This window comes from Typopeltis vanoorti, chromosome 4, assembly GCF_054136105.1.
Source record: "Typopeltis vanoorti isolate ZY-2024b chromosome 4, IOZ_Tvanoo_1.0, whole genome shotgun sequence".
NCBI lineage: Eukaryota > Metazoa > Arthropoda > Arachnida > Uropygi > Thelyphonidae > Typopeltis > Typopeltis vanoorti.
The window spans coordinates 139,239,756-139,371,235 of record NC_143552.1 but is presented as its reverse complement, the minus strand read 5'-3'; the positions used below and the strand labels follow the sequence as shown (position 1 = coordinate 139,371,235).

General features: G+C 36.0%; 1 protein-coding gene across 1 annotated transcript; it reads left to right on the top strand.

Moving 5' to 3' along the window:
* Positions 1–10,270: 10,270 nt before the first annotated feature.
* LOC150107715 (uncharacterized) lies at positions 10,271–85,193 on the top strand. The gene is made up of 6 exons (XM_090391485.1): positions 10,271–10,849; positions 26,430–26,484; positions 26,621–26,702; positions 50,359–50,414; positions 62,271–62,386; positions 83,801–85,193. Exons 1-6 carry the CDS (start codon positions 10,457–10,459, stop codon positions 83,840–83,842), a joined length of 744 nt encoding a protein of 247 aa, XP_090247611.1. The 5' UTR covers positions 10,271–10,456; the 3' UTR covers positions 83,843–85,193.
* The last annotated feature ends 46,287 nt before the right edge of the window (positions 85,194–131,480 follow it).

The window sequence follows — 131,480 nt, the reverse complement described above, 5'->3', positions numbered from 1 at the left end:
TTGGAGACCCTTAATTTTCATACCAATAAAATGTATATGTAAGTTAAATTCATCTCATGTTAATTAATCATCGTGTCTTACGTTCCTTTTCTTCAAGTTATAAATGATACAAGCGATGTGTTAAAAATCTTCATGCTATTTGACAGTTATTACCTTTAATATTTCAGTCGCCCTCTATATTTCAACTTCCCACTCAATATTAAGCCGAATCGGCCTGGATCGAAACCAAAGTGATATGTCGCGACAAATTTTAGCTGTTTTTAAATACTAAATCTGATTAAATTTCATTCAGTTAAAGTGAAGCTATCATTAAGTTGAACTTTACCACCAAAAACGGTTTCATTTAAACAATATCTGAGACCAGTGGTTAAATTCACCCGGGTCCGAAACTTTTTTATGCACCGGGCCAGGAGCCGGAACAATTTTTCTGTTTTGTGACTTTCTTCCTTTATGGTAATTATGCCTACATTACTGTGTTATTATTCAACAATTGTTAACAGTTTGAATGTGTATATAAAGTCAATATCAACAGTTGGCTGATTACGAACGCGTGATGAAAGTGACGGGAGGTTTGGAGGTTCCTGTAATACGTTATCATTACAGGAATAAGCAAACATTATTGCAACGTAGTTTAGCGGAATTTTGACAGACTTGTAGAGATATTTTGTCTTTTCTGGTTGGTAACACTGTCAGTAGCAGTCAGTAACCAACAATAGAACAGCAGATTAACAGTTGTTTATCAGAGCTGGTGATTGGATAGAATTCAAAGGTAAATATAATGGTTACTTTGTAAGGACGGAGGTTTGAGGTGTACAACATGTGCAGAGGCACACACACACCCCTAGGTGCAAGTTCTTCACATCAGGGTATCCACTTAGCATCAGAGTGAATAAATGGATTCATACGTATTAACCACCCAACCGGCCATGACGTCAAGATTACCATGGATGCGATGTGCATATTAAAATTGTAATACCTTTGATGTTACATTGATATATATGATGGATACAAAGTGTATGAGGAGTGATATATTTTATCCATATTGACGGTTAAATGGGAAGGATCTAAACAAGCTAACAGAAGCAACTCTGAAAGAAACTTTACAAACATAGAGACACCCAGTGGCGGCTCGTGCATAGGCACTATGGAACTGCAGCATCCCCAATTTCTCTCGATATATAAATATATTTATTAATTTATTTATATTTGTTTGTAATATTTAATTTTCATCAACAATCCTATACAATTCTCTTATTTTGTACAAAAAATAATAAAAACCCATCTTGTAGCATTTAGGAGGACGAAGGAGGCTAGCAGCACTGTATTTACCACAGTGTCATATTGCTACGCGAGCAAGCATATGCAAGTCATAGTGAGATGCGAGCTATTAGCGTAATGCGGCACTGTCCGTAGGGCAGTTCAACTATTATTTATATGCAATTTGCGCCAGTAGCAGAGTATTCGTAGTGCTTATCGTGTTTACTCCGTCTATTGAAATATTTGGACATTACAATTGTCCAAATATTTTTTGTTTTAGAACATTATTGGGGTTATTGACAATATTATCGATAATAAACAAAATATTATTTACAATGTTATTATTAAGTCTTTTATTTAATATTATTAAATAAATATTATTGACAATTTTATCGATAATAAACAATATTTTTTCATGTTTAAATTTATTTATTTATTTTTTTTTATTTTTACCATAATTTTGATATTTTATCCAAACACGTATACACTGTACTTACAGTGTGTATGTATATTTCGAAAGTTGCAGCATCCCCACGATTTCAAGCCACGAGCCACCACTAGATTGATACAAAATCTCAGAAAAGTGTAGAAGCAATTATTAGAAATAAAAGTGAGAATTCATAGCGACACATTGCAAAAGAATCGAACTCTTTAGCTCACGAAATCACGTGCCGTGTGTTTTGCACTGTATCATATTGCAAAGCATAATCGTCCTATTGTAGATCATACTAAATAAATAAATTTAATTTTTAAAAAACGTTGCGACAATCTAGCAATAGCTTCACTTTTATGGTCCTTACTTTAAGGGCCCCGGAGCACATTTGTTTAGCATTTAACGTCTGTCTGAGACGGTTAAAACATTTTTGTGAAGATTACAACCAAATTTCGCTAAAACCCCTTTAATGCAGTGGTTCTTAACCTGGGGTGTGTGCACCCCTGGGGGTGCGAGAAAGCATTTCCAGGGGTGCGAGAGAAGATTCTAAATTTTGACCCAGATTCGATGGACGACAGCTATTTAATAAAAGACGATCTTATTGAAATACGAGCCAATGCACGTATTCAAATGGAATTTGAAAAACTGGACTTAGAGAACAATTCTAAACACTAAAATAATAACACTAAAAAGGTTAAGACCCATTGCTTTAATGGAACAACGTGCGCAGAGACGGCGTACGAATTAATCGAATATGCATAGTGCTACGCATTTTCCGAACCTTACCTAAAAAAGCCTCTGACTCCATGAGGTCTTGGGATAATAATAATAATAATATTAATAATAATAATAATAATAATAATAATAATAATAATAACCCCCCGATAACAATAACACTGAAGCACGCAAGCGGGGCTTGCGTGCTTCAGTGATGTTGAGAGTTAATCTGCCGGTAGCATAGCTGTCAGCAGGATCACCTTTGTGAGACAGGTCTCAACTGAGGAGCCAGACTAACAGTGTTCCACCCCCCCCCCATCTTAATGGAGAAAAGGGAGACGAAATCCATACCGGATCAGTCGACGCCCAGGTCATCAAGGACTGCGTCAGATGTTGTGGATCCTGGGCATCAGGCGACAAGTAGGCTACAGGATCCAGCTTTCCTTGTTGGGCAATCAGGACAGGAAGCTGAAAAGCGACTGGAAGAAACCAAACGTAAAAAATGGACTGTAGAAGAAAATAGAGAAGTTATAAAATGTTTTTAGAGATCAACACCAGAAAAACGAGGTTTCAGAAAGCGTATGCCTTAATTTTGGAAACAAAAATTCCCACAATCTGCTCAATAACAGAACAAAGACTTATGGACCAAAAGAATTTCATTTTCCGTAACAAAATGTTTATTGAACTTGAGCTGCAAGAGTTACGTAAAGCTTACGTAACTCTTGCTGCTCAAGAATTACGTAAGTAACTCTAGAGCTGCAATAAACCAACAACTCCAGTAACAGCAAATCATCAGGAGGTAGCTATTTCAAACTTTGGAATTCAACTCAGTAAACATCAAGGTGACGACATACATCAGAATATTTTGACAGAAGTGTAGTGTAAAATGAAGTCAGGAATATTGGAATATATGAACTGCATAAATGTCCGTATAAGACTACCACCATTAAAAGCTTTACAAATATCTAAGCTAAAACAGCTCCTCTTAGACGAAAATTCTGTAATTGAAACCATCACAACCAACAGTATAAAGGAAACAAATCAGCTCCTATTTAGCACAGCCTATATCATTTCAGTGAAGCTTGGTTGCAAACCGAAAGAGCAAAAGCCGAGGATGAAACAATCTACACCATGGAAAATCCGGTTAGAACGAAAAGTCAACAAACTTCAAGCTGATCTGAACAACTTAAAGAGTTATAAAGAACGACGGCTGAAAAAAATAATAACATCGAAAACAACTGATTAACACATATAATTTGGCCAACAAAACCATTGCTGAAGTATTACCGACGAGCTAAAACAAAGAATAACAGCGACTACACAGAAAATTAAAAGATATGAAGCAAGAATAAACCAACATGTACAAAATATGCAATTTCAACAGAACCAACGTTAGTTCTTTCAGTCTCTCCAGAGAAATACAAATGCAAGCCATCATTCACCAGGAAAAGAAGAAACACGCAAGTTTTGGAAGTCAGTCTGGGATAATTCTATTAAACACAATAAAGATGTCTTGTGGATTAAGGAAACAGAGTCAGAAATGAAACAAAAACAAATGTAAAATGTCATTATCACTAAAAAAATTGTCAGTGCTCAAGCTAGAAAATTAAAAAACTGGAGTGCACCTAACAAAGACGAACTACATAGATTTTGGTTAAAACATCTAACCAGTATACATGATCGAATGGCAGAATAATTTAATTATTTGTTGCAGTCAGGCTAAGTGGAAGACTGGATGATATCTGGCAGCACTTTTCTCTTCATGAAAGATAAGGGTGTGGACCCAAGTAACTATCATCCAATAACATGCCTACCAACTATGCTTAAGCTGTTCACTGCAATCATGGCAAATTCCATATACCACTACTTATCAGATAATCAGATTTATCTGATTGAACAAAAAGGCAATTTTCAAAAATCTAGAGGAACAAAAGACCAGATCCTTATTAATAAAATGATTCTTGGAAACCTCAAAAAGACGAAAAACCCTAAACATGGTATGGATAGACTACAAGAAAGCAATTGATTCCCTCCCGCACTCCTGGATGCTAAAATTACTAAAAATATTTGGAATTAACAAAAATGTATGTTCGTTTCTGGCTGCGCTGCCGTTATGAAATCATATTTGATTTCATAGCGGTTTCATAAATCTGATTTGGAGATATTAGCATTAAACGTGGAATTTTCCTAAGTGATTCCTTGTCACCATTGCTCTTCAACATTCTGAAGAAAACAAAACTTGGTTATGAAATTCCTAAATGTAATATTAAAATTTCCCCTCTGTTGTATATGGATGACTTGAAGTTATATGGAAAACCGTCACAGCAAATAGACTCTTTATTGAACACAGTTCGTATTTTCAGTAAGGACATCAAATGGAATTTGGTTTAGATAAATAATAAATAAGATTGATAAATGCGCAATTTTATCTATTAAAGGAGGAAAAATTAACGAAACTAGTTGTTTTAATTTTGATCAAGAGAAATATATAAAATCAATTTCAGCTGACGAATACTGTAAGTACCTAGGAATATTAGAAGCCAATGATATTCTCCACTCGAAAGTTAAACAACAGGAAGCATCAAAATACACCAAAACAGTTAAAAATATTCTGAAAATAGAAGTAAATGGATTAAACACAGTTAAAGCAATGAATTCTTGGAGTATACCAGTGATCCGATACACAGCTGGCATAATAGATTGCCGCTGGCAAAAGAAAAACTGGACAAACTGGACCGCAAAACTAGAAAACTAATGGCAATGCATCATGAATTACATTCACGAAGTGATGTTGGCCGGTTGTTCCTACCGAGGAGAATAGGTAGACGAGGTCTGCTGCAAGTGAGACAGACTGTGGAAGAAGAAGAAATTAGTTTAAGAAGTTTCATAGCCAATTGCTCTGAGCCAATGCTTTAAGAAATTACACAAGAGGGCCTTCTAAAAGCAACAGGAAACAAATCCGGTTACAAAAAGGAACAAAAAAATAACCGATATGTGCGCTGAAAAAATAAACCCTTGCGTGGCCAATTTCTTCGATATACTGAGGACAAAATTGACGTGAACAAGACGTGCAATGGCTAAAATACAGTTACATTAAAAAATAAAGAGAAGGATTTATTGTAGCAGCTGAAGAACAGGCATTACAAACTAATGCAATCAAGCCAAAAAATTTGAACATCAATAATAAGAGCAAATGCAGATTATGCGATCAGAAAGATGAGACTGTAGAACATCTAATCAGTGCCTGCATTACAAGCTCAAACCGATTATAAATACCGCCATGATCAAGTGGCCAAAATAATTCATTGGCATGCAGGGACGAATGCTTGTCTTGAAATTCACGCTTGCTATTGTTATCATTCAGAGAGTGAGAGGTGTGATTGAAGTCTTATTAGCGGAATAATGAATTACTGACCATTTAAACTATATATTTAGAAATGTGTGTACATTTAATCATACAAATACAACATTTATTTTACAAATTATATTCTATCTTTTTCAATTTAGCTACTTGAATACAAATTATACCCTACGGTTCTTCTTTATGAACTGGTCAATACAATCGTCATAAAAAGTTGGTTGTGACTTCATTTTCCCAAGCAGCACGCACACTTGTAAAGGCTAGCTGAAGCTCACTGGCTAGAGCTCTTTGAGTGTGTATGGCCTGTGTTTAAGACGACGTGAAGGGAGCAGAAATGGCTATGAGCGCGCTTGAAATCACAATGCTACAGCGAGGACAGGGAAGCTCCCACAACTGAGCAAGCCTAGGTAGCTTTGATTAGACGAGCAGCATCGGCCTTCGATACACAACGCAAAGCTCAATTGTTTCAGCGCAAGCTTAAGACGTCTTCTGTCTACAAAAATAAAAGCCTAAATGGAATGCTTATAAATGCATGCATTTATTAACAAATAAATATGACTTCTTTCTCAAGTAATGATCTTGTACAGCAAGCATGGAGAATTCGCCCTTCTTGGCATGTATGCAAAAAATATGCCTTTCCTACTTCTGATAACTGGTGGCAGCATAAAATAGAGACTGTATTGTAAAACGAAACAGCAAAAATTCTGTGGGGCTTTAGAATGCAAACTGATCAGCATTATGAACACAATAGACCTGACATCACAATTATCGAACATCGACAGGTTTGATTATTGATATGGCAGTACTCAGTGATAACTACATTAACAACAAAGAACTGGAAAAAATTACTAAATATCGAGATCTGGCAATCGAAATTGGCCGACTGTGGCTTAAACGCACCAAAGTCGTATCGGTGCACTTGGTGCAACTTCAAAGAAGCTATCCAACTATTTACAGCAATTAAACATCAACGAAGTGACCCCATATGACCTTCAAAAAACAGCATTACTTGGAACAGTCCATATTTTACGATGCTACCTGGCGGGCTATTCTTAGATTCTTGGATAGAATCTGAATTGTTCTGTATCACCAGTCAAATTTTTGTTTATATGAATCTTGTTTTGACTGTCTATCAATAATAGTAATAATAATAATAATAATAATTTTTTTTAAACATTTTATTATGTCTCAGTATAAGTTACATACAATAATAATATTTACAGTATTTACAATAAGGATTATACAGATTTTTTTTTTTTTGTCTCAGATGAATTGCATACATAGTTGCTGTAGTAATTATATATATATATAATATTTATAAAGCATTACAAGTGTGTATAACAGATACTTGCAAGTTAGTAATTTTCTTCCTCGAAGCTTAGCAGAGCTTATCTGAGGAAGATAGATGACAGAGGGTGGTGGTTTCATGGTTGTGTTCCTATACTGGTCACAAGCCAGGTGTTGATTTTACTGTTTGTTGGTAAGTGCTTGAAAGACTTCGACTGCTATTACAGTTTAACTTTTTTTTTTTTTTGTGCAAATAGGGTTGGATTTAGACATGGTGTGTTTGTTTCTTTGTGTTCTTGTAGTGATAGTTTTTGAGAGGGGGGGTTGTCATAGGTTTGTGTGTGTGTGTGTGTGTGTATGTGTGGTGGGGGAGAGAGAAACAGGAATTGCTCTAATTTTCATTCTCGCTATAATATTTATATAGTGCCTGTTTCAGCTCTCTGTATGTTCCTAGGTTTCTGTTGTCGAACGGCAGTTTGTTTATCATGTCAGGTACGTGGAAGTTTCGGGTGGCTTTGCCGTGATGATTGTTGTACTTATATGTTATGTAGTTTGTTGACTATGGTCTTGTTATTTGATATGTTGTTCTGGTTACTCTATATGTTGGGCTGTAGTAGTGTTTTAACATGACTGTGTAGTGGCGTAAGTGTTTCACCTTAAATATTTTGTGTTTTGTCCGTGCTTCCTGCATAAGAGTGGGTTGTTCCCAGAATATCAGTTTTATCATTTTATCTTGCAACCATTGTAGCCTGTTAAGTCTGTAGTCTGCCCAGAATGCGTATGATGTGATTGCATATCTTAAAATGTTTTCACATAATGCTTTATAGATTAGTATTTTCATGGGGGTTGGGGCATTGTCTTTTAATCTGTATAGTTTGCTTGCTATTATCCTAAGCTTGGTATGTAGGTAGTTTGTATGGCTATTCCAACTTTGATCAGCATCGAAGTGAAGTCCAAGGTAGCGTGTTGTTTTCACCTGTGTGATGGTTGTGATTTTAGGTTCTGCACTTTGTGTATAGGAGGATGAATGTTTGATAGTGAGATATTTAGTTTCTATGGGCAGGGTTTGGGGTTTTTTGAATATCATTAGCTTTGTTTTTCTGGGGTTTATATACTGTATATGCCGTTTTCAGTTAACCAGTTAGTGATTTGATTGATGTCGTGTTGCATATTTTTGTAAGTGATATTTGCATTGTTGTGAATGGATACTATGGCAGTGTCGTCTGCATACTGGAAGATTTTACTTTTTAGGGGGAGTTGGCTTATGTCGTGTGTGTATATGTTAAATAGAATGGGAGATAGGACAGCTCCTTGCGGTACTCCACAGGTTACATGTACCTCTTTGCTGTGTGCTGATGCTATACGTGTGATGTGCTTTCTGTTTTTCGTGTATGCTTTAAACCACTGGAGTAGACGACCTCCAATTCCGATATGGGTAAGTTTCGTTAACAAGGTTTTATGTGCTAGTGTGTCAAATGCTTTTGTTAGGTCAATGAATACCACTAATGTTATTCTGTTTTTATACAATGCAGCATTTATTAGATCTGTGAAATCTTCCAGGAGTGTTGCTGTTCCTTTATTTTTTTGAAAGCTGTATTGTGTTTTGGGTATGATTTGAAATTTTTCAACGTATGTGGAGAGTTTCTGATGTACAATGCGCTCCATGATTTGGTTGATTACAGGCAGCGTGGCGATAGGTCTGTAATTACTTATTATGTTTCTTTTTCCCTGTTTGTGTATGGGTGTGATTAATGCAGTCTTCAGTGTTTCAGGTATGTGTCCCGTTTCGAAGATTTTATTTAACAGTTTTTGTATAACTGGAAGTAGGTCGGTTGAGTGTTTCTTGATGTCTTTTGGTCTGATTCCGTCTATCCCCGGTCCTTTGTTAGGATTAATTTGTTGAATTGCCAGTGATAGTTCTTCTTTTGTTACTGTGGGGAATCACATCGACTGGGTTGCTTGTGGACCTAGTGGAGAATGTTCGTTTGTGTGAGGAAAGGTTGTTTCTTGTAGCTTTTGGACAGAGTTCACGAAGTGCTGATTAAAGTTGTTTGCCAACTGTTTGATGGATTTGGGGTTGCAGGCAAAGCTGTGTTTTATTGTTTCTGTGGCAGTGGTTCTGTGTATATTGTCCAGCATTTCATTAATCAGGTGCCAGGTTTCCTTTATGTCATTCTGTGCTGTTGTAAATTTGTTGCTGTAATAGTTTCTTTTTGCCGTTCGAATCTGGGTTGTTAGGAGATTCCGTTTTCTTTTGTATTCAGCTTTTAAAGCGATATTGTTTGGTGACTTCTTAAGTTGTTTCCATAGGGTATCTTTTCTTTGTATATCTGTTAGTATGTTGTCTGTTATCCATGGGTTTTGTTTCGTTTGGGGGCGTATTTTTATTTTTGTTAATGCTTTGTTATATATTTTGTTAAATGCAAGTTTAAGATTATTATATACAGCTTCAGCAGAGTCTAAAGATGCTATCTGCATCCAGTCTGTTTTTCTGATTTCATCGTTCACTATTGCTTCGTTTACAATGCTATGATACTGTTTTGTATAGTCAGTGATTTTTATGGGTTCTGGTTCAGTGTGTAACTGCAATGCTGTGAAATAATGGTCTGCTAGTTTGCATGTTATGACGGCTGCTGTGTGGCTGTTTGGAGGGGCCCTTATATTTATATGATCAATGTAGGTTGAAGTTGTTGTGTTTCCGACTATCTCTTCTCGTGTATACGACTGTATGGATGGGGTTATGTTATATGCCGATAATAGGTCTAGGTATTGTTCTGTGTTGTTATTTATGTTCCTAATGTTTATATTAATGTCTCCTATTATTATCAAGTATTTTGAGGTGCCTACTTTCGTGGCTGAAAGCCATCTGTTTAGTTCTTCTAGGAATTTTGTGGTGCTTAAGTTGGGTGGTCTGTATATTGCGTTTAATATCAGGGAGTTTTCTTGTTTGATGTTTTTAATTTATTATTATTAATAATAATATTTTAATAAATAATAATAATAACATTATTATTAATAATAAAAATAAAAGTGTGAGTTACCTCACATGCATGTTCTTATTGTATGCTTACGTCAAGGTAATTATGAAAGAAACCACGAATATAATTACTGTACTTGTAAAAATTCTTAGTGTTTGCAAATATTCTTCATTGCATTTTACTGAGAAAATAGATGTCGCTGTACTCCATCTGTTTGAAGTATGGCTGGCGTGGTAATCTGATAAGTGGTTTAATGATGACAAACACTTGTTGAATTAGGATGTTTTCGCGGTGTTTCTGTGTGTGACGCACTATTTGTTCTTCTGAAGAATTGAAATAACATTTTTCTGCTGCTGTTTTTATTTTATGTTTTTTTGTTAATTTATGTATGACTTGTGTTGATATAATATTTATTTTTTAAAAATGGGTTCATCTTCAAATGGGGTTTCTAGAGGACAACTGCGGCCTCATTTTGGAGGAAGAACACCACCTTTTCTACTTGCTGGGTTGTTAATTATGTTAGGAATATTAGGCTTTAGTTATTGGAGCTTGTCATCGCAATTTCGAGATATGGAGTCAGAATTTCAAGATTTGCAGGATCAAGTTCGTATTTCCGCTGAAAAAAAGAAAGTAATAGAAAAGCAGAATGATGTATTACAAGCTAAATTACTAGAAAGCGAAAAATCGTTAAAAGACTCCCAATATGATAGTGACAAAAAACAGCGCGAGTTCCTTCAAGTTTCACAGCAGCTTCGACACATAGAAGAAGAACTAAGTAGAAAAAATTCACAAGTAGAACTTTTAAAAACCGAAGAGGTGAGTTTCCTCACCTACATATACAACTGATTTCTTGCTGGATAGTCCAAATTGGTTTAAATCATTACAGTTTTCAGTTTAACAATAATTTTAATATATCACATAATTGAATTTCAGTTATCCAGTCATAAACTCACAATTGATTTGCATGCTCTTTCAGTTCAAGTTGGCAAATGCTACATATCAATTCTTGATTTATAGTATTCTATCCATTATTAGTTCATCATATTACTTTTAAGTGAGAGTGAGCAATAGTTCTACTGATAATAAATTTTAATGCCAGTGTTACATATTGAAGCAGGAGAATACTTGTGCTTTTAGTGATGTTTCTACAGAGAAAATGAAGTTAGTAATTTTTTAATTATTTGATATTGTTATTAATGAGAATGTACTGCAAATTTATGGTTTAACATATTAATCATTAATACCTATTAACAGGACTATTAATAATAATAATAATAATAAAAGATGAAATCTTCCATATTTTGCACATTGGCAAACCCTGCAGCTGAAATCAAACTGCAAATGGCTATTGACTCATTGCTTCTAGTCATTTAATAGTTTCTAATTTGAGCAATAACCTGGTTTAGCTGAATAGCGAGAAATAGTTTCAAGTCACTTAAAATTTTTCAGATTTCTTCCTGTACATACTAGGAAACTTGTCTTCTGCTCAGTGTTCGTGCCTTTGCAAACAATATTCTAGCCAATGGCATTGGTGCAATAACTGCTCTTCTCTATATCCATTTGTTGCATGTCCAAATGGTACCATTCTAACATCTCCAAAATGTTAATGCAGGTCTTCCAACATCATCCTTTTCCTTCATTTTTCATCATTTAACATTGTTAGGATTCACTTAAAGGTAAAAGCTAAATAACTGGGATGAGACCACTACATACCATGTAAGAAATGTAGAGAACCCACCAACACTTCTAACCTAATGCCATTCTTCCCCTTCTCATGACACCTTATTAGTAGGCCTCATAAGAAGGTTAGAGTTGAGGATTGAACATTAGTTATTGGGCTTAAACCACAAATTTGGTGGTACAACATAATCAAATTTCATGCAGACTGTAGCATTCCTGGTTAAACAAAGCCCCCCCCCCTTTTTTTTTTTTTTTTTCAATTTGGAACCAAGTTGCACAGTAAAAAGTCAAGTATCGGAAAACAAACTATCAGCAGCATAGAAGACGGGCACCATCAATGGAAATGAAGGATCTTGAAGAAAAATTAGAAAAGTATCATGTCAACATAATTGGTGGTGTTACTGGAATCAAGAAGATGAAAGTAGGTCAGTGACTGCTAAATAATAACTATAAAATGTTATATTATAGCAATAATAATTAGGAAAATGAAAGAGTAGGTATAGTTTTTGACACCAGATATGAAGTGTGAATGATTAGCAGTTTCAAGTAGAGTGATGAAGAAAAATTTCAAATTGGAATATTGGGTGATGAGACATTTGTGGCTATAATCTCACAGTAAGTTCTGAAGGAGAATTAAGGGTATTTTCTTGAAGGTATTGTAGAGGGTAAGTAACATAAAGGAAAAGCTGGTTCTTGTTGGGGATCTAAACAGCAGAGTAGGAAATGAATATCAGACATAAGAAATGTTTGGGGAAAATTTTGAGAAAAGGGCAAAGCTAATAATAATGGATTTCTGTTCAGGACATTAACTAATTATTACAAACATAATTTTCCAACATAAAGATGTTCCAAATTCACAAGGAAAGAAGACACAAAAAATAGTCTCATTGAATATGTTATTGTTGATAGTGATATTTTCACTCATGTTTGGGATACAAGAATGTATAAGCCTACACAGGATTTGAAGAAGTTTTGAGTAGGATGAAACTGAATGTTATATTGAAAAGAAAGAAGTAATAAAGTTTTAAAGAGAATCAAAAGTTGAGCAACTTTAAATGAAAATATACAAATATTATTTAAGAAAAAAATAAGAGGATGAAAAGAACCTAACCTTAGAAATTCTTGCGCACAGTCTGAAGAAAGCATGGATTGATTCAGCTAGAGAGAGTTGTTTACAAGGATAGAAAAATCGAAACTTTGGATTCAAGAAGATAAAGTGGTGGTCCTGAGAAAGAACATAGCATATCAAAAGCTCCTGTCAAATAAGTCAGCAAGTGCTTTATGAGAATACAGAGGGGGGGGTTAAAATATAATAAGAGCTACAGTAGTAGCTAAACAAGTGTTGTGAGGATTTTTTTAAGAATATAGAAGATAAATATTATGAAAGTGAAAACATGTTTTGGAGCTGCTGAAAAAATTTAGAAATAGAGAGAAGAGTACTGTAAAGGAATCTTAGATAACTATGATATAAACTGAAGTTGAAGATATTCTGGATATCTGGAGTAGTTACTTTGAACGATTATTAAATAAAAGAGGTAATGACAGTGGTAGAAACTATTCAAGAGGAATGCAGTGAGGAGAACTTATCAGTACTTGAAGGAGAAAAAAAGCCATCTGAAATATGGAAAGGTAGCTGGAGTATATACTATTTAAACCATACTATTTGGGAATTTCTCTCCCGACTGTGCCAGGTAAACATATCAAGGTAAGACATATTCAAGAAGAGGTGAAGAAAAATTTTGGAAGAAAAACAAAGAACAAGCTGAGTTGGTGCTAAGCAGGAGTTGTCTGGATCAAATCTTTACTTGTAGACAAATAGTTGAGAAATTGAGAATAATGCAGAATCAGTATTTAAGTTTCTTAGATCTGGAAAATATGCAATAATGTGCTGCAAGAAAAGTTGTTCAAAAACCCTATAATTTTGTTGTAAGTTGAACATTATTACAGAACCATATATTGCTTATACTTTTAAGTTGTAAATCAGCTGTCAGAGTTGTAAGTACAGGAAGATGTTACACAAGGGTATACACTATTTCTACTATTATTCATCATCTATGTGGACTGCACTATGAAGGAAAGTGACATTAAACTTGATATCAAAATCAGAGATGTTAATCTCAGTCCTCTATGCAAATCATGAGATCTTAAATAAGCCTAGTATATGTCAGCAGGATTCTTTAACTAAATTGAATAACTGCAACAACAGACTTGGCATGACAATCAGTAATGAAAAGACAAACTATGAAAATAGATAGGAACATGGAAAACATAAACTGCATCCTAAATGGAGAGCCTATAGAACAAGTAAAAATAATTCAGCTATTTAGGCATGCTTTTAGTGAAGATGGCAAATTAAATCTGGAAAGAGATAATGAAATTAACAAAACTTATAGAGATATCTTAGAGAGTCAACTAAATAAATTAATTTGGAATAAGAGAGAAATTGGTCAAAATCTAAACTGTCTGTTTGGAAGACAGTGTTGAAGTCACTTTTAACTTGTGGATCTGAGAGCTGGGTTAGAAATAAAACACTTGATCGAAGACTGAAGACCACATATATGAGAGTTCTGAGGAAAAATTAGTAAATGAACAGATGACAGAAATGGCAGAATCATATTAAAAATCCAGATATTAGAAAGGAACTTGAAATTAGCATTCAGGAATGTGTGAACAGAGCCAATCCAAGGTGATATGGTTACTTAAATAGGATGGAAGAGGAAAGGCTGGCAGATAGGCTTGGCCAACCAGGTTGGCAAGGCCTGGTTGGCTGAGTGGTTAGGCATATCTGCTCTCCAGCCAAAAGGGCTGTGGGCATGGATGTTTGCGATTGTCTGTGAAAATTCTAGTGGTAATGGACAGTAGATGGCGTTGGTGTAGATAATGCAGTTGGTGGATGATAGGTGGATAAGGTTGAGTGGTGGAGACAGAGAATCGTAGAGGAGGTGTCAAATAATAATAATAATAATAATAGCAAAACAAGTATTTAGTACAAGGGGACAGGAAAAAGACCCAGAGATTTAAGTGGATTGAGAGTTAAGTGCCTTGGAAGACAAAAATGTTAAATATGAACACCTGACAAATAACAGATTAATTTTGAAGAAAATTGTTAATAAGAAGCTAGCAATAATGCAGACTTAATCATTTAGTACTATTGTATCCTGTACATCCAGGGCCATTGCCAGATTAGATCGTGCCCTGAGGCAAACAATTAAATATCGCCCCTGATGAATTGTAAGACAAAAATATAAGAAAATCTCCAATTGCTATTTTGTTTTTATTACAAGAGAAACATTAATGCAAAACAATTACATAATAATATTAATTGAATGTTTGCTCTACGGGGATATCGCACAATAAAACTGTTTATAAGCTCTTCTAAATTTAAATTATAAGCTATGTCTGCCTCTATCGATATAGTTGCTAGACCAACTGCACTTGCTATGCTAACAATTCCTGTTAACGTAGCCTACAGGAATTGTTAACGTAGCAACACAGCGTACCGCAATATGGCTGAACAAGCGCGCTTAATAAGCCGCGCTATGAGGCAGGCTGCCTCTATGCTACACATTGTCGATGGTACTGTTTACATCCAGTGAAGGTACATATTAAGAATTGGATATTTTGCACAGATGACAAGTCACTAGGGGTGCTTAAGGGTCAAAGCTGTATAACTGAGAGGAGACCTCCACATAGCCTTTAAAGGAATGTGGAGAACTGACCAGGGCTTCTGACCTAATGTCCAATCCTCCCCTTCTCATGGTGCACCCTGTTTGGTATCTACCTGGATACTGAACGAATGAGGATGGGCTGGCAATTTGGGATTTTGCTGACCAAATTGTATTCCTATTGGTTAAACCAAAATACAAAACAATGGTACAACATGACAAAATTTTATGCCGCCTGGGGCGTCACCTGGTTAAACAAGGCCCCCATTGTTTTTGCCAGGGAACCAGGGTGAACAGCGAAAAGTCAGCTACTGGAACAAATCTGAAAACACACCCCAACTCAACATCACCAGAGTTAAAGATCAGTACTATCAACATAAGAAGCCTGAATGGCAAAGAAATGGAGCTAGCGGAGGAATTAGATAAGTACCAGATCGACATAATAGGGGTGACTGAAACAAAAAAGACAAAAACTGGTGAGATCTTTCTGAGCAATAAATACAAAATGTTATATTCAGGCAATGACAATCAAGGAAAAGAAGGAGTAGCCATAGTATTCAACACAAAATACGAGGCTCATCTTCTTGAATGGCAGGCAGTGTCAAGTAGAGGGATTTGGGCAAATATCAAAATGGGGAACTGGACAATGAGACTTATTTGTGCCTATGGTCCCACAGAAGGTTCAATTTATGCCTATGGTAGAAGTGGAGGAATTTTTTGAAGCTCTAGAGAAAGCTACTGACATAATGAAAAAGGAAAAGTTGGTCCTTGTTGGGGATCTAAATAGCAGAGTAGGAAGTGATTGTCAGACATACAAAAATGTTTTGGGAAAATTTGGAGAAAAGAGCAAAGCTAATAATAATGGCAAATACCTTTTTGGATTTCTGCTCAGGACATGAACTGGTTATTACTAACGTGTTTTACCATAAAAATGTGCACAAAGTCACATGGAGAGAAGAGGCAAGGAATAAGAAAAGTCTCATTGACTATGTTATTGTCAATAGTGATGTTTTCTCCCTGGTGCAGGACACCAGAGTGTACAGAGGATTTGAAATTGGAAGTGAGCACCATTTATTCTTGAGCAGGTTAAAATTGAATTTCATATTGAAAAGAAGAACACGTAAGAAAGTTTTAAAGCGAATAAAAGTTGGGCAGCTCTCAGATGTGAACTGTAGACTAAAATACACAAAGATTATTGAAGGAAAAATGAAACAGTTTGAGAACAGGAACCAAACCTTGGAGATTCAGTGGCAATCCTTGAAGAAAACCCTGATTGATTCATCTAGAGAGGCATGTGGTGAAGTTGTCTGCAAGGATAGAAAATTAGAACTCCATGGTGGACACAGGAAGTTAAAGAGGCAGTGAAGGAAAAGCAGAAAGCATTTTCGAAGTTCCTGGCAAATAAGCCAGCTTTTGCTCTTAAAGAATACAGAGACAAATGTAAGAAAGCGAAACACTGTGTAAAACTAGCTAAACAAAAGTCATGGGAGGCCTTTGGCAAGAACATAGAAAATAAATATCAAGAAGGTGGTAAGATATTCTGGAGGTTGTTGAAGAAGCTTAGAAATATAGGAAAGAGTGCTGTAAAAGGAGTTAGAGATCATAAAGGTAACATGAAAATGAGAGAAAAAGATATCCTTGAAGTATGGAGTAATTACTTCAAAAAATTGCTAAATGAAACAAGCAGTGATGACAGCACAGTGGTAAAAAACACTAACCAAGCATGCATTCAGGTATACATATCCATACTTGAAGTAGAAAAAGCCATCAAAGGCTTGAAATGTGGAAAGGCAGCAGGAGTAGATGATATTCGACCAGAAATGTTGAAGTATGGTGGTATGAAAGTCTTACAGTGACTGCACTGCATAGTTCAGAATGCCTGGACAGAGGGACGAATTCCCAATTATTGGAGTAGAGCTCTCATAGTACCCATATATAAAAAGGGAAATAAAACTGAATGTGAGAATTACAGAAGTATATCCCTACTGAGTGTTCCTGGTAAGATATATGCAAGTATACATGAGAAACGATTGAGAAGAATTGAAGAAAAGCTTGGTGAAGAACAAGCTGGATTCAGGTCAAATACAGGTTGTCAGGATCAGATCGTCACTTTACGACAAATAGTGGAAAAGTCATGGGAATATAACAAAGATCTGTATTTAAGTTTTGTCGATTTGGAAAAGGCATATGACAAGGTGCCAAGAGAAGCTATTCATGACGCTACAGTTATATGGTGTCCATGGGGCATTATATCAAGCAATACTTAGTCTTTATTTGAGTTATACGTCAGCAGTTAGAATTGAAGGAAGTACAAGAAGATGGTTTAATGTTAAATCTGGAGTGAGACAAGGATGTACGTTATCTCCTCTGTTATTCATTATCTATATGGATCACATTATGAAGGAAAGTGGTATTAAACATGATATCAAAATTGGAGATGTTAATGTCAGCTCTTTGCTTTATGCGGAAGATGTTATACTTCTAAATTAATCCGCTACAAGTCTGCAAGATTCTCTGACTAAATTGAATAAATGTTGTAATAGATATGGTATGAAGGTCAGCATTAAAAAGACAAAGACAATGAAAATAGGCAGAATCATTGAAAATATGATCTGTGTTGTGAATGGAGAACCTTTGGAATAAGAAAAATATTTCAGCTACTTAGGCCTGATTTTTAGTGAAGATGGTAAATTAAATATGGAAATAGACAACAGAATCAACAAAGCTGGTATGATAGGAAGTGAATTGAATAAATTCATATGAAGTAGTAGAGAAATTAGTCTTAACACTAAATTAGCTGTATACAAGACAGTGTTCAAACCAGTTTTTACTTATGGATCTGAGAGCTGGGTAAGAAGTAAAGCACTTGACGAAAGACTAGAGACCGCAGGTATGAGAGTCCTGAGAAAGATTAGAGGCGTGAACAGATGGCATCAATGGCAATATCATATTAAAAACGAGAATATTAGGAAAGAATTTGACATTGTCAGCATCCAGGAATGCGTTAGCAAAGCTAATCTCAGGTAGTATGGTCACTTAAACAGAATGGGCAAAGAAAGATTAGCAAAACAAGTGTTCTCTGCCAAGCTGGTTGGAAAACGACCCAGAGGAAGACCAAGATATAGGTGGATTGATATAGTACAAAGTGCCTTAGACGATAAAAATATAAGATCTGGTAATGTCGGAGTCTTGACAAGTAACAGACTGATTTGGAGGAAAATTGTAGAGAGGAAGTTGGTAATGATGTAAATTTTTCATGTAGTACTATCATATCCTGTACACTCCTTGAGGGTACATGGCAGGAATTTGATGATGACGATGACAAGTCACTATATCAAGACAGGAATGATATAGTGGTATATTAACATAACATTAGAAAAATTTAAGACTGGATATCAAGAGGTCTTTTGTCCTAATGTTATTCTTTTCATACCCTTCTAAATTCTGCTCCAGAACTAACACCCATCCAATGTCATCCTCCTTATAACCTTTCATACTTTTGGAAGCAGCACCACCACCACCTCTGAGCAAATTATAGAAGTCATAGTCAATGGCATGAAGGTCTTTTTACACTACTCCATTCCATTTTCCAAGCCATATTTTAATAACGGTGTACTATAATTTGTTTTGACTCTGACACCTCACATAGTGTGCTTTCGATCGAGCGCGCTTGAAAGCTATAAGGTTTGATGTGGATTATCTACGAAATATATCCCATGCTCTATGTTGATCTTTTTTCACTGTCTGACATTCTGAGTTCCACCAAGGCTTTGGATAGAGTGGAAACTGAGATGTTTTTCGGATGGAGGGTACTGCTACCTGGACAGTGCACTCTGTTATATATTTTACTGCTTCATTGATAGTCATTTGACTGATGACATCAGCATTAAATTTTGCAAGATGAGAAAAAGTGTTCCAGTCAGCCTGGTCTATTTTCCATATAGGTATCTGTGTGGTTGAACATGGTTCCTGTGAAGACATTGTGCAGAGAACAGGGAAGTGATCACTTCCATATATGTTCTCTTCAATGTCCCACGTGAGCAGTGGAAGAATGGAAGGGGAGCGGATTGCAAGATCATTGCAGAATATGAACGGGTAGGCATATGGAAGAAAGTATTGAATTTATTTAATAAAAGGGAAAGATTATTATTATCAAGAATTCTTCCAATGATTCAACTTCATCTATTAGTGTTGGCACTACCCCATAGAGTATTCTGACCATTAAAGTCACCCATCAAAAGTGTGGGTTCAGGCAATTGCGAGATTAAAGTTATCAAGATCAATTTCATTTAACTCGGCACTTGGTGTTAAATAAATTGAACTTTCAACGGAGAAGCGTTGAAATTGAACGGAGAAGCGAATCGCTACTGCTTCCAGAGAAGTATTAAGTTGGATCTGATGGAAAGGAATATGACTACCCAATAAGATAGCTACTCCTCCCATGAGCAGGACCACCTCCAGTTCTATCCTTGTGTACAACAGTGAAATTCCTAAAGGTAGGGTCCTTATTGGGTCTTAAGTACGTTTCCTGTAGACAAAAACTGAAAGGTTTGTGTTTCTGCAACAAAATCTTGATATTATCGATATTCTGGCGAAGTCCATGACAGTTCCATTGTACAAATTTTCCTATTTGTTTGTTTTATAGACTTGTCGGTTTTCAGAAGGTTGAGGGCTTACCTTTGTTATATTTATCAATTGTTTTGGGGAAGTATGGATGGCCAGTGTCCATCTCTTCCTCTGGTAGAGTATTCAATGCATCTAATGTGTTAGGATCAGTTGGTAAGTTTAGTTTACTTTCACTGGGTACTGAAGTATCCATTTTTTTTTGTGGGAGTATCTGATGGTTTTTCTTTAAGTGATATCTTTGCTATAATTTTTATGACGAGTGGGTTTTTATCAAGTGGGATCATTTTTGGAGTTATCTCTGGAGTAAGGCCATAGGTTTTTTTGTTGTGCCCAACAGAGAAGTACTTGTGATCATAAGGTGCAGGTATGGTGAAATTATCAGATGGTGGAACAGACATATAAGTTTGAGTCCCCACTGTCACTTTCTTAATTGTTACCTTCTCAGCATAAGAGGATCTCAGAGCAGGTATGATAGTTACTAGCTTTCTTTTTGTGTCCTGGTATGTTATATTTTGCTCTGCTTTCATTCTTTGTATTTCTTTTTCATCTTTCCATTTCTGACAAGCACGAGAGTAACCTGAATGATCTCCCTGACAGTTGACACATTTAGCTTTTTTTTTTTTGTACAGCAAGATTTGTTATCATGCTCTTTACTACCACATTGAGCACAGGTAGTAGAACCATGACAGGCAGTTTGGGCATGTCCATATCTCTGACATTTAAAGCATCTCAGTAGGTTAGGGATGTACATTCTAACAGGACAGCTGAGATACCCTGCTTTTACAGATGTTAGAGGCTTAGGTGTATCAAAAAGTAAGGATGATGTTCTTGGTTAGAATTAGGCAACCATCCCTATGTATCAGAATGCACCTCGCACAAAGTTCTGAACATATCTCATCAGGAACATCAAGGAGATCCCATTCTGATATCACTCCTCTACAGGAGTTAAGTGTTTTATGTAATAATTGTTACTGTAATTTCTATTCCACTCGTTGTTGCTCTCAGTAGTTTTTCAGCATGTTGCTCACACAATGATCAGAAGGAACAGCTTCTGTTTGAACAGGTCAGGTTTTCACTGTAAATATCACGAACTCCAAATGGAACCTTACACAAAATAATCATAGTTTATGTTACAAATCAGCATTAAAATTGAGGGGTTAATGTTAAGTCAGGTAATAACAGGGATATACACTCTTTTCACTGTTATTTATAATTTATATGAACCTCGTTATTGAGGAAAAGTATTGAACTCTACATTCAAATAAGATATTAAGTTTTATTCTATGCAGATGACATCATCCTCTTAAATAGCCCAATTACTAGTCCTGAGGAGTCTAGCCAAATAATTGATGTGAAGAATTTAGTATTAAAATCAGCATTAAAAAGAGAAATTAAAATGAAAATAAGCAGGAAAACAGAATGGAGAAACATCTCAATTTTCAGTAGTTGAATATGCATTGGCCATTGCATTTTAGGTGTAATTAGGTATCATGCTCTTTACTACCACATTGAGCACAGGTAGTAGAACCATGACAGGCACTTTGGGCATGTCCATATCTCTGACATTTAAAGCATCTCAGTAGGTTAGGGATGTACATTCTAACAGGACTGCTGAGATACCCTGCTTTTACAGATGTTAGAGGCTTAGGTGCATCAAAAGTAAGGATGATGTTCTTGGTTAGGCAACCCATCCCTATGTATCAGGATGCACCTCACACAAAGTTCTGAACATATCTCCTCATCAGGAACATCAAGGAGATCCCATTCTGATATCAGAATGGGATCTCCTTAGCAATAATTGTTACTGTAATTTCTATTCCACTCGTTGTTGCTCTCAGTAGTTTTTCGGCATATTGCTCACACAATGTTTCCATAAGGACATCACCAGAACGCAATTTCGTAACAGTTTTGGGAGGTAATGCCAGTCCTTCTAAACCTTTTTGAATAAAGAAGGGACATTTTCCCTGTTGGTTTTCACCTGTAGCATGAATGATTAAAAATGTTGGTACATGCATGTTAGCATCATATCTTTTTTTTTCTTACTTCTGTTTCCATATGCTGTATCTATGGTATCAGTACTTGATTGGGACTTTGTTAGGACTCCTGAAACATTTGAGGATGAAGAATTAATGCCAGAGCTCCCCACCCACCATGGAGCCACACATGGATGTCCACTGCCTGGCCAAAGTAGTGCAAGACTACCAGATCCTCCTTTCCGGATGTCCATGGGTCGCACCGCACGACAAACATGGAAGCAGTGCGTTTGAACCCAGTGCTGGTCATATGGAAAAAAGGATAGTGAAAAAGACTCAGGAGAAGTAGAGCGAAGAATATGGGAAGAAAAGCAAAGAAAAAGAGGAAGAATGAAAAGGGCCAGTACCATCACTGAGAGTTCATCTTCACCACAACAGGTGCCCCACATGGAGAGGAGCTTATCAGAAGAGTTGATAATTTCCTTACATGTTCATGTAATATGTGGACCAATCTGCTATCTAATATTCTAAACACCTACATTATTTCAAACTTTATTCTCCCATCAGTCAATATCACATTGGGCATTGCATTATCACCACCTAGATGGTATACCATTGGAGAATGATCACTCAGTGCTTCAACTATTTGGTTTGCTTTAGTTACCTTCCCACCATTTGCAATTTTTAAAATCAGCCTTCCATAATCATTCCTCCTTTTACTTTCCAAAAAAAACTTCAGGATTTCTTTTGGCCTCATCAGCTAGCTTTCTGTCATAATTAACTTTGGCCTTCCTTACCATGGAGGTCACCCTTCTTGCTTGTGCCTTACACCTTTTCTTTATACTCCTACAACTTTTCTTTGTTTCCAATTCCTGCTTAATAATGTATTCATCCATCTAACTCTGTGGATATACTCTGATCTCTCCCCTTCCATATTCTTATGCCATGGTACTGCTGAAAGCTGACTCTTTAGTTTGTCATAATCACCTGCTCTGTAATTCCACATATATCCCTTCTTAATAGAAAATTCTGCATATCTGGAAATCTCCTGGATCAGGACTACAGGTCTCTTTCCCCCAAGCAGAAGCAGCATAGTTAGATTGGCTATTTTTAAGTTCTCTGATACTATGATCAGATATAGTACTCTTGAACCTTGTGTCCCCTCTGTTATATCTTCTCAGATAATTATCTCTCAGCAGCTGTATAAATTCCATTTTCCTTCTCTCCCTGTGACCATTCTGTCTTCTAATTTATGACCCCATAGTTGATCCCTTCCCCTCCCAAATAATTTTTGGCTTCAATTCTTCTGCTGTTATTAGAAAACACCCCTCTCCTTAGCCTGTTCCTTCTCTCCTCTCTAAAGATACTATATTTTGCATTCTCACCAAGTGTCACTAATGCATATAACTTTTGGCTAAGTCGAGCTAACTAATGCCAAAAACTCCTCACCCTTATTACAAACATGTCTGGCATTAGTACATATAAGCTGCAATACTCCTTCTTCCCCCAATGGAACCATGCTCACCTACATTCCTCCCTAAACATCCCAGTTTTGCTGACTGCAGTTCAGAACTCTCACTGAATAATACTTTCTCAACACCTCCTGACCTCAAATCCATTCAAATATACATATATCATCCACCTTATATAAATCCTTCTATCAAACTCTCTCTACACTATTCCTCTGCTCAATTGTGCATTACTTAGAGTATGCCCAATGTGTGTATGCAGATGCATGTTTATATATATCAGGAGCTGATAATTCAGGTTGTGCTAAGTGTGTGGTGTTTTTGGAATAGCAATTTCACCAATATTATATTTTTGCATTTATTCCTCCAAAGACTCTCCAAATTGTTTCCTGGTTTCGCATGATTCCTAAAATGAAACACAATATACTAATGCTTGTAAAGAGGAGACATTTCAATGTGTAAACATTGTATCACATTCGTATTAATAGCCCAGGTGTTCAGTCACAAATATGGACACCTTTCAACAGACATGCAGATGTACTGCGTGTCAAATTCTTAGCATTCCAGTGGTTTTAAACAGCCCATAAAGGCAAGCCAGGGTATGCACTGAGACAATAAACCCAGAAGTCATTAGTGGCTGTGATTGGTTTTTGTGTGAAGCAATCCGATTGAACATTGTCATTTGTCATGAGTTGCTGTTTTTGTTTTCTGAGTTTCATCTGTTTTGTGTGTGTGAAGTGTGAACTGACATGTTTTTGACACCGATATAAACAAGTGTTTAATATATATAATTTTCTATAAATAATTTATAACTTTTTTTTGCTCTTATTTACAATGGGAAACAGTGTTGACGATTACTGAATATCCCATTTTCTGCCAGAGCTTTTTGGCAGTTGCATTTTAGGTGTAATTTTTAATGAACATAGCACATTATTGAAATAGAAAACAGAGTAAGTAATTGGTATGATGGGAAGTCAGTTGAATAAATGTATACAAAAGAAGAAAAAAATCAGTTGAAACACCAAGTGAACAGTATAGAAGACAGTGCTCAAACCACTTTTAATTTAGTTAGGAATAAAACTGTTGGTCAAAGATCAGACCACCTATGTGAGTTGTGAAGGAAATTGGAGATGTAAACAGATGTTATCTGTGTCAGAATCATTGAAAATGAAAATCTTAGAAAGGGATTTGTCAACATTAGCAAAAAAAAAAAAAAAACAAGGAAGACTAAAATATTGGTGATGATATAGTTTGGGAGTGTTTTAGAACATTGAAATGTAAAAAGCTGATTAAATCAGACATCTGACAAATAATACATGCATTTTAAGAAAGTTGTTACAGGAACTATTCATGAAGTATTGATTGTTGAAATATCATAATGTCTCTTGAGAATGTACACTGGGAAATAATATCGAAAATTGTTTCAGCTTAACTGTGAAAAAAGTCAACTGAAATTGCAAAATGGGGAGGTGTGCGTCTGGGGGGGGGACAGTACTTAGAAGTATGAAATTCTGGAGAAAACTGGAAAGAAGCTATTGTTCAATTTAAAATTTTGCAACAAAAATCTTTGATAAAGAGTAGTAATGAAACATGGGCTATTTAAAAAATATAAACTGTGCAATTTAAATATTCAATAGTTACATAAGACTTGGAGGTATTGTAGGTATTGTATTTTACGTTTCACACTATAGTTTTCTAAACAGAAGCATATGTGAAATAATAGTAGCTTGGATTATTGCAAAATACTTCATTGTATTATCAGCATTGTATAATGAAGAATTATTTACCTTAAGAACTAAAGTTGGAAGTAAAAAAAAAAAAATTATCATTATTACGTAACACCTCCAGGGAGTCCAAAGACTCATCGAGGGAGAATATCTGCTCTATTAATCTGCTCTGCTAAATAATCATTTAATATTTTATACATGTTTATATCTTGCAGGAGTAACTTAGTTTCTCTGTAATTTGTAATCATTTTTTTTTTTTCTGGTGTAAATCTCACAGGATACATTGAATATATGATAGACCAAAAGAAATAAGTTGCTGTTAATTTCCTACCGAGTTTTTAAGTTTGTCTCCTGTTTGTTAGGTTTCTAAGTTGATCAAGTGTTGCTTTTTTTGACTTCTAAGGCACTTGTACTCAATGAGATGAGTACGTCATTTCTTCTGTAATGAATGTCTTCTTTGCTTTAAACACTAGTTTGCTGATTTTTCTTCTGTTTTTTTTTTTAAATAATGACCACACTATGTTAGATTAGCTCTATTTATATATTCTTGAATCTTGAATATTAATGTTTTCATGTTTCTCTCGTCATGTTTATAGTATTGTTCTGCTACTGATGCTATCTGTAATTAAGAGAAAACATTTCTTAGACTTAATCATTTTAGAATTTTGTCTCTCTCCCTCTATACTATATGGATAATTTTAGATAGATTTTTTTCTTCCTCTCCACACAGTGTGCTGAGTCAATTAATGTATTAATTTAAAGTAATGAATTAGGTGCTGAATTCCTGGATTAAGGAAACAATTAATACAGTAACCCAGTTTAGAATGGCTACCCAACATATTGTGAATATTGTTGTAATTGTTAAGAATAAGTTATCTTTGTTATCCTGATAATACTAGATAATACTTGTTCTTTTTCCTGAGAATATTACTTTGCTGATGAAGATTTAGATTTTTCAGTCAACAGATGTTTATTCATAAAATGAACTTATCTTATACAGTTACCTATTTGGTATAATCTGATTACTGTGATGTTCATCGTTTCAGTAATTAACATTAATGAATAGTCTACAATAACTGCTACATGACATTTAACAGTGTTAAGCTTTTTAAAACTTCCAGTAATTGGTGTACATAATGAAGAAATCTACACTAGCATAAAACTGAAGAGGGATAAGGAAATTAGATATAAGTCAGTTAATATTGTAGAATTTTGCTAAGTTGAATGTTTGCTGATATCATATTCTTTTATTATAGGATAAATGCAAAGAGGCATCCAGTCAACTGAAGCAGGAAAATAGTGATTTACTTGGTATATCATTTTTAAATTTATTTTTAATTATTACATTTTGTATTTTTGCTATATGAATGTTTTGTATTATTAGTCGGATTTTGGAATACAATTCATAATGTTGTGGCTGCTCTTATAATCTTGAATGTGTTTTCAGAAAAGATAAAGGTGTTGGAAAAAGAAATTATATCACTGAAAGAGAATATAACTCTACTGAAATCTGAACAACAGAATAAAGTGTAAGTACATTATTTGTTAGCATAAAGTTTTTCATTGACCTAAAGTTTTTCATACAGTCGTAGAAATATTGCTTTGATATGGTTTGTGCTACTCATTAAAAGATAATTTACACGTGAATATATGACTATGAATACACATGCACACACAAAATTTTGATATTTCCATGTATGTGTGCATGTAAAATTTTTTACTATCATTTCTATATGTGGAAGATTGCAGATCTATAGTAAATTAATGCTGTATTCTGGTTGTTGATGCTCTTTTCAAATAGCTGGAGATTATAAATCTTAGGGGAAAAGCTGCTCCAGAAAAAAAGGTAGAAGGAATAAAAGATGGGTGGAAGAAAGCAGGTTTGATGAGTTTAACAGTTGAACTGTAAATGATGTTGGACAGCTGCTGTTTGTGTTATTGTAGGTTTAGGAGAAATGGGAGGAATGATGGATGCCAGTTCTGTTGAGCAATGCCTGTGTCCTATGGATACTTCCATTGTTGAATAATGGAAGTATCTGTAGAAAAGACATAAAATAGAAACAGACTGTCTATTAAGACAGTTGGTCTTAAGTTGGACAGCTAGAGAGAATGTATGAGAACATCAAGATTTTTAGAGACTTTTTAGTGCACCACCCCAAATGCGAGGATCAGTATTCTAAGGTTAGTAAATTTGGAATGCGTACAGAATTAATAGCTGGACAGGTGAAAAGTAATCTCTTGAGTGAAAGTGATGATACAAAAATGAAGTGTTTGTGTCAAGAAAGGCTTTATCTTTTTTGTGAGAAAAGGATAGAATTGCATTTTAAAAGCATTAGAGGGATGACAAGATGATGTGTTTTAGGGCATTAGTTATAGGTCTTGAAGCTTTTGTTGTTTGAGTATACTGTTTGTTGTATGAGTAGGAGGAGTACAAGGTACTATCACCAACAAAAATATGGATAGAATTTGAAGTTAGTGAAAAGGTCATTTATGTATGTGAATGGGTGTATATAACAAAACCCTGAAAAACATCTTCATTACTAGAGAAATCTGAGAAGAGAACATCATCTACCATTACATCATCTACCCAAGAGAAAACTGTCATCTCATTTATAAAGGATGAAAGGCAGACCATACAATAGCAATTTACAGAGAGGCTCTCTATGCCACCTTATCACATTATCAGATGCTTCAGAAATGTCATGTGCAACAGCACAGTAGATAAGAAATTATATTCTTGTTTAATCCTTTATCAAAATTTAGGCAAACAGTTTGCACATAAAATGTCTTCATGACTAGGCTATTTCTACATAGAGACTGATAACTTCATATTAGCATCTCATAATGCAAAGCACATTTCCTTTTGGAAGAAAATGTACTTTGCACTTAGGGAGGGTCACCACCCAGACTGGTTTTGATCTTTATTGAGGTCTCATCAGATCTCATCTTTGCATTTTGAGTGGCTGAATCTATAGAACCTAGCTGGTAGCTCTCCAGGTGATGAGGTTGACTACTGACTACTTTTTCCATTACTTTGGAGAGCCCCAAAGTGAGAGCAATAGATCAGTTGGTGGCAGTCAGCTGTTTATCTATTTTATTTATTTATTTATTTTGAATTGGCTTAAAATGGGCTTACTACCATGCTGTGGAATGGATGCTAGCTGATTATAATTAGATGTAGAAATATCAAGGACAGTTAGTTCAGGAACTCTTAAATACAAGTACAGGACCTGAAGCCTTTTCTGCAGAAAGACCTCAGAATCTTGATAGATTCTGAGGTCTTTTCTGCAGAAGGCCATAGGAAACATGCAGAACATTGTTCCTGGTATAATCGAATATGATTTGCCTGACCATATGTGATGGTTGTAAGAGAATGGAACGATGTTAGGCATTTGGTTTTGTCTTTAGGTATTGTTGCAATAATGCCATCTGGTTAGATGGATAGAAACTGCATCCGTTGGCCTTTATTAGGGACCAAAAGAGATGACTGCCACTTATTGCAAGAGATGAATTTTCTGATTTAGTTTTTTCAGTCAGATTTGTTATGTTTTTTGACTGGCTAGAAAAAATTTGATTTAGAATATTTTTATAGGAAAAAAAAAAAATTTATATGCACACACATGCAGTGGTTTCTGATTAATTAGGACACATCAGGACTAGAACCCTTTGTCTAGAATCCAATTATGCAAAATTTTATGGAAAAAACTAAAATATCACAAAAAGTTAAAAATGTTTAAAAAAATTGGTATACTGAAAAATTTGTCTATGTTAACCATGTTTTTATTAAAAAAAAAATTAAACGTATGTGTCAGTATCCCTAAAGAGTAGGTATCTATCAAAGAAGCATATTTTTCCTAACAATTATTTTGTAGAAATTTATCGCGTGTACCCTGACAATGTTCCCTTTCTAGACTGCAACTGAACAAAATCTGCACAGGTATCTAATTCAGATCAAGGACTGCCTTCTTACATATGTTATAATTCAGCAATAAATTTCCTGGTTAGTCACTCGCTCATGTTCAGGTGTGTCATCCTCATTACTTTCCTTACCTTCTGGGGTCTTTAAGTGTTTTGTTGCAATTTGTTCAACAATTGCATCCTTCATTTTCATTGTAACATTGAAAGTTGTCAATGCATAAGAACTCTTCGTAGTTTCTGACTTGTTACAGTTCCAAAATGATTTCATTTTCATTATTAGCCATATCTTGCATTTTTTGATCTGAATTCTTAAAACCACAATGAGCAAAGGTTTTGAATTGTTTTGCTGCTTATTTCTCGCCAACTATCTGCAACAAATTGTACTGCCTGTAAAATGATAACCTTTGCACTGATTTTTTTGGCCATTGAAGATGACATCAGTACAGACACCGGACATGAGAATCAAATTTTTTGATTCTCATGTCCAGTGTCTGTACTAGGGATGTGGTATTAGCTGGAAGAAATTCAAGTTGAATGTTTTTGAAACAATCTAATTGAGAGTGTGCTGCACAGTTGTCCAGAAGCAGAAGAATTTTTCTTGACTTTCATTGTAATTCTGCATCCAAACTCATTAGCCATTCCTGAAAAATTAACACACGTCATCCATGAATTTTTGTTGGCATAGTACTGAACTGACAAACTGTCCATTTTAAGCCCTTTAAAGCATCGAGGTTTGGCACTTTTCCAATACCCAACAGCTTCCGTTTGTCACTTCCCGACATGTTACATCATCACAACACAGTAACCGATCCATTGGTTTTTTGTGAAGCTGACAACACTGCAATTTTTAGCTCAAGGAACAGTGTGTGGCATGGTAAAGCAGACCTGTTTCGTCAGCATTATAGATTTCAACAGGACTAAACTTCTGCAGCAATGCAATTAGTTTAGTTGATTTCCACTGTTCATCACTTATAGTATTAGCACTGTTCTACTCACTGCGTGACTTTTTAAATTTTACTTCATGTCTAATAACTATCTGTCTCTAGTTATGAAGTTCACATGGCCCAGCTTTCTAGCTAACTCTTCTGATTTGGTTTTTAACATTTTACCATTGACGCCTTCGGCCAGTTACAATAGAGAACCATTGATTGAGCACCACCTCAATCAATGGCTCAACAAATAATTTGTCCTATTGGCCTAACAAACATGCAATTGCAGATTTTGGAACACCTGTTATCTCTGCCAACTGATGATGACTGGTATTAAATGGTTAACTTTTTATTTTGTCAAATAAGGTGATTTGTCTGCTAATGTTAGATCTTTCCTTGGCATCTTGACAGGGACCTTATAAAAAAAAAATTAAATCGCTACACTGTTTGTTACATTTTTTTACTAATCAAATGTGCACTCCATAGCAGTCACTATAAGTAGAATCATTACAGTTAGAATACACACGTTCTTTCTAATCTGTATCCCAGCACTGACTGACAGCAACATTCTCTATGCAACTTGCTACACATGCGCCATCTTCAGCCACTGTCCTGATAAAGTGGCAGGGTTGCCCAAATAAGTGAAGCAACTTTGAGTTATATTCTCAACTTGGTTCTATTCTTCAATATCAGGACAGCCCAAATAATGGGCTGCCCTGATTATGCAGAATCTACTGTATATATAAACTCTAGAATTAATGGGGTTGTTTTTTTATAACTATCTTTAAAATCTTTCGGGGGACCATGTAACCTCTACAGAGTGCGTTCCCTGGGTGGTGGATAGGAGAGCCCACCAGATATAGTGGGGTAGTCCAAATATATTGAATAAGGACTTGTGGACCAACAGAGCTATAAGGGGCAATTATCTTGATTGTAAGGAAAGTAGCACTTCCATGGTCCACTAGCTGGATCTATCCATTTCTTCCTCTACTTTGAGGAGGATCCTCCCACTTTAATCTTTCCTATAAGGCTTATCAGCCAACTCTTCTTATTTTATGACCCTTAAGGTATTAGAGTACTCGAGGGCTATGGGATCTTTCCATTTCTGGCCTATATCCCCTCTATAATCTGCTCTTTCCCCTTCAGTATACCTATTTCTCCTATGAGTTTAAATTTGGAAAAAGGCTAGTTAAGAAGCCTTAAGGTAGCAGTCCTACCACTGGACTATCCATCGCCAGGCTAGTCACCTGACATGGAGAACATTAATCTACTTTTAAGTAGATTAATGTTCTCATTTTGTGAAGTAGATTAATTAACAGAGAAAGTTAATCAAATTGAATCTATGGAGGTAAAACGAAAATGGAAATGATAGAATATAATACATAAGCAAACTGGAATGTAAAAGGAATAGCATATAAAGAAATAGAATTAGACCAAATATTAAATGAAAGAAATTTTCAGATAACAGTAATCACTGAAACAAAAAAGAAATTAAAAGGAACCATGAGAACTGAAAATTTTAATGTAATATATAGTGGAGTTGAAAGAGACAAAGCACAAGCAGGTATTATGATTTGGATTCATAACTCCCTCTCAAAACAGTTAAAATATTATAAATTATGGAATGGTTGGTTTATAGTTTATTTGGAACAAAAACTACAAAGGTCATATTGTGCTATACTAAAGGTTACAACATTAGCATTTACAGAAAATTGTAAACAATATGTCTACAAGAATCTAGTTTCACAAAGCAGCATCTCTAGGTAAACAGAATTGCTGCAGAGGGCACAGCAACATACAAGGTCAGAGGTTATTATAGTAGTGCAAAAATAGTTAACAATATAAGTTAATACATAATATATGAAACACTATGCCAAGAAATGCAATATCTACATATATGTAAAATTATAATAGATGCCTTTATAGCAGTACAAAAATAGGCAAAAAGGGATTATTATACAATATGAATGGATGAAAAGTAAATAAATTTAGCAATGCAGTATAAACAGAATTTAGCAATACATATAAACAGAATTATAGAAAGTACACAAATAGGTAAGATGCCCTACAGCACTACATGATTATTCAAAAAATAAAGTAGCAAATAAGATGTATACACAAAATGTATGTTAAGTGATGCAGTATCTACATATAAATAAAATTACTGCAGAGATTTCAGTAGTACATAAATAGATAACTATAGGTTAACATATGTATATACAAAACAAATCAAGGAAAGCAGTGTCTAAATCTAGTAAGATTACAACAAACATTATTATACTAATACTTAAAGAGTCAGAAAGGAATTATTATACAGCATTGATGCATAAAATTTAAGTTTAGCATTATGGTATTTACATATTAACAAAATTACAGCAGGGTGATACAAATATACAAGATCAAGGCCTATGGTAATACATAATTGGTCAGATTTAACCTAATGAATAATATGTATGTATAAAAGTTAAGGTAAGCAAAAAAAAGTATTTACATATGAACAAATTTATGGTCAGATATGTTTGTACAAATTAATTCTTTCTAAAAAATTAAAAACATGCAATTTGCCTAAGTATGCTAGCATTTCCCTGAGTGTATATGGCTTGGTTAGATAGGTGAAAATGTCATTCCTCTCTTGTGTAAATTTTTGACAATCTACCAAAATATGATGAATAGTGAGATGTGTGTTGCATTTTTCATATATGGGAGGGTAATCAGCTCTCAGTAAATGAGAATGTGTAAGGTGACTGTGACCTATGCAGAGCCTAGCAAGGACAACCTCCTCCCTTCTCTTTGTATGTTGACTAGAATGCCAGTGTTTAATTTCAGGTTTAATGTTAAATAATGTCAGGAAATTATTTAATGTTATATATAATTTGTTTGTTGATGCTTCTTGCCATGTTAACATTAGCTTTGATCTTATAAGTTTTCTGTAGTCTGTATATGGAACTGCCAAACAGTATGTGGAGAAGGTATGAGCTGATTTAGCAGCTCATTTCCTTTGATTCCGATGTAGATGGGAATCCAGCAGAACTGAACATCGAAATTAAAGATTTTCATTTTGTGAAGCAGGTGTAACACCTCATAAAGTACTGGATGTGGATTATACTTAGGAGAGGAGATAGCCTGTAAAGAGCTCAGTGCTGTATAAATTATACACTTTTGGTAGCAGTTTTCTTTTATATGCACAAGTGCAAGCTGAATGGTATGTAACTCTGCTGTATAATTACTGCAGTCTGGTGGGATCTGATTTGAGATAATAATGTCAGGAAATACAGCAGCACAGGCAACAGAGATGTTAGTTCTCGAACCATCAGTATAGATGGTTAAGAAATCAGCATGTGCTGCTCTGTGCATTGAACAATTGCAGGTAAATGGATGATGGGGTATAAGATTTCTGTAGCTGACAAAGTGAGAGGTTGCAGGATGGTGTGCAAACCTGCCATGGAGGAATGCTGTTAAGTTTACTGTAGCTAATGTTGTCAACATTTATACTAACAGCTTGCACAGTTTCTTTAATGTGCATACCAAAAGGATGTATAGCAGTTTGATGTGTGTGATATTGAGCTTCCCAATGCAGAGAGAAGACACTATTGTAGCAAAGGTGGAGAAAGTTCTGATCGCTATTCTTAGTATTTTCTTAATGTAAAACCCATCTCCTAGGAGATGTATGATGTTATACATTATGGTGGGAGGTCACTACCCAGACCGGTTTCGATCTTTATTTTACATTATGGAAAATACTAAGAATAGCGATCAGAACTTTCCCACCTTTGCTACGAGTTGCCCTAGTTTGTACTATGTACTTGAACTACGTGCTTTAGCTTACGCTAGTAGTCGCCGATACGTTTATAGTTACTATATTCAGCATGAAACTCTTTGATTCCGATCTTTGAGTTTCTTATTCGGTTTTAAAACAATGTGGGAATTAATATCCCCTTAATTTAAATAATGTTTACATCGCTGAAATGAAGCCTATTGGCTCTTTATATTTTAAATAATTTATGGTTGCAACTTTTTGACAACTCGTATAGCAGAGTATATAAGTTCTTTTCACTATACCCTTAGTATTATACTTTGGTCTAGCTACTCACTGATGAAATCTCAATAAAGATAGAAACCGGTCTGGGTAGTGACCTCCCACCATAATGTATAACATCATACATCTCCTAGGAGATGGGTTTTACATTATGGAAAATACTAAGAATAGCGATTAGAACTTTCTCCACCTTTGCTACGAGTTGCCTTAGTTTGTACTTGAACGTACTTGAACTGCATGCTTTAGCTTACACTAGTAGTCGCTGATACGTTTATAGTTACTATATTTGGCATGAAACTCTTTGATTCCGATCTTTGAGTTTCTCATTCAGTTTTAAAACAGTGTGGGAATTAATATCCCCTTAATTTAAATAATGTTTACATCGTCGAAATGAAGCCTATTGGCTCTTTATATTTTAAATGATTATGTAATATTAGCAGGAGACATAAATGCAAGAAGCAGAAACACGAAAATTAACAATAATATAGGAATATATGGAGAACATACTCTAAACAGGAATGGTAAAAAATTGATCGACTTTGTAGTTTATAATAACCTTAAAATAATGAATTCTTTCTATAAACATAAAGACATACATAAATATTCTTGGCATATTCTTGATTTTCATCCTCGGCAAGAGGATGGAAATCAATATTAGATTACTTTATTACTTAAATGAAAAGACATCAAAGTTCTCTTTAGATGTTAGAGTTCACAGAGGATATGAAATAAGTAGTGACCATTTCCCCCTTAAAATAAAATTAAGATTACAACCTAATGAAATGGAAAATCACCTGGAGTGGATGGGTTAGGTTTGGAATTATATAAATATGCAGGAATAAGTTTCAAAGAAAGACTCCTATTATTTTTAAATAAAATCTGTTCAAGTAACCCACCAATAGAATGTAAAAAATAATTGTGATCCCTATCTTTAAAAAAGGTAGTACAGATGACCCTAAAAATTACAGAGGTATAAGTATTCTAAATTCCTGTTACAAAATATATAGCAGAATTTTAAATAACAAACTAATAAAATATTCTGAAAACTTTATTTTACAAGTACAGAATGGATTTAGAAAAAGACGTTCATGTATAGATATAGACCCAACCTTTTGCCAATGATTAATAATAGAGAAAAGAATACAATTTAGAAACACATATTACATTTATTGGCTTTGAAAAATCATTTGACAAAGTTAAAAGAATCATTTTATTTAACATATTAAAAGAAAGACAAATACAAATATTCTAAAAGCTATGTATATATGAAAATAATGAAATACAAATTATGTACAAGAGAGAGAGAGATAAACCAAGAAATGTCCCCTTTCAGCAACTCTTTAATATTTATTTAAATGAAATAACAAAATGGAATAAAAATTTCCATCAAGGTATTAAACTTCTTACTGTGAACTTAAACACTCTCTGTTTTACTGATGACCAAATAATAATTACAAATTCTGAAGATAACTTACAGAAAGATATTTTAAATTTAAATGAAATAGCCAAATATTATGGCGTGATAATACCAACAGAAAAATCAAAAACGATGGCATTTGAAGGACAAGATCCAGTAAGAACTAAAATAGTAATAGATAACAAGATTTTAGAACAGGTGAATTCATTTAACTACCTAGGATGTATGATTACATATGAAAAAGTTGTAAACCTAAAAATTGCGAAATATTTAAAAATAACAGGTGTAATCAACTCTATATCTAAACCTAACCTAGTTCAAAATGAAACCAGACTAAAAGTATACAATACGTTAGTCTTACCAGTCCTATTGTATGGAAGTGAAATCTGTACAATAAAACAAAGATTAATAACAGCCGAAATGAAGTTTATGAGAAAAACTGCAAAGTATACTCTATTCGATCACAACAGAAATGAAGAAATTATGAAAGAATTACACCAGGAATCACTAATAGAAAAAATTAAAAAAATATAAACACAAATGGATGGAACAGTTGAAAGAATAAAAACAGAAAAATTACCAAAACAAGCCTTAAATTACAAACTGCTAGGAAAAAGAAACCTGAAATAGGGTGTGAAAGCAATATTGAGATTATATCAGCCAAAAGTTCTAGTCATTTTTCCTGTGGTACTCCAGATAACACAGGGAATGGCAGCAGCACCATTGTAATTACATGTTGAAAGGAGATGTGGCATGCAGAGAGAAAAAAATATTCTGCGACCTTTTTTTTTTTGGAACACTGTAGCCAGTGAATCTTACAGGTGTAATGAATAAAAGAAAGTTCAGCTGCAAGAAAATCTAGTTGGAAACACAGGTTGGTGGCTCTGCTAATAAAGTTTTTTATGGGTAGGTTTTCTGTAAACTGGGAAAGCAAGAGGATGGTTAGAGAAAAACATATGATTAAAGCATCTAGAAAAGACATTATTTGTGTTTTCTATAGTCAACTAGATTCTGGGGTGCTGCCTGTTGAGGTGAAAGAGGAAATGAGTTGAATATATAAGAGCCATGTGCCCAAATGAACACATCAAAGTGTCTTAGTCAGATAGGTTTGAGAACTGAATTATGGAGCATGTTTTTGAAAAATTCCATATAGAAATTGGCAAGGGGAGGAGACAGAAGGGTCCAATGCTTCTGTTTATATATGGTCTTTCCAAGTGAGCAGATATAAACAGTTGAGATTACACCAATACTTTTCTCTCTCCCCTCTGGTGAATGTGGAGTAAGATATACATTGATCTCTGTTTGGCCACATTTGCCTAGGCACATTATTCATTCCTCCTTCACATCAACAGCCAGTACCCCAGAATCCAGTTTGCTACAGAAAAATAAAGACCTCTAATCATGTTTTCCTGACAGTACTTGCCAATCACCTTGTCCCATTCTGAAAAATTTCTTGCACATTATCTTCATAACAACCCCTACCAGCATGTCTCATATACCCCTCCTCCTATTCATGAAGATCTGCAAATTGCATTCCTTCAATTTCTTTGTATCCCACATACCAAAGATCAGACCCTTCTCTAAACCTTTTCTAATATATCCTGATATCCTCTTGTTCTTCCATCACTATCACAGAGCTGAAACATTTCCCCTACATCAATCTTATAAAAATCTTTTAATAATATAAATGTTTCTATCATATCCACTCTTCTCCGCCTATCAACCAACCTTTGCAATCCACAAGCTCTCAATCTATCAATGTAGGGAGCATTTTTTACATCACTCACCAACTTAGTCACTCTCCTCTGAACCCTCTTCCTTCTATATATCAATGATCTACTTCAGTTGACCTCTAACCCAATACACAGCACATTACATTCCTCCCTTTCATTTGACAACCCTACTCTACACAACTCACCTCAACCCACAGAACATCAACCACCACTGCCCTTAATTTTGACCTCCAAGCCATCTGCCAATGGGGCTCAGATAACCTTGTCAACTTCAATGCTAGTAAAACCCAGTTCTGTCTTATTTCTCACAAAAAAGAACCATTTTCCCCCCAGCATTGTTTTCGATAACATTTAAATTCTCAGACAAGATGAAATTTCTCTTCTCGGAATTACTTTGACATCAAGCCTCTCCTGGCATAAACACATCACAACCATTGCATCCTCAGCTTCCAAAAAACTAGGTTTTCTCTTTCGCTCAAGACGCTACTTCACTTCTAAATAGCTGTTAACATTATACAAGTCGCAAATCCACCCAGCTCTTGAACTGCTCTCACATCTGGAGTGGGGCTCCAAAAAGCTTCCTCAAAATGCTTGAGGAGAGAAATTAGACTAATAAATGACCCATCCCTCACCAACTCAATCCCCCACTTTCACATAGACGCTTGGTCTCTGCAATCTGTATATTCTATAAATATTTCCATGGAAAATGCTCATCTGAAACAACATCAATAATTCCCCCACCCTGTACTAAGCCCATTGGAACACGTACAACTGCTGCCCAACATCCTTTCACAGTACACGGTCGAAACCCACAGAACAAGTTTCTTTTCCTCCTCATTCATCCCTGCTACTGCAGTAAGTACTGTGGAACAGTCTTCCCCCAGATGTATTTTCCAAGGAATACAACATTCAGGCATTCAAATCAAATGTAAACAAGTTTCTCCTTTCGCAACCCACCATCCACATACGGTACTAACGTACTATAGGTTGACCAACCAACTCCTGTGTATGGGCCCAACTTAAAAAAAAAAAAAAAAAAATCCAAGGAATCCAGGTGACCAGATCTGAGCACAGTAATCCAAATGTGGAAGTATCAACGCTTTATAAAGGGGAATAATAACCTCTTTATCTCTGGATGTTAGTGTGTTCCTCAATAACCAAGTAATCCTATGTGCAAATTTGGACACCTTAGCAATGTGTCCCCTGAACTTCATCTCCCTATCTACCAACACCCCTAAGTCCCTAGCCTCATCAATCTCTTGGAGTACCGTTCCATCAATGTAGTACACAGCTGGTAATCTTTTAATCCCAAAATGCATAGCTTTACACTTTTTCACATTGAGTTGACATCCATTACCTTTTGCCCATTTTGCAAGCCTTATTTAAATCATCCTGCAAACTCTCAACATCAGCTTGATTTTTTATTGCGCTACCCAACTTTGCATTCATCAGCAAACAACTGAATATCTCCCTTTAAGCCTATATTTCTGCTATAGTTTCTGCTATAATTCCTATATCATTTATGTACAAATTAAACAACAATGGCCCAAGTACAGAGCCCTGAGGCACACCACTGGTCACCTGCCTCATCCTGGACTCTGCTCCTTCATACACCACCTTCTGATATGTCTCCTTGAGCCATTCTCCTATACATATCACCAGTTTAGTATCCATCCCCATCTGCTCCAATTTGTGCAATAGTATTCCATGGGGTGTCCTGTCAAAAGCCTTAGCAAAATCCAGAAATACCACTGTGTAACCATTTCCTTTGTCCAACTCAGATATCATTCTATTATAAAAAGCTAATAAATTGCTAAGGCAGGATTGACCTTTAACAAAACCATGTTGGCCCCTATAGCGTATCATATCCTAATCGACCCGTTCTTGAATTTTGTCTTTAACCAACTTTTCCAATAATTTTACCACCACTCCCGAGATGGTGATTGGTCTGTAATTAACTACTGCAGTTATAGAGCCAGCTTTATGTCTACTTTGCCTTCCTTCCACTTCCTAGGGACCATACCAGAGTTCAAACTTAAATTAAATAACAGAGTAAGAGGCGTTGACAATTCCTTTGCACTTCCCACAACACCTGAGCTGATATTCCATCTAAACCTACAGCAGTGTTTGCATTTAAATTTTGCAATATACTAAGTACCTCTGATTTCTTAGCTTCAATTCTCACATTAGTTATTGCTACAGGTATAGAAATATCCTCACTTGGGTGATAGACTTTTGAAAAGTGGTCACTCAGTAACTCTACTATTTCATCTGAATTTGTCACCTCAGTACCATCAGCACCCACTAAAGTTATCCTTCCAAAGTCATTCTTTCTTTTACTTGCCACATAGCAGAAGAACTGTTTGGGATTACCCTTGATCTCTTTGGCTAGAGTCTTCTCATACTCTGATTTAGCTTTTCTTACTATGCTGGTAACCTTCTTAGCTTGGGTGTACTGATCATCTTTCTCTTTATAAATTCTCCATAACATTTTCTTTTTATGCACATCAAGCTTGATGCTACTACTCATCCATCTAATGCCTACCTTGTTTGTCTTCCTGACCATGGCGACACAATCTGATATTGCCTTCCTCGGATACCCGCTGATTTTATCCGTGCACTGCTAACATCTTTCCCCTGCAATATGTTCTGCCATGGGACGGTTACAAGCTCACTCCAAAGCTTGTTATAATTGCCTAACCTGTAGTTCCATATATGCCCCTTAAGAGAGAAATCCACAAATTTTGCAACCTCCCAAGTCAATACCACATGATCGCTCTCACCAATTGGAGGTAACGAGGACACCTTACTTCTGCATATATCCTCTGAACCGATGACCAAGTCCAACACTCTCACACCACGTATCCCTTCAGTTATGTGCTGTTTCAAGTAATTATCTCGTAGAAGATGTATAAATTCCATTTCCTTTTTTTTTTTTTTTTTGCCACGTGATATTTCGTCCTTCCAATTGACATCACCATAATTAAAATCCCCCATAATAATCACTAACCCTGCACTAATTTGCTGATGCATGAATTCAATATCACCCCCTGTACTCCCTGCCCTATAGCAGCAACCAACTGTATATTTGATTGCATTGGTCACTATTTCACACCAGACCACCTCAAACGAACTATCATTCACATGTCTATCATCTTGATATACTACTTTCTTTGGCTGCAACTCATCAGCTCTCATCAACAGTACTCCTTCCCCTGTTCTATCTTCTCTATTCTCCCTGAAAATACTGTACCCATCACATTTGATTCCAATGACCACATCTTCTGCTGACAACCAAGTTTCACTAATGCCTACAATTTTTGGTTGAGATTGCACTGACTAATGCCAAAAATTCTTCCCTCTTATTTTGAATGCTTCTTGCATTAGTATACAAAAATTGCAGATTCCCTTTTGTTCTTGTACCAGCTTTAGAACTGATATACATGTCACTAATTTCAGTAATCCCATGCCAATTTCTATCCACTCTATTCTGCAATTTATTCCGCGAATAAGGATCAACAAATATACAATCACTGTTTAAGTTTCTCTCTCTTACACACAACCTTTTCAATTTTAGTTTACCTGCCCAATTACTTCAACTTGTTCAGAAAACAATAACTTCTTCAATCGCTTATGACCTTCCACGTTCAGATGCAACCCATCTCTTGCATACAGCTGTCTTTTGTCTTCAAACACACTCCAGACCTCTTATTGCACATTCTTGCAATCATATCATTCATTATCATCGCTCGTCTACTTAACTCATAATTGTTAAAACGAGGCAGCACACACACTATCCTCCCATTGACACTTTTCTTCTTCACAATATCTAACAATGTTCTTAAATCTTTTGCTACCCGATTTATACTACCACTCAGGTCATTTGTACCCACCATAACTATGATCTTTTCTGCATCATGCCCTCTCTTTATTGCTAAAGCCACTGTCTCTATTGTTCCACCAGCCAAGTACTCCTCAGGCATACCGCTCTCCATACCCTTAATCATAGAATCACCATATATTTTACTACTAAATTTCATTCAAGTCCAAATGAGCATCATTCATGGCCTCATTTTCTACACTATTCAGCATGACTCTCCCAGTTTTATTACTCAATGCTCTTGCTTACTCCTTCACTCTCACGACATCTCATTTCTTCTAGACTTCTTGTGCTTTCATTCTGTTATCATTACTTCACCAAAGACTCTTCCATAGTTAATCCTGTTCTAGTTACTTCAACTAAAGCAATCTCCATAGTCCTAATTTCTGTATTCAACACATTTAACTCTGCTTTTAAATATAATTTCCCAAAATTATGACGTTACCACATCAATAAAAAAATATAAATTTGAAGAATGTAGCATTCTCAGTTGATGTTGCTTGAGAATCCTCAAACCTGAAGCAATTCGAGTATCATGGAGAAAACTGTGGCCTTCTAGAATTTACGAAGATAACTACAGTGATACACAAAAAGCAGAAATTCAAAACGTGCATAATTTGGTTAAAAATATAAATCCAAATATTGAAATTTTGCAAACAGATGTTATGGAATGGATTACAGGTAGAACCGAAAGTGAATTCAAAATCAAATCAGATGCTTAAATTATAAATATGACGCTACAGAATGAATTAGCAGACGATGATGACGATAAAGAATTCAAAGAAAAAAAAGTAAAACATGAAGAGGCAGTTGACAGTTTTAATATGTGTATAGAATGGGCTAATCAGAATGATATGCCATTCCACAAAGTTTTATTGCTAATGCAGCTCCGAGAAGAAGCATTCGAAAAAAGTTCAGCTTCCAAGAAGCAAAAGAAAATCAGTGACTGTTTTTACAGAGAAATTAAAAAAACACTTATGTGTGCTATTTTGTAAAACTTTGTTTTGTGTGTTGTGTGCAAGAAAGTGATATTTTTTACGCAAATTAAATTACATACTGAACTATGCAATTCTATTAAATCAAAATCCTCAACAATAAAGATATATACAAACTAAAGTTTTTACTAAAATAAACTTATATTACTTTTTAAGTTTTACATTACAGTAGATGAGCTTTTCTTTTCTTCTATGAGTTACTTCATTTATTTCCAGAATTAAATTGATGTACCACTAGAATCTGATAATTTTTGTCTTAAACACCAGTTATTGTTGTCTCTTGGGCGAAAATTCACTGATCCGAACTTTTCGCTAATCCGAACGAGCACGGTTTTTATTAGTTCAGATTACCGAGATACTACTGTATATCATTTTCTAGGTGAAATACAAATTTTTCCCAGTTTTCTGTGTCTCTTTCTAGTTTCTCTTATGGCATTACTCATCTTTTTTTATATTCAATTTCATTTTTTTTTTTTTTTTCAATTGTTTTTATTTCATTGCCTCATGTATGTTTAGTTGTATAAGACCCTGATCAGACCACACTTAGACTATTGTTCTCTGATTTGGTCCCCAGGATTTGAAGGGGATTGTACAGTTTCAGGACTGTATAATGTTAGTTGATCGGCTGAGAGAATGTGGATTGCAGAGTTTGGTGGATAGAAGGAGGAGAGGTGATATGATTGAGTGATTGAGACTTTTAAACTGTTTGGGAGGAGGTGGTTACAGGGTTGACACTGGGGAGTTGTTTTGCTTGGTTGAACAGCAGGAAGGAGTGATGACAAGGGGCCATCCCTGAAGTCAAAGGAAACCGTGAGCAAGAGGGTGAGGAGTGGTTTCTTTGCATAGAGGGTGGTTGAACCGTAGAATGCATTGCCTGATAGAGTGGTGAGAGTGTTTCCTAGGAAGGACCTCCCACGATGAGTCTTCTGACTCCTTGGAGGCCTAAATAATAATAATAATAATGTATGCATTTTTTATTTTGTATAGTATTTGTGTCCCTAGACTTTCGAATGCTGCTGTTGTAATAATTTCTTTCATATTATTTCACCCTTTTTTAGTCTTCATTTTCTTGTATTTTTTCTAAATAATTATTAATCTTCTGTTGGTATAAATTTCTTATACTTAAATTGTTGAGTAGTCTTACTTAGTAATCAGATTTTGTTTCTTTAGTTTATTTTTTTGTATTTTTTGTAACCAATTTGGCAGAAACCTCAATTTTGCCTGCACTAAATCTGAATCTGTTTCTAGCCCTATCTTCACTTTAACATCTAGGAAGAGGTTTACCACTTTTTCATTTGCAATAAAGTAGTCTGTTATTGATTTTTTTTGTCCTCTTGCATACAGGGGGTCCTCGACATGCGTCGTTTCGACTTTACAGCAAACGTCGCGGGTGAACTTGTTTGTGAGTGCGGCGGAAGAATACGCCATTACGTGGCATTTGTTTGGGAGAGGTGGCGTCGCTTAGGTCCTGGCATACGCTCTTTGGGTACCGTGTGCTTTGTTTACATCCACTCTGTCACTTCTGTGTTTGTGTTTTTTGTGACTTTTTACCCTTCAATATGGCTCCCAAACGTAAGGCAGACTCTTCCGATGGTGTCGAAGAAAAGGAAAGCCATTACATTAGAAGTGAAATTAGACATTATTAAAAGGGCAAAAAAGGGAGAAATGGCAACGAACATCGGCCGCGCATCGAAGTTAAATCGTACCACAGTCGGGACTATTATCAAGGATAAAGTTTGCATCTGTACCCTTGATAATGATGTCAGCTTGGTAGGTCATGACTTTTGGAAGGCGACGAAATGTGTGATGCTTACTCCACCTTTGCTGTGAGTTGCTCTTGTGTTGCACTACCATTGGGTAGGTAGCTCTCTCTCCTAAAGGTAATAGGTAATGCAACACAAGGCCAACTGCATATAATCAGTCATGACTTACAAGCCCGGAAATTGGGGCTGGTAGGTCATGACTGGGGAGTTGGGTGCCTTGGCCCCCCCCCAGTGTGTGTGTGTGTGTGTGTGTGTGTGTATATATATATATATATTTTTTTTTTTTCTTCTATTCTCCCTTTGAGATCTCCAGCTGTATTTAATTTTTTACATATTCTTTGTAACTGTAGAAGTCATCATTTTCTTTTCTTTTTCAGGAGCATTCCTCCAACATTTGTTAAATTTACTTTATTTAATTTTAATTGCACTTCCAATATTCTTTCATTCCAGTATGTATAATGAGTTATTTTTACTTTGATTTATGGATCCAAATCATTTTGCCAGCTTTTGCATATATACTGATATGATAGTTGTTTCTTTTTTTTTTTTTCCTTTACATTTCTTTTTTTGTTTCTGTGAGAACTGCAATTTCTATGTTTTCTTTGTTTAAAATTTTATCTAAAATTCTTGTTCTTTCTGTGCTATTCTTCTGTTTCATGTGGCATATTTCATGGGTTTTTTTTTCCCCCAAAATTTGTTAACCTTTTCCAATTTGCACTATTTTTCCATGTTTTCCATTAAGTTTATATTTCTTTGAGATTTGAAAGTAATGTGTGTGTTTCCCTATATCAAGTTACTAGCATGACGATCTTAGTGATGGGACTGCATACCTTTGCACAACTAGGCTTGCCTCTTTTAGCAAGTAGTAGAAACTACAATTTGAGATGAAAGAGTCGTCCTCTCGACCTTGAATTGCTCTAATAGCACTAAGTAGGAGAGAGTAGAGGAAAGAAGAGTAGAAGACCAGTCTACAAATATAATATATCAAGTGTATATTGTAGGAAGTATGAGAAGATCGGGTCTAGCTTGGATATCTCACTTTTGCCATGTCTGTACTCACGAATGTGAGCGCCTGAGAGAATAAATTTATATTTCATATAAATTTATTCAGCTGGCTACCAACCATACCAGTTTTGGTTATTCTGTTGTCCATTTCAGTAATTCTCAAACTTTTCAAATTATTAGCACACTTGACAGTACAAATTTCCATCGTGGCACACTTGTGTTCTTAATGCTGGACTCATGCATGCGCAACATTTATATTATTCATACATGACTCTAGGTCACACTCTCATACCACACAACCATAACCAATCATGTAAACTCAAACAGACAGTAGTGCTTGATGACCTAATCATTGTCATATTACTTGTGATCAATTGGTTGCACTTTAGTTTAACATTTGCAGCAAAATAAGCCAATGTTACATAAATATTAGGCTTGCAACAGTTTTTATACAAATGTATAAATAGGCAAATGTGCATTGTAATTTGGACAAAAATATTTTTTACCATCAAAATTTGGCAGCACACTTCTATCTTGTGGCACACCATTTGAGATGCACTGGGCCTATTTCCATATTTAATTTGTATATTTGCTAAAAACTCTGCCTAAATAGCAAAAATATTTAATTCTTCTATAGATTTTCCATTGAGAATTCAGTTGAAGCTTTCTATGTTCCTGCCTGATTTCATAGTTTTTATTGATAATTTTCATGCCATATTTTAATGTCATATTTATGACTTAAATATAGGCAGTATGTATTGCTCTGTATAATGTTCCATCTGTCCCATACAATTATAGCATTTTTTTTTACACCTTGCCACATGCTTTTTTTCCAGATCTACAAAACTTGAGTATTAATCCTTTTATATTCCAATAATTTCTCAACCATTTCTCTTAAAGTGAAAATCTGATCTGACAACCTCTGTTTGGCATGAACCCTGCTTGTTCTCAAAGTTTCTCTTTCACAATTTTTCCTAGCCTCTTAAGTATGCTTGCATAAATCTTATCTGGAATACCACTTAGTTGAAATATTTCCCTGTAATTCTCATTGTTTTATTTCCCTTTTTAACAAATAGGAACTATGAGAGCTCTGCTCCAGTCATATCTGGAATTTTGAATTATGTAGTGTAACCATTATAAAACTTCCATATTTGAGCATTTAATATAATCAGATATCATCAACTTCAACTGTCTTTCCACATTTCATCCTCATAAGACTCGTAATAGATTTTTTTCTATATCAAGTAATGATATATATATACTTCTGATTGCTCCCAAAATGTTCCCAACCATAACCCCTGAGGGACACTGCTATTCTAAAGAAGAGAAACATTTCTACTGAAGAATGTGAATGTATTATGTAAGACTTCAAGTCAAACAACAATTAACATAATTGATATTTATAGATTTTAATTTTATGCTTTTATACTAGGAAAAGTATTTCATATGCATAACATTTTGTGGCTGCATTGTGTACTGGCAGATTCATTAATTTATCAGCGTTGTAGTTATTTTCAGTTGTTATATGCACTATATACTTAAAATATTCAAATGCAGTATCAAGATGCACATGCACAAATTACATGTATTTTGATTGTAAGTTTAAGAAAGTGATATTTATTGCTGTTAATATCTGTTTTATGTATCTGGACTGAAAGATATACATCAGGAATAAAGATATGGAAGTAGTGCATATTGATACTTCCATTGAAAATAATTAAATATAAATATTCCAGTCATTCATAATCCTAAATACAAGTTGTGCTTGTCATGAAGTATTTTTTTGTTCAATATTTGGTGAACATCTAATAAATTCCAGAAAGTTTGCAGTGGTTAAGTTATATCATTGCCCATTCATGCGATAGTGTTCCTAAATAAACAGCTATGTTTTAATTACTATTATTTGGATAAATGTTCATTAGTATTCTAAATATTTTTCATCTCTTTCTAATGGTTTTTTTTATTAAGAAGATAATTGAAGACAAATCTGAAAACACACCTCAACTCAAGATCACTAGAATTAAAGATCGGTACTGTCAGCATAAGAAGCCTGAATGGCAAAGAAATGGAGCTAGCTGAGGAATTAGATAAGTACCAGATCGACATAATAGGGCAGACTGAAACAAAAAAGACAAAAACTGGTGAGATCTTTCTAGATACAAAATGTTATATTCAGGCAATGACAATCAAGGAAAAGGAGTAGACATAGTATTCAACACAAAATATGAAGCTAATCTTCTTGAATGGCAGGCAGTCTCAAGTAGAGTGATGTGGGCAAATATGAGAATGGGGAACTGGACAATGAGACTTATTTGTGGCTATGGTCTCACAGAAGGTTCTACTAAGGTAGAATGGAGGAATTTTTTGAGGCTTCAGAAAAAGCAACTGAAACAAAGAAAAAGGAAAAGTTGGTCCTTGTTGGGAATCTAAACAGCAGAGTAGGAAATGATTGTCAGACATACAAAAATATTTTGGGAAAATTTGGAAAAAAAGTGCAAAGCTAATAATAACAAATACCTGTTGGATTTCTGCTCAGGACATGGACTGGTTATTACTAACACCATGTTCCAACATAAAAATGTGCACAAATTCACATGGAGAGAAGAGGCAAGGAATAAGAGAAGTTTCATTGACTATGTTATTGTTGATAGTGATGTTTTCTCCTTGGTGCAGGACATGAGTGTACAGAGGATTTGAAATTGGAAGTGATCACTATTTAGTTTTGAGCAGGATAAAATTGAATTCATATTGAAAAGAATAACATGTAAGAAAGTTTTAAAGCGAATAAAAGTTGAGCAGCTCTGAGATGTGAACTGTAGACTAAAATACACAAAGATTATTGAAGAAAAAATGAGTTTGAGAACAGGAACCAAACTTTAGAGATTCAGTGGCAAGCCTTGAAGAAAACCTTGATTGATTCAGCCAGAGAGGTATGTGGTGAGGTTGTCTGCAAGGATAGAAAAATCAGAACTCCATGGTGGGTTAAAGAGGCAGTGAAGGAAAAGCAGAAAGCATATTAAAAGTTCCTGTCAAATAAATCAGCTTGTGCTCTTAGAGAATACAGAGACAAATGTAAGAAAGCTAAGCACTCTGTAAAACTAGCTAAACAAACATCATGGGAGGACTTTGGCAAGAACATAGAAAATAAATATCAAGAAGGTGGCAGAATATTCTGGAGGTTGTTGAAGAAGCTTAGAAATAGAGGAAAGAGTACTGTAAAAGGAGTTACAGATGATAAAGTTGACATGAAAACAGGAGAAAAAGATATCCTTGAAGTATGGAGTAATTACTTTGAAAAATTGCTAAATGAATCAAGCAGTGATAGCACAATGGTAAAAAACACTCAACAGGCATACAGTCAGGAATATATATCCATACTTGAAGTAGAAAAAGCCATCAAAGGCTTAAAATGTAGAAAGGCAGCAGGAGTAGATGATATTTGACCAGAAATGCTGAAGTATGGTGGTATAAAAGTCTTACAGTGGCTGCACTGCATAGTTCAGAATGCCTGGACAGAGTTACGAATTCCCAATGATTGGAGTAGAGCTCTAATAGTACCCATATATAAAAAGGGAAATAAAACTGAATGTGAGAATTACAGAGGTATTTCCCTACTGAGTGTTCCTGGTAAGATTCATGCAAGTATACTTGAGAAACGGTTGAGAAGGATTGTGGAAGAAAAGCTTGGTGAAGAACAAGCTGGATTCAGGTCAAATAGAGGCTGTCAGGATCAGATCTTCACTTTACGACAAATAGTGGAGAAATCATGGGAATATAACAGATCTCTATTTGAGTTTTGTCGATTTGGAAAAGGCATATGACAAGGTGCCAAGAGAGAAGCTATTCAATACACTACAGTTTTATGGTGTCAATGGGGCATTATATCAAGTAATACTTAGTCTTTATTTCAGTTGTAAGTCAGCAGTTAGAATTGAAGGAAGTACAGAAGATGGTTTAATATTAAATCTGGTGTGAGACAAGGATGTACATTATCACCCTTTGTTATTCATTATCTATATGGATCACATTATGAAGGAAAGTGGTATTAAACATAATATCAAAATTGGAGATGTTAATGTCAGCTTTTTGCTTTATGCAGATGATGTTATACTTCTAAATAAATCTGCTACAAGTCTGCAAGATTCTCTGACTAAATTGAATAACTATTGAAATAGATATGGTCTGAAGGTCACAATAAAAAGACAAAGACAATGAAAATAGGCAGAATCATTGAAAATATGATCTGTGTTCTGAATGGAGAACCTTTGAAATAAGAAAAATATTTCAGCTACTTAGGCCTGATTTTTAGTGAAGATAGTAAATTAAATATGGAAATAGACAACAGAATCAACAAAGCTGGTATGATAGGAAGTGAATTGAATAAATTCATATGGAATAAGTGAGAAATTAGTCAGAACACTAAATTAGCTATACACAAGACAGTGTTCAAACCAGTTTTAACTTATGGATCTGAGAGCTGGGTCAGAAGTAAAGCACTTGACCAAAGACTAGAGTCCGCCGATATGAGAATCCTGAGAAAGATTAAAGGTGTGATCAGATGGCATCAATGGCAATATCATATTAAAAACGAGGATATTAGGAAAGAACTTGACATTGTCAGCATCTAAGAATGTGTTAGCAGAGCTAATCTAAGGTGGTATGGTCACTTGAACAGAATGGGTGAGGAAAGATTAGCAAAACAAGTGTTCTCTGCCAGATTGGCAGGAAAATGACCCAGAGGAAGACTAAGATATAGGTGGATTGATACAAAGTGCCTTATATGATAGAAATATAAGATCTGGTAATCTTGGAGGCTTGACAAGTAACAGACTGATTTGGAGGAAAATTGTAGATAGGAAGTTAGTAATGTTATAATTTTTTTTATGTAGTACTATCATATCCTGTACACCCCTTGAGGGTACATGGCAGGAATTTGGTGATGAAGATAATTGGTCACAAATTTGTAGTGTATCAATGTAGCGTGCGTGGCTAGATGTGTGAAATAGGATTTAAATACACTTTTACAAGAGCTTTGTAGCTTAATAAGTACCCATTATTTGAAAAGATATGGACTCAAATCTTGTCTGAGGTAAAGAATCCATATAAATGCTTTTCAGTGTGTGGTGAGTTAGCCAGTCTCATACCAAAGTGACAGGTGTTTTTATTTATTTATTTATTTATTTTTGCCTCTTTAGAAATGTATATTTTTCATTCTGTAAGACAGGCAGACTGGATAGAGAATACATGTAGTTGACAGACAGGATATTGTGTAGATTGGATTAACAGTCCTATCACACCATTCATTAGGTTTTCATTAAGGCACTTTACCTGCAACAGTCATCGAACCTAACATTTAGGGGATGATGAAATGCAGTTGGTAATAATTTTGAGCCTCTCAGAGTGCATTGCACACAACAGTTTTTATTGAATCTTGAATTTGTTTAATATATAATTTGCTGACTTGTGAAACTTTTTTTGCATTTTATATGAGTAGATTTTAATATTTTAGGCCAGTTGCTGAATTGATGTCAAGTACTAAAAGTGAACAGAACATCATTATTCAAGGCAAGTAATCATACTTAAAATGTCTTTATTGATTGATTGATTTTTTGCATAAAATGAGAAAGACATGTAGGAAGGTTTGATGACTGTATGATATTATAGGCAATACCACATAGTCAGTTTTAATTTTATATGATATAGGCAGTACCACATATAAACAAAATATAAATGTGATGTTTTGCAGGACTTCAAACAAGCATCCTTGAAGTACAAACACTTCAGAATTCAGAAGCCCTACAATAAAATAATTGGAAAAACAGTTCAAACTGTATTGAAAAAGAAATGTCACAATGAGCCACTCTAATACTAAATATAATTTTGTCTTCAACACAAAGGCCAAAGATTATCTTAAAATAGCAGTCTTCCAAATTTTGGATAAATTAATGTAGCCATACTTGTAGAAAAGGAGTGCTTTATTGCTGATGCTAACTCTAAAAATAGTCTCTTGTACTTATAACTAATATGTAGTATGGTTTCTTCCATTTAATCGTGTATGAAGAAGTGTCCAATGTGTGGTTTACTACATTACTAAATCACTTAAGGAACTAGTTTGGAACTACCATCATTATGATGGTGCACAAATTCACATGGAGAGAAGATGATACAAGAAATAAGAAAAGCCTCATCATTGACTATGTGATGAGGCTTTTCTTATTTCTATAGCACTGTCTTCATGCAATGAGTTCAGGATATGAAAGTGTATCTGTTTTATCCTGCTCAAAACTAAATGGTGATCACTTTAATATTGTATTGAAAAGAAAACTGGATAAGAAAATTTTAAAAGGAATCAAAGTCGAGCTGCTTCCAGAGGTAGATTCAAATATACAAATGTTTTCCAAGAAAAAAATGAGAGAGTTCGAAGGAAAGAATCAAACTTGGGAGCTCATTGTCAAATTAATTCAACTAGGGAAGCATGTAGTGAATCTGCAAAGATAGAAAAATCAGCACTCCATGATAGTTAATGAGGCAGTCATGGAAAAGAAGAAAGCATGTTGAAAGTTTCTAGAAAGTAAATTAGCATGTATTCTGAGAAAAAACAGAGAAAAATTATAGAAAGCAAAATGTAAAATCATCTAAAGTCATGGGAAGACTTTGGTAATAATATAGAAAATAAATATTTGAGAGGGAACAAAATGTTAAGGAGTGTATTGAATAAGCTTAGAAATTAAGGAAAGTGTACTGAAAAAATGGAAGATGGGGAGATGATACAAGAAATGACAAAACAGTGGTAGAAAAATGCATTACAAACCTAAAATGTGGGAAGGGAAGGCAACTGTCATAGTGATTTCAACCAGAAATTCTCAAGTATAGAAGTATAAGTGTTACAGTGGCTACACTGCGTAATCACATGTTCTGGTCACTGAGTCGAATTTACAATGTTTTCACAGCATCCATCTGCAAAAAAGAGAAATAAACCTGAATGTGAGAATTAGAGGAACTTCTTACTGTGTTTCAGGCGAGAATTATGCAAGCATACTTGAGAAAAGGCTGAGATCAGATCAGAATTTCACTTTAAGACAAATAGTCTTTATTTTCTTTAATTCATAGTTGTCTGGAAAAAAGCATATGTTAAGGTACAAGAGAAGCTGTTCAAAATGCAATTATATCATTTCTTTTAAAAATGATTGGCTACATGAGTAATACATGTAATCAATGGTTAAATGAGTCATATAGTCAATATTTCATTTGTAAGTTAGCAGTGAGAATTGACTTTGGCTTTCATGGTGCAGCAACCAATCTACACTGCTTCACATTTCTGGCCATTTTCATTGCACACTGTCATGCAGTCTTCTCAAAACATTGAAATAAAAATGTTGGTTCACTGTCCAGGAGGAACAAAATCTTTGTGTACAATTCCATGCACATCATAAAAACAAATCAACATTGTCTTGACTTTTAATCGAACTTGATGTGCTTTCTTGGGTCTCAGTGAATTTGCATGTTTCCATTGGTTTGATGCTTGTTTTGTTTCTGGATCATAACCATAGCACCGACTCATTCCCACTCATAACTAATGAAAGAAAGTTCTGGTCATTAAGAACTTGCTCCCACAAATCGCAGCAAATATTCACATGATTTTTTTTTTTTATCCTCTGTGAGCAAATGAGGCACAAAATTAAGGGGACACTCATTTCATTTCCAAATCTTCTGTTAAAATTCACTGACATGAATTCCATGACTCTCATCTCTTCAGAAATTTGCTCAATGGTCTTTCGGCGATCTTCATTGATTGTCTGGCAAACCTTTTCAATGTTTTCATCATTTCAGCTTGTCGAAGATCAGCCAGATCGTGGTTGGTCTTCAACTGACGTCCCAATTTTTGAAACAGGAAAACTATTCATAGACCTGTGTTTTTACCTAAAGCATTGTCCTTAAATGCTTGTTGAAGCATAACAATAGTTTGAGCTGCAGTTTTACTCAAAAGAAAACAAAATTTCATGCACACTCTTTGTTCCTTGTGGTCAGCCAGAACAATGAACCATTTCACACAGGATGATACCACTTGCCAGACTGGTGCAGAAAACTGCACACTCACAATGCCTAGTGGCATCATCCATACTTAGGAAATGTCTGTGCACCAAGTTCAGATTCCCGTTATTTTTGGGTACCCCTCATATAATTAATTGATTTTAAAAAAAATTATAAACACTTAATGGCAATCACTTCCCAAAATTTTGAGTTAGGCATATAGTCTGTCTGATTAAGGTTCGGATGGTGCCATAGGACAATTAAAAAAAAATAGACAATCAGATTTAAACTTACTATAGTGTTGGATCTGGGTATAGTTCCAGTGAACACTGTTGAGTGTCTGGCATGAGAAGCAAGGCCTGAACCTTCAGATAACAAAAATTTTATATAATCTTGATGTTCTTTGATTTTAATAGTAGCAGAATGGCCAGTCTGTCCAAAGTAGCAAAAATGACAAGAACAGGGTATTTGATAAACACTAGGCAAAGATAGGGATGATAATGTATCTTTGAAAGGTGGTATACAAGTAATATCTGCAAAGGATCCTTGCTGTTCATTCAGATGTTCCTTTAAGGTAGGGTATGCTAATCCTTTTAACATCAGATTGCAATCTGTATCAAGGTCTTGTTATATCCATTAAGTAATAGAATAAGTTTTATTTTATTTAATTCTTCTGACAGAAGAGACTCAGAACAAAAAATTGAATGCTCAGTGTATAAGGTTTTTGATAATACCGTTTTTGTGAAGGATGATGTAAAGATGCATGGATATGTCTGCCTGTAAAGGATGACATCCTGTAAACAGAAAATTCAATATTACCAATAGCGAACTTGATGCAAGTATATAAGGAGTTAATTTATTTAGAAATGAAAGAAGTTCTGTTCGAAGAAGAACCAGATTGCAAAGATATCGTCCACAATGTAGCAAAATGTGAGATCGAAGAGAAATGGTGTTAGAAATCTATTCCTCTAAATTCTCCATAAAATAATCAGCCAAAGCAGATGATATAAATAAGACTGCTCATTGCAGTACTCTCTATCTGCTGAAATAATTTATTATGCCAAGTAAAATAACTGGCATTGATAGTAAACTTGATGATCATATCATCAATCCTTTCTTTCATGCTTACACTGTGATCAGAATACATTATGAAAAATTGATGATCATATCATCAATCCTTTCTTTCATGCTTGCACTGTGATTAGAATACATTATGAAAAATTATGGAGACAACTACCGAGTCAACGTTTTGACTTTCATATCAAGGTTATCATCTGGAGCATGCACATTATTATTAAGTGACACCTCCAGTGAGTCCAAAGACTCATCGAGGGAGAGTGTGCCAACACCATCGAACGATTGATCCCCTTCCATGACCAGCTATTAACCGTGCTAAAACTTGCTTAAGTTTTTGCGAGAGATTAATAGCAGAGGCTCTACCAGCCTTCGCTGGCCACACAAGCTGCACTACAATCTACATGGTTTGCTAAAGTTACTGATCAACTGTTATAACAATTATTGGCCTGACCTCTGGTAGAAAAAAAAAACTTTAATACATCAAAGCTAGAGTCTTATTATTATTAAGTTACAAAATTAAATTGGGCTGGGGAGCAACATGTTTATATATATATTAAAAAAAACTATGTAAGTATAGATATAAATTCCAACCAATAAAAGCTGAAAATTGCTTCAAGTATGCTAGAAACTAAGTAGGCTGAATATATGCCATCCAAATTCTTGGAATTAAACTAAAGTTTTGCTCTGACACAGTAGTTGTCTCCATAATTTTTCATAATGCATGATATCAACAATGAAATGTACTTGTAAATGTTGTAGAGTTTCTTGAAGTGGTATGATGGAAGTTTTTTCCCACTTGGTTATACTATGAATTATATATTTGGTTTAATCCTCTATCCAAGTGTAAGCAAATAAAGTTTGTGTCTGAAGTATAATCAGGACTGGGGCAGCTCGTGGTAAAGGTTTATGACTTCACATCACTTGCCTTAGTATCCCATAATGCAAAACACATCTCCTTGTGGACATGTATGATGCTATGCGTTAAGGGAAGGGTCACTGACTGGTTTTGACCTTTATTGAGGTCTCATCAGTGGGAGTCAGGCCCACAGGTGGTGATACCAAGGTGGAAGTAATGCAGAAGTCATATTTCCATATACGAGTTGCCCAAAGTTGTCGCACCTTATTATTAAAATTCTCTGGATTAGAGATAGTTGATGGAAGTTTTTCCCACTTGGGTGCTTAAGGGTCAAAGCTGTATAACTGAGAGGAGACCAAAACATAGCCTTTAAAGGTATGCGGAGAACCGACCAGGGCTTCTGACCTAATGTCCAATCCTCACCGTCTCGTGGTGCACCCTGTTGGATATTGCCAGCCTACCATCGTTGAACGAATGAGGATGGGCTGGCAATTAGGGACTTAGCTGACCAAATTGTATTCTTATTGGTTAAACCAAAATAAAAAATGATGGTACAACATGACAAAATTTCATGCCGGCAGGGGCGTCACCCGGTTAAAGAAGGCCCTCGTTGTTTTCGCCAGAGAACCAGGGCGAACAGCGAAAAGTCAGCTACTGGAACAAATCTGAAAACACACCCCAACTCAACATCACCAGAGTTAAAGATCGGTACTATCAACATAAGAAGCCTGAATGGCAAAGAAATGGAGCTAGCGGAGGAATTAGATAAGTACCAGATCGACATAATAGGGGTGACTGAAACAAAAAAGACAAAAACTGGTGAGATCTTTCTGAGCAATAAATACAAAATGTTATATTCAGGCAATGATAATCAAGGAAAATAAGGAGTAGCCATAGTATTCAACACAAAATACGAGGCTAATCCTCTTGAATGGCAGGCAGTCTCAAGTAGAGTGATGTGGGCAAATATGAGAATGGGGAACTGGACAATGAGACTTATTTGTGCCTATGGTCCCACAGAAGGTTCTACTAAGGTAGAAGGGGAGGAATTTTTTGATGCTTTAGAAAAAGAAACTGACACACTGAAAAAGGAAAAGTTGATCCTTGTTGCAGATCTAAATAGCAGAGTAGGAAGTGATTGTCAGACATACAAAAATATTTTGGGAAAATTTGGAAAAAAAGTGCAAAGCTAATAATAACAAACACCTGTTGGATTTCTGCTCAGGACATGGACTGGTTATTACTAACACCATGTTCCAACATAAAAATGTGCACAAATTCACATGGAGAGAAGAGGCAAGGAATAAGAGAAGTCTCATTGACTATGTTATTGTTGATAGTGATGTTTTCTCCTTGGTGCAGGACACGAGTATACAGAGGATTTGAAATTGGAAGTGATCACTATTTAGTTTTGAGCAGGATAAAATTGAATTTCATATTGAAAAGAATAACATGTAAGAAAGTTTTAAAGCGAATAAAAGTTGAGCAGCTCTCAGATGTGAACTGTAGACTAAAATACACAAAGATTATTGAAGAAAAAATAAAAGAGTTTGAGAACAGGAATCAAACCTTGGAGATTCAGTGGCAAGCCTTGAAGAAAGCCCTGATTGATTCAGCTAGAGGCATGTGGTGAAGTTGTCTGCAAGGATAGCAAAATTAGAACTCCATGGTGGACACAGGAAGTTAAACAGGCAGTGAAGGAAAAGAAGAAAGCATATCAAAAGTTCCTGGCAAATTAGTCAGCTTGTGCTCTTAGAGAATAAAAAAACAAATGCAAGAATGCTAAACACTGTGAAAACTAGCTAAACAAAAGTCATGGGAGCACTCTGGCAAGAGTATAGAAAATAAATATCAAGAAGGTGGCAAAATATTGTGGAGGTTGTTGAAGAAGCTTAGGAATGGAGGAAAGAGTGCTGTAAAAGGAGTTAGAGATGATAAAGGTGACATGAAAACAGGAGAAAAAGATATCCTTGAAGTATGGAGTAATTACTTTGAAAAACTGCTAAATAAAACAAGCAGTGATGACAGCACAGTGGTAAAAAACACTGACCAGGCATGCAGTCAGGAATACATATCCATACTTGAAGTAGAAAAAGCCATCAAAAGCTTAAAATGTGGAAAGGCAGCAGGAGTAGATGATATTCGACCAGAAATGCTGAAGTATGGTGGTATAAAAGTCTTACAGTGGCTGCACTGCATTGTTCAGAAAGCCTGGACAGAGGGACGAATTCCCGATGATTGGAGTAGAGCTCTCATAGTACCCATATATAAAATGGGAAATAAAACTGAATGTGAGAATTACAGAGGTATTTGCCTACTAAGTGTTCCTGGCAAGATCTATGCAAGTATACTTTAGAAACGATTGAGAAGAATTGTGGAAGAACAAGCTGGATTCCTGCCAAATAGAAGCTGTCAGGATCAGATCTTCACTTTACGACAAATAGTGGAGAAATCATGGGAATATAAGATCTCTATTTGAGTTTTGTCGATTTGGAAAAGGCATATGACAAGGTGCCAAGAGAGAAGCTATTCAATACACTACAGTTATATGGTGTTAATGGGGCATTATATCAAGCAATACTTGATAAAGGATTAAACCAAATATATAATTCGTAGCATAACCATCATCATCATCAAATTCCTGCCATGTACTCTCAAGCGGTGTATAGGATATGATAGTACCACATGAAAAAATTACATCATTACTAACTTCCTATCTACAATCTACAATTTTCCTCCAAATCAGTCTGTTTCTTGCCAAGACTTCAACATTATCAGATCTTATATTTCTATCGTCTAAGGCACTTTGTACCGTATCAATCCACCTATATCTTGGTCTTCCTCTGGGTCGTTTTCCTGCCAACCTGGCACAGAACACTTGTTACAACTCAAATGAAGAATACTTAGTCTTTATTTGAGTTGTAAGTCAGCAGTTAGAATTGAAGGAAATACAGGAGATGGTTTAATGTTAAATCTGGTGTGAGACAAGGATGTACATTATACCCTCTGTTATTCATTATCTATATGGATTACATATTGAAGGAAAGTGGTATTAAACATGATATCAAAATTGGAGATGTTAATGTCAGCTCTTTGCTTTATGCTAATGATGTTATACTTCTAAATAAATCCGCTACAAGTCTGCAAGATTCTCTGTCTGAAATGAATAACTTTTGTAATAGATATGGTATGAAGGTCAGCAATAAAAAGACAAAAACAATGAAAATAGGCATAATCATTGAAAATGTCAGCTGTGTTGTGAATGGAGAACCTGTGGAACAAGTAAAACATTTCAGCTACTTAGGCACGATTTTTAGTGAAGATGGTAAATTAAATATGGAAATAGACAACAGAATCAGCAAAGCTGGTATGGTGGGAAGTCAATTGAATAAATTCATATGGAATAAGAGAGAAATTAGTCGGAACACTAAATTAGCTGTATACAAGACAGTGTTCAAACCAGTTTTAACTTATGTATCTGAGAGCTGGGTCAGAAGTAAAACACTTGACCAAAGACTATATACTGCAGCTATGAGAGTCATGAGAAAGATTATAGGCGTGAACAGATGGCATCAATGGCAATATCATATTAAAAACGAGGATATTAGGAAAGAACTTGACATTGTCAGCATCTAGGAATGCGTTAGCAGAGCTAATCTCAGGTGGTGTTACACCTGATATCTTGAGAGTATAGAATTCTCAGCTATCATGGTGTAACATGAAGAATAAATAAAATAAATTAGAACCCTGCATAAAAGATAATAGTTGAATTAATTAAAAGAAAAAGAAAGATTCTTGCATCCAATAAAATATATAAAATATAAAGGGTTTTGTTAAACTAACTAACAAAAGAAAGAAAATATTAATATCGTGATATGATTTAAATGAGAAAAGTTAAGTAAATAAGACAGAAAAGGATTAGTCATAAGAGATGGTATGTGAGAGGCTAGAGATTAAGTTAAGTAAATTCATAGAAAAATTTTTGAAATGGGATTAAATTAGAGGCTAGCAAAAGAAAACAACAGACTATCACTCAGGGCCGATTCCCGGATTGAGACATCGTTACGGGCTTGCCGATCAAAGGACGTTTGGCAGAAAAACGCCACTGTAATTGGTTGGTGAAGTAAAAACAAGTAGGGGCAGAGAAAAGAAGTTAGAAAAAGTGCCATTAGGAGAACAAGTATAAAAGGGTTGGAAACCCCACCCACGAGGCTTTTTCTTGGTTTTGGTTTTGATTCTGTTCCAGGAGAGACCTTCGCACGCTCTTTCGTAGGGATTTCACGGTGATTTCCTGAATGGCGAGATTGGAGTTATATCTCCGACGCCACAACACGGAAACAAAAGTGAGCGGAATTTCGGTTCCGTAATTCCTATGTGAGAAGCGAAGAATGCCATAAAGTCGAGGAAAAGGAAACATATGCTTTGTGTTTTGACTTCAGTGACAACTACGAGAAGGGGAAAGAAGTAAAGAAATCGATGACCATGTGGCGAGTTGCACAGCCGATATATAGATGATTCAGAGTGTGTTTGGAGTTACGAAAAGTTAAGCCAGCGTAAGCCTAGTTCAATTCCAAAAAGAACGTAGGAGAAGCAGATTATCGGTGAGGTTATATCAGGATAATTCAATCAGAAGAAGGTAGAGATCCATATGAAAATCCCAAGAAAGAAAGGTACTGTAAAATATCTCTAATGTTAACTAAAAATGTGTCTGTGATAAGTATCATTATTCTAATACGGAACTGTTAAAGTGACCAAGGAAAATTTATATTAGGACTTTAGTATCTGACAGAATATATTAAAAGTAAGCTGGCCAGTGTTAATGTTATGTGAATAATTAAGTGTCCTGAGAATTTTGCATGTCTATTGTGATGTAGTGGAAAGTTAAAATGTCATAGTTGTGTGTTAGTGCAAAAAAATGGTTTAGTTAGTCTACTTAAGTTTGAATAGTTAAATAGTGTGAATTAATCTTATTTGTCCATGTCAAATGAATTTAGATGTTGAATGTGTATGGCGGCATGATCGTAATACTAGTTATGTGTTAGTGCAATAAATGGTTTAGTTAATCCACTTAAGTTTGAATAGTTGAATAGTGTGAAATAATCTTATTTGTCCATGTCAAGTGAATTTATGTGTTGACTTGTTATGGCGGCATGATCATAATACTCATTATAGGATCATAGCCTAATTACTTGTAGTATGCTAATGTTAGTTTGTAAGTATTTAGTTTAGCATAAAATTGAGTAATCATAAAAAAAATTGAATTGTACCATGTTAGGGAATTTAATAAACCTTTGTTCAATGATAAAAGAGTTGTCTGAGATTGCTGTCCAATGTACCACTTGAAAAATTACGAACCTAATCATGCAGGAAATTAATGTTAAGAAACGAGATAAAGTGTCACGACTGCAACATAGTTGCACTTTCAGACATATTTGAGTTCTTTCTCCTTGTTTATAATATCTTATATAATATCTTATATCTTAAACTAAATATCCTAAAAGGTGCAGTATAAATACAAATATTAGGGGTACTAAGGGGAGAAATAACTTAGGTATGAGTAAAAAATAATTTGGTGATATCTCGTGCGTAGATAATAGAAGAACATAGATAAGTGGAAATTATAAAATAGAATAAAAATCATAAAATGGGACGCAACAGTGGTATGGTCACTTAAATAGAATGGGAGAGGAAAGATTAGCAAAACAAGTGTTCTCTGCTAGATTGTCAGGAAAACGACCCAGAGGAAGAACAAGATATAGGTGGATTGATACGGTACAAAGTGCCTTAGACGATAGAAATATAAGATCTGATAATGTTGGAGTCTTGACAAGTAACAGACTGATTTGGAGGAAAATTGTAGATAGGAAGTTAGTAATGATGTAATTTTTTCATGTGGTACTATCATATCCTGTACACCCCTTGAGGGTACATGGCAGGAATTTGATGATGGTTATGCTACAAATTATATATTTGGTTTAATCCGTTATCCAAGTGTAAGTAAACAAATTTTGCTGCTGAAGTAATTTCAGGACTGGGGCAACTCGCGGCAAAAGTGGTATGACTTCTCATCACTTGTCTTCCATTGCATCCCATAATGCAATGCACATCTCCTTGCAGACGTATAATGCTATGCATTAAGGTAAGCATCACCACCTCTCGGTCTGGCTCCCACTGATGAGACCTCAAAAGTCGAAACCAGTCTGGGTAGTGACCCTTTCCTTAATACATAGTATTATACATGTCCGCAAGGATATGTGGTTTGCATTATGGGATACTAAGGCAAGTGATGAGAAGTCGTACCACCTTTGCCACGAGTTGCCCCATTCCTGAAATTAATTCAGCCACAAAATTTGTTTGCTTAAATTTGGATAAAGAGTTAAACCGAATATATAATTTGAAGTGGTATATTTGTAAAAGTGAAACTACAAAGGAAACCATAATTTCTGACTCTTGAAAATGAAGAGCTTTAATTTTTTTCTTTGAAAAAAACAACTATTTTTTGATATAAGAGATGATTTTCTAGTCAAGTTTCATAGATGATTTGAAAGATACTTTGCTAAATAATCAGTAGGAGTTCCTATGCAATCAACTGTTGGACGTAGTGGATAACCAGATTTGCGTACCTTAAGAAGGCCATAAATACGTTTGTGACAAGCATAATGAATCTACAACTTTTTAGTACTGTTAGTATCTAAAGAATGTTTGTTCTGACAATTTTTTCAGTTTGTTGAGCTGGCTTTGTGTAGGATCTCCATCATTTATACTAAAACTGAATCTATCCTGCAGTAAAACATTAAGTTTTGTGATTGTAGTCAGTATTCGTGAGTATTGTTGCATTTCCTTTGTCAGATTTTGTTATTGCAGTGTTATTATTTTGGCTTAAAGATTAGAGAGCTTGTAATTAAGGTAAAGAAGTATTCAGAGGAGGTTTAGCTTTATACAAAATCTGTGCAATCTCAAACCTTAGCTTGTTAGTGTCATCTGTATGTAATTCCATAATGCCTTTTTTTAAAATACCTACCATAAAGTCTAAACGAGGCAAATGTGGAGGTTTTACTGCAAAATCTGGACATTTTGACAATATACTTAATTCATCGTTGCTAAAAGAACAGTAAGTTAAATTTATTACCCAATTTTCATGGAAAGAGCTGGATGGTTGCTGAATGAACCGACACTTCTTTGTTCTAATAATTTAAACTTATATTTCAACTTCTGTTTATAGTTTAAGTGAGACATCTGGCTGAAGTAAAAGAAATTCTACTGATTAAATCAAAATGCTCAGGACTAAGATTATTCTTCTGTCTGTGATCATTGGTTAATGCCAGGCTTAGATGTTTGTTGTCCAAATAATAATAGTAAAAGTGGTATAACTAAGTATCCCATAAACTTACTTGTAATTAACCATTTTTACCCATTTGTTATTTTATTATAGACATTATTGTACAATTTTATTATAGATAGTAATAATAAAGAAAAAGAAATTAATCAGATTGATCAGCAATTCAAAGAACAGAAACCAAAAAAAGTTGAACTCCCCACAAATCCAGCTATCAAAGTTGAAGGAAAGGACCAGGTAGGTATATTTTATTAAATATTTACATTAATTATTAATATTAATAATTGAAATGTGCTAATTTTGAAGATATAAAATTATTGTTTTTTGTTTTATTCTTTTTTATTAATTTGGTTCACTGTCTGCTATTTAGAATGTGAAATATATCAGATGGTAGAAAGGCCAGTTTTTTCCCTTCTTTTTTTTTTTGATCAGAGATATTGTTATGATATGGATTTTTCATCATCAAATTCCTGGTATATACCCACAAAGAGTGTTCAGGATATTATGATAGTGCTATATGAAAAGTTTAAATCATTATTAATTTCTTATCAAAATTTTTCCTCCAAACTAGTCTGTTATTTGTCAGATTTGCTGGATCAATTCACCTGAAACAAGACACTCACGTTTTCCATCTTCCAAAACAGATAAATTGTCCAGAGAACACAGACAGTTAGCAAACATAATGTATTGAACTCTTGAATGGCTGTAATTTGAAATGTCCACCTTCACTCTTGCTGGTATATATGCTTGAAGGCATTAAAGCTTCTCATTTTTTGCTTCTCAACTGCTTGACTACTTCTCCTTCTAGCTGTTCAAATTTACTGTTGCTCACTTTGTAGGTGATTGTGGGTAAACCTCTAAAGTCATTGACAATCTTATGGCAACAACCATTCAAAACTTGAAGACTTGACAGAATTCACACAGAATTTGCATCATCTCAAAGGCATTCTGATAATGCAAAATATGCAAAACATAAGTCTTCCAGAATTGCGTTTTATTCTTTATACATTGATTTGCATTTAATGCTTACCTGCATAATCCTACCACTTTTCCACAAGTCGTAGAATTGTTTAGTTTGCAGGCATGTGTTATTGAAAAAGAACAAGTCTAAAATGTAACTTTTGAAGTATGAAATGTAAAATGGTGCTAAGAACTTAATTTCTAGCACAAATAAGTTCTGCAACACTAGTTATGTAGGTTTTTTTAATGAAATGCCACATTGCTAGCAGGTTTTTCAAAACACGTGGATTTTTGGCACTATACACTTCCAAGCAGGCAAAAAATTTTTTTCTATATTTTAAAACTTCTGCAAGTTCATATCTTTCAACAGATTTTAAGATGTTCTGAAATTGTATATACTGTATTTTCATTTTCAGCATCACTTCACCTTGAAATTTCACATTTTGCAGATTATAGGCAACTGAAATCTGTATATCTAATCTGTTCTTGCAATGAATGCCCACTTTTCCTTTCTTTTCAGTTGTGTATTCATTTCAATTCAACATTTTCCCCTATGTTTTTTCTTCTGTGATTTATTTATGTTTACCGTTTTGTTTATGCAGCCACCAAGTAGATACTCAACTTTGTATTAAAAATCACTAAATATACTTTTGAACTTTCAGTAGTAGGTTTTTGTGCATTTTTGGATAGCTTTCTCATATTTCATAATTATATTGCTGGCAGTCACCCTAGAATTAGCATATAAATGTGATTTCTGTTTTATCAAATAATGTAATAAATTTCTGCACTCTATTGCTGTTATTGTATAAGGCTCTTCTGATGCCATTGCAAACAAATTTAAGAGAAAGGGGGGGGGCAATATTTTTTGTGACTCCCACCCACATAAGGTACACCTATAGCTACATTAGTACCTTGAGTCGGCTGATGTTTATTTTATTTCTTTACATATGTATGTATGTATATTATTATTTTACACCTCCATGGAGTCCAAAGACTCATCGAGGGAGGGCACCTGCTCTACAGCTGTCTCCACCTGATCCATCAATTGACCACAACTACACCAGCGCCATCTACCGCCGACCACCACTAGTATTTCCAAAGACAATTGCAAACATCCATGCTCAAGGCAGGATTCGAACCTGCAGCCTTTTGGGTGAAGAGCGGATATGCTAACCACTCGGCCAGCCAGGCTGACAATTATTATATTATATATAGAATAGAAGCTGTAATATATTATAGCTTCTATTCACTCAGCTTGTAAACATTTTAAAAAATAATTATACTGACTAGGAACACCAAGAAAGGTATGATATGGTAAGGTATCACCAAAACTGGCAAAAATTATGAAGAAATTTAACATTAAAACTTCGTTCTTTCCCGAGTCAACCCAAACAAAAACACAACCAACTTCAGTTTCCAGGAGTTTACAAAATCATCTGCAGCTGCAGTAAACCTTATTATGGAAAAACCAATAAGTCTGTCTCACTACATCTTGAAGAACATCAACTTGACATCTCTTACAAGAGAACCCGGGCAAGCGCCCCTCTCCAGTCATGTTCTTTTCTCTGCTAACTCCAATCTAGAAGAGCGCCAACATCCGATAGACTCGAATCTTATGACCACTATCTATAAATGCGGTGATGAACTAGAGAGACACATCTTAGAATCAAAGGAAATGGTTCTGGACCCATCACACATGAACAATAATTTAAGCTACAGCTTACCTGACTCTCACAGTGCAGCGATTCAGTTCTGGCACTCTCGAGTCAGTGGCCACTTACTTATGCTTCACGCTAGACCTGCCATGCAGACACCAGTTCAAATTCGACTGTTGCTATTCCCAATATGTTTATATGAGAAGTCCATGTTTTTTAACTTATTTTTTCCATTTTTTTTTTTGTAATTATTCACACACCTGAAGAAGTCGGCGTTCCTACGAAACTGCTATATTCTGTCAAAAGATTTAACAAAATCCAAAAGTATTTTATTAAAGTTTTTATCATACCTTTCTCGGTGTTCCAAGTCAATATAATTATTTTTTAAAATGTGTGTGTGTGTGTGTGTGTGTGTATTACATAATCCTGAAACTCTCCTCTAACGACCAAACATGGAACTTTTCAAGCTACTTCAGATCTTTAATAAGCAGAATGGCAGTCTCGCACTGAGCAATGAAATTCACTTCTCACCTAAATATATTTACAAACGTGTTCATAAGGCAGAATTTGAACTTGCTACCTGTTAGCCAGAGAAGTGCACTATCCATCGGCCAACCAGGTCCAACACTAATTGCATACCACCACAAATAAAGTATAGTGTAACTAGGTACATTACCCTCCCCTCCAAAAAAAAAAAATAGTAGTATTGCTGGTATAAGCATAACATCTGTTGTAGGAAGAAATACCCAGTACTGTACTGGTGTTGCACCCAACTGAGGAGTGGTCAACTTCACAGTTTTAAGAAAAGTGATGTAAGAGTTATTCTTGGGGATTTGAATCCAAGGTTGGAACTGATTCATTTACTGGGCAGGAGTAATAGGACTGTTTGAATTGGCAATTGCAGTGACAGTGATGAGAGTTTCCTCCAGTTATAAAAGCTACATAGACCAAAAATAACAACACCTATTTCAAGCATAAGGATATTTACAGGTACACAAGTATCACTTGATGGTATCCACAAGAACATGATTATGTCCTAATTAATAGTAAATGGGCATGTTCTGTGCCGAACATTAAAACATAACGGAGATAGGATCTGACCACTACCTTGTTAAGAGCACATTGCAGTTGAAACTTCAAAAATGTATACCAACACCTGCCACTGTCTCTTTTAACACTGAAGCATTGGGCAGCTGATGTTGCTAGAATTTACCAGGATGACTTGCTCAGGTGTTATGAAAAGCTAGCCTACAAGATTGTAATGTAGAAAGTATGTGGGATTGACTTTAAGAAAGATGTGCTTAAAACAAGCAAATTTATTTTAAGGGTTAAAGAGAAGCAAAAGCAGAATTATTTGAGCAAGGAGGCAATGAAGAGAATGTAGTAATTGCTGTAAGAAGAGAATGTAGGAAGAGGGTGGAGAAGCATTCAAATAATGAGAAATACATTATAAGACATCAAATAATAAGAAAAAATAAATAAATACAAAGATAGAGAAATAAGTAAAAGCAATTGAAAATAAATAAAAACTCCTGATTAAACAGGTGGCTGAAAATGGAGGTAGAGAGAATAATCATAAAGGACTATATGAAGTTATTAATAAGATATGTAGGAAGAAGAATGGATCGAAGTCATTAAAAGATAAACATAAGAACACAATTGAAGGTCAGAATGCCATCATGGCAAGGTGGACAAGTATTTTGATGATCTTGTTAACAATATTCAGTCTTGGGATCCAATTATTCCTAGTGAACAGATAAATTCCACTTCCCAATTTGATATCAGTCCATTTACACTCTGAGATTAGATTGGATATGATGAGAATGCAAAAATACTAAAAGGAGATAGGAAGAGTAGTATAGTGACTTGGCCAACCGATATCCTGAACGTTTTCTGTTAAAGAGGTAAAGTTCCTAGAGACTTCACTACAAGTATAATAGTGACCTTTTTTTAAGAGAGAAAATTGCATAGTGTCACGATTATAAGGGAATCAGTTTCTTGTATGCCATTGTGTGATATTGCAGAGGACCTTATATGATCTTAGGTAAGGTCCTTTGCATTATCATGCTCAGCAGAATAAAGGACTCAGTTGACAAGCAACTTAGAGATGAGCAAGGGGGCGTGGGATTCAGAAAAGAAAGAAGCTGCATAGACCAAATGTTTTCACTGAGACTAAATCTTGAGAAATGTTTAGAATTTTAGAAACCTGTGATCATATGTTTTGTTTATTACTTCAAAAACGCCTTTGAAGCTTTTTTTGAAGTAAACAAAATAAATTTTGCCTATCAGTTGATAGGCAAAATTTTTGGAAGATTATAAGATTTTTATGGAATACCTGACAACAATATTATGACTACTCTATACGATTACAGTGAAATTTGTGTTAAAGTTAATAAAGTATATAGTGAATGGCTTAAAATAACTAGAGTAAGATGTGGGTATGCTCTGTCACCTTTTCTATTCAGTCTTGAATTTGATTTTGTGACAAGACTGCAAGGGAAGAATTTTGGATTGAAGTGATTTAACAATTTTAGAATATCTGATCTGAATTGTGCTGATAATTTGTCCTAATTTACAAATAATTTGGAAGAAATAAATTCCTTTAATGCAGTTGATGATGCTGGGAGTCAGCCTACATTTAATTATCAATATTGAGAAAACAAAGGTAATGAAAACAGGTGATAAAGATGAGTCCTCTGTCTTAAAGGATGTACTATCGAATAAATCTCTCACTTCAGTTATCTTGGTAGCTATGTAACTGGTATTGATGAATTGAGGAATGAAGTGGATAGAAGATTAAGGATGACTTCAGGAGTAATCAAAAAGTTATGGAGAATTTGGAAAGACAGCAAAATATCAATAAAATCTACAAGAAGCAAGTTTTCTCTCTGTTTTGTGTTATGGAACTGAGACATGGACATTGGGTATGAGCGATAATCAGAAACTTGGTGCTTTTGATCAATGGTTTATAAGGAGTATTTTGGGAGTAACATGGTTTGACTTTGTGAATAATGATGAGATATGGCAGCGACCTCTCAGTACTATCTTATGTAAGGAAAAAGATGAGAATGGGAAGACCGGTTCAGCCATTTTGTCAGAATACAGGACATTTGGTTGGTCAACACAATTATGTTGAGTGATCTAGAGATATTATGAAAAGAGGTAGGTCCCAAATGAGATGGATTGACAATAGCAAACAAGACCTAAACAGAATAGGTATTTAGTGACATTAAGCAGCAGTGTGCTCAATACAGACACATCTGGAGTAGGAAGATTGAAGCATGAGGACATGTGCATATAGTAAATAGAGGCATCAGAATCAAAAATCTGTATAGTAGCATCCCCCTGTTTTACATACTTTGCTTCCCCTTTTCATCTCTGCTTTGCTTATTACTTTAATGGAATTAGGACTTGTCTGTTTTGTTTGTGTGCTTTTACATTTTTTTCCCCATTTCCTTTTTAATTATTTTGCCATGATGTTTTCTACTGTTACAAAGAGCATAATAAAAAGTTCCACCTTTCAAAACGAGGTGAAGTAATCTTGGTTCAAAAAAATTAGTGCTAATGATATCTACAATGCTGATGAAACTAAGCTATTTTATCCTGCCATTTGATGGTTCCCTGTGTTATGAAATGCTACATTGTTTGTATCAAACAAAAAAGAGCAGTGGTTTGTGTAATAGTATTATGGTATTCAGATATGTCAGGAACTGGTAAATGAAAGCTGTTAGTTATTGGAAAAAGGGCCTTTATGCGTTAAAGGGATTAGAATGGAAGTTTACTAGTTCAGTACTGTACCAACAAAATTGCATGGATGATATCTGATTTTTTTTAAGAATTGGCTTATGAGTTAGGACAGAATCACAATGGAAATCAAAAACATTTTGCTGGTTCTTAACAGTTGCTAAGGAGTCGGTGCAAAACTTAAATCTTTTACAAGCAATACCATTTATGTCCAATAGTTAGCGAGGAATAAGTAACAAGACCATCCATTCACAATTTTTTTTTTCACTGCGATTTTAAGTACAGTCATCCCTCGACTTACATCCTTTCAAAGATACATCCGTGATCCCATAAGGGAATAAATAACCTTTTTGGCTATACTTTCGAACAAGATGCAAGAGAGCGTAAGGTAAAGCATGCACAGTGGCAACAGTGCTTTTAGCGGCAGCCTCAGTCGGCATGTGTCCTCAACAGTTCCTCTGTTGATTTTGTGTTTGAGAAATAGGCTATTTGTGTATTTATCATTAAATATTTTGCAATGTTTTGTGCAACATGGACCCTACAGGCACAATAAAAAAACCTAGTGAAGAATCGCAGAAAAAGAAGTGAGCAATTGATCTCGAAATGAAGTTACAAGTTATAAAGCAACATGAAGCTGGTAAGCCCGTCAGTGTGATCACACATGCCTTCGGATGGTCTCATTCTACAATGATGACCATTTTGAAAAATAACGATAAAATCGTAGAGGCTGTGAAAAGATCTGCTCCCATTAAATCGATGATAGTGATGAAGCAGTGACAAGGTCCTATCGGTGATATGGAAAAGCTACTTGCATCATAGATATAAGACCTGAACCAAAAGCACGCACCCCTTAGCACTGTGACTATAACCGCTAAGACAACAAGTATCTTCAACATGAAGGAGACAGCAAAACCCGATTATGACTACGAATTCAGCACTTCTTCCAGTTGGTTCATCAGATTCAAGCAGCGTTTTGCACTGCATAATGTGAAAATGTATGGGAATCTGCAAGTGCTGAGAAGGCTGCCAAGGACTTTGTTGAAAAATTGGAAAAATTATTACAGAGGAAAATTATTTGCTACTGCAAATATTTAATATGGATGAGATGTCCTTGTTTCGGGAAAAAAAATGCCCGAGCGGACATTCATCCACAAAAAAAGCTAAAATCTGTACCTAGTTTCAAAGCTCTTAATGCCCGTGAAAACATTAAGAAGCATACTCCCAGTTCATTATTGGAGCAATAAGAAATCATAGATGACTCAAAAATTGTTTGCGGATGCCTTAATCAACTGTTATGTGAGTGAAACAAAAAACTATTGTGTGAAAGAAAATGTAGAATTTAAAATTTTATTAATTCTAGATAATGCTCCAGGTCATCTGTCTTGTAGTGGTGATCTTCAAGGTCATGTTTCTTCCACCAAGCACTACTTCGTTGATCCAACCAATGAACCAGGGAGTTCTTGCAATGTTTAAGGCTTATTATCTAAGGAGAACTTTCTCACAAGCCATTTCTGCTACTGAAGGAAATGACCAGACTCATGCAATTCTAGAAAACATTCAATATTTATCATGCTATTAAAAATATTGCTGTGGCTTGGGATGAAGTGACCTCTCAGTGTATGAGTGGCATATGGAAAAAGACATTAAAAAAGTTTGTGCATATTTTGGAAGTTTGTACTAGTGGGCCTAGCAAACAATTTGAATCTTGAAGTGAATGATTACGACATAATTCAACTCATAGAAAGTTCCTCTGAAGAGTTGACCAACGAAGAATTGGTCAAACTGGAGGAATAAGTGTTGCAGAAGAGGAAAAACGAGAAAGGAAGAGAAGAAAAGCAGGAGAGGAAATTAAAAAATTTACCGTGAAGGATCTTGCCGAAATGTTCTTTCCAGTTAGCGAAATTCTCAAAATGGCTGAAGACATGGACTCCAATGTTCAATGCTATTTAATAATAGAAACGAAAGTACATGATGCACTTGCTTGCTATGAACAAATTTATGATTAAAAGAAGAGGAATAAGCAAGCACATTGGACATTTTCATCAAAAAAAAAACAAAGGTTACACCAGAAGAGCCACTGCCTGATTCACACAGGGAAGGTAATGAAGATGTGATTGTGGAGGAAGATTTGGGTGATTATTCTCCTGTTTTATAGTGGCAGTAACACACAGTACAGTTTTATAATAAGGTTTTGTAATAAGTATACTGTCATTTTCATTTTATAATTTTAAAAATGAAAATAACAGTATACTTATTACAGTTAAGTCCCTACCCCTATAACCAGAACCGGCACTAGGGTCTTTCCCACCTGCATGCAATTTCTATCTGAGCACCCCTGTGATGATCCAGGCATGTCTGGTTCTTTTACAATAATAAAAATTTAAATTATTTGAAATTTCTTAAATAAATTTTGACAGAACAGCCACACATTGGTTCGCTAAATGTAACGAACTGGGAGTGTTGACTAGGCAGGATAATCGTTAAAAACCCCAATATTCAAAAAATTCTCAAAAGTTAAAGCAAATTTTGATAAAGCCACTTCACTTTAATCATTGAATATAATGATACAGGGATTACATCCTTCTCACCGACCCAAATCGCTAACAAAATTTAAATGAAGTTTAATTAAAGTTAAAATTTATTTCAACTAAAGTTTAAAAAATTCTTGCATTTTACAAGTTACTAAATTCTTAGTAACTTGTAAAAAATTTTAAATAATTTTTATAAGTGGAACTATCTTTTAGGAAAATAAAAGAAACTCAAGATAGATGAGAAAATAAGAAAATAATTCAGAAATAATTAGAACATTTAATATAAGTATTTAAAAAATAACATCTTTACAGAATAACAGAAAATAAATTAAATTATATAAATATACTCAATTTTTTTATTAAAATTTTAGGGTTTTTGAATTTCATATTCGCAAAATTAGAAATAATGGTCTTAATGTCTATTAACGCCAAACTAACAAGTCTTTTTTGTGACATACTTGTTCTTAAGTAGGTTTTAATCAATTTCAACCTGGAAAAAGAACATTTACCGCTCACTACACTAACAGGTAAGGTTAATAGTATTCTTAAAGCAATTGAAAAGTTAGGGAAAGATAAATTATTGGACACAATAAAATTAAGAATATTGAAAGGGTTTTGAATATTTAAATTATCCTTCCGAAAAATATCCCGGAAAGCACATAACTTGTCATATAGTTCTATTGCATTTACGTCTTTATTGTCGCCATCCTTCAAGAGAATCTCTAAATCGTCACAATTTTTTCATAAATCTTCGTTATTAATTTGTAGTAATCTATACAAGAAATTGAAATTATCATAATCTGTTTTTAGTTGTTCAAAACATTCTATTAACGAATACATTGCAACGTCTAGAAGTGTATAAAACACATTCACTCTAAATTTATCTTCTGGCGATTGTGACGTTTCATCATGATGCTCGTAGTCGAACTTCCGTACCAATTTTAAATTCTTGTTCTCCATCCACCTTTTCACTCAGTTCTTTTGCCGTTTTTAGAACTTCTTTAAAATTTGTATCTGATCGATACTCTTGTAAGAATATTTTTAAGTTTTCGATAGATTCTAAAGCAAGTGTAATGTTCATATTTTTGTCTTGAAGCATTTTACTCACAGGGTTTATTCTGTTAAGTAAATTATGTTATAAGAGAGCAAATAAATTCGTAATCTTTTATTTTAGCATATAATGCTTGTGCTTCATGCTGAGTTTCTTTATTAAAATTTTCATTATTTAAAATTTCAAAAACTGCATTGTAAATTTCTCCTAACTGATATCGTAGAGGGCATAAAATTGCATTAATTTTACTTTCCCATCGCGTTTCTGATGGCTGTTTCAATGTTAAATTTTTTTGCGAACTTTAAAAGGATTGTCCAACGTTTGTAAGAGAATGAAAAGAAATTGTATATTTCTTTTCATTCTTTGAATAATTGCAAAGAAACTAATTGTATCTGCATTCACTTTGGCTGCATCGTTAATGATTAAATTTAGAGTATGAGCAGCACATGACAGGTAAAAAGCTCGAGGATTTTTATTCAAAAGCAAATTTTGGAGCCCATATTTTTCCTTTTCATATTTGCTCCATTGTCATACCCTTGACCTCGCATATCTTCAATGGTTTTTGTTGTGTAGAGGCTTAAGTGCTGTGAGGACATTATGTTGGAGGTTTAATGGATTTTTTACAACACTCAAAAAGAATTAAATTAGAATTTAATACTCCTATATTTCGTCCTAGTCACTAGGATCTACGGGGATTACAAAAACAATTAATGTAACATGCACACAAAAACTTACAATACTAAGCCCAACCACGTGGGTGACACTAAAGTACTATCTAGGTGGAGCGCCCTCTAAGGGTGGTAGTAGGTGGCCTAGAATGTAAGGTGGGACCTCTGGTGATGAGTGTTTCCCAAATCTTCGGAAGCTTAATGCAACCGTATTTGTTAAGATTTGGTTGGTTTCTGAGAGCTGCTGCTGCTTCTAAGAAAAGTCTCTCTTTCTTGAATTTGCTGTGGTGGAGCATGGTGATTTTCTTCCATGATACTCTGTGGGTGGCGTCCAAAACATGGTCAGCCAAGCCTGAATGGCCATAGTTGTGTTTAACGATGTACAACTTGTGTTCCTCCAGGCAGATGGATGCTGATCTGCCTGTCTGTCCAAAGTACGCAAGCTTACAGGAACAGGGTACTTTGTAAACTCCAGGCAGAGAGAGAGGAGGGAGCTGATCTTTCGTAGAATGGATAAGGGTAGCAAGTTTGCGGTAGGGCTTATATGCTGTGTGTAGGTTATACTTTTTTAGTATCTTGGCTATTTTTTCCGAAGTGCCTCGGATGTAGGGTATGGTGATGGCATTTTTAAATTCTTGTTGACGAGAGGGACGGGGAATGGGGGAGGAATTGATTATTTTTTTGATACTGTGTTCACTGTAGCCATTGGAGAGGAAAGTTCTGTGTATGTGGTTAAGCTCAGTAGTGAGGGCGGTTCCACTGGAACAAAGATTATGGGGCTCTCTTGGTAAGGGTTTTAATGATGCCATATTGTTGTGAGGGGTGGTGGTGGGAGAGTTTGTGAATGTATCTACCTGTGTGTGTGGGTTTTCTGTATACAGTGAAGGCAAGTGTATCATTGGGCAGGCGCGTGACTAAGGTGTCTAGGAAGGGTAAACAATTGTTCTTTTCCTTTTCCATAGTAAACTGGATTCTTGGATGTAGGCTATTGAGATGACCGAGGAAGGAGTCTAACGTGTCTGGGCCATGAGGCCAAATGGAGAACACATCATCTACATATCTTAGCCAGATAGAAGGTTTGAGTGAGGCTGAGTCTATGGCTCGTTTTTCGAAATCTTCCATATAGAAATTGGCAAGGGGGGGTGAGAGGGGGGAACCCATAGCGGTTCCTTCTATCTGCTTGTAGATTTTTTTATTCCAAGAGAAATATCCAGAGTTGATGGCAAAGGAAAAGAGATCTAAGATGTCAGAGGGGAAAACGTTATCTAAGAGAGATAAAGTTTGGACACCACCCACAGAGTATCATGGAAGAAAACCACCATGCTCCACCACAGCAAATTCAAGAAAGAGAGACTTTTCTTAGAAGCAGCAGCAGCAGCTCTCAGAAACCAACCAAATCTTAACAAATACGGTTGCATTAAGCTTCCGAAGATTTGGGAAACACTCATCACCAGAGGTCCCACCTTACATTCTAGGCCACCTACTACCACCCTTAGAGGGCGCTCCACCTAGATAGGACTTTAGTGTCACCCACGTGGTTGGGCTTAGTATTGTAAGTTTTTGTAATCCCCGTAGATGTCCTAGTGACTAGGACGAAATATAGGAGTATTAAATTCTAATTTAATTCTTTTTGAGTGTTGTAAAAAATCCATTAAACCTCCAACATAATATCTTCAATGGGAATGTTCCATTTTTCCAGTTGTTCCATTATTGTTGCACATAAACCACATCCTGAGGAATCGGATATATCTGCAAAACCTAAAAAGTTTTCCCTGATCTTGACAATTCCATTGTCACAGGAAACAAAGCGAATAATATTGGTCATTTGTTCTGTTTTACTTGCATCAGGTGTGCAGTCTAAAATTATGAAATAATATTTAGATATTCGAATTCATAATAAAATTGTATCCCTGATTGCGTTACTTAAAGTTTCCAATATTTCATTTTGACTGTCTTTACTCAAATAGTGTACTCTATTGTTTTGTTGTAGGGCCCTTTCAACATGATTTTCCATAACGGGATCAAACTTGCCAAACAGTTTGACTAATTTTAAAATATTGCCTTTATTCCTTTCGTATAATTTATCAGATGATCTGCGAAAAGCTAAATTTTGGCTACCAAGGAATTTTATAATTTCAATCAAGCATTCTAAAAAAAAACACTCTTCCAATGTTTCTTTTCCCTTTCATACATGCTTTGAGTCTGGCAATCAATAGTAGTTTTGTTTTTTAAATTTTTATCAAGTTCCTTCCATTTTAAGAAATTTTTCAGGTGAGTTAAACTAGTCTCATGTCAATGCAAAGTTGTACTTACATTTCTCCAATCGTTATAACCTTCTACAAGACTACTTGATTCAGTAGGTGCGAAAAGTTTGCAACAAAAGCAAAAAACAGAATTTAAAGTTTCGTAATAAATGAGCCATGTTCTTGGCACGAGCTCCCCGTTTTCCATTTTTCTATTATAATACGTGGGCCCCAAATTTATGATATGTATCTCTGGGATATATTATATTTTTCTTTTGAACGACCCCATTTCAATTAAAACAACTCGTAATTTTTCACCAATATTTCCCCATTCACCTGGATCTTCTAAATTTACAGAGACTAACAATGTGTTAGTTTGCGGTCAACTACAACTAAATCTTCTCCTCACTGTTTTTCGCTTAAATTATGCATCTTGTTATCTTCTTCAATAGTAGTAATAGTACTTTCATGCAAACTGGATGATGTGCACGGTTCTTCAACTGTGATTTCTGATGTATCAAGTTGGTTACAATCTGTATGCGAATATTTTAATATTTAACAAATTTATTAAGAGCTCCAGTTTGTTTCTTAATGTCTGCTTCTTTCGCAGCATGATGCTTACGATTTTGTACATCGGATAACTTTTTTTTTAAATTTTTGATTCCATTTCTATTTTATACCCACAAGAAATTATTACACAACACAACACAGAGACAAAATAATAGTCCGTACTGCGCTACTATCAGTAGCCTACTGAGATGTGTACCATATGACTGGTTAACTAGCAACAAATGTTTTGTAGGAAAATTTGTTTCTGCACATAAAATATGTTCTCCATTTCACTTTAGATAGACTGCAGTAGACACAACAATCTGCAGGCAAGGATTTAGCCTGCTCTCGCTGCAAAATTGTAAACAGCCGGCTGATCAAAGAGGTGGCAATATACAATTTTTTAAAATTTTTATTCGGTGTATCTGGCCTTATTTATTTTAATATTGATCATCCTAAGAATTTTTTGTTTTTATCATAAAAATTGTGTTTCTTAAAAATGAACTTATGAACTGTGCCCCCGGTGGAGGCGCCCGCATGCTCTGCATGCCCACTTCTGCCAGCCCTGCCTATAACTCTGTTGATTTAATGTATCGACTTACGTCTCATTCAACTCGCATCCTGCCGGATGGAACGGAACCCGGACGTAAGTCAAGGGATGACTATTCATTTATGGGTATGCCAGATATGTCCATTAGTCATTAATATTAAATTATTTCAGGAAATTACAATGTATACTAAATATTAATTAAAAGAAAACTTTAATCAATACTTCCTATATTTTGGAAGTATTGTCACATTGCCATCTTCATGGGAACATAAAATTATGAAGTGCACACAGGCACTAACAACAAGCTAATGAAGCAGAAGAGAGAAATTAACGTTCCTAGAGTCCTAAAGGTGCTCCCTAGTGGGCTATATTGGGTTGTCTTGGCTGTTGGGCTGATGTTCTCATGATGCAAGCTTCCCAAATTTGGGGCAGTCTCATGTACTGAAATTTGTTGAGGTTTGGAAAATGTTTTACAGCTGAGGCTGATTCCATGAACAATCTTTCATATTTAAATTTGCTACGGTTTAGTCAAGTGGCTTTCTTCCAGTGTACTCTGTGGCGGTTATCCAGAGCATGGTCAGCATGCCCAGAGTGGCTGTATTGGTGAAACTGGATTAGTCTTTGTGCTCTGATATCCTGACATTAGCTGTCCTGCCTGTTTGGGCATAGCAGGAGAGTTTACAGCTGCATGGGACATAGTATACTTCAAATAGGTCTAGAAGTGGCTGGTCTTTGGTGGAGCAGATAAGGGATGCCAATTTCTTATATGGTTTGTAACAGGAAGTCAGGTCATATGTTTTTAAGATTTTGGTTAACTTTTCAGAGGTGCTCCTGATATAGGGAATGGTAATGGATTTAGTAATCTTTATGATGGAGGGGGGTGGCGTTAACTGGTTTAATATTTTTTGGGGGTTGTAGCCATTGGCTAAGAACGTGTTAAGGATGTGGTTTAGTTCAGTGATTAGGGCAAGTCATCTGAACAGATTAATTTTGTCCTGTTATATAGGGTTTTTATAATGCCATATTGTTGTTAGGAGTGAGATTGTTGGCAAATTTATCTGCCTGTATTGGTTGGTTTGTAAACAGAGAAAGCCATGGATCCATCAGGCTGGCGAATAATCAGAGTGTCTGAGAAAGGGAGATTGTTGTTTTCATCTTTTTCCAAGCTGAACTGCATTCTGGGGTGTTGGTTGTGATAAGAAGGTGTGGAGTGTATCTGAGCCATGCAGCCAAATAGCAAACACATCATCAACATAGCATAGCCAAACAGTGGATTTTTGTGGGACTCTGAGTTTAAAGCTTTTTCTTCAGAAAGAAAAACTTCTTTTTCTCCATAAAGAAATTGGCCAGGGGTGGGGAGAGTGGTGAACCCAGAGCTGTCCGCTCTATCTGTTTGTAGAATTTTCCTTGCCAAATGAAATAGCCTGAGTTCATTGTGAACTGAAATAGAGCTGAGATATCGGGAGGAAATTTGGCTTGGATATGCTCTAAGGTAGTGGTTCTTAACCTTTTTGAAGTCGCAGAACACTTTTGATTATAAGAAAAATTTGGGGAACACCAACAACTTTGGTTCATAAAACTAACAATAAAAATATACATGGAGTTGCCTTTTATAAAAATGAAACTTATTTTAATGCGATACTTGAGCTTGCTGGCTTTTGCAGATTTCAGCAATATCAGGTCTAATATGTGATATGGCTACTCTCATCTCTTTATCTATATTAGTAAGTCTTTCAAGCTTTTTAGCTTTTATATTGAGAATCCAAGCTCACACAAATACGATGTCGAAAACTGTAACAAAATTTTCAGTGCTCTTGTGGAGAGAGCTGGGTATTCGACTTGGACAAAAATCCAAAATTCCTCAAAAGTTCAGAGAATTTCATTTTTAGAGTACAATCCCTAGGCAAGGTAACTAATTGTTCTTCTTCTTGTAACGAAAATTCACAACTTGATGTGTTAACTGTGCCAAATGAATTTCGTATCCAGTCATAATTGTATGTATTTAAGGAAGAAAAGTAACTTGAAATCTTTTCTTCCAATATTGTTAAATGTTCTGTTATAACGGAGATAATTCACTCAACATTTTTATTATGGAGCGAAGGAAACATATCTACTATATTTTTTTCTGATATGCAGTTTTTCTGAAGAGATACTTTTTTTCTGAAAAGCTGACAGTTTGTCAGTGCATGTCACAATATTTATTTTCATTTTCCCCATGGATACTTGTATTAACGCTATTTAAGTAATTAGTGTGCCATTTGGTGTACCATTTTAGCACACCAAATATCATTTTGAAGACATTTTACAAAAGCATCTGTACCTTCATTTTGAAAAAAAGCCAATAATTCATTCTTAAGTTCTAAATTTCGGAATAGGCACTTGATCCTTGGATAACCATCTTATTTCAGTGTGCAATAGCAAAGATTCGTACTTGGCTTCCATAGATGTACCATTTTAGCACACCAAATATCATTTTGAAGACATTTTACAAAAGCATCTGTACCTTCATTTTGGAAAAAAGCCAATAATTCATAAGTTCTAAAATTTGGAATAGGCACTTGATCCTTGGATAACCATCTTATTTCAGTGTGCAATAGCAAAGATTCGTACTTGGCTTCCATAGATATGCAAAGTTTTTTTTAAAAAAAAAGGCGTGCTTTTAAATGTTTTGACTTGATGTAATTTACCATATTTACAACTTGGTCTAGTACAGGTTTCAATATTGTCAATAATGTTTTTGAAACTAGGGATTCTCTGTAAGGATAGTAAATCTGAGCCTGCTATTGACCTATAAATGATATTCTCTTGGTTTAGAAGTCAATGCGCAAATCAGTCTTCAATTGTTAGGATCAGAGTAACAAATTACACTCAGAACTGTGTCATGTGACATCTTTCTCTGGCGGAACACTTGTAACCAGTTCGCGGAACACCGGTTAAGAACCACAGCCCTAAGGTATCCTTGAGTGGGATTTGTGAATAGAGAGGAGATGTCAAAAACTGACCATTAAGTCAGTGTGCTGGAGTGAGAGGTTTTCTATACTGGCTTTGAAGTGGGCTGAGTTTTTTTGTGTGTGATGGTGGTGTGTTGCCAATATAGTGTGTGTTGAGTGCTTTGGCTAAATGCTGGGCTAATTTGTATGTGGGGGAATCACTGTCATCCACTATGGGACTTAATGGCACATTTTGTTTATGTATTTTTGGAAGTCCATAAATTGGGGGGGGGTGTCTAGAGTTAAAAGGTTTCAGTTTGTTAGTGACTTCCACAGGACAAGCAGTAACCCTCTTAGGGAGCCTTTGGAGTGTTCTAATTTGGGAGCTGGTGGGATCATATTCAATAGGGAGGTAGGTAGACCGATCTAACAAAGCATTAAGCTTACCTATATAGTCTGTTTGGTTGAGAACCACAGTGCATTTCCATTATTCACTTTGGTGATTACTATTTCTTTGTTGTTCTTCATTTCTTGTAGAGCTTTGTTCTCCTTTGGCTCAGAGATAGAGTTCTTTTTCAAATTTTTGTGCCAACATATTTTTTTAAATTCTTTCTCTGCCGAAGCACATGAAACATCGTAGAGAATCGTCCAAAGGTCGTGGTCCAATATAGCCCACTGTAGGGCACCTTTAGGCAGTGGTGAGCTATGGAAATTTTAACAAAGGGCTTGCAACGTCGAGCAAAAAAAAAAGCTTAACTTATCCCTTATAATACTTATATTGCGACTTTGTAGAGCTTTTGACAGATATGATAATTCCTGTAGAATATCAATCATTAATGCTAGATCTTTTAAAAATTCCAAATTGAGAAGTCTGTTTAAAAAGCCCTTATATTTATCGTTCGATGCAATGCTTGCATAAAGCTGAGTAATTTCTCCACAAAGCAAGAGCCGTTCATAAACTGCAATTAATTTGCAGTTTGGCGATTGATGATAAAAAGCATATAATTTATCCATAAATATTTCAAAATGATTTATTTCTTTAATGTTTTTTATCAAATCGTCTAATGCTAAATGTAAACGATGAGCGCAATGCCAAATCACAACGTTGGAAAATTTTTGTAGAAGTTTGATTGCAACACCTGATTTGTTTCATAACATTATGCAATGAAATGATTTTTTATATAGTTATCAGAAAATCCATATGAATTTAAAGTGCAATTATAGTAGCATGTATACATTCCATGGTAGTATTTTCTAGTTCTACAAGATTATTAAACAAGGAGCTCGCAAATTTGAGAAAAATTTAACAAAGGGCTCGTGCGAGCCCCTTATAGCTCACCACTGCCTTTAGGACTCTAGGAATAACACTAGTTTCTCTCTTCTGCTTTCATTTGCTCATTGTTAGTGCCTGCATGCATGTGTCATAGTTTTATGTTCCCATGAAGATGGTGATGTGACATTGCCAAAATATAGGAAGTATTGATTACTTTTCTTTTAATTAATATTTAGTATACGTCATAATTTCCTGAAATAATTTAATAGTCATGTGTTACCAACTTATAAGCTTATCTACAAGCATTAGTCATGAATATCAGGAACTATGAAGAGTTTTACACTGATTAACAAGTCTACAATACCATATTGAAAACAAAGATTTTGAGGTTAAATTGTAGAAGAAATTGCAGAAACATTAGAGGACATTGGAAGAACAAGAAAGTGATGAGGACACTCCCAAGCTTGAACAGGTGGCTACTGAGGACTTTGGAAAAATTATTGCTGAATTATGATTCTGTTTCATGCAGTAAGGCAATGAAGGCAGTGCTATATCTTCACTAGATACCTATTAAGAACTGCATACATGTTTAATACATGTATAAATGAAATTATTTTTTTAACAAACATTTTACTTTAATTAAATCAAATTGTTTATATGCCAATAATTTTGCTACTCAATAAATGAAAAACTTGTCTTTTGTATTATGTGTACACCTTTTAAATTATTTACATGTAACTTTGTATAATCAAGGCAGCTTAATTTGGCCAAATTATGCTATTCCTGATGTGGCCTAATTAACTGGGCTTCACTGTATATGATTCTAATATAATATATTTGAGGGTGAGGAGTGGCATTGCTTGGAAGCATCTATGCTCTATCCACTTTAACCTGGGTTTATTTGAATTTTTTGAAATTCAAAAAAATTTTTTTTGCCTCCATTTGTGCATTGATTCACAGCTAGTTTGTCAAATACTGTGGATTGTGTGTGAGGCGGGTGTGTGTGTGGGAGTAGCAGCAGCAGCTTGCTGTGTAGACAGATCCACTAAATCAAGGTTTGTCAAACTTTTTTTTTCCGTGGCCCAGTTATTTTAATACTTCATCTTCATGACCCACTAAAATTTTTTATCGCCAATAGGTAAATCATTTATTATTATTATAATAAAGAAGCATTTACTCTTACAAAAATATAAAGAAATTAAACTGAAGCCAAGTAATTTATTAATGAGAAGTGCGATGCCGTTGTTTCTTAACTAGAAACTTCAGGTTTGGAGGAAAAGATAACTTTATACTTAAATCTGGTTCGACTTCCAATCGGTTTCTATATTTATATTTTGGAAAAACCAGTGTTGAAAAGCCTGTTTCACAGGTTGTGACAAAAGGCATTAGAAATTTTATCGCTTTTTCTGCTAAAACTGGGATCTCCTAACAGCAAGACAGCCAAAAATCCATCAGTGGTTGTCTTTGAGTGCCTTATCACATGACAGTTCAATTATAGATTCGATATCTGAATCCAGCAATTCTATCTCAGATTCTGCGTTCACTGTAAAAGGGTTCCTTATCCATGCTTTCTTGCTTTGTATTTCTGTAATTCTGTTAGTTTTGTAAAAGATTTATAATTCCCTGCTTCCACATGACGGGACCACAAATTGATTTTTTTGTTGCAGCTTCCACCTTCTCTTGCACTTTAAATACAGTTACATTGCTACCTTGTAATGTCAGATTTAAATTATTCAAAAAATCAAAAATGTCACAAAGGTAGGCAACCTTCATTAACCAATTGACATCATGAAAACTGTTTTTGAATTCAAATATTATATCCCTAGCTGTTGGGGGATGTTGTATAATTTATAAACTTTATAACATCTCGTCCATTGAATATTCTTGAATTCAATGGACGAGATTTTATAGTTTATAAATTGTACACACTCTTGCATAGTTGCATTTAAAGGCATTCTTTTGACGCCCAATGCTTTTCTGTGAATGCTACAATGCACCCATACACAGTCTAGCGCTATGGCTTTGATCTTCGTAAAAAGTCCAGTACATGTACCTGCCATTGCACGGGCTCCATTGCTGCTCAGTCCCACACATTTCTTCCATTCAATGCCCTTTTAATTGATGTAATTTGCAATCAAATTAAAATTTTTTTTCAGCTGTGGTTCTTGTTATCAGAGGTTTACAAAAAAGAAATTCTGTGCAAGTTGTATTGTCACAATCATATCCCACAAAACACATTAAATTGGCATTGTCTGATATGTCTACTTTCATCGACTTGCAAGGAAAAAAAAATTGCACAGTTTCTTTGATATTATCTGCCATCTCCATGATTCTATGCTTCACTGTGTTTTTTGATAGCGTGTCGCCATATTTACTTGACTCTCCTGTTTTTTTATCACATATTCGAGATTCTAACATTTTCATTGCTGGAACTTTTAATTTCTCAGCAACTGTGTGAGGATAACCGGTTTCAGCAATTAATTTTGATATTTCATAAGAAGCCATTACGAGGTTTTCAGACTGAGCTCCCTGAGAAAAATTCGAAGACATGGTCTTCTTGGTAGCTATTAGTTCTCTCTTTTTATTTATAAAGAAATCTATTGGCTTATTATGGTAGTTCGGATGTTTCAATTCCAAATGTCACTTCAACTTTGAAGGTCTCATGGACTCGTTTGAAAGTGCCGCACAACAAATAACTTATAATGGTTTGTCATCAGCACCCTTGATGAAACCGAATTGTATGTAATTCTCAGAATACTGTACATCTTCTTTTTTGTAAGAGTAGTAGACAACACATTGTGCAGCTGTTTTGTTAGTGCTGTTCTCAACTCATGCCCGGCTGCATGTCACTCGATTGTTCATTGGTGCTAATCGAAGAGTTCGTAACTGCACAGTGTTTGTTTGTTGTTTTATTACCCATTTATCCATTGTTAAATGGGTAATGACAAGCTAGATGAAGAAAGAATGAAATAAATTATTTAGAAACAATTATAATAATTACGGTTGTTCAGCTGAACTCACCGGGCAAGGATCGCGTAATCAGTAAATACGATAAAATATGCTTTCTCTTAATGCTTAACTCAACCTGAACAAGCAGAGTGAGTGCATGGTGGGTGAGTAAAACAAACGCCAGACCACCAAACAATTCGGCTGGTGGCACGGTTTGCGCTGCGCAGCCTCGCCATTAGTTGAGCTACTTTACCGCAAACAAAGAGACTGTGAAATGGCAACATGGACGGAGCGTTTTTTTTCGTCTCTATTAATTAAATTATTTATTCATTAGTCCCAATTAAGTGCTATTTACTGTATTTTAGAGTTTCGTGAAAAAAAAAGAAAACCCGTGACCTGGCGCCGGGTCTGACGCACCATTTGGGAAACGCTGCACTAAATTGTAGGTGTATTTATATATTCAGTCTGATATTTTAAATTTCTAATGTTTGGTTATTTGTAAAATGAGTTGTTGATTCTCTTAATTTTTTTTTTTTTTCTTTCTGCAGCTACCACTTGATCCTGACATTGCTCCACCACCTGCTATATGATTCTACTGTATTAACGATATAGTGGGACCAGTATTGTACACACTTCAGATAATCATGCCAGGTTAATTTTTTTAATATAACGGGTGCTTGTTGATATATATTTGTTTTTACAGAATGTTATGCATTTCTGTGATAAATTAATATGCTGTACTAAGATAATGTTTGGAACTGTGTGATATTTTGTTGAATTTTTATGTATGGAAAAAAAAAATGGTATTTATATGGTTAGGCTTATTTCATATACATTAAAGAGGGGGAGGGGGTAGGTAATATAAGGCATGCTAAATGCAGCATCTAGTTTGATTGGTATTGATGTAGTTTTTTTGTTTTGTTTGTTTATAATTAATCAATGAAAATAGCACATGAACATATTGGTGTCGAAAATGAAATTATAAGTGAATTTGTTGTATATTTGCTTGTTTTTGCTGTATTAAAATATCTTGCTTGATATGTAAAAAATAAGAACTTTTGATATTGCTTATAGGAAATAGAATGAAATTGACAAGTTTATTAGAAAATTCAAACATTACTTGTCTGTATATATATAGCATAAAACTTGCATGGTCAAGAAACATTGATTTTTGTATTATCTGTGATTAGGGGACATACAAGTGAAGGTATACTGTAGTGCAAAAATGCACTGTACAGATAAACTGTAATATCTCCTATCTGATTGCTTGTAGTTTTAGGTTAATGTAAATTGGGGAAAAATATAGTTTTTTATTCTATTTTGCATTATTGTATATAAGTGAGATTTTAGTTGCGAATTAGGGTACGTGTAGCTATTACACCTAGGATTAAGTATACCCGGTAATATAACCAAAAATATAGCTCATAAATTTCATATTTTATACATTCCATACTGAAAGGAAATTTTTATATTGATTTAATTTTCTTGATTATGTTATTTGCTCTGGTCATCAGCTTCCGAGTTCAATAAAGATATAGGACAGTTTATCATGCTCGTTTTAAAACTTATACCTATTTTGTAATGCCGATTGATTTCAGCAGATGAAATTTAGAACTCTCCACAGTTACTATACTGGCTACTTTATTTTATGAAAGTGATGTGCTTCAGAATGAATGCTAAGTTAGTGATGCAGCTGTATTAAAATTTATTTATTGTTATATTCTTTTTTGCTTGCAACCTTCTTGGTACCATTCTTGTGATTGGAATTTGTGAATTGAAAAATGTTCTCATGTTTCATGAATGTTTTAACTGTAAGCTTTTAACCCTTCACTGGGTTTGTATATTTCTTCCATTAACTGGACTTGTTGGAACACAAAGCCCAGTTTTCTTATTGTAAACCATATTAGGAAATGGTAAAAAATAAATTAATTTTTAATGAAACATTTTTAGCCATTCATTATATCATTGTGAGACCATTAATTTGAATTTAAAATATAAAAACAGTACTTGAAGAAATATGTAAAAAAATCATTTGTACTGTTTTGCTAAACAGTACAAGTAATTTTATGAATGATTTAGGAAGTAGTGTCAAAAGTAATTTGCTATTTCTTTATTTAGCTGGATGAAATGATGCACTTACTTTGTGTACCATGGGGATTGAGGTTTCCATTGTTCTATGCTTTCTAATAGTTTCTGGTTATATGAAAATAATTTTTTTAACCCATAAGAAGTTTGCAGTGTTTTCTGGGAAAGCGCAAGCACGAAGTTATTGAGTGCGAGTAATTAGTAATTGTACGTGAAAGTATGCTTACACTTCAACACAGGATTAAACCAAGAATATAATTTCTTGGCATCTTTAATTTATAGTAAATGTAGAAATATGTGTGTGTTGGTGTGTGTGGGAGGGGGGGGGAACTAAGATACTAAGATCATCAAAGCATATTGTCCCTTAAAAGTATTTATCACACTTTAAAGAGAGAGAGAGTGGTCCAGTCACAGTGGGGTGTTTTGCTTGCTTCTAAATTTTTGTGAAAACTGTTCTGCATATCAGGACACTCATGCGTTCTTCAGTATTTGTAAGGCAAATCTTTTATCGTTGACTTACATTTAAAAAAAGAAAAAAGAGACAGTTTTGTAATAATCATAAAATGATTTTACTGGTTTTAAAACATATGAAGGATGAGTTAAATTTGATTTCAATGTATACTTTAGAACATGTACTTGAGCAGCATCATTTTATAAAAGTAACTTTAGGTTGAGGGAGTGCTTAAAGGTCAAAGCTGTATAACAGAGAGGAGATCTCCACATAGCCTTTAAAGGAATGCAGAGAACCGACCAGGGCTTCTGACCTAATGACCAATCCTCACCTTCTCGTCGTGCACCCTGTTGGGTATCTACCTGGATACTGAACGAACGAGGATGGGCTGGCAATTTGGGATTTAGCCAACCAAAATTGTATTCTTATTGGCTTAAAACAATGTAGAAAATGATGGTACAACATGACAAAATTTCATGCCGGCTGGGGCATTGCCCGGTTAAACAAGGCTCCTGTTGTTTTCGCCAGGGAACCAGGGCGAACAGCGAAGAGTCAGCTACTGGAACAAATCTGAAAGCACATCCGAACTCAACATCACCAGATTTAAAGATCGGTACTATCAACATAAGAAGCCTGAATGACAAAGAAATGGAGCTAGCTGAGGAATTAGATAAGTACCAGATCGACATAATAGAGGTGACTGAAACAAAAAAGACAAAAACTGGCGAGATCTTTCTGAGCAATAAATACAAAATGTTATATTCAGGCATTGACAATCAAGGAAAAGAAGGAATAGCCATAGTATTCAACACAAAATACGAGGCTAATCTTCTTGAATGGCAGGCAGTCACAAGTAGAGTGATGTGGGCAAATATCAGAATGGGAAATTGGACAATGAGACTTATTTGTGCCTATGGTCCCACAGAAGGTTCTACTAAGGTAGAAGTGGAGGAATTTTTTGATGCTTTAGAAAAAGAAACTGACACAATGAAAAAGGAAAAGTTGGTCCTTGTTGGGGATCTGAATAGCAGAATAGGAAATGATTGTCAGACATACAGAAATATGTATTTCTGTATAAGCTGTATAACAGAGAGGAGATCTCCACATAGCCTTTAAAGGAATGCAGAGAACCGACCAGGGCTTCTGACCTAATGACCAATCCTCACCTTCTCGTCGTGCACCCTGTTGGGTATCTACCTGGATACTGAACGAACGAGGATGGGCTGGCAATTTGGGATTTAGCCAACCAAAATTGTATTCTTATTGGCTTAAAACAATGTAGAAAATGATGGTACAACATGACAAAATTTCATGCCGGCTGGGGCATTGCCCGGTTAAACAAGGCTCCCGTTGTTTTCGCCAGGGAACCAGGGCGAACAGCGAAGAGTCAGCTACTGGAACAAATCTGAAAGCACATCCGAACTCAACATCACCAGATTTAAAGATCGGTACTATCAACATAAGAAGCCTGAATGACAAAGAAATGGAGCTAGCTGAGGAATTAGATAAGTACCAGATCGACATAATAGAGGTGACTGAAACAAAAAAGACAAAAACTGGCGAGATCTTTCTGAGCAATAAATACAAAATGTTATATTCAGGCATTGACAATCAAGGAAAAGAAGGAATAGCCATAGTATTCAACACAAAATACGAGGCTAATCTTCTTGAATGGCAGGCAGTCACAAGTAGAGTGATGTGGGCAAATATCAGAATGGGAAATTGGACAATGAGACTTATTTGTGCCTATGGTCCCACAGAAGGTTCTACTAAGGTAGAAGTGGAGGAATTTTTTGATGCTTTAGAAAAAGAAACTGACACAATGAAAAAGGAAAAGTTGGTCCTTGTTGGGGATCTGAATAGCAGAATAGGAAATGATTGTCAGACATACAGAAATACAGGGTGTTCGGGATAAATTTGACATATTTATAATTAATTATATTTTTCCGTAAGTTACATGTATTAACACACACTTCTCTTCATTTAAAAGTTTGGACCCTTCTTCATTCATATACAAGATGTCAGAAAGGATGGATAGCTGGAACCCACCTGAATCATGGAAGAGAATAACTTGTATCATGATGATTCGTGCCCGCCATCAAAATAAGGATATTACGACTGCTGCCCAATGCTCCCTGAATACAGTAAAAACAATCAGGCATGAACTAGAGACTTGCAATGGTGACTACGAGGATGTAGCAAGAAGAAAGATCCCTAGCAGACGATCTGATTGCGTTCGTACAGCAGAATTCCTCGCAAATCTGCAGGAACAGGGGTTGAAGAACCCTGGCATTGGAATTCGGGCTTTGTTCGTGGAGTTGCTAACTGTAGTCAAGCCCTGGATAACAAGGGTAGCCAATGGTAGGCCGTATGTATGGCAGCAGGATTCGGCCCCTTGCCACACCTCTGGGAAAAGTCAAAAATGGTTGTCTGAAAATTTCTACGACTTCACCAGTCCAAATGTTTGGCCTCCAAACTCCCCAGACCTTAACCCCATGGATTATTTTGTATGGGGCGCAGTTGAAAAAGACACCAATCGCACTTCCAGTAATACAAAAGCCCAGTTAATGGATAAAATTAAAACAGTTTTTGCGGCCCTTCCCAGGGAGACTGTAGCATCAGCTTGTTCGAGGTTCCGAAGCAGAATTGAAGCTGTGATCGATGCTAATGGTGGTTATTTTGAGTAAATCTTGTTGATAGTATTGTAATTAACTCTGCCTGTAATGTTTTTTTGTCAATTCATTAAATTTAATAGATACAAAGAAGATTTTCTTTTTCCTTACGAAACTGTCAAATTTATCCCGAACACCCTGTATTTTGGGGAAAATTTGGAGAAAAGAGCAAAGCTAATAATAATGGCAAATACCTGTTGGATTTCTGCTCAAGACATGGACTGGTTATTACTAACACCATGTTCCAACATAAAAATGTGCACAAATTCACATGGAGAGAAGAGGCAAGGAATAAGAGAAGTCTCATTGACTATGTTATTGTTGATAGTGATGTTTTCTCCCTGGTGCAGGACATGAATGGATAGAGGATTTGAAATTGGAAGTGATCCCTATTTAGTTTTGAGCAGGATAAAATTGAATTTCATATTGAAAAGAATAACATGTGAGAAAGTTTTAAAGCGAATAAAAGTTGAGCAGCTCTCAGATTTGAGCAGTAGACTAAAATACACAAAGATTATTGAAGAAAAAACGAAAGAGTTTGAGAAAAGGAACCAAACCTTGGAGATTCAGTGGCAAGCCTTGAAGAAAACACTGATTGATTCAGCCAGAGGCATGTGATGAAGTCTGCAAGGATAGAAAAATCAGCACTTCATGGTGGACACACAAAGTTATAGAGGCAGTGGAGGAAAAGAAGAAAGCATATCAAAAGTTCCTGGCAAATAAGTCAGCTTTTGCTCTTAGAGAATACAGAGACAAATGTAAGAAAGCGAAACACTGTGTAAAACTAGCTAAACAAAAGTCATGGGAGGACTTTGGCAAGAACATAGAAAATAAATATCAAGTAGGTGTTAAGATATTCTGGAGGTTGTAAAGAAGAAGAAGCAGCTTAGAAATATAGGAAATAGTGCTGTAAAAGGAGTTAGAGATGATAAAGGTGACATGAAAATGGGAGAAAAATATATCCTTGAAGTATGGAGTAATTACTTCGAAAAATCGCTAAATGAAACAAGTAGCAATAGTACAGTGGTAAAAAACACTCAACAGGCATACAGTCAGGAATACATATTCATACTTGAAGTAGAAAAAGCCATCAAAGGCTTGAAATGTGGAAAGGCAGCAGGAGTAGATGATATTCGACCAGAAATGCTGAAGTATGGTGGTATAAAAGTCTTACAGTGGCTGCACTGCATAGTTCAGAAAGCCTGGACAGAGGGACGAATTCCCGATGATTGGAGTAGAGCTCTAATAGTACCCATATATAAAAAGGGAAATAAAACAATGTGAGAATTACAGAGGTATTTCCCTACTGAGTGTTCCTGGCAAGATCTATGCAAGTATACTTGAGAAATGATTGAGAAGAAGTGTGGAAGAAAAACTTGTTGAAGAACAAGCTGGATTCAGGCCAGATAGAGGCTGTCGGGATCAGATCTTCACTTTACTACAAATAGTTGAGAAAGCATGGGAATATAACAAAGATCTCTATTTAAGTTTTGTTGATCTGATAAAGGCATATGACAAGGTGCCAAGAGAGAAGATATTCAATACGCTACAGTTATACAGGGTGTTCGGGATAAATTTGACAGTTTCGTAAGGAAAAAGAAAATCTTCTTTGTATCTATTAAATTTAATGAATTGACAAAAAAACATTACAGGCAGAGTTAATTACAATACTATCAACAAGATTTACTCAAAATAACCACCATTAGCATCGATCACAGCTTCAATTCTGCTTCGGAACCTCGAACAAGCTGATGCTACAGTCTCCCTGGGAAGGGCCGCAAAAACTGTTTTAATTTTATCCATTAACTGGGCTTTTGTATTACTGGAAGTGCGATTGGTGTCTTTTTCAACTGCGCCCCATACAAAATAATCCATGGGGTTAAGGTCTGGGGAGTTTGGAGGCCAAACATTTGGACTGGTGAAGTCGTAGAAATTTTCAGACAACCATTTTTGACTTTTCCCAGAGGTGTGGCAAGGGGCCGAATCCTGCTGCCATACATACGGCCTACCATTGGCTACCCTTGTTATCCAGGGCTTGACTACAGTTAGCAACTCCACGAACAAAGCCCGAATTCCAATGCCAGGGTTCTTCAACACCTGTTCCTGCAGATTTGCGAGGAATTCTGCTCTACGAACGCAATCAGATCGTCTGCTAGGGATCTTTCTTCTTGCTACATCCTCGTAGTCACCATTGCAAGTCTCTAGTTCATGCCTGATTGTTTTTACTGTATTCAGGGAGCATTGGGCAGCAGTCGTAATATCCTTATTTTGATGGCGGGCACGAATCATCATGATACAAGTTATTCTCTTCCATGATTCAGGTGGGTTCCAGCTATCCATCCTTTCTGACAGCTTGTATATGAATGAAGAAGGGTCCAAACTTTTAAATGAAGAGAAGTGTGTGTTAATACATGTAACTTACGGAAAAATATAATTAATTATAAATATGTCAAATTTATCCCGAACACCCTGTATAGTGTCAATGGGGCATTATATCAATCAATACTTAGTCTGTACTTGAATTGCAAGTCGGCAGTTAGAATTGAATGAAGTACATGAGATGGTTTAATGTTAAATCTGGTGTGAGACAAGAATGTACATTATCCCCCTCTGTTATTCATTATCTCTGTGGATCACATTGTGAAGGAAAGTGGTAATAAACATAATATCAAAATTGGAGATGTTAATGTCAACTCTTTACTTTATGCGGACGATGTTATACTTCTAAATAAATCCGCTACAATTTGCAAGATTCCCTGATTAAATTGAATAACTGTTGTCATAGATACGGTATGAAGGTCAGTATTAAAAAGAAAGACAATGAAAATAGGTACAATTGTTGAAAATGTCAACTGTGTTGTGAATAGGGAACCTGTGGAACAAGTAAAACATTTCAGATGCTTAGGCACGATTTTTACTGAAGATGGTAAATTAAATATGGAAATAGACAACAGAATCAACAAAGCTGGTATAAATTCATATGGAATAAGAGAGAAATTAGTCGGAATAAATTAGCTGTATACAAGACTGTTCAAACCAGTTTTAACTTAAAGAGCTGGGCCAGAAGTAAAAAAACACTTGACCAAAGACTAGAGACTGCAGCTATGAGAGTCATGAGAAAGATTAGAGGCGTGAACAGATGGCATCAATGGCAATATCATATTAAAAACGAGGATATTAGGAAAGAACTTGATATTGTCAGCATCCAGGAATGCATTAGCATAGCTAATCTCAGGTGATATGGTCACTTAAACAGAATGGGCGAGGAAAGATTTACAAAACAAGTGTTCTCTGCCAAGTTGGCAGGAAAACGACCTAGAGGAAGACCAAGATATAGGTGGATTGATACGGTACAAAGTGCCTTAGACGATAGAAATATAAGATCTGATAATGTTGGAGCTCAAGTCTGACAAGTAACAGACTGATTTGGAGGAAAAATGTAGATAGGAAGTTATTAATGATGTAAATTTTTCATGTAGTACCACTATATCCTGTACACCCCTTGAGGGTACATGTCAGGAATTTGATGATGGTGACGACTTTAGGTTGATTTGTAACTGTTGAGATTAAGTATGTTTTTTGTAAAAACGTTTTTTACTTCTATCCAAATTTAATCTCATTTTATTTCATCCAAATTTCTTAATTAAGAAAAAAGAAAATTTTATGTTGAATTTATTCTTTAGTGTGTTTTTAATCAGTAAATAAATACATTAAGTGCTTTATATTGTGTAAAATTTCTAGTGTTATATTTCACAATAAATGATTCCTGGTGAACTAATGAGCACTGAAAAAACGTTGCCATTAGCACATTATTTAATATTATAGGAAACTAACTGTATCCTAATTGAAGTTAGAGAGATAAGAATTTTTGATCTCGAATCTCTTGTTTTTTCTCATCCTTCAAAACAAGCAAACTGGCAAGAATAACATACACATGCAATTTATACACATAATACACAGGCCTCACAGACTTAGTTATTTTAGTTTCGAATCTAAAACAAGCAAACAAACTGATGCCTTTTTTTTCTCCTGCAAAAGACATAATTTCTTGTGAGGTATAATAAACATATCTTCTAAACTACGAGAAATGTATAGTAGCTCATATTACTTAAGAGACAATTTGTGTAAAAATGTATGCTTATTTTTAAATAATTATAAAATTATGAAAACTATAAATGCCATAAATATCTTAATATGGTATTGAAAGTTTTTCCTTGGTTTAATCCTTCATCCAAGTGAAGTAACTTCACTACTGGTCAACTCTTATATAGAGACTAATGACTTCACATCACTTGCCTTACTATCCCATAATGCAAAGCAGATATCCTTGCAGAGCTGCTTCCCGAGAGATCTGCAACACTAGTGTTTGAGAAAGGTACAACTGAAGCAGACACTGGAGTAAAATTACTACCGTTTGGATGAAAAATGGTTGATAATAATTGCCTGCAATAATAAATAATCTTATGGTACAGTTCCAAAGTGAAAAACAATCTACATTCTAAAAATTTAATTTGCTGTCGTAGTGAGAAAACGTAGTTTTTATCTCGCTGATCATGTAGTACTCCTTCAGCAAATATTGAATCTGAAAGATTCAATATTTGCTGAAGGAGTACTACATGATCAGCGAGATAAAAATTTATTAATTTTATATACATAAAAATGGTTTGATGTAAAATCAGGTGTAAGATAAGGATGCATACTGTCATTACTCTTATTCATCATGTAAATGGAATACATTATAAAGTATAATGGAATACATTATAAACCAGCCTCTCAACAAGAATAATGATCATCCACGGAGATTCCATCGCACGCAACGCCCGCCATTACGGCAAACTGAAGCTAAAGTTATCCAGACACCTTAACCGTCTGGCATTCCTAAAACGCTGCTGGGATAATCAAGTCATCCCTAACTGTGTAAAATTTAAACACCGCTTCGTCTCACAGAAAGCTCTCCGTATCTACAACTGTGCGAGCCAGGCTTTACTTCGGGAGCAAATTACCACTACACGCGGTTCCCTAGCCGACACATAAGCAGAGCTATATTAGCGCTAGAAAATGAGCTTTCACATATGCTTAATCACGAGCTTTGGTCAGTCCTACATGATGTCTCGTGTACAGCGGCTAATAAAGAATTCGAACGAATACGGAGCTGACATATCAACAAGTTTGATAAATTAATAAAGAACTCTGCGTCCAAACCTAAACTACAAACCAACACTGTAGTTAACCTTTCTTCAGTTATCTTAAAGCCTGAAGCACTCAACACTCTGTCACGTGGTCACAACTTCTCCATCGCTCCTAAGAAATTACCGGCTGACGAATTAATGATCCAAATTGAACGCGGGATTCGCCACCTCCCAAACCACATCGCCATCGATATCAGATTGGATGTAGCCTGTGTTCTCACAAAAGCAAAGCCTCTAAAATCCAACTTATCCATTAGTGAATATACAAGTCACTACAAGAATTGAAGAGAAACAAAGAAATAGTGATCACCAAAGCGGATAAGGGGAATGCCACTGTGGTACTCAATCTTAATGACTACACAGGTAAGCTCAAGGCTTTACTATTAGATCGATCCACTTACCTCCCTATTGAATATAATCCCACCAACTCTCAAATTAGTAAACTCCACAGGCTCCTTAAGAAGGTCACTTCTTGGCCTGTGGAGATTACCAACAGACTGAAACCCTATAACTCTAGACCCCCGCCCTGCATATATGGGCTCCCAAAAATACATAAAGAAAATGTGCCATTACGTCCCATAGTGGATGGCATTGATTCCCCCACTTACAAACTAGCCAAGCATTTAGCCAAAGTGCTCTCACACTATACTGGCAACACACCATCACACAAAAAAACTCAGCCCACTTCAAAGCCAGTATAGAAAACCTTACACTCCAACATAATGACATAACGGTCAGTTTTGATGTCTCCTCCTTATCCACGAATGTCCCCCTCAAAGAAACCTTAGAGCTAATCCAAACTAAATTTCCTCCCGATATCTTCGCCCTATTTCAGTTTACAATGAACTCGGGCTATTTTGTTTGACAGGAAAAATTCTACAAACAGATAGAGGGGACAGCAATGGGTTCACCACTTTCCCACCCTTGGCTAACTTCTTTATGGAGACTTTTGAAGAGAAAGCCTTAAACTCAGCCCCACAAAAACCTACCATATGACTTCGCTACATTGATGATGTGTTCGCTATTTGGCCACATGGCCCGGATTCACTCCTCTCCTTCCTAACACACTTAAACAACCAGCACCCTAGAATTAAGTTCACCCTGGTAAGAGGAAAACAATAACCTCCCCTTCCTTGACACACTAGTCACCCGCCAACCTGATGGAACCTTGGTTTTCTCAGTTTATAGAAAACCCACCCATACAGGCAGATACATTCACCAACAATCCCATCACCCCCCTCACAACAATATGGAGTTATTACGACACTATTCAACAGGGCAAAAATAATCTGTTCAAATGATCAAGCCCTAACCACTGAACTAAATCACATCCGTGACACTTTCTCAGCCAATGGCTACACCCCAAAAGAATCCAAAAAATACTTAACCCAGTTATCCACAACCCACCATCCCCTCCCCTTCACAAAAAAGATTACTCTAAATCCATCACCATTCCCTACATCCGAGGCACCTCGGAAAAAATCAACAAAATTTTAAAAAACATGACTTGACCACCTGTTGCAGACCACATAGAAAATTGGCATCCCTTATCCGCTCCACTAAAGACCAACCACTTCCCCTAGACCTATCTGGTGTATACCAGGTCCCTTGCAGCTGTAAACTGTCCTACTTTGGCCAAACAGGCAGGACAGCAAATATCAGAATCTCAGAACACAAAAGGATTACATCCGATTTTACAGGTACAGCCACTGTGGGCTTGCAGACCATGCTCTGGATACTCGCCACAGAATAAGATGGAAGAAAGCCACAGTAATACACTGCAGCAAGTTCAAATATGAAAGACTATTCATGGAATCACCCTCAGCCCTTAGGAACATGCCAAACCTCAAACAAATTTGGATGCATGAGACTGCCCCAAATTTGGAAAACATTTATCAGAAGAACTTCAGCCCAAAGGCCAAGAACTACCAAAATAGCCCGCCAGGGGCATCATCAGGACTTTAGGAAAACGGTTCTCAGTTGCTGTTGTTTAGTACTTGTGTGCACTTGTCTTTGTAATAAGTTCCCAAGAAGATGGCAACGTGATGTTTGCCGAAAGTGTACGCTGTTAATTCCTTAATTATTAGTTATCAAATATTTATGTGCTAAAAAAAATTATTGAAAAAAGATGAGAATTTAATTTAGTGACTCATGGCCTTTATAGATTGAGAAACCTTTTGATAAAATACACAGAGAAAAACTATGGAATATAATGAAAAAACAAGGATGGGTACAAACTATACAAAAAAAAGATACAAAAATACATTCAGGTAATAAATTAACAGAAGAGACTGAAATAAATCAGAGTGTCAGACAGGGATGTGCTTATCTCTGCTCTATTCAGTGTATATATATATATATATATATATATGTATATATATATATATAGATCAGATTATTAAAATATGAGAAACAATAAAACAAGGTATCCAGTTAACTAGAACTGTTAAAAATTAAAATAAGTCAACAATACAATTTAAAAATTTCACAAAAGATATAGGCTACCAAAAGAGGTGGATAGATGTAGACCAAAGGGAAAAAGAATTACAGAAATAACACACTGAGATAATTGGTGTAACAGAAACAAAGGAAAAAAAGCATGTTTGGGGGGAAGAGGCCAGAAGCGTTCTTAGTGGATCAGGTGATAGTAGGAATACTTACTGAAAATGCTGCAATCCCCTTTGGGAGAAATGGACTACACCTTTAGAAGTCAGGGTTGACTTGACTGGGAGAAGCTGTACATTATGGTTCACTATATCTTTTCACATATAATTCCTAAAACAAAATCAGCTTTTCAAATTCAGTGTTAATGAATTCCGTATTTTTCTCCCTTGTTTGCCTATCCATAGTATGGGCTTGACTATACCTTTACCAACTGCTCTCTTGTTTGAAATATAAAATGTAGGACTTAGCAATTATGGCATTTAAGTAATTTTATTCTATGTATCATTTACAATGATGCAGTATGGGTAAAAAAAAGAAAAAACATGAAACCAATAATTAGACTCATCTTAAGTTGATCCAGTCATTAAAGAAGTAATATACTTTCACATGTCAATATATAAACAGGTTATGGAAGACACCAGGAATTGTGGTATTTCTAAGTGCCTGCATTTACACTTTTTTTATTATTATTATGGGCAATTCCAAGTAGCCCTTAGATTCATCGAAGGGTGCCCTACACATCATGCCAAGAACTGTGCAGCATTTGCATATTATCTATCATACCTTGCCTTGAACTCATTCATAATCATGACACCCACAACAGACTGGCAGCTTATTCCACTCATTTGCCACTCACCAAGTAAAAACCTAGTTATTAACACCTTTGCTAACTATACTCTTGCTCAGTTTCCATGGATGGTCCCTAGTTCTCCCACCACCAGACCTGTTCTGAAAAAATTTCTCATCAATTAATCCTGTGAAAACCCCTCAGTAATTTGAATGTCTCAATCATACACCCCTTTTCTGCCTATCAACAATTTCTGTAACCCACAATCTTCAATCTGTTCTCATACGATTTATTCCACAGACCAGCTACCATCTTGGTCACTCGCCTCTCTACCTCCTCACCATCACCAAGAAACCCAGGCACCCAGATCCGTGCAAAGTAGTCAAGAGGGGGTCTTATCAAGGCTCGATAAAGAGGAATAATAAGCTGTTTGTCTCTTCTCATCAAAGTATTCTTCAGTAACCAAGCGATCTGATGAGTTGATTTAGCCACTTTTGCTATTTGTCCCTTAAACTTCAATTCCCTATCCACCCACACTCCCAAATCTCTGGCTTCATAGATTTCCTGGGGTACAGTTCCACCAATGTGGTATACTGCTGCTAATGTTTTCACTCCAAAATGTATAACCTTACACTTTGCCATGTTAAACTGACATCCATTCTTCTTAGCCCAGTCTGCCAATCTATCCAAATCATCCTGCAAAATTTTGACATCTAAATTTACTATTGCTCTAACCAACTTTATATATCATCAGTAAATAACTGAACAGTTCCTCTCAGATCCTTTCCTATATCATTAATGAACAAATTAAATAGCAGTGGTCCAAGAACAGAACCCTGTGGCACACCACTAGTCACAGGTCTTTTGGTCACTCTACTCCTGAATAAACTACTCTCTGATATCTCTCCATCAGCCACCCTCCTATCCATCCCTATGTGCTGCAGTTTACTGATTAGAATTCCAAGAACAGAACCCTGTGGCACACTACTAGTCAGAGGTCTTCTTTTGGTCACTCTACTCTGATATCTCTCCATCAACCCCCCCCCCCATCCATCTCACCAACCCTATATTCATCCCTATGTGCTGCAGTTTACTGATTAGAATTTCATGTGGTATCCTGTCAAAGGTCTTGGCAAAGTCCAGCAGTATCACTGTAAACCCATTACCCTTATCCAATTCAGCTGTCACTATTATAAAACGTGAACAAGTTGGTGAGGCATGATCTACCTTTCACAAAACCATGCTTTCCTCCATACGGTATCCCATTTCCATCTATCCATTCCTGTTTATTTTGCTCTTGACTGACTTCTCCAATACCTTGACAACTCCTGATGTGCTGATTAGTCGGTAATTTGCAACAGCAGTCTTGGAGCCCCCTTTGTGCAATGCACAAAGGGGGCTCAGACTGCATGAGAGAGGGTTGAAAGAGAGGAAAATAGTCCATGGTTTCCCATGCACTATTTTCCCCTCTTTCATCATCTCAGGAGTAGCCCAGAGCTGAGACTTAAATTAAACAATATGGTCAAGAGCACTGACAATTCGTTGGCTTCATAAGAACTCGAGCTGGTATACCATCCAATCCCACAGATGCATTTGCATTAAGGTTCTGTAATATTTAATATACTATTCACCTCCATTTCATTCACCTCAGTTTCCGTATAAGCCATGGCTTCCCTCATTATTGCAATATCACTGCCTGGATGATACACTCTTGCAAAGCGTTTGCTTAATAATTCTACTATTTCAACTGGTTCAGTTACCTCCTGCCATCGGTATTCCTTAAAATCATTCTGCCGCGTACATTTTTTTATTTGCATCATATCGAATGAACTATTTGGGATTCTCTTTAGCTTGCATTGCTAATTTCCTTTCATAATCTGCTTTTGCTTTTCTTACCACGCTAGTTACCCTTCTGGCCCTGTGCCTTGTGCTGTTCGTGTGTCTGCAGGTCATCTTTCTCCTTAAATTCCTTCCACAATTGTTTCTATTTTTGCAGCTCAAGCTTAATGGTGTTATTCATCCATTTAACTCCCACTTGATTTACTCTCTGGACTCTAGTGATGCAGTCAGTTATTACCTCCCTCAAACACTCCTTTACCACTTCCCATGCACTATCAATATCCAGTTGCAGTTTTACATGCCATGGCACTGATCCAAGAAATCTCCTAAGCTTGTCATACTTACCAGCCCAGTAATTCCACATATATATACCCTGTCTTAACTGAGAATTCCACATATTGAGCCAAGACCTTATGATCACTCTCACCAGTTGGTCGCAACATGGTCATATTCATTATAGGGAAATTCTCGGATGCAGCTAGATCGAGCAATCTAGAACCCCTAGTATATTCTATTGCATGCTGTCTCAGGTAGTTATCCCTTAGTAACTGCATAAAATCCATTTCCTTCCTCCCATATGTCCTCTCTCCTTGCAATCATTGTTACCATACTCCTTGGGCAACTCCAAGGAGTCGACAGACTCATCGAGGGAGGCCCTAACATCATGTCAAGAACAACTATTCCACATTCACACAGTATCTATCATACCTCACCTTGAACTCATTCACAGTCAGAGCACTCACAACAGACTGGCAGCTTATTCCACTCATTCACCACTCTCCAAGTAAAAAACCTAGCTCTAACACCCCTGCTAACCACATTCTTGCCCATCTTCCATATATGGCCCTTAGTCCTCCCACCACCAGTCCTATTCTCAAAAAATATCTTCTAGATTAATCTTATAGAAACCCTTCAGTAATTTGAATGTCTCAATCATATCACCCCTTTTCTGCCTATCAACCAATTTTTGCAACCCACAAATCTTCAACCTGTTCTCATAAGGTTCATTCCGCAGACCTGCTATCATCTTGGTCACTCGTCTCTGGATCCTCTGCACCTCCTTCCCATCAAGAAGAAACCCTGGAGCCCATATCTGGGCACAGTAGTCTAGATGGGATCTTATCAATGCTCGATACAGAGGAACAATAACTTGTTTGTCTCAGCTTGTTAAAGTATTTTTCAGCAACCAAGTGATTTGATGAGCTGTTTTGGCCACTTTTGCAATGTTCTGCCTAAACTTCAACTCCCTATCCACCAACACTCCCAAATCCCTGGCCTCATCAATCTCCTGGAGTACAGTTCCACCAATGTGATATACTGCTGCTAATCTTTTCACCCCAAAATACATAATCTTACACTTTACCACATTAAATTGACATCCATTTTCCCTAGCCCAGTCCTCCAAATCATCCTGCAAAATTTTGACATCCTGTGTCAAAATTTTGCAGGATGATTTGGAGGACAAAACCACAATTGCTCTACCCAACTTTGCATCATCAGCAAACAAGTGAAGAATTTCTCTCAGATCCTTTTCTATATGATTGATGCACAAATTGAAAAGTAGTGGTCCAAGAACAGAACCCTGCGTCCCACTAGTTACAAGGCATCTTTTGGACTCAACTCAATAAACCACTCTCTGGTATCTTTCCATCAACCACCCTCCTATCCATTTCACCAACCCTATATCCATCCCCATCTGCTCCAGTTTACTGATTAGAGTTCCATGTGGTATCCTGTCAAAGGCCTTGGCAAGGTTCAGTTGAATCACTGTAAACCCATTACCCTTATCCAGTTCAACCATCACTGTGTTATACAACGTGAGCAAGTTACTGAGGCTTGATCTACCCTTCACAAAACCATGTTGTCCCCCATACAATATCCCATTTTCATCTATCCAATCCTGTATTCTTTTCTTGACTAATTTCTCCAAGACCTTGACAACGATTCCTGATGTGCTAATCGGTCGGTAATTTACAACAGCAGTCTTGGAACATCTTTTATGCAGTGGAACTATTTTCCCCTCTTTTCATTCCCTCGGGACTAACCCAGACCCGAGGCTCATATTAAACAGAATGGTCAAGGGTACTGACAATTCTTTAGCCGCTTCACTTACGACACGTACGATACCATCCAATTCTACAGATGTATTGACACTGAGGTTTTGCAATAGACTACTCACTTCCACTTCATTCACCACAATTCCAGTATAATTATTGGTTCATTCATTTCTGCAATGTCATCACCTGGATGATATATTCTTGCAAAGTGCTCGCTCAGTAACTCAGCTATATCAACTGATTCGGTTACCTCCCTATCATCGGCATTCTTTAAAATCATTCTGCCATATACATTTTTTCTTTTACTTGCAACATATCTAAAAAACTTTAGGATTCTCTTTAGCCTGCATGGGCTATGTTCTTTTGTAATCCATTTTTTCTTTTCTTACCACACTCGTTATCCTTCTGGCCTGCGCTTTATACCGTTCATGTGCCTGCCGGTCACCTTTCTCCTTAAATTCTCTCCATAGTTGTTTCTTTTTTTTGCAGCTCAAGCTTAATGGTGTTATTCATCCATTTAACCCCTACTTGATATATTATTCGGACTCTATGTGTACAGTCAGCTATTGCTTCCTGCAAACACTTCTTAATCGCCTCCCATGCATTATCAACGTCTAGTCCTTGCAGTTGTACATGCCATGCACTGAACCAATCAAACTCCTAAGTTATCATACTTACCAGCCCGATAATTCCACATGTACCTTGTCTTAAATAAATGTAAATTCCACACCTTTAGCCACCTCCCAAGTCAAGACCCTATGATCACTCTCACCAATTGGTGGCAATGTGGTTATATTACAGCCAAATCCTCAGATGCAATTACTAGGTCAAGCACTCTCTGACTCTAGTATTTTCCATTACATGCTGTCGCAGATAGTTATCCCTTAATAACCACATAAAATCCAATTCCTTCCTCCCATGTGTCCTCTCCTCACTCCAATCAATCCTACCATAGTTGAAAACTCCCATAATAATTACACTCCTTTCACTCATTTCTTCTATTTGCTTGTGCATACTGTCACCACCATCTTTTCCATCACCTGGTCTATAGCAACATCCAATTGTGTATTTTGTTCTGCTAGCCACAATCTCACACCAAATGGCCTCAAATGTGCTGTTTTCTCTATCCTGCAATTCAGCTTCTATTCTCCTTGGCTGCAGCTCATCAGCTATCATCACCAATACTCCTCCCCCATTTTATTCTTCCTGTCATTCCTGAACACACTATACCCATCACATTCAATCCCACTAGCTATATCATCCACAGTCAGCCATGTTTCACTAATGCCAACAACCTGTGGTCTGGAAGTGCCAACCAAGGCCAAAAATTCTTCCTTCTTTTTCCTAATACTCCTAGCATTAGTGTACATGAATTGCAGACCCCATTAGCTCTGATTTGTTGTCCTTATTCGCTCGGGCATATTATACTCATTCATACACTCAGCTGCCTCCCGAAGGTCTGCATATCTTCTCCCCCCCTTAATAAATCTAGTTTCCCTGATTCTGCACATCCACATCATTCAACAACACTTTTTCAAGTCTCCTTACACCGAATCCATTCAAATGCAAACCATTCATCTTATATAGATCCTTTTGCCCATCGAACTCACTCCACACGTCCACAAATTCCACACTACTCGTCATGCATAACCCACACATGAAGTCATTTGCAATTATCGCCCTCCTTCTAAACGCTTCACTGTCATACCACGGAAAAAGACTAATCATCTGAACTCTCTCACTCTTTTCTTTTGCTACCTCAAACAATTCATTCAGGTCCTCTATCATTTCCATTTTATCTCCTTTCAAATCATTTGTACCTGTGACAACTCATTTCTTTTACCCTTTCTTTTGCTCTCTAATATACTCATTTACGTCCTTGACGGTCGCACCAGGTTGGTACGATTTTGTCAAATCCTCTACTAACACACCTCATATTAAGGAATCTCCATACAGCACTCGCTCCTTCACTTTGTTTACGTTCACAATCATACTCTTATTTTTCCTATCATACTTTTTATTATTGGCTGGTACACTCAGTAGACATTTGTGCATATGCTCTAGCTGCCGCTTTGCTCTATATATCGCTCCGCTCAACAACGCGATCTCACTCATTGCATCTATCTCATCTTTTTTATTATCTGTTAAGCCATTAATTTGCTCTGTATTAATACCATCAAATCACGCCCTCACAGTTCTCTGGTACAACCTCGCAATTTCTTATCATATCGCTATTTTCTTCGTTCTGAAATTTGACAAAAATATCACACTCACGACCTGAAATGCACTTTAATTCCTCATTTTCCTTACATTTTCTACATACATTCACTCCATTATCATCATCTAACCATATTACAACCGCTCTCTGCAAAGCGTACATTTCGTAGATAGTACACTGGATAATCTTTATATTACAGTTATTGAATAAAGATGGCGAACCATTATTACTAGCCACCATTTTCCTTCTTATGGGAGCCATATGCTCACTTCTATCGTATTTTATCAAATTAATAATTGAAACACCAAAAACACACAAACAGACACACTAAGATACGCAAAGCAAACAAAACTATAATATTCAAGCAAAATTGTCAATGATAACTTAAAATAACACTTATCTTATCAGGAGCTCTCAACAAAAACACTACAGACCACGAATCCCTCTCAATATTGAATTGAGAAGTCTATTTGCCGATGCATAGCATCTCCATCATCTATGCCATCACCTGGTCTATAGTAGCACCCAACTGTATATTTTGTTCTGCTGGCCTCAAATGTGCTATTTTTCTTTCCTGCAGTTGAACATCTATTCTCATTGGCTGTTGTTCATTGGCTATCATCAATAACACTCCTCGCCACCATTCTTTTCTCTGCTTTCCTGAACACATTATACCCTTCACATTCTATCCTACTAACTATATTATCTTCTTACTAAATAGCTTAAGGAAATTACAAACGTACAATAGAATATACATTAAAATAGCTTTTAATACACTTCCAATATTTTGGCAACATCACTTAGCCATTATCACAGGAACTTAAATACAAGACACGTGCATGCAAGCACAACATACAGTAAATGAGGAACGAAGCAGGAAGCTATTCTTTCTCCTAAAAGGCCTGATGGTTCCCCCTAGCGGGCAATGTTGGTATTCTTGGCTGGTTTGGCTGAAGGTCTGATGTAGGTTCCCCAAATTTGTTTAGGTTTGGACTGTTTCTTAGGGCAGAGGCTGAATCCATGAAAATCCTTTCGTATTTGAATTTACCACAGTGTATTATCGTGGCTTTTTTCCACCGTATTCTATGGCAGGAATCTAGCACATGGTCTACAAGACCAGAGTGGCTGTATTGGTGAAACCAGATGTAGAGCTTGTGTTCTGAAATTCTGATATAGGCTGTCCAAAGTAGGACAGCTTACAGCTCCTAGACCTACATGATGTATACTTGGTATACATCAGGTAGGTCTAGGGGAGGAGGTTGGTCTTTAGTGGAGCGGATAAGGGATGCCTGATCCGCTCTTGTTACAGGACTTTTTATGAGGCCTGTAACAAGAAGTTAAGTCATATTTATTTAGGATTTTTGTAATTTTTTCCGAGGTGCCTCGGATATATAAGGAATGGTGATGGATTTAGAGTAATCCTTGTTGCGGAGGGGGAAAGGTGGGGTTGTGGTTTATTGGTTTCAATATGTTTTGGATTTTTTTTGGGGGGGAGTACCCATTGGCTGAGAAAGTGTTGAGAATGTGGCTTAGTTCTGTGGTTAGGGCATTGTCATTTGAACAGATAAGTTTAGCCCTGTTGTGTAGTGTCTTAATGAATCCATATTGTTGTGTGTGTGTGGAGGGTATTGTTGGTGAATGTATCTGCCTGTATGGGTGGGTTTTCTATAAACTGAGAAATCCAAGGTTCCATGAGGCTGGCGAGTGACTAGTGTGTCTAAGAAAGGAAGGCAGTTGTTTTTTTCTTCTTCCAGGGTGAACTTGATTCTGGAGTGTTGGTGTTTAAGTGTGTCAGGAAGGAGAGGAGTGCATTGGAGCCATGTGGCCAATTAGCGAACACATCATCAAGAAGCCATATGGTTGGTTTTTGTCGGGAAGAGTTTAAGGCTTTCAATTCAAAGGTCTCCATATAAAAGTTGGCCAAGAGTGGGGAGAGTGGAGAACCCATGGCTGTCCCCTCTATTTGTTTGTAGAATTTTCCTTGCCAAACAAATTAGCCTGAGTTCATTGTGAACTGAAATAGGGCTGTGATATGAGGAGCAAATTTAGCTTGGATTACCGCTAAGGATTCTTTGAATGGGACATTTCTGAATAGGGAGGAGACATCAAAACTGACCATTTCAAAACTGACCATTACACTGAAACAAACCATCAGTGTGTTTGAGTGTAAGGTTTTCTATTCTGGCTTTGAAGTGGGCTCAGTTTTTTATGTGAAGGTGTGTTGCCAGTACAGTGTGTCAGGGCTTTGGTCAAATGTTTAGTTAGTTTGTATGTGGGGGAATCAATGCCATCCACTATGCGACGTAATGGCACATTTTCTTTATGTATTTTTGGGAGTCCATATATACGGGAGGGTATGGAGTTAAACGGTTTTAATTTGTTAGTTACTTCTACAGGCCAACAAGTGACTTTCTTAAGGAGCCTGTCGAGTTTTCTAATTTGTGAGTTGCTGGGATTGTACTTGATAGGGAGGTAAGTAGCCCGATCTAATAATAGACCTTTCAGCTTCCTTTTGGTTAAGCAATACTGTGGCGTTCCGTTTATCTGCTTTGGTGATTATTATTTCCTTGTTTTTCTTTAATTCTTGCAGAGATTTAATTTCCTTATTGGAAATGTTGGTTTTTGGTGGTTTTGCTTTGGTCAGAACACAAACTACATCCAGTCTAATATCGTTGGCGACGTGGTTTGGAAGGTGTCATATTCCGCGTTCAATTTGTATCATAATGTCTTCAGCAGATATTCTTCTGGGCGCAAAAGCGAAGTTGCGGCCACGTGAGAAAGCGTCGAGTGCTTCAGGTTTCAAACTAATTGATGAAAGGTTGACTACCGTGTCGGTAGGAAGTTGTGGTTTGTAGTTCGAGTTCTTTTTTAAATTCTCAAATATTTTGATGTGTCGTTCCCGTACTTTTTAAATTCTTTGTCCGTAGCAGTGTACCAGATGTTGTATAGAATAGACCAAATCTCGTTGTTTTAAGGTGCTGGAAAGCTCATCTTCGAGTACCTGGATAGCTTAGATAGCATCACACAGATAACGGCGAGTAGCGGCGATTTGTTCCATGAGCAATGCTTGGCTGGCACGGTTATCAATACGGAGAGGTTTTTGGGAAATGAAACGGTGCTTTAATTTAACACAGTTTGGGATTACCTGATTATCCCGGCAGCTGTTTAGGAAAGCGAGACGATTCAGTTGTCTCGATAGCTTCAACTTCATTTTACCGTAATGGCGGCCTTACGTCCGATGGAATCTCCGTGGAGTATCGTAATTCTCCCAAAAATACATAAGGAAAATGTGCCATTACTTCCCATAGTGGCATGCATTGATTCCCCAACATACAAACTAGCTAAATATTTGGCCAAAGCCCTCACACACTATACTGGCAACACACCTTCACACATAAAAAACTCAGCCCACTTCAAAAGCCAGCATAGAAAACCTTACACTCAAACACACTGACGTATGGTCAGTTTTGATGTCTACTCCTTATTCACAAATGTCCCACTAAAAGAATCCTTAGAGCTAATCCAAGCTAAATTTCCTCCTGATATCACAGCCCAATTTCAGTTCACAATGAATTCAGGGTATTTTGTTTGGCAAGGAAAATTCTACAAAGAAAGAGAGGGGACAGCCATGGGTTCTCCACTCTCCTCGCCCTTGGCCAATTTTTATATGGACACTATTGAAAAGAAATCCTTAAACACTTCCGCACAAAAACCAACCATATGGCTTCGCTATGTTGATGATGTTCGCTGTTTGGCCACATGGCTCCAATGCACTCCTCTCCCTCCTGACACACTTAAACAACCAACACCTCAGAATCAAGTTCACCCTGCAAGAAGAAAAAAACAACTGCCTTCTTTTCTTAGACCCACTAGTCACCCACCAGCCTGATTGAATCTTGGTTTTCTCAGTTTATAGAAACCCACCCATACAGGCAGATACATTCACCAACAATATCCCCCCCCCACACACACAACAATATGGATTCATTAAGACACTACACAACAGGGCTAAACTTATCTGTTCAAACCACAGAACTAAACCACATTCTCAACACTTTCTCAGCCAATGGTTATCCCCTCCCACAAAAAAAATCCAAAACATATTGAAACCAATAAACCACAACCCCCTTACCCCCTCTGTAACAAGGATTACTCTAAATCCATCACCATTCCCTATATCCGAGGCACCTCGGAAAAAATTACAAAAATCCTAAATAAACATGACTTAACTTCTTGTTACAGACCGCATTAAAAATTGGCATCCCTTCTCTGCTCCACTAAAGATCAACCCCCTCCCCCTAGACCTACCTGGTGTATACCAAGTCCTTTGCAGCTGTAAGCTGTCCTACATTGGCCAAACAGGCCGGACAGCCAATATCAGAATTTCAGAACACAAGCACTACATCCGGTTTCACCAATACAGCCACTCTGGTCTTGCTGACCATGCGCTGGATTCCCGCCATAGAATACGGTGGAAAAAAACCACAATAATACACCGTAGTAAATTCAAATACGAAAGGCTTTTCATGGAATCAGCCTCAGCCCTAAGAAACAATCCAAACCTAAACAAATTTGGTTGCATGTAACTGCCCCAAATTTGGGAAATCTACATCAGAAGACCTTTAGGCCCAATCGGCCAGGAATACCAACATTGCCCGCTAGGGGGAACCATCAGGACTTTTAGGAGAAAGAATAGCTTCCTGCTTCAGTCCTCACTGTATGTTGTGCTTGCGTGCACGTGTCTTATATTTAAGTTCCTGTGATAATGGCAACATGACGTTGCCGAAATATTGGAAGTGTATTAAAATCTATTTTAATGTATATATTCTATTGTACGTTTGTAATTTCCTTAAGCTATTTAGTAAGAATGTGTAACCAACGTCTAATCCTTTCCACGATATATTATCTGTTAGCCATGTCTCAGTACTGCCAATAACCTCTAGCCAGGAAGAGCCGACGAAGGCCAAATATTCTTCCTGCTTGTTCCTAATACATCTGGCATTAGTGTACATAAACTGCAAAATCCCCTTAGCCCCACCCCTACATTTATGCCTTATGCTAACTATCCCATTCTGGTTTGCTATCCTTTGTACTAACTCAGGTATATCATACACATTTTTACACTCAACTGCCTCATTGATAGGTGCATATCCCCTCAACAGCTCCCCCACAAAAGGTCTAGTTTCCTTGATTCTGCACATCCACTTTCACTTCATTCAGCAACAGTTTTTCTACTCTCTGAACACCAAATCCATTCTTATGGAAATCATCCTTCATGTATAAGTGCTTTCGCCCATCAAACTCACTCCACACATCCACAAACTCCACACCACTCCTCGTGCATCACCTGCGCATAGAATCATTCGCAATTATGTCTCTCCTTCTCAACTGTACTCTTTTCTATCATACCTCGGCAAGACACTATCTTAACTTTCTCACTCTTTTCTTTTGCTGCTTCCACTAATTCTTTCAAATCCTCTCTGATAGCAAACTTTTCACCTTTTAAATTATTCGTTCCAACCACTACAATAATTTCTTTCACCCTATGCTTCTGTGCTCTAATAGCCTCACATCATTAATTTTCACACCCTTTTTTATGAAAGATTTGCACATAACTTCCCATGACTTTATAATAATTCTGTTAACAGCAGAATTATTAATATTGAAAAAACTGTCCATAGTTTTATGGAAACCTTAGTTTTTTTTTGTGTGTTTTTTCAATCTTTCTCTATGCTTCTGAGTCTTGGACAGTGACAAAAGATGGTAGAAAAAAATTGAAGTGTTTGAGCTGTGATGCTGGAGAAGGTTAACAGTGTCTTGGACAGAAAAACGAACAATAAAAAAGTATCCTAGAAGAACTGAATATCCACACAAGACTAAAAATATATTTGACAAGAGAACTGTGCAATGTTTTCGACACATATGCAGAAAGGAAGCCAACTGCCTGGAAAAAATAACCATCCAGGATAAACCATGTGGAAAAAGAATGATATGGTACGGTTACTTGGAATCATTCCTCTTTAAATGCGAAATATAGCATATCAGGCATTTTCTTACATTCAGAGATAGCAGCATAACTCATAAAAATTTCAGCTCTTATTGGTTTTTGAATTAAACCAGTTCCAAAATCGGACTCTTACCCTTCCAACGGGTGCTTCTTTAGCATGGTAGTCTACGGGATTAACGAATAACATTTCTGACTCTAAGGGTGAAGCAAAGCGCTTTTCATGTTCCCTGCTGTGTGACATGGAAACAATGAGTGGAAAGGTTTGTGAGCTACTTGCTTGCCCTTAGCGGGCTTGGAGGTTAAACATCAGAATAGGGGGTTAGGATGACTTTGGGTTTTTTGTATTTAAAGTGGTCTGTGGCATCGTAATTTGCAGCTAGTTGGACCAGTTCATTGGGGGTGTGCAGATGCTTTTGTGAAGAACTTTGCTGCTGTAGTTTGCAGAAAAGTGTAAATGTAGGGGACATCTGTGTCCTGATGGAGTTGCACAGTTCTAATGAACCATGGAGCGTTTAGGATCATACGAAGGCATTTATTTTGTACTCGTAATTTGAGAATATTAGTATTAGTGGTATGACTCGAGGCTGGAGAAGCATAAGTGAGTATAGGACAGACCATCAGTTTGTAGATAAGCAGTTTGATTCTGGTGTTTAGTTTACTGTTCCTGTTGATTAGAGGATAGAGTTGAGCAATGGCTTTTGATGCCTTTGCACAGAGAGCCTTGATATGAGAGTTGAAAGTTAGCATTCTGTCTAGTAGTATACGAAGGTATTTGACTTCTGTTTCCCAAGGGATTTTGGTGTTGAATAGGAGGATATCTCCCTTTGGGAAGCATTGGTCTTCTGGTGAATAGCATGGCTATGCTCTTCTGGAGGTTTACTTGTAGAGTCTATCTCGAGGGCGGACACTTCCCAATCTGTAGTAGGTTTTCTTGTAGTTTTTCTGATGGCAGTGTGGTTTTAGAGATCTGGTTAATACTGCTGTATCATCTGCATACAGGGCCAGGATGGATCACAATGAATTGTGTGGGATATCAGCCATGTATATAGAAAACAGAATCGGAGCTAGTAATGATCCTTGTGGGACTCCTGCTGTGAGATGTTTCTGGGCTGATACTGCACATTTGATCTTGATTTGCATATGCCTGTCAGAAAGGTATGATTTAATTAGTTGTACCATTTCCAGTGGTATTATAGCTGAGATCATTTTATGTAGTACTCCGAAATGCCAGATTTTATCAGATGCACTGGCTCTGTCAAGAAAGACAGCCCCAGTGCGTTGGTACCAGTTATATCCACTGGAGATATATTCTACTAATCTGTATATCTGTTGGGTGGTGCTGTGGTACTGGCGAAATCCAAACTGTTCTTTAGGGAGAATGCTTAGATTGTGTACAGAGGTTTGGAGTCTTGTGAGTATAACTTTTTCTGCGATCTTACCCAAGTTTGAGATGAGGCTGATGGGCCGATAATTTTGAGATAAGCATGGGTCTTTTCCGGTCTTATGGATTGGGATTATATCTGCCACATTACAGCTGGAAGGGAAGTGTTTGAGGTAGTCTACGGGAGACCACAGCGGCGCCCCGTCTCCGTTCGCAACCGGATGTGATGTCACCGGAAGGTGGATGAAACGGAAGTTACGCCAAGTTGACGTCGCTGTGACGTGAAACTCTACTGGCGTCACAGCGATGATAACTGCCTGACAATAGCTTTTAGCGCAGTGTTTCTCAACGTGGGCGTACGCCTCGCAAGGGGCAATTAGGAAATGATGTTGCATTCGTCACCTCATCCCTGGTACTCAAACACTCACCATTGTCGGCAAGGTGGAGGACATCAAAATCTTTGAGGCGTTGAGGTGACGCATGATCCAAAAAACGTTTGGGAAATACTGTTTTAGCGGTTCCCATATCGTGCACGGTCGCTTGCGGTAGACCACACAGAATCCTCCACATGCAGACAAAAATCTCCCGCCAGCGTCTCAATTTTGTCGAGGAGTGATTTCAAGGAAATTGTAACCAACACTGGATACTTTTTTCAAAAAAAAGTAAAACAAAAAAAAGCAGGTGATTCGAAACGAGGAATTCAACATAGAAATATGCACATTAATATCTTTTCGAAGTTTCGTATTTTTTGTATATAATTTTGTTTTGTTTTCGTTATTAATAATTTTATTTTAACAAATATACAGTATATGTATGTATTATCAAAGCTTTAAATATAATAATGCTACACATACTTCATGTGCATATTTTTTGACGAATGTTATATAGATTATAAAATGTTAGCATAAATATTAATTTAAATATATAAAAATACTTTGGGAAGAGTCACTTACCAGACTGCTTTCGATTTTTAGTTGACGAAACCTTAAGGTTTTTTGCGTTATAGGATAAAGACAATTAATGTGAAGTCAACAGACTCTACATATAAGAGGACTATTCGTAAAGATAATTCATGCATACATTTTGTTTACTTATTGTTAAGAAAATTATTAATCAAAATATAATTTCTTTTTAAATATTATATATTTTTTAATTTCTTAAAAAATTTACTTAAAACTTTTTGTATCAAAGTATTTTGAAAATATACTCAAACACCTATTTATTATTTGTATATAAAAATATGTGAACTTTACATTGATGCTTGGTACGCATGTGTGTGGTGGCCGAGATAAGAATGCTCCGCCATGCGTACGAGGACTAATAAAATGGGATGCAGAGTTTCGCTCTCTTAGGGAATCGACCGTGAGATGCGGTGATTAATAACCTTCGAGTGTAATGGATGGCAATGCTGTAGCCAATGAAGTCCTAACTGAGGCTCGGCTATTGCTGTTACCCCCTGCCATGATCAGAGCTTTAATAGCTCAACAACACCTTATCCCTACACTGTCCTCTACAGATAACGGGGAAGATGAAAAGCATTCTTGCTTCGCCCCTTTAAGCCAGTCCTTATAAGGACTAACTTAGGTTTCTTCCGGAATTTTGCTCCCGGTGAGGGGGGGGGGCTTGCCCTGGGGGAGCATTTTGAGTCTCCGGGGAGGGTGTTCTCCGGCGTGGCCCGTAAGGGGCCTTGTCGGTGGATGCTTTTCCCTGGAATTTGAGCGGTTCTGCTAAGTGGTGGGGAAGGGCCGTCACTGAAGGGGACGATCCACTCGTAGGAAGCGGATCGCCCCACCGTTGAGGTATTTTTGAAATTAGATAATAACGAAGACCAAACGCAAGCATCTTGCACTGATTTTTCCTTCACATTTTGTGTATTTTTAACGATATTATGTTCTAAGTACATTTCCTATCAAAATCGTACATTAAAAGGCGCCATCTATTGACCAACCAGCTGATTATATATAATGTTTATTTCTACTTAAATATGAATTAAAATATGATTATTATTATTATGTGATACCTCCAGGGAGTCGAAAGACTCATCGAGGGAGAGTGTGCCAACAGCATCGAACGATTTTTTAGCCACTTCCAACTACTAACCGCGCTCAAACTGGCTTAACTTTTTGCGAGTCATTAGTAGCAGAGGCTCTACCAATCGATCAACCTTTAATCTTTGAATCAGATGCTGAGCCATCATCCATTTTCGTAACTAGATAGAAGGATAAAACAAAGAAATCAGAGAGAGGAAAAAAAAATTCTAGTCATTATCAACATGGTTGCAATTTTCAACTTTTGTAATTTTTCCTTTCTCAATAATAACCTCCAATTTTTATGTGACTCCCACATACTAAAATATTGTACTCCTATCGTGCATATAATACAGTGGCTTCGGAGACAGACAAAAATTCCAACATGGAATTTTTTCAGGTAATGAGGATGATGATCACACTCTGAACAACGAAAGTTCCCTGCCATGTTAACAATATTAAAAAATTCTCATGCTACCGTGGGCTTCAAATCCTTGGCCCATTGGTTGGAGAGCTGAGACGGCATACACTCTTTCGACCAAACCAAAGCGTGGTAGCGCCTTTTTAATACAGATTCTACCATTAAAACTTAATGTCATCTATTGAGTTAGCTGTGAACTATCAGATTTTGGCTTATATCTACCTATAGTCAATAATTTATGTAATATCAAATAGCATTCACTTAGACAAAAATATGAACCACCATCTATGAATCAGTCGCCTGAACATTATATTTAAATACAGTATTTCTTTACTCAAGTAAATGAAGGTAGATTGATAAATAAATGAAAAATGAAAAAGAAAAGAAACTAAAATTGTATAAAAATCACTGAAGATTGGCTAGCTTTAACCAGCAGAGTCCATATTCTACAGCACAGATTTAGTAAACAAGGGTCGCCATCTAGTGAAGAAGAAAAGAAATAATATGAAAAATTAACACTTTGCTATAATGAGTTTAGCGGATAACATACTACAAATAAGCAATGATATTTATTTTAATCGTTGCTATATTCCGCCAATGAGCGGCAGGTCAAATCATCGCTAATTGATAGATTTGGAATACAGCGAAAAATCAAGAACACACCTTTGGCGTGGTAGAATCGATAAGAATGTCGACGAAGTTTCTTCTGGAGATTAAAACGTAGTTTCTGTAAGTGTTCTCAAGAGAGATTAGAATCAGCATTAACACTTAAAACTTACCTGCTAGTGAGACGATCCTTACTAATAAGTTAATTTTTTTTAGTTTACTTTGAGTGAAGGAGAAAAATAGCTCACAAAGAAAGAAACTTTTGTCGCGTAGTATTTGATGTAGCTGAAATCAATACAGATGCAAAAATAATTATTGGGTGGGATTGATGTAATGGACATAATCAATTAACGACTCAATACAGTGAGTGAGCAGCTGACAAAGCGATCCATTTTGTTCAGCTAGTCATTAGGTTCTCAGTGTTGGCCTGCAAAACTTCCTGCCTTTAAATAACAGACAAAAGTAAAAACTATAATTATCATTTCTTCAACTACAAAAAAGAAAATTAACATATCAAAATAAAATTTATTTAAAAGGATAACAAATGAACACGATCTCTAGGTTTGCCACGAGAAATGAACTACAGCAATCCCTCGATTAGTGCGCCTAATACGTTCTTTAAAACAGGCGCATTAATCGAAACGCACTAATCGAATATAATAACCTATGGGAAAAAGTATAATTCGTTCCTCAGATTTCTTTTTTGATGCTTAATGTTTTTTATAAAAGAATTAGAGTATATCTCAAGGCCTAGTTAGAGGAAAACCATGAAGCTGAAAGACAATAAAACATATTCAGAATATAAATTTATTATTCTACTTCTTAACAAAGAATTGAGCTAACGTAGTTTGGCGGGCATTTTTTTTTTTTTTTTTTTTTTTTTTTTTATACAACCGACGGCATGGCCCTATTGCCTCTTCTACTACTTTTGCAAATTTCACTGTTTCTCTCTTCATCAGGGTCAGTCTCGCAGCATTGCTGCTTAAAAACTTCGATTGTATGAAAAAGTATTTTCCAATTGTTTCTGTGAAATCTCCGTTGGCTGACTATCAGTGGTTGCATTTTCTTCATATTCTTCGGGATCTTCCCGCTGTGCATCTAAATTTAGCAGGTCGGAATCACTCAATTCTTCAGAATGAGATGAAGGGGTGAAAGAAATGAAGGACGTACGAATTGGTTGCCAATACGCGAATCACGTGCTTTATAGATAAAATTTTCCAACTATTATACAAGCAAAATAGTTACCACTTTAAAAACTACAATGATCATAAAAGAGAAGTTAATTTTCCAACATGTAATTATAAACAACTCATCCCAGAAGACTGATTGATTACCCTATTATCGGAATGGATTCTCCTTTTTTATTTAACATTTTTTTTTTATTTAAATTATTTAACACATGATAATTCTAGATATACTGGCGAAACAGATTTATGTAGTGAATTACAAATAATCGCAAGGCGAATTCCAGAAAATACTTCCTCATTAGATGTCCCGTGATACATATGAAAAATAATTTACAAAATAGTGTTCCAAATGTGTTTATTGCTCTGAGAATTTTTTCGACATTGCCAGTATCGGTAGCAAGTTCAGAAAGGAGGTTCTCGAAATTAAAACTTACAATAACTTACACTCGCTCTACGATAGCTCAGGAACGACTCACTGTTCTAGCAATATCTATAGAGCATGAAATTGCATCTACAATCAATATAGATGAATTAATTCAAAACTTTGCCAAAGCAAAAGCCCGAAAGATTAATTTTTCATAATTTTTGTATTTAAGATGTAATAATTTTCTTGCTATACAGATATTAGGAGTAATCATATATGTATACAAATGTATTGGTTTTGATTAATAAATTTTATATATAAACATTTATATGTCATACTCACACAAGCACATGTACTTGTGTGAGTATGACAAAATATATATACAGCAATCCCTCGATTAGTGCGTTCTTTAAAACAGGAGCATTAATCGAAAATGCACTAATCGAATATAATAACCTATGGGAAAAAGTATAATTCGTTTCTCATATTTCTTTTTTGAACCTTAATTTTTTTTATAAAAGAATTAAGGTATGTCTCAGGGCCTAGTTAAAGAAAAATCATGAAACTGAAAGACTATAAAACACATTCAGAATATAAATTTTATTATTCTACTTCTTAACAAAGAATTGAGCTAACGTAGTTTGGCGGGCATTTTGTTTCTTTTTTTTCATACAACCGACGGCATGGCCCTATTGCCTCTTCTGCAAATTTTACTGCTTCTCTATTCCTCAGGGTCAGCCTCTGCATTGCTACTTAAAAACTTCGCTTGTACGAAAAATATTATACGCGGCCGATTGTTATAATCCGCTTGCAGGCAATTTTTATGACCGATCATAAACAGTGATATTCTCTTTCCCAGATGTTGAAAGGTTTCGATGTGTGAAAATTAACGATACACAAATGTTATTAGGCGTTCTGGGTCCGAGATTTTCGACATATTCTAGAATATTATTCTCCTCAGAATATTTCCATTATAAAATATTTATTCATAAAAAATGCTTAGCAAACTACAATGACAAATTCCAGGAACTTCTCGGGAACACTTATTCACCTTCTGCAGAACACAGTTTGGGAAACCCTGGTATACATAGAAGTAGTGTAGTATGCCATTAAAAATAATTTTGTAAAATGTTTTAAATCGGTAACTAAATTATTTCATTCTGGTGAGCGATTTTTTAAAATAGTTAGCCATAAAAATGTATGCTGTAGATAGAAAATTTTTAAAATCTGTAACATTTATTTTTAAGATGTATATAGGCGCACTAATCGAATTTGGGTATCAAAAAAAAAAAAAATGACGCACTAATCGAAAACGCACTAATCGGGGGCGCATTAATCGAAGGATTGCTGTAACAAGAGCACGCGCAGACCTTAAAAATTGCTCACGTTAATAACTGCGTTGCGCAAGACTTGTACATTTCGTCTCTCCCATAGTAATAAAATAATGACAGGTTATTCTACGGAAGCCGACATAATCCCTTCTCTTTTCATTTTCTGTCTTTTTTTTTTTTTTTTTTAATTCAGTATATTTTATGAAACCTCTATTTTCGAAGGACTTTTTTAAAAGCTTTTATCTTACACAGTTTCTGATCTTTTGCAGTGAGGCAGGAAGCTTCCCTGTTGGGATCGCTAAGATACTGAAAACTAACTTAGAAAAATCCCCAGTACATAATAAACTACGCAGTTCGAAAGAAAGAAAGAAAAAAAATAAACGAAATAGCTTATTTTTCTATCTTTTCCTCTTTAAAGAAAAGAAGTCAATACATGGATAATTGTCTGTTTACTTTGCAATTATTCAAGTCCAGACTAAACAATTATCATTAAATGATAAATGAGCAGTGACTAGAAATTCTCTTTCTACAGAAGCCAAAAAGGGTAATTATCTCATATCCACAAATGCAATAATAGACTGTGAGGAATGAAAAACTACAATATAAAATGTCTTCAGTGTTGTATGAAAAGTTTCGGACCCTTAATTTTCAGAGAAGTAATTAAGTCATGCAAGAGATTAAATTGGTAATCATCTTCCCCTAAAAAAAAATAAATAAAACAAATAAACAAAGAGAGAGAGAGAGAGAGAGAGAGAGAGACAGAATCAGATTGAGCCGTGATATAGCTTTTTTCATAGGTCATGAAAGACACGAAGCATGATGATGTTTTCCATGGTACAGATTTAGTATAGATCACTGGCTTTTTTTAATCGAATATTATTATGAACGGAAAGTATATTTCAACCATATGAATTACATGAGGAACCTTTATCTGGTCTCTTTCGACTAAAGGTGAGTTAGCCAGTCTCATGCGGAAACTCGAGTTTTTCGTTCCTCAGAACAGGCAAACCGGTACATACTTAATCCCTCACTGGGAGGGCTGAACCTGTCCTAAGGGAAGGTAGAGGAACGGGGGAAACCCCATACGAATAATAATAATAATAATAATAATAAAACATGAATTGTAGTTTAAGGATATCGAAGTTAACTGTGAAGGCATTGTGTTCCATCAACAGAATTGCCGTCTGTCACAGAACAAACTCAACTCAGCATTGACTTGGATGTAAATCTTACATAAAATATGACGATTACATTTTCAATAAATTTGGCAATCCAGCGTATGATGGACTGCCAAATTCATTTGAACATAGAATATAATTACGGAGAAGTATAGGTAATAGTCGATTTCATTTGCCTATATCCTAAAGTCATTTTGATTTTAATTATCATAAACGCAGGCAGGCTAATCAATAAAAAGTGAAATTAAAAATAAATAATAAACGCTAAGCTAATTTAATCAGTTTCATTTTTAATAATTAATTATTAACACTACTGATGATTTAGTTATGATCTTTAAATGATTTAGTAGTTATTATTATTAATAATGATTTAGTAAATTGGAACGATATAAAATAGTGACAAATTAATTAAATCATGTGAAGTAGTATAAAATAAAATAATAAATTCCTAGGTTATTTAAATAATTTTAATTTTATATAACAATAAAAATATAAGTAAAACATTACAATTAAAATATTAAATGTTTCCAAATAGTTCGGAGACAATTGCGATATAACTCTAAGATCTACAGAGATTATTATTAACAATTTAATAATAATTAACATTATCAAACAGCATTCTACAATAAATAATAATAAAATAATGATCGCTCAATAAATTAATTAATTTTACTTAAAGTAAAGAGCCAATAGGCTTCATTTCGGCGATGTAAAACATTATTTAAATCAATGGGATATTAAATCCCACATTGTTTTAAAACTGAATAAGAAACTCAAAGATCGGAATCAAAGAGTTTCATGCCGGATATAGTAACTATAAACGTATCGGCGACTACCAGCGTAAGCTAAAGCACGTAGTTCAAGTACGTAGTACAAACTACGGCAACTCGTTGCAAAGGTGGAGAAAGTTCTGATCGATATTCTTCGTATTTTCCATAATGTAAAACCCATCTCCTAGGAGATGTTATACATTATGGTGGGAGGTCACTACCCAGACCGGTTTCGATCTTTATTGAGATCTCATCAGTGAGTAGCTAGACCAAAGCATAATACTAAGTGTATAGCGAAAAGAACTTATATACTCTGCTATACGAGTTGTCAAAAAGGTGCACCTATAAATTATTTAAAGAGCCAATATTCTTCATTTCGGCAATCTAAAACATTATTTAAATTAAGGGGATATTAAATCCCACATTGAATTTTATATTATGGAAAATACTATGAATAGTGATCAGAACTTTAACCACCTTTGCAACGAGTTGCCCTAGTTTGTACTACGTACTTGAACTACGTGCTTTAGCTTACGCTAGTAGTCGCCGATACGTTTATAGTTACTATATTCGGCATGAATATAGTGAGCCCCTCAGGGGCTCACTTTAGTCAGTACGGGCGTGGCAAACCGAAGGCACCTGATGCTGGATCATGCCTTACGTCATGTAATATACATCTGTTATATTATCTGTAGACTGGTCCCTCCTCTTCCTCCCCTGCTTCTTTCTTTCTTCTCTTCTTGCTCCTTCCCCCGAATGCTATTAGAGTATTCGAGGGGAATCTTTCCTATTTTGCTGTGTGATTTCGTCTTGTGCTAACAGGACATTATCAAACACTGTAACATGATCAGGCCATCTAAAAATGTTCATACCGCATCGTCCGTCGCGCAGGTTACCAAGGAACGCGTTCAGGTTTTAGGCAGAGGGACCCGTTCGAAAAATATGTTACAGTCTCCCTTAGACGCCACTCCTCAGCACTCTGCTAGAGGAAACTTCATCAATGGGCCCGTTAACCGTTTGGGGAGGTGTTTAGGGGCAGCGCAAAGAAATGGTTCTGCAAAAGGACGCAAATGGCAACGACAACGACATCAGACTATGGCTTTAGGCAACTGGAACATCTTCTCTCTGACAGGGAAGGAGTTGGAACTGGTTGAGGAAGCCAAGCGCTACCGGCTAGACTTAGTCGGGCTTTCTTCAACCAAGAGGAGAGGCTCTGGAACTGTCGACCTGGATAAGGGGTGGAAGCTCTACTACTCTGGTGTGAGCCCGACAGTGTCTGCTCAGGCGGGTGTGGGGATACTCACAAGCCCCCAGCTGTCAGACTGTGTTGCTGAGTGGATCCCATTGGGGGGACGGGTATGTGCGTTAAGGCTTCAGATGAAAAACCATGATTTGGCTGTGGTGCAAGCCTATGCACCTAATCTGGAGTCAGAATATTCTGCCTTCCTAGAGGAAGTGGATGCTGCTTTTGATAGGGTAGCAGAGATGGGATCAGTCCTGCTAATGGGTGACTTCAATGCACATGTTGGAACAAATTACCAGAGGGGTGTGGTTGGGAGGAACGGCGCCCCTGATCTTAACGCAAATGGGTTGAAATTATTCGACTCATGCTGTACTAACAGCTTGTCCATAATGAATACCTTCTTCCAGCACCGAGAAGTCCGTAAGTATACCTGGTATAGGGATACACTAGAACAAAGGTCTCTGATTGACTTCTTTATAGTCTCAGCAGACCAATTTTCCTCAGTGTTGGACGTTCGTGTGAGAAGAGGGGCAGAACTGTCAACTGACCACCACCTTGTTATGTGCACTCTACGGCTTCAGAAACCAGATGCTACCATCAACGCTGGTAGGCCTAAACAGCTATACCGCGTGAAATGGGAGACATTGGAAAATGAGGCTGTGAGGAAGAATTTTGCAGATGACATTTCCTCCAGGCTAAAAGAGATTCCCAAGCATACTGCAGATGTTGAGGAGGAGTGGAAGCTATTCAGAACAGCTGTCACTGCCTCTACACTCTCATGCTGTGGCAGAAAGCGACTCGGCGTGGCAACGGGCAGTGAGAAAAGGACGCCTTGGTGGAACCAAGAAGTCCAAAAAACTGTTCAGGCAAAAAAAGAGTCCTACCTAACATGGCTTAGGGTCAGGTCACCTGAGATGCGTTTGTGGTATGCTGAGGCACAAAAAGCTGCTACTGAGGCAGTAAAGACAGCAAAGCAGAAGGCTTGGGAATCCTTTGGAGAAAGATTAGACTCATCCTATGCAAATGCAAACAAAGTATTCTGGCAGACCATCCCCCGCCTTCGAGGGAGGAAATCTTGCACAGCAAGGGCAATTAAGGCCTCTGATGGTGCACTTTTAACAACCGAGAAGGATATCCTCCACAGATGGAGGGAATACTTTGAGAGCCTTCTTAACCCGGGTGGCCCAGCAGTTGTAGACATTCAAAAGGTGCAGATCGGGGCAATGACTAGTCTCACAGCAGAAGAGGTCCATTTAGCAATAAAATCGCTAAAATCGGGCAAGGCTACTGGCAATGATGAAATTCTGCCCGAAATGCTAAAAGCCTTAAATCGAGACGGTGTTCTCTGGCTGACTCGAGTGTGTCAGGTTACTTGGATATCTGGGCGAGCACCAAATACCAAAACCAAAGCAATGGCAAACAAGCATAATAATACCATTCATTAAGAAGAGAGGCCAGAAGGATTGCAGTAACTATCGTGGCGTCTCTCTGCTCAGCCTGCCTGGGAAAGTGTATGCTAGGTGCTTGGAAAGACGGTGCAAGAGCATAGTTGAGTCAAAGTTCCAGGAGGAACAATATGGCTTTCGTCCTGGTAGAAGCACAACTGACCAAATCTTCACTTTAAGGCAAGTCTTTGAGAAATCTTGGGAATTTGCCAAGAATGTCTACACATGTTTTGTGGACTTGGAGAAGGCATATGACCGGGTTCCTCGGGATAAGCTTTGGCAAGTAGTACAGGAGTATGGAGTGGATGGCCAACTATTAGCTCCTTCAAGTCCCTGTATGAATGCCCAGAGTTTTGTGTCAGGGTAAACAGCACAATGTCTGAACGTTTCACAGTCTCCGTTGGCCTCCGCCAAGGGTGTGTTCTGTCACCCCTCCTTTTCATAATATTTATGAACTGGATTGATAGGCACAGCCGAGGCAGTGAGTCTGTCAGAATTGGAAGATGTAGCATTGGACGTCTGCTTTTTTTGCAGATGACCTAGTTCTGCTTAGCTCTTCCACAGATGACCTCCAGCGGACCCTGGATAGGTTTGTAGCTGTTTGTGCAGAAGCCGGAATGAAGATCAGTGTGGGCAAAACTGAAACATTTGTGGTCTCACGACAACCATCCCAGTGCACTCTACATGTAAATAGAGTCCCAATGAGGCGGGTGGAGAAGTTTAAATACCTTGGGTCCATATTCCCGAATGATGGAAAATGGGACGTAGAACTAGATACTCGAATTGGCTTAGCAAGCTCAATATTACGGGAGCTTGGCCAGAAGGCAAAGCTGGCTGTCTTCAATACAGTCTATATCCCCATCCTCACCTTTAGGCCTATTCCAATCGAATTAATAAATAAGAGAAAATAATAAATCATAAAAAGTACAAAAATCAAATCGGAATGTTTTATTTATTTTACATTTACAGAGTCTACATGACAAATATTTAGATTAATTAATATTTACTATGGAAATTTACGCGATGTGGCGCTAGTGGACAGTTATTTCTATATCGAATTCCGTAGTCCGCCATCTTGGCTTTGAAGGCTCGGTCACAAAGTTTGAAAGACTGAAATCTGAAATAATTTTATTGTATTCAGGTGATTGTTTCTGTATATAATAAAATTATTTTAGTATTTTGGTATTTATACTTTTTTTTAGGAGAAACAGTTTCTATATTTATGAATACTATGCGACAGAATTAGTTTAGTGAACTTTTCCATGTGTCGACTAAGACAGGCATTATGCTTCCACGTTGCCACGGCAACCGTAGTTTCTGCTTGTGTGTATCATGTGATAAACTCTATAAAATATAGCATAGTTATATGATTAGTCCAATATCAGCGTTGTTTGGCTCTCGTTCTTAAATACTGCCCCATTTCTCATTGTCTTCTTCTTATTATTTTAAGTAATTGGTTATTTTCCTGCTCATTAGAAGCAGTTAAACATAAGCATAATATATTTAATAGAGGTTTCTTTAATATTTGTTATTTATTTATTTTACATTTCTGAGTTTTAAGCAGCATACCCATGTGCTAATCAGACTTTACTAATTAATAATTATTTCAAAGAGATTAAAAAAGAGAGAAACAATTTCTATTTTCTCGTTTTCTCGCTCTCTGGTAGCGATTTAATTTTTTTGGACAAGGCTTCAGCAAGATAACATTAGCTTGTGGTCTGTGTTTATTTGATTCGGAGCACCTTTTTTTTTTTTTTTTTTTTTTTTTTTTTTTTTTTTTTTTTTTAAAGATAAACCATATGAAGTTAATAATCTATAGAAGAACTCTTCAGCATTTGCTATATAATTATCCAGTCCTCAAACTGAAGACGTAGTTGGTAACTGAGCAATAGTATTTATAATAATAAATAATAATAATATGCGATAAATGCAGGCCCGTGAGGATAATATCGACTTTCATAGCCACAGATTTTAGGCTACGATGGACAGCTTTCTGTATATATGAATAGAAATGTATATCGTAAATATACGTTTCGATGTATTCTCCTGGACATTTGAGGGGATGAAAATCTCAAGTTTCAGGGAATTAGCAAACCCACCGACTCTGCATGAGACTGGCTAGCTCACATTCAACTGTAAAGCCTAGACAAAGGGCATTCGGTTTCTAGACTGATTCAAACTTAAGTTTTTCCAACCAATGACTTGTCAAAACCAACTGAATTATAGCGCTTCTGCAAGAGCTTTACCAACTACCAACTCATTCACTGAAGCAGGATTGGATTATTAATAGTTTTTAGCAGCAGTTAATTCGGTCCATCTGAAAATGGTTACACAGATGTTTAATCTACCATTTCCCTCAACCGTCCGTCCCTTAGGACTGGTTGAACCCTGCAAAGGGGGATTTTAAGTATGGATTTTTTGACTGTAGACCCGTATGTGTTCATGGGCCGGTTTGCCTGTTCTGAGGGACTAAAAACCTGAGTTTACGGGTGAATAACCCCCTACCTCCGTATGAGACCGGCTGACTTTAGTCGAAAGAGACCAGATAAAAGTTTCTCACGTCATGGACAGGAACAATCCCAGGTCTTTCCGACCAAAGGACTTCGTCTACACTGACCGAGCTACGGAGGCTTTCAATATAGAGATGATAAGATCTAATAAAATAAAATCAGAATGTAATACTAATAATTAGTCTAATTGATTTTAAATTATGTAAAACTTTCTCAAAAGAAGTGGAGAAAGGAATTTCCTTGCGAGAAGAATGGATCGCAAACATTGGAGAGAAATTACCCTATTTTATCAACGAATGAGGACGGGATGGGGGTTATACTTTAGATATAGCAGAGGAGGTGTTTTACGAGACTCGAGAAAAACCAAATCAAGATCTTAACTTCAATACTACAAGAAGGATTGCAGTTTTAATAACTGAGCAGCATTTTATGTGCAACCTAAAGGTCTCCTACATCATCATCATAAAGGAGATGTTTAAGTTGTACATAAAATGCTGCCCAGTTATTAAAATTACAACCCTTCTTGTATTATTGAAGTAAGATCTTGAAACAGTCTCCTTCAAATATTCTGAAATCTCAGAATTGATCCTTCTTAATTTCAGAGAATCAATAGAAGAAAAACAGCCAATAGTAACCTCAAAGAGTGACATTGAACAGGATGAAAAACGCTTAGTGCGTCTTCAAGTTCGACCATAAAAATTGAAGAATCTAAAAATTGTTCTTCAGAATATAGTAATACAACTTAGCTTATTAGAACGATGTGTTATGTCCGTTAATTGCATGTGTTTGGCTAGTTTGCCTATTTTAAGGGGATAAAAGAATAAATCTTAATTCTCTTAATAAATGTTCATTGTGTCATAAACAGAATGTGATATCACGTCTTTTTCCAAACCAAAAAGGTGAGTTGTTTGGTGATTTTAAGTCTGTGGCGTGGAAGCGGCATCATTCTCTCTTTGGCAACAATCCGGAGTTTTTTTTTTTTTTTTTTTTTACGTCGTCGTTGTACATTAGTGCGTTGAATGGCTAGTTGCCAAATAAAAGTACAAACCGCATTGCCATTTTTGTAGCGATTTATATATTCTTACCATTCAGTATGTATACAGTATTTTACAATCTCTAAATAGCAGGACTCGAGTGTTATTACTTTCGTATTAAGGAACTGTTTCTCTATCTTATTCGGAGCTCCTTACGGAAATTAACACGTGCAATTGAAAGATCTTTTTCTCTAAATTGGCTCGAGAAAATATCCGGACTGCTGTCTTCCGTTCGCTCTATGGGAACGGCTAAAGCATGCGGAAAATGTAGATCTGAAGACAGATGAGAGTGAAGATAGCCTCGACACCGAAGAGTGGGAGAATGACAACAGACAGACGGCATCCTTCTGGCAGCAGATTGCTCGGATCAGCGATAACGAGAAAGCTACGGTTTTTTTTTTTTTTTTCTTCCGTTACGATTTGGATTCTTCTTTTTTTTTTTTTCAGTGGAGTTTTTCTTCTGATCTTAAAGGCGAAACACCTTTAAGATCAGAACAACCACCTGGAAATTAATGGAGAGGAAAGAAAGGATTAAGAAAATCGAAAAGTAAAGATCACTGGCCTACTATCATTTCTTTAACAAAAAAAAAAAAAAAAGTGAAGAGAGAGAGAGAGAAAGAAAAAGAAACACCAATAAATTTATAAGAGAGTGGAAGTAAATTAAAAAAATTCCTCTGTAAACAGGTTAGTTACGAATAATAGAATATTATAATAATATAATAATAAAATATAAATAAAATAATAAATTCAAGACATAAATTTTTCATTTGAAACTGCATCTTAATATTTTAATCAACATTAATTTTTGAGTATTTGCTATCTAATTTTCAATTTATTGGGATTTGTTTCAAGTCATAAATATTAATAACTGTTTTTATGATTTTATCAATTATTAAAATTTTAAAAATACATGTACGTTATTTTACAATTGTAATAATTTGGAGTATAATTTAATTAATAAGTTAGTTAAGATAAATAGACTGGCATCAAATTTAAGTTATTAAAATTGAGAATATTATAGATCCAGCAATATTTTATAGCCAAATGTAGAAAAAAAAAACTAAAAAAATGTTTCGCAATTTACCAGAGGGTTTACGAGAATATTACAATACCAACCGTGATGACGAAGGCTATATTCTCATAAACTCTCTGGTAATTTTCAAAACTTTGACTATTTTTAACATTTGCCTATAAAATATGACTGGAGCCATAATATTCTCTATTATAAATTTTCCCGTTATGTTAAATTAAAGCCTTTCAACTCTAAATTTTAGTAATTAAAATTTAATTTTGTATTTCTATATAAATATGTATTTTAATACGTATGTATACTATAAAATGCAAACGATGGTATACCTTCATTTACAAATACTTAAGGTAACACGAAGGCAGTAAAAGGAATTTCATATCATCTCCATAAATAACAAGAAAGGTGGACACCCAGTAGCAGAATCAGCTTTTGCTAAGTTGTCATACGAACCAGGTGTGGATGGAGGAACGGAAAAAGGAATGTCAGTAGAGTTAATATTTTAAGAGAAAAAAACGAATTCGTGATGAAATATCAAAGGTTAACCCGTTTTTTTCCCTTAAAGATTATTTAGATTAGATTAGATTTGATTTTTTTTCCTCCGTTATTTACTAGTGACAAGGTTATTTTCATCACTTTGTTCATCGGCACTTCACAAAGATGTTTAAGAACTTTGTTGGGAATATTAGTGTATTCAAAAATTTTAATTTATGAAGTGAGTAAAGGTAGTGAAACAAACCCATTCCCAAATGTACTAAAATCTGAAAACGTCAAAATCAGAGTTTTTTGAAAGACAGTGGCTGCCAAAGAAAAGAGTAGAAAAAAAGAACACAGCCTGGTTCGCAGTCAAGTAAAACACAAATTATAAAAGGTTCACAAAGGCCGGTTCTAGGATGTGTCTATTAAACAAAGCATATCGGTGCATTGTTGAATGCAAAATTAGTAAAACTGTTAACCGATTTTTGCAAAAGCAGGCTTTCTTTTAAGTGTTAATAACTTTCTGATTGTTGATTCATTCGCATCGCTGTATTCAGTGCAACAGAAGTACAGGGCTCGTGGAAAGACGTTCTTTCCACTACTAGCAGGCTTAATGCTATATCGTAGTTAAATATTCATTTATAAGATAAGAAGTGCTAAACTCAAAAAGAGTTCTATCGAATAAAGATTTTTAATGATTAACATAGGATGGAAGTTTTCATTTTCACGAGTGTTTATTGGTGTCACGTAAGTATGTTAGGATGAGAGATGAGCGACGAATGCGTTGGATTTTAACTGAGGGGCACACTGCTGTAGAGGGTAATGAATGCAAGGAGGATTTGGAGGAAGTACTTCATTATCCTTACAGAGAGTGCTGCGTAGTTGAAACCTGGCGCATCCATCACACAGAAAGCTCATCGAGGGAGTAGTGATGGGAGGGGCGTAAGGAAAAGCCTGGTGGGTGGGCGAAAAATGAGACAGAGCAACTGGATCCTGAGGATGTGTGATGGGGACACGAGTGCGGCAGATATTTGCTCGTTAGGAGGGGGAGGAAACGATGCACTGACTGTTTTATGCTGGTGTCTTTCCGTATGGGTAATCTCCATCCGAGGGATCCGGTTGAATAATCGGGATTTCTTTTTTTCTCTCTTTAGGTTTTGACCGAAAGGATACTCAGAGAAGACTTGAGATGAAGATAAAGAATAGGGTATTCATTCCTCTAGTAACGTTAAAGGCGAACTTCCTGTACACTTGAGAGAGGTTATTCCAAAAAGAAACGGAAGAAGCATTCTATAAATACAGGCCGGAACTTTTCTTCGTGGCATAGAACATTCGACAGAACTGAAAGCACCTCTTGGTTTGAAGAATTCTGTTCAAATCACATCAAGGATAGGAGGAGCTTAACATAATATTGGACGTAATACACATGTGACGAATTTCATAGCAGATTGTGCAAAGGAAAAAGATGCCTGACTGTTCGCAGAGTTATTAGAATCAAGAAAAAAGAAGATACTATAATTATTTTTTGAAGATGAATTCTTTGTATAACCTTTTAAGATAAATATTATCTTGTAAATTATTCTATTTGAATTATTGTATTTGAATGTATCTGTAAATAAAGTTAACTCCGCCATTGCCGGTCCCAAGCCCGGATGAGAAAGGAGGAGGGCTTTTCTTGTGGCTAGAAACCACAATGCATCAAAAATTGTCCCACTACAGAAATTGACTGTTTCCTACTGGTGTCCTTCCGAGTGGGTAATCTCCATCTGACGGATCATTCTGAATAATCGGGATTTCTTTTCTTCTCCTTAGGAACCACGAAAGGACTAATGGTAGAAGGCGGAGATCACCAGGAAGGGAGACAAGTCGCAGAAATACAGATTGTTGGCAATGCTTATTAAACACTTGCAGACTTGGACGCACAAGATTTAGAGTGATTTCGCGAAAAGTATCAGAAGACGTTCTACCATAACACGAAAGAGAAACTTCACCTATCCGGATAACTACCATCCCCGGTTGAAGGTTCTTCATTTGATTTTCTTCATGGAAAAGAGGAATATTTTTCAGGATCTTCTGCAACTAAGGATGATTTAGACAGTTTCTCTAGATGTAGCAGGTTTTTTTTTCCAGGAAACTCGAGTTTATTCATAACAGACAAACTGGTCTAAATACATCATGTAGCAAACGTTTTGATCCCTGAACAATTGGAGTTCAACCTTGTTATTCATAAGCATACTGGCTGCTTATGATGAATAATTAATAATTTATGGAAGAATTCATTACCGTAAATCACTTTTACTGATGATAAAGTAAATCCCTCTTAACGAGTTTTATTTTTCTAAATTGATGCATTTTTTCAGACACTAATTGTGTTTTTATAATAAATAATCTAATTTACTTATTAAATAAGATCATTCTGAAAGAATTACCTTAATTTATAAGCCATAGGATTTAATACGCATATAGAATTTGATTCCAATTATTTATTTCGTTAAATCAACAAAAAAGAAATGCGAAGGCACACGATAAAAGTACACAAAATAAATACCTGTTGAGATAAAAAAAATGAAACATTAAGGATATTAAGATTTCATAAAATGAAATCTAAAATAAGTAAATAAAAAATAAATCGACTGAACAAATAAAGAGAATGAAGAGATATGTGTGAGCGCAGTAAGTAAGAGCAGTTGGAGTTCAAAGAGGCCACAGGGTTTCCCAAAAACTTTTCAGACAGTTTATCCGCTCTTGCGGAGAAGGAGTAGTCCAGAATAAAAATAAAATAAAATAAATAGAAACATTATTTCTATAATGTTTCTATTTATTTCGAGCCTAACGGCCGAAATCATTGCATGATTTCGGCCGTTAGGCCTTTGAGGAAAGAGAGAGAGAGAGAGAGAGAGAGAGAGAGAGAGAGAGAGAGAGAGAGAGAGAGAGAGAGACTACAAAAAATATTACCTAGAGAAGTGCTCTGATAAGCTGTGGATTATCAAGGTACTTCTCCTGGTTATCAGGAGTCCTAAATAGAATCCGAAAACTCATCGTGGGACACTCAACTATCGTATCCAAACCCTAAACCCTCTAACATACAAAGCACTTACAGCTGACGCTGCCAACCCATTCCATTCATTAACTATTCCTCAAGCGAAACATCTAGTCTTTACATTCTTACCACACTTTTAGCCCGCTTCCAGGGATGCCTCTAGGCAAATGCTGAAGCATTTCCCCTGGATCGATACTATTAAACTCTTTAAGTAACTTAAATGTTGATATATCGCCTCTCTTTTAGTTATTAACCAACGTTTGTAACCGCCAAACCCTTCAGTCTATACTCATAAGATGCATTCCATAGGCTAATCACCATTTTGGTCACACTCTCCTCTGGACCCTCTCCGCCACTTTCGAATCTTCAAGGAATACAGGTGACTAGCCCTAAGCACAGTAATCGAGATGCCTTGTCAAGAGAAAGAACAACTTTCTTATCTCGGCTTGTTAGTATGTCTTCAATATCCAAGTAATCATAACCACTACCTTGGTAACTTTATCAATATGCCTTTTAAACTTCGATTCTATTTCTACTATCATCCCCAAATCCTTAGCTCATCTATTTCCAGGAGTACAGTTCCATGAACGTGGTACACAGTTTGTCAACTATATATCCCAAAATGCACAATTTTATATTTTCCACATTAAACTGAAACCCATTGTTTTCTGCCCATACTAACATCCCATTTAAATCATCCTGCATGCTCTCCAACATCGCTTTAATTAACTATGGTTCTCTCCAATTTTGCATTTTCAGAAAACAACTGAATATTTCCCTTCAATTACTTCCTATATCATTTATGTTCCATTTAAACTGTACATAAATGCATGCCTCTAGTCACCTGTTTTCTCATGGATTCTGCTCCTCCATATACTACTTTTTTGGCATCTGTCCATCAGCTACTCTTGTATCCACATCACCATTTAATATCCATCCCTATTTGTTCTAATCTGCGTAACAAAGTTCCATGTGGTATTCTGTCAAACGCCTTTGCAAAATCCAGCAGTATCATCGTGTAGCCACTCCTTTTATCCAATTCAGCTGTCACTCTGTTATAAAAGGTTTGTAAATTCCTAAGACACGACAGACCTTTGACAAACCGATGCTGCTTCTCACAGAGTACCATATTGTTATCCACTGGTTCCTGAATGACTACTCCAGCACTTTTATTACCACCTCTGGTATAAAAATTGGTCTGTAATTTGTTGCTAAAGTACTTATGCAAAGGAATTATTTTGTTCCACTTTCTACTCTCTCTTGGAACTCTACCATAGCTGAGACGTAAATTAAAGAGACTGAGCAAAGGCATCGCCAGTTCCCTCGCATGTTATCGTAAAATGCGATCTACTATTAAATCTAATCCAACGGCCGTATTTACGTAGGGATTCTGTAATATCCTATGAAGTCCCACTTCATCCATCTCTGTTCTTACATCAGTCCCTGTCACCTCTGCATTAACAATATCTTCACTTGGTTGATATTACCCTTCCAAAGTGGTCATTCAGTAACTCATCTATTTTGTCTGCTTCTGTCACCTCACTACCATTAAACAAAGAATCCTTTTCGTTTTTCAATAGACATATTTTCTAAAGATTACTTGGAATATTTAAAAAGTTAACTTTGAAAGGAAAAAAAAAACTAACAACAGTGTGCCTTATTTCAATAAGCAATCACGTACAATCATTTTATAAGCATAATCATTCCAGGACACATCTATTAAGTAAATCAATATTAGTATATTATTTAACGCAATATTCTTGAAATCATCAACCGATTATAAACTCTACTAAAATTGCTTATATCTTAAAAATTAATTCCTGCTCCATTTCATCTAAGAAATTACGTAAAGTTGGTTGTTTTTTGGTTGTTTTCGATTTACAGCCGAAGCAACTCAGCCTGCGAAGCCAATGCAATGCTCGTTAATGCCATGTTCTTATGGTCCGTTGATCTGTTTATTGGGATTAAAAATCTTCCACAACTGTACGAGACAAGTTAACCCCACCATCAGTTGAAAAGCCTGATAGTTTCTTCGCGTTCTAGATAGGATTCTAACCCACGCCTTTCCTGCCGAAGGGCAACGTCAAAACCGACTGAACTCTTACGGCTCTGATCATAAAATCACAACACAAGAATACCTTTTGTACCAGAACCAAATTCTTCTGGTCTTACAGTCAATAGAAATATATAATCAACACACATAATTCTTAATCATGCTTCGTGTCCATCTACGATATGTGTCAAGGTTAGGTAGAGGAAGAAGAATTCTACCAAATAAATAGGATTTGTAATTTAACAAAACAGGACGAATATTTATATTACCGGAAGAATACCAAAAATTCCGAGCGACACACGGAGATTCGGAAACACAGTTTGTCGTCATCACCTGACCAATACTATTTGGAGGACTTAATATGAGTACTAGATTAGGAAAAGT

What these genes read in the sequence shown, in the direction of transcription:
- LOC150107715 (XM_090391485.1), top strand. Translation starts at nt 10,457, where the DNA reads ATGGGTTCATCTTCAAATGGGGTTTCTAGAGGACAACTGCGGCCTCAT. An exon ending in GGAAAATAGTGATTTACTTG is followed by an intron (nt 26,485 to 26,620) that starts GTATATCATTTT and finishes ATGTGTTTTCAG; the next exon opens with AAAAGATAAAGGTGTTGGAA. An exon ending in TCTGAACAACAGAATAAAGT is followed by an intron (nt 26,703 to 50,358) that starts GTAAGTACATTA and finishes TTAATATTTTAG; the next exon opens with GCCAGTTGCTGAATTGATGT.